The sequence below is a fragment of the Peromyscus leucopus genome, chromosome 5 (genome assembly GCF_004664715.2).
Source record: "Peromyscus leucopus breed LL Stock chromosome 5, UCI_PerLeu_2.1, whole genome shotgun sequence".
Taxonomy (NCBI): domain Eukaryota; kingdom Metazoa; phylum Chordata; class Mammalia; order Rodentia; family Cricetidae; genus Peromyscus; species Peromyscus leucopus.
The window spans coordinates 8,390,048-8,518,261 of record NC_051067.1 but is presented as its reverse complement, the minus strand read 5'-3'; the positions used below and the strand labels follow the sequence as shown (position 1 = coordinate 8,518,261).

Here is a 128,214-nt window from a genome sequence, read left to right as displayed (position 1 = left end):
CAGGGCAAAAAGTACTAAGTCACCAGGCGGTGGTGGCGCACACCTTTAATCCCAGAACTCGGGAGGCAGAGGCAGGCGGATCTCTGTGAGTTCGAGGCCAGCCTGGTCTCCAAAGTGAGTTCCAGGAAAGTTGCAAAGCTACACAGAGAAACCGTGTCTCGAAAAACCAAAAAAAAAAAAGTACTAAGCCAAAGCTGTTTGAATTTCATTCATTGTATGGAGGATATTCACTACTCTTGATTGTCTGTTTAGATGAATGTTTAATTTTCATAGCAAATGAATTAAACAAAATTCATGATTTTAAACTATATTATTGGGTATGCTATTGTCTGTTTATTATTACTGAAAAATTGGCTTTGCTCTTTAAGTTGCTTTCTGGAAATTGTTGGTTAAATTCTATAAAAATATAGTACCTGGAACAGTGGGTTGCTAACTTATTAAATAATGTGGCTACTAAGGCGAAAGCTCATAAAAATAATCTCTTACTGATAAAGAGCCTACAAAAATTATTTTTCCATGAACTAAAATACAGTTAAATTTTTTGATCCACACTGTTAATAATTGGCAGGTTGCATTAACATGTTACTTGGGATCTATAAAAAGGATGCTCCTTTTAATTTTTTATAAACATACTTCACAAGTATTGCCTAAAGTTACCTCTTAAAATGCTATACAGATTTTTTAAATACTTTTATAGATGACTTATGTAAAAAAGACTATGCAGAGAAAAGCTGCATGCGTTCTCTGCTCAGATGTGCTATACAGAGGCAGCTAGCCTCACACTTCACCATCATCAGCAGATTTGGTGAGACAATTGGGAATTCTTAAGAGGGGGAATCAGTTAAAAAAGAGAGAGAGAGAGGTGTCCCCCCCCCGTGTCAAAAATGGGAAACACTATTATGATGGAGGGAGTTAGGTCTCTGTATGATTACACAATGGAACAAATGAGGGGAAAATTAATTTAGGTGGGACTTACATAATGTCAATTATAAATGTCGGTTTGATAATTCTTGTTTTATCCGTAAAAGACTTGATTGATATGAGTACCAATTAGAAAAGGTTATTACTGATAGTATGCAAGCTCTACAACTAAGTACTAAAGAAAATAATGCAATTTGGCTGATCAGTTACAAGCCTTAGAAAAATGTATTAAAACAGATAATAGAGATATTCAGACACACAGAGAGAAATATAAGACAACCAACCTCACCATTACATTATAAAATTAGAGAGGAAATGCCTAAGGTTATCAAACACCCCACCGTAATTTATCCGGTCACCTTACAGAAACAACTGCCAAATGACAGGCATCCCCAAGGCTGTGTAAGAGCTGACTGGATTCCTGTGGAAATGTTAGATTTGAGGCGATTTAAGGAAGCCATAGTCTCATATAGTCTGCATTCACCTTTTGTGAAGCAGATGTTAAATTCATGGTCAACTAGTAACAGAATTGTCCCATAAGACTAGAGAGAGTTGGTTACAAAAATACTGGAACCTGGTCCTCAATTACAGTGGAGGACTTGGTGGAAAGAAGAGGCTAGGACCATTGAACAACGAAGTAGGGCTCGAGGTATTGAAATCTCCCAAGACCAACTTCTTGGAGAGGACAATTATGCTGGTGTACAAAGACAGTCTGTTTATGATGACCACACCAGCTATGCCATGCAGCAGCTTTGAATGCTTGGGACAGAATTGAAGGAGTCGGAAAGAGAACTGAGTCATTTACTAAAGTTATACAGGCCTGGCACAGCCATATCTGAATGGAATGGCAGAAGTCATAAAGCCAGCACAGGTGCTTGACAAAGACCTAGCAAAGCTGAGCCACATGATGGCTGCATGCCACCTTTGGTTTTCATCTCCACCTGTTGCATACTTGGGGCACTTTTAATATTTGTGCAATTTGAGGGTATTGGATTGGTGAAAATTTTCTAATGAATCATTTATGACTTCTCCCAGGAATGCTGCTTTTAAGCTTCCCCAGGATAGTCCTGAACATACTATTCTCCCTGCTTTTAGGGAGATATCCTTATCTTTGAAGGTCTTCTTTATACCTTGGAGGTTGTGACCCATAAAGAAGCAAGAGGTCTCTTCATGAAACTATCAGACATTCTTTTTTTTTTTTCCCCGAGACAGGGTTTCTTTGTGTAGCTTTGTGCCTTTCCTGGATCTTGCTCTGTAGACCAGGCTGCCCTCGAACTCACAAAGATCCACCTGGCTCTGCCTCCCGAGTTCTGGGATTAAAGGCATGCAGCGACTATCAGACATTCTTGAAACAAATATCCCTGTACTTACACAGGAACAAGATATTCAAAACAAAGTAAACTCAAAAAGGTCATCGAGATTTGGTGGGCTAGAGGAGTTGGCCACAGTTCAGATTATAAACTTCTTCTCACTGTACACTCAGACAATTACGTGGCATACAACTCTGTCCTACATAGAGACATATTGATGAGCAAAGTATAGAGTGGAAAGGTAATAAAAAAAATGAGATGTCAGGACCTCCCTCTCTTAGAAAAGTTAACTCATGCAGAGCCACTATAATGTCATATGACCAAGGAACAACAGAATGCCAGAATTAGACATATAGACAAGTTCTATAAAGATATAAATGTGAACATGGATTGTATGATGCCAGAATTTGAATAATAACTGCAGCAGCTTTGGTCTGAGGATTTTTCCTGGGCACACTGACTACTAAGAGTTAATAATACACTGCTTGGGACATGGCAAAATGCCCAGGGTGGCTTGAAGATTTTGTTTTGGTCTACTGTTCTTGAAGCAACCAAAGCTACTAGCCTGAGAACAGTCTGTCATATGCCTCTAGATTCTTAAAAATTGGACTATGGGGTTAATGAGTAAGAATGATAACTCTGGTTGCCGGGCAGTGGTGGCACACGCCTTTAATCCCAGCACTCGGGAGGCAGAGCCAGGTGGATCTCTGTGAGTTCGAGGCCAGCCTGGGCTACCAAGTGAGTTCCAGGAAAGGCGCAAAGCTACACAGAGAAACCCTGTCTTGGAAAACAAAAACAAAACAAAACAAAAAAGAATAACTTTGTTATCATTGATAATGATGTCAAAACTTGAGGGGAAATGATAACTCTGTTCTGCCGTAGTTTAGTAATGGTAACTAAAACTTGAATAAGAGGAAGTAAAACAGATGTCCTAAACCAAAAATGATATGATCTATGTTTTGGAACATCATGGATGTATCCCTGCTTACTAAATTCTGTATAAATAAAGAAGCACTCTGTCTTCTAGTCAGTCAGGCGGCAAGATTCTCCTGACCACCATGGCCTGGGTCACTTCTTTCCCTCACCGACTCCTTACATCCTCTGCTGGGACCTGTCCCACTGGGGATGACTTCCGTATGTTTTCTCTCTGTCCATCTCTCCTAAAATGAATCTATGAAGTATCTATCCTATGTCTGATTCCTCTGCTTGCATCCAACCATCTTCAGACCCTGCACTCATCCAGACTAGACTCTAGCACAGGCTCAAAAGAAACCTTCACTGATTTTTTTTTTTTTTTTTACAAAGATTGACTCCAGCTGTAAATAGAATGATACCAAATTCAGAAGCTAGACAAATAATAGTTGAATCTTTGGCTTTTGAAGATGCTAATGCACAATGCAAAAGGGTAATTAGGTCTTTAAAGGCAAGATCAGCACCGATAGAGGAATGAATCCAAGATACAATCAATATTGAATCTCATGACCATGATGATGCTTGGATAGGAGAGGTAAATTCCAAAGGCTTGAAGAAAAAAATCAAAATGTCAGGTGTTTTAATTGTGGCAAACAAGGTTACCTAAAAAGGGACTGTAGGCAGGGCATTCCTAGAAACAATGTTTCTTCTAATCCAAAGAGAAGGCCCTTGCCTTCTGGAGTATTGAGAATGTGTGGTAAAGGCTGACATTGGACCAGTGAATGCAGATTAACAAGGACAGACAAGGTAACCCTTTGCCATTGGTAAACATCTTGGGGGCACCTCTCACAGGTCCCCATGTCAAATTTGGTTCAGTCATTCCCTGTCACCAAGGGGGAAGCTCCTCTTCAGAGCAATTAAAGGACTTAATGCCTGCTGTGAAAAACCATACTGCTCTAGTTGACAGAACAGCTTTAGAAGATAAACAAAAATTTCAGGAGAAACCATAGAGCAAATGTTTTGGCAAACTTCTATACATGATCAAAGACCAAAGCTAAAAATATGAATAAATGACATTATAATTGAAGGTCTTATAGACATAGGAGCAGATGTAACACTAATTGCACCAGAGTCTTGGCATTCAAATTGGTCTCTTCAGGAGGTAAGTGTTCAGCTTTTATGGATTGGAACTTTATCTCAGATAAAACAAACCATGAGATAGATCAAATGTATAGGGCCAGAAGGACAGAGAAGAAAATTCAAGCAATATGTGTCCAACATAGCAGTGAGTTTATGGAGATGTGATTTATTGCAGCAGTGGAATACACAGATTAACATTCCTCCAATCTCAGAAACAAACCATAGACTAATGTATGTTTCTGGGAAAAATATTAAAAGGCATTGTTGATGTGTTTGTTCTTTTGCTCTTTTGGGGGGCCCATCACCCAGCTCTTAAGTAAATCACACACATAGGCTTATTTTTAATTATAAATGCCAGCCTTACCTTGTTTCTTTTTTTAAATTTATTTATTATTCTTTTATATATATTAGTGTTTTGCCTGTATGTATGTCTGTGTGAGAGTGTCAGATCTTGGAGTTACAGACAGTTGTTAGCTACCTTGTGGGTGCTGGGAATTGAACTCAGGACCTCTGGAAGAGCAGTCAGTGCTCTTAACTGCTGAGCCATCTCTCCAGCCCCCTTACCTTGTTTCTTGCCAGCTCTTCTTAACTTAAATTATCCCATCTATCTTTGGCCTCAGGGCTTTTACCTTTCTCTATTTCTGTATATGTTTTCTTTCTTTCTTTCTTCTTTTTTTTCTTCAAGACAGAGTTACAACATGTAGTTTTGGTACCTATCCTAGAGCTCTCTCTGTAGAACAGGCTGGCCTCGAACTCACAGAATCAGGCCTGGCTCTGCTTTCCGAGTGCTGGGATTAAAGGTGTGTGCCACTGCCACCCGGCTTTTTCTTTCCTTCTTTCTTCATGTCTGGCTGTATAGCTGGGTGGCTGGGTGGCTCAGTGGCTGGCCCCTGAAGTCCTCCTCCTTCCTCTCTTATTCCTTGATCTTTCCTCTCCCAGATTTCTCCTTCTATTTATTCTCTCTGCCTGCCAGCCCTGCCTATCCTTTCTCCTGCCTTGCTATTGGCCATTCAGCTCTTTATTGAAACATTAGGTGTTTTACACAGGCAAAGTAACACAGCTTCACAGAGTTAAACAAATGCAACACATCTTTCCATCATGAAACAAATGTTCCACATCATTAAAAAATGTAGCACATCTTAAAATAATATTCTACATTTCCTCCTTTTTGTCTAAATAAAAAGATTTAACTTTAACATAGTAAACTATAAACAACAAAAACAATTATCAAGTAAGAATTATATTTACAATATTCAGACCATTTGTATTTAGCATATTCAGAGAAAATAATTCTTAGTGAATTAAAAGTTTTACACCTAATTTACTTTCTATCATAACTAAGGAAAACTGCAACTATAACTCCATCAAAGACCTCCAGAAGGATATAATGTTACCTAACAACAGAGACATCTTGCTGTCTGAACAGTTGCCCAGAGGTCCTCTGAAAGGTTGGAGCATCCATCTTTAGTCTACAGGTCTAAAATATCTGTCAGACTTTTCAGTGAAGCAGTAAATTTCAAGGACTATACTGCCTTGTATTAGCAAAGTTCGTCAGTCACATTCCTCTATGTCCCGCAGAGTATCTGGCAGACTCTTCTTTGAAGCAGGAATTTTTTGGGTGGGGGTGGGGGATTGAGACAGGGTTTCTCTGTGTAGCTTTGGAGCCATTCCTGGAACTTATTCTGTAGCCCAGGCAGGCCTCAAACTCACAGAGATCTGCTTGCCTCTGCCTCCTGAGTGCTGGGATTAAAGGCATGCGCCACCACTGCCTGGCTGAAGCAGGAATTTTGAAGGACTGTCCTGACTTGTTTGGCAAAGTTCAACAGTCTTTTTTTCCTGTGTGTCCTGCATGTCCGGTCTGCACATCACATTGTCAGCAGTCAATGGCCAGAGCAGTTTCTTTTCCCAGTAGCTAACCTTGCCACAATGAAAGCAAACTCCCTAAGGAGCTTCTTCAATGCCCACCATCCTTTTATGAAGTGAAATTGTGCTGCCAGGAGCAGATGTGTCTCATTGTCATGAAAAACTTTATATTAACAAAACACATTAAATGCTGTATTCTATATGTCTTTGAAGTGTTTGAAGACCATTTATCTATCTAAAATATATCCCTATATGATCTAAAAACATGCCTAACATATCTACAAATTTGGTTGTTGTAGATAACTACTAACCTATGTTTCTTGAATATCCTTAATAGTTTATAATAATAGCTTTCAAAAACTAGAATTTTACCTCATATTTTATTTATTCATTTATTTATTTATTTTATTCAAAGTGATTTTATTGCTGTGTACACAAGAATTTATGCCACTAGAGCAGAGGCTGTGGATGACTTATATTTCCAATTGGGTGGGAGGACCCACTTAATCTTATAGTAACGAGCCAGCTGGTGAATTCTGCTCTCTATCAGAATCAGGCAGAATTTAGCATCCTTATCCTTTCTGTTCCTCTCAAGATGCTTTCAGACAGCCACCGCTTTCTTAATCAAATGGTACAGATCCTCAGGGAGGTCAGGGGCAAGGACTTTCGACTTAAGGATTCTCAGAATTTTATTACCAGTCACAAAACGGACCTGTGCCACACCATGAGAGTCATTCAGGATCACACCTGTTTGGGAGGGAGTCAAGCCTTTCTTGGCCATTTTGTAAATTTGTTCCTTCATGTCATCAGACATCAGCTTCAGCCACGTGGTGACGCGTGGTAGGGCAGCGCTGACTGGGACAGGCCCTTCCCGGAAGCATGCATGCAACCCATCATGGTGGAGGTCTGGCACCAAAGAGAGAACAAGTTACCTCATATTTTAAATGACCTACATAGGTACAATATCTTAGACAAGAGTAGAATCATATATACAATATGTTGTAACAAAACAATCTTAAATTTGTATCAATAGGCCAAAGTGGTGCATGCCTTTAATCCCAGCACTTGGGAGGCAGAGGCAGGTGGATCTCTGAGTTTGAGGCCAGCCTGGTCTACACAGTGAGTTCCAGGACAGGCCCCAAAAGCTACACAGAGGAACCTTGTCTCAAAAAAACAAACAAAAAAATTGTATTAATATACAAAAGTTCTTTAAACAAGAGTAGGAACATATAAACAGTATTTTATAACAAAAATTACATTAAATGTATATTAATATACAAAATCCTTTAAACAAGAGTAAAAACATTTCCAGGAAAGGCGCAAAGCTACACAGAGAAACCCTGTCTCGAAAAACCAAAAAAAAAAAAAAAAGAGTAAAAACATATACACATTGGGTTATAACAAAAATTTCCTTAAATTTGAATCAATATACAAAATCCTTTAAACCGGGCAGTATTGGTGAAATTATTATGGCCACTCCACGTAGTTAAAAGGAAGATTTATTTAGTGGGTAACTTAGAAAAAAAGGGAAAGGTAGGTTGTGGGGTCTGGGGAAGGTGTTTTGAAGTCCAGCGGTGTTCTCTGGAGCTCTGCTCAGTCAACCTCCACCTTCTAGGGTCCAGGAACACAGAGAGTGCTTGCTCATCCAGATCTCGGGTCTCTTGGTGCCTCCCTTGGCCCCACCTTGTAGGCGTGACAGTTGCCAAAGCCTCAATGGGGGTTGGAATTTCCAGATCAAAGCTGGAATGACTACCCACTACAGGGCAGTGGTGGTGCATGTCTTTAATCCCAGCACTCAGGAGGCAGAGGCCAGCCTGGTCTACAGAGTGAGTTCAAGGAAAGCCAGGACTGGTTCACAGAGAAACCAAACCAATAACAACAAAAAATTCAACCCCAAAAGGTTAAAATCAGGAGAGATCAATTATGGAATCTTAATGACTTTCAAAAATTGATGGAAGACATTAGCTGGCTATGGCCCACAATTGCATTAACAACTCAAGAACTGAATAATTTGTTTCAAACCTTACAAGGTGACAAGGACTTAAGTAGTTGAAGCTGAGAGAAGCTTTGGTAGAAAAGGAATTATAGGATGCACATATGGATCATTTGGATCCAGAGTTTGATTACATTCTGGTTATTTTTACCTTCTACACATTCCTCTACAGGAATTTTAATGCAGAGAGAAGTTAATATTTTAGAATGAATTTTTTTTTCTGGAGCTGAGGACTGAACCCAAGGCCTTGCACTTGCTAGGCAAGCGCTCTACCACTGAGCTAAATCTCTAACCCCTAGAATGAATATTTTTACCATATATAACAGAGTAAAAAAACTAAAGATCTATGTAAAAAAGGTTTCTTAGTTCATTCCAAAAGGGAAATTGAGAGTTTGTCAATTAGCAGGAATAGACCCAGCAGAAATTGTAGTACCTTGTACTGATGCTGAAATTTTCTCTTTATGGGCATAAAGTGAACATTGCCAAAGTGCTGTGGGATGTTCTGTATGTCAAATGTGTTGCTCTAATTGGTTAATAAATAAAACACTGATTGGTCAGTAGCCAGGCAGGAGGAAGTATAGGCAGGACAAGGAGGAGAATTTGGGGAAGTGGAAAGCATTATGTTGGCATTTGAATCTGTATTGTGAATTCAAGTTTATACTGTGAGATTGAGTCTTTTGCTCTTCCTAGGGTACTGTGTGCTTCAAGATTTTGAGGTTTTTTTTCCCCAAGTGCCTATCCTGTTGTATCACCCAGTCTTCCTTCCTTTCTTCCTTCCTTTCTTTTTTCCTTCCTTTCTCTTAATATTTAAAAATGACTAGTAAAGGGCTAGAGAGATGGTTCACAGGTTAAGAACACTGGCTGTTCTTCCAGAAGTCCTGAGTTCAATTCCCAGCAACCACATGGTGACTCAGAACCATTTGTAATTTGATCTGGTGTCCTGAGTTCAATTCCCAGCAACCACATGGTGGCTCAGAACCATTTGTAATTTGATCTGGTGCCCTCTTCTGGCATGTAGGCATAACACTATATACATAATAAATAAATATATCTTTAAAAAAAAGACTAGTAAAATAGACATAGAATTCACTATATCAACCTTATAGTGTATAGTATATATTTCAATGGTATTAAATACATCCACATTTGTACAACACATTTCCAGAACTCTTGCCATTCCACACTTACACCTGGGAACATCTCCCCTCTTCCTTGAGCCCTGGCTCTAGATATTTTGCATATAATATATATATGCAAATAGTATAAGTATATGAATATGCATATAGCATATGTCTTTTTTTTTGATTGCTTTTTTTTTTTTTTTTTTTTTTTTTTTTTTTTTTGGTTTTTCAAGACAGTATTTCTCTGTGTGTATTCCTGGCTGTCCTGGAACTTGCTCTGTAGACAAGGCTAGCCTTGAACTCACAGAGATCCACCTGCCTCTGTCTCTCAAGTGCTGAGATTAAAGTCATTCTCCACCATAGCCCAGCGTGATTGCTTTCTTTTACTCAGCACTGTGTTCTCAAGGTTCATTTGTACTGTAACATGTGCAAAAGCTTCCTTTAATATTCTTTTAATGTTTCAGCATGCATAGAAATCCCCTTATGTTTAGATGTTGCAGGGTTCGGTTCTGTTGTTCCCTTTGGGGGAGGGGGCCAAGTAGTCACAGAGTCAAACCACACAGACTCTGGGAGAATGTAGAAACAAGCTCAGTTTATCCTGGAAGAGGCAAACCTTGTATACCCTCCCAGTTGGCGTGGGGGGGGGGAGGCGGCCGCAGACACGGGGGACAGGGACGTGATGAATATGCATCTGCTGGTGTGCTGGTGTGACATGGCTGCCTCATTGGTCCAGGTCATCTCCGGATCATGTCTCAGCTGCTGTTGCTAAGGTCCTTAGGCAGACCCGGGTTGGCTCTCAGAAAGTATCTTTTTTACTGGTTTGGCTGAGAGGCCCTCAAGCAATGAATCATCCCACATTTAGACATTTATTTTATTTAAAAATTGTGGTTTGGCTGGGTGGTGGTGGCGCATGCCTTTAATCCCAGCACTTAGGAGGCAGAGGCAAGTACATCTCTGTGAGTTCGAGACCAGCCTGGTCTATAGAGATAGTTCTAGAACATCCAGGGCAACACAAATAAACTGTTTTGGAAAAAATATGTCCTTGGACATATTTTCTGTGTTTGGATGTCTTGCTTGTATGTGTGTATGTGAACCATGTGCATGCCTAGTGGTCAGAAGGCACCAGATTGCCTGGAACTGGAGTTACAGTTGGTTGAGAACCACATAGGTGCTGGGAATTGACGTTGGGTCCTCTGTAGGAGCAGGAAGTCCCCTAACACTGAGCCGCCTCTGCAGCCCCTTCAGCTGCTCGTCTTATCGGCACTGTCTTAGCTGTTCAGTCTCTTCGTCAGTCAGTAGAAGAAAGAGGTCACTCCAAGATGAATTTTTTAGGCCTGTGTGGCAGCAGGAAGGTCCAACCTCTGATGGACTGAACCTCGAATAGCCATACAAAGGCTTATTTATTTGCTGAAGGTCCAGCCTTCTGTAGGTCAGAGAGACTGGGAACAAGATGCTTAGTTGGGGAGAAAAACAAACTTCTTTTCTGAGGGATAAAAACTTCTTCTCTTTTATTTTTCAGACACCCTTTTTATATTCCCCATACCAACTCCATTACAAGAGAAGGATTTTTGCCATAACCGAAAGTTACAGTTACTACATAATCACCGTAAAAACATATTTTTCTGGAACATGTCAGCCCTATTATATTTCTTATCCACATTCTTATGCATTTCCTTAGAAACCCACATTCAATTAAACATTCTTCTTTTACAGTTCTCACACATCAGGACCCTTCAGTCATAACTGTTTATATAGGCAGTATTTTTTATAATGGCCAGAAAAACAGGTTACTTGTTTTACTTTCTACATTTTAGAGTTCTGTCAAATTATGTTAACTAACCATCCAATTCTGTGTCTTCTAGTTACATGAAGTCAATTGTTTAAAGCTTTGTTTTAGCTATGATGCACACTGAAACCTGTGAATATATTTCCCAACATTAAGATTAAAAGAATTTAGCTGGGCGGTGGTGGCACATGCCTTTAATCCCAGCACTCAGGAGGCAGAGGCAGGTAGATCTCTGTGAATTCATGGCTAGCCTGGTCTACTGAGCAAGTTCCAGGACAGGCTCCAAAGCTACGCAGAGAAACCCTGTCTCGAACAACAAACAAACAAACAAACAACAACAAAAGATTAAAAGAACTTGACATAGCCTGACTCCTGGGACTCGATTGTTTTTATTAATCATTAACCTAAGCCACAGTCTATTCAGCTCCTCAATAGAAACTCATGTGTTCTAGCTGTGTGATACTTCCTTGTTCCTATTTTATACTCTATGCAGCCCCTGCTTTATTAGTGGTGGGGGCAACACTATATATTTATTTTTAATACATATATTTTACCTATATTAATGTTTCTACTAAACTAACCTCTATCATAATCTCTTACTACATTTGTTAAAAATCCTTAATCATCAAAATTCTATCATTGTATGAAATCATTCTTTCAGTTAAACAGTATTGCTTAAGAAGAAATCATCTTCATAATAAGGTAAATTATGCCCGGTAGAATGGGACATTTCCATGAAATAATCACACTACATCAAAGGCAGTGGGGACCCACACACACACCCATTCATACCATGCCAGATATCAGAGAAAAATGGCAGCAGCAAACATGTAAAGGGACAGCAGGAGCAAGAGGTATTCTGGAGCCCAAGCCCTTGGGGCCTTCCCTATCCCAGATTCCCCATCAGTGCCTTGCAGTCTGTTGGGCTGATCTGAAGCTCAATTGCCACCTGCTGCTCCTCTGACAGGGCCACTGACAATGGTTGTTGCACAAAGTTGTTTTCTGAGTAAATAAGTTCCTCATATGTCTCTGATCTAATCTATATGTTTTCTTAAGGAAAGTATAACATCCCTGCCACTTTAATCTTTATTATGTATTGTTTGCAGTACCCAATAACCCAAGAGCTTCAGGTGTGCCAGAAGTGTCTTGTGACCAAAGTCATGCAAAGACTGTCAAGCTCCCTTAGAAAACAACTCTATAAATCACAGAAAACAATCATGATTTCCACCCAAGATTTGTTTTTTCTTTTCTTTCTTTCTTTTTTTTTTTTTTTTTTTTTTTTTTTTTGTTTTTTGTTTTTTGAGACAGGGTTTCTCTGTGTAGCTTTGCACCTTTCCTGGGACTCACTTGGTAGCCCAGGCTGGCCTTGAACTCACAGAGATCCACCTGGCTCTGCCTCCCGAGTGCTGGGATTAAAGGCGTGCGCCACCACCACCGCCCAGCCACCCGAGATTTCTTCAAGGTGCCAGTACTTCTAGAAAACTACTATTCTCTTGTTTACCCTTGATACAGTGGCACTGCTAGATTACTGCAACACTTAGTTACTTTTACATCTCTGTGACCAACAAAGCAACTTAATGGGAGAGAGGCTTATTTGGGGTCACAGCTCCATAGAATATGGTCCATCGAGACAAGGAAGGCATGGCAACTGGAGCATTTCCAATCAAAGAGGCAGGAGTGTAAGCAGATCAGCAAGTACAAAACTTGGACTGTCACAAAAGCAAAGACCACAAACATTACTTTCAAGGCCTGCACTTGAGCTCTACTTCTGCTAAGCCATCGTCCCCAAAGTGCCACAACTTTTACAGATTGTGCCACCAGGTGCAGGCCAAGTGTTCAAACAAATGAGCTTGTGAGCGCATTTCAGATGCAAACTGTAGCAAGCACTTAGAGCATTTCATGGTGGACTATTGTAAAGCCCCTACAATGATGGGCACATGTACATTTCAAAGCCTACTTCCAATTCTTTTATTTATTTATTTTTGAGACAGAGCCTCACTGGATGGCCTAGAACTTAACTGCATAGACCTGGCTGGCCTCAGACTCTCTAGTGGTGGTCTTAAAGGTGGGTGCCACCATGCTACAGTCTTATATAATACAAATTTCATTGTCTATTCCAACTACATTCCCACCCCCTTCTTACACCCTCTAGGATCACCCATAACAGCTGCTTTTGGATCTCTAAATGAAGGGATTTCTTCCTCTATGCAAGAGGACCTGGCTCCTGGTGACCACTTGGTGACTCAGCCCAGCTTACTTCCCCCATGTTTCCATGTTCCTTCTCCAGCTTCCTTGACCTCCCAAATCTCATTGTCTAAATAGAACTTTCCCTCCCTTAATTTCAGGGATTTAACCATGCTTCAGTGCTTGGCTGAACCCCACCCCTCTTATCAATGTCAGGACACCCTTTCTATTTCTGCAGTTCTTTAGCACATTCTCCCCCCACCCACCCCAAAAGCTAGGATCCTCCATGTTCAGGTTCAGATCATAAGCTTGCTCCCCATCTCTGTCTGGGACAGTTGCCAAACAAACTGTATAGGACAGCCCTTTCCCTGCTGAAGCTCTCACTGCATTAGCAAGAAGTCCAAACAACTTTTGCCTCACCGGATTTTTTAGTTACCCAAGGTGGGGCTGAGAAAGCATTTCTGAAGTAGAATGAGCAGCTGTACTCACACAGCTGCCCCTGAGGAGGCAGCTGCTACTGATGGGGCCACAGGACAGGAAGCATGGGGCATGAGGCTGGCAGATTGGGTGACGGCAGGACTGAGCTCCGATGCAGACTAGCCCTGCCCTGCTGCTATTGCAGCTGCTGCTTCTCATGGATTATAGAGGGAATTGTTTGAGGCCCCCAGTTTGTACAAATGCTTCATCGGGGAGATCTCCAATGGCATTGTGGACCTAGGTCTTTTGCCCTCCTGCATCCAAGGGGGATCAGATCTAGCTTTTCTGCAGTTTTTCCCCAACAGCCTTCCTATGGTGCCCTCTCGATCTCCTGCTCCATGGAATCTCTCTGCTTTATCAATCAGCTTGTTTAGTAAATTTTCATTCACTCTTGTCTGAGCTACAACGTGGAACCTTTCTTTTTGCCTTGTGGGCTTCCCTGCTTTCCTTTTCTCCATCAATCTCAGGCCTACAGAGGGATTTGTATCCTTTATGAGCCCTACAATCATGAAGAGCTTAATTCAGTCCCAGCACTAGGGAGAGGTAGACAGATTTCTGAGTTCAAGGCCAGCTTGGTCTACACATCAAGTTCCAGGCCAGCCAGGGTTACATAGTCAGACTTTGTCTCAAAAAGAAAAAAAAGAAAAGGAAAGAAAAGATGCTACAAAGTATGAAAGTATTGCATTGCTGAGCAATAAACACAAGACATACAGAAACAAGTAACAAAATGCTAGCTATAAATCCTGTCAATGGTTAAATTAAATAAGTAGTATAAACTACAATTAAAAGGTAGAAATAGGCAGAATGACTTTTTAGAGGCATGATTTAATTATATGTTGTCCATAAGAGGTTCATTTAAAAAATTATTTATTTATTACGTATACAGTATTCTGTTTGCATGTATATCTGCAGGCCAGAAGAGGGTGCCAGATCTCATTATAGATGGTTGTGAGCCACCATCTGGTTGATGGGATTGAACTCAGGACCTCTGGAAAAGCAGTCAGTGTTCTTAGCCGCTGAGTCATCTCTCCAGCCCCAAGAGGTTCGTTTTTGATACAAGGATATAAATAAATTTAAAAGATACTAGTGGAAAAGTGTAGACCCTGCAGATAATAACCAAAGGAGAGTAGGATGGCTGAACACAGTGTTGCATGCTTAAATCCCAGCACTTGGGAGGCAGAGACAGGAAGACCACCTCAAATTTAAGACCAGAGGGGTTTGCATCGTAAGTTCCAGGTTGGGCAGAGCTACACAGCAAGAACCTGTCTCAAAATAAACAAAAGTAATGAGGGATGGGAAGAGGGAGAGAGGGTGGGGAAGAGGGAGAGTTGTATTACTACTGGTTCGAATCTTTCCTCTGCTTATGTTCGTTCTGCAACCTCAGAACCCTGCCTCAGTTTCATAGTATATCAAAGTGTGACAACCATTATCAGTCATCTCGCTATTTAGCAAAATCAAAGGAAAGCCTTCCTTTTTGTATACGCCAATAGGAATCCTGTAGAAACTGGCCCCAATCAGGTACTGCCGCGCGGAGGCGCGGAGTATCTAGGGACTTGTAGTCCAGGCGGTGGAACTCGCAGTCCCGGCAGGCACCGCGGTGGCCTTCGCTGGGCTACGTGGCTTGGCCGCCTGCGCCTGCGCAGGCAGGTGGGGCAAGATGGCTGCCGAGCGAGGCGTGCGGGTTGTTGGGACCCCACCCGGACTCTTGCTAGGAAGAGGGATGCGGGCCTTCCTGCTACTGTTGTGGTTTGCAGCCCGCGGAGGCGCGCTCTATTTCCATATTGGGGAGACCGAGAAGAAGTGCTTTATTGAGGAAATTCCGGACGAGACCATGGTCATCGGTGCGGGGGCGAAAGGGAGCGTTTGGGACAAGTCAGTGGTCTTGGGGCTGGGGGAAGCGAACCGTCCTGGGTAGCTGGCCTGGCCCTGTCCTGTCGGCCGCCGACCCGGTGCCGCATCGAGCTCTTCTCATCTTCCCTTTTTCGCCTGTCTCCAGGAAATTACCGGACACAGCTGTATGACAAACAGCGGGAGGAGTACCAGCCAGCCACCCCTGGGCTTGGCATGTTCGTGGAGGTAAAAGACCCCGAGGACAAGGTGAGCTGCCCTGCGTCGAGCAAGCTCCGGGGTAGTTTGTTAGTTTCCGTATCTGGTTGAGTGAGAAAGACGGTGATGTGGGAAGATGCCAGATTTTCATTAGGAGCTTGGGCCGCATTTGCTGGACAGGTGGCTGTTCTCAACTTCTCAGTGACTGCTGCGTGTTTCCAAGTCAGTTACTGGCCTTGAACCAGCTTGTGAAATGGAAGTTCACTTATTTTATACTAGTGATATGTGGATTAATTGTAGTGATGGATATCAAAAAGTTGCTAATACTAAAGCTGTTATTAAAGCCAGAATTTCATAAAACAGAGCACCTTCCAAAAAGGAGTACCTTTTAATTTTGACAAATAATGTTTTAAAAATGAAAAAATAGTTTGGTTTCATCAAGGGCCTGGAGAGATGTCTCAGCGTCAGTTAAAAGCATTTGCTGTGGCCAGGCAGTGGTGGCGCAGGCCTATAATCCCAGCACTCGGGAGGCAGAGGCAGGTGGATCTCTGTGACTGTGAGTTCCAGGACAGGCAGGGATACACAGAGAAACCCTGTCTTGAAAGATAAAAAAAAAAAAAAAAGCATTTGCTGTTCTTGCACAGAACCTGAGTTCATGCTCACGACCACTCAGAGGCATGCACATGGAGCACATATTATATATACGTGCAGGCAAGACACTCATACACATAAGGAAAAAAATCTTGCAACAAGGTGGGTGTGGTGCAGCATGGATTTAATCCCAGTCCCTGGGAGGCAGAGGCAGGCCGGCCATCTACTCCTAGGCCAGCCAGGGATACATAATGAGATTCTGTCTCCAAAACAGCAACATGAGCATCCAACTGCTAAGAATGAATAAGGGAAGTCCTTCCTGGGAGTAGTCACTTGTTAGCCTGATATTGGATGCTTCAACCCTGCTGGCAACTGCTGCTGAGTAACTTGGGATCTTTTAGTGTTGCAAAGTGGCCAAGGCTCTTCTTACTATCTTTTGTGGTACTTAGACCCTTTATTGCCATTTTATTTCCAGCCTCCCTACAGCATCACTGACTGAAAGTTCTCCCCTGTCTCCAGGTCATCCTGGCCCGGCAGTATGGCTCTGAGGGAAGATTCACATTCACCTCCCATACCCCTGGTGAGCACCAGATCTGTCTTCACTCAAATTCTACCAAGTTCTCCCTCTTTGCTGGAGGCATGCTGGTAAGTGGATCCATGTGGGACTAAAGGCTTTCAGCCAGGATACCGTGATCAAAGGACGGTTGGTACTGTGAGTGTGAGGGGTATTGGATTCTGTGTCTTTTTTTTTAAAGATTTATTTATTTATTACATACACAGTGTTCTGCCTGCATGTGTCCCTTCAGGCCAGAAGAGGGCACCAGATCTCATTACAGATGGTTGTGAGCCACCATGTGGTTGCTGGGAATTGAACTCAGGTCCTCTGGAAGAACAGCCAGTGCTCTTAACCGCTGAGCTATCTCTGCAGCCCAGATTCTGTGTCTTTTAAAGCCATTGGATTTCTGGTAGACATACAGGATATAGTGGCTGATCAATCTGTATAACCACTCCTTAGGGCCCTAATAGTGTATTTTAATACTGTGCATACATATACGGTCATATACTTTATCATCTCTAGATCACTTCTAATTCCTAATGCAATGTTAGTGATATATATCTATATCTCATACTGAATTGATTTAGAGAACAACCAAAAAAGTCTCCATACTTGGTACAAATGCATGTATTTTTTAAATCTGTGTTTTTGCTTTTTGAAGTACTTCTGCTCTGCAGAAGCCACAGTTCCAGAGAACAAATGGTATGAGCATTGGTCAGCTCTTGAGCCCAAATGTGGCACTGAGTGGGGTCTCGGTGTGTGAGCTAAATGAAGACATGAAGGGAAGCAGAGGGGTCAGCTGCCAGTCAGACATTCAGAGGCAGCAGGGCTGCCCGACTCTGTTGTCTCGACTTTTCATCCCCAGAGAGTTCACCTTGACATCCAAGTGGGCGAACATGCCAACGACTATGCAGAAATTGCCGCCAAAGACAAGCTGAGCGAGCTGCAGCTGCGAGTGCGGCAGCTGGTGGAGCAAGTGGAGCAGATCCAAAAGGAGCAGAACTACCAGCGGGTGAGGGAGGGCAGGGACGGAGGCTTCCCAGGAGCTGCCTGCTGGCTCAGCCAGGGGACCCCAGGGCACTTACCTCGGCCAGAGTGCAGGTCTAGAGTGTGAGTCGGTGTTACAGAGGCCTTGTAAGTGAGCCAGGCAGTGGTGGCCACAGGATGAGCTGGGATTAAAGGCGCACACCTTTAATCCCAGCACTCGGGAGGCAGAGCCAGGCAGATCTCTGAGTTCAAGGCCAGCCTGGTCTACAGAGTGAGATCCAGGACAGGTACCAAAACTACAGAGAAACCTTGTTTCGAAAAACCAAAAAAAAAAAAAAAAAAAAAAAAAAAAAGCCTGACATCACACTAAATCACATTCACAGAAGAACAGCATGGCAATTAATACCAGCACCTTAGGTGCTGTTTTAAAGGTTCTAGGTGCTGCCAGAACCAAGAGCCTCTAAATTTGTGACTAGGTACCAGACAGGTACCATGAATGACTGTTTCCTTAAGGAGTTGTAGAGCAGCGGCCCATCTACACAGGGAGAATTGCAGAGTGGCTTCCAGGGCCTCCTTGCAGAAAATGCAGACCTGAGTTTTTAGCATCCCCACCCCACACCAATAAGAGCTAAAGGTCCAGGGATTTTGTTTGTTTGTTTCGATTGTTGATTTTTCCAGACAAAGTTTCTCAGTGTAGCTCTGGCTGTCCTGGAACTCCATCTGTAGATCAGGCTGGCCTCGAACTCAGAGATCCTCCTGCCTCTGCCTCCGAGGTGCTGCGATTAAAGGCGAAGATCCAGGTTTTTATGTGAAGTTTTCCTAATTTTCAAGTGGTGATAGGCATAATGGCACACACCTTTAATCTCAGCATTCCAGAGGCAGAGGCTGGAATGGGAATTTGAGGCCATCTCAGTTTAGCTCAGTGGTAGAGCGCTTGCCTAGCAAGCACAAGGCCCTGGGTTCAGTCCTCAGCTCTGGGGGAAAAAAGAAAACCTACTGTGTGAATCAAACAAAACATATCCAGCCCACCACTTTGCAGTCTGAATATATGACACAGATGATCTTGAAGGAGCAGCTTAAGAGACCTAGATGGAAATCCACACTAAGCACTCCAGGACACCTCTGTCCCTTGGGGTTGTCACCATCCCCTTACTTCTCTAGGTATCAGGAAGGGTCAAGTGAGGACCTGACAGATGTACAGACAGACTTAGGAGAAGTGCATTAGTCTGCTGGCAGTCACCTGACTGTTGATGATGAAGGTAGTTCCCAGGCATCTGGCTGGAATGTAGGCAGAGAGGGTGGCCCTGGGTCATCCTTGCAAGCTGGGAACTCAGTGGTTCTAGCAGTTCTGGACTAAGACTTGCCATTCATTTCCCCACAGTGGCGGGAGGAGCGCTTCCGACAGACCAGTGAGAGCACCAACCAGCGAGTACTGTGGTGGTCCATCCTGCAGACGCTCATCCTTGTGGCCATTGGTGTCTGGCAGATGCGACACCTCAAGAGTTTTTTTGAAGCCAAGAAGTTGGTGTAGCTGTCCCAAGCCTCACAGGCAATTTTCTTCCAGGCTGTGGGAAAAGGACCTCCTGGAGCTGGTTCCTCTCTGGGAGGAGGACTGGTTTTCAGCCATAGATGTTCTGAAGGGGAAAGGGACTGCAAGCATGCCCTCACTCCTCAGGCTCAAGCCGAGGGCAGCAACTTGGCTAACTAATGCTGAGCGGGTGGTGGGACAAGCCCTTCCCACCTCCACCTCCGGACCTTTTGCAGTCATCACTCAGGAGCTGGGGATGCCCTTGGTGTCTGAGATTCTCAGTGTTACTCATCAGGGATGTGGGCTGCTGTCTGGGGTAGGTTTCGGGAGGGAAGTGGGTGGGCCAGCAAGCTGGTTTTTAAATTGTCTTCCTTTGTTAACATGGGATTTTGAACAGGTCAGGGTATATCAGTGACTCCTTGTTATTCCAGGAACTTTGCTTTTCTTGCCTTTGGCTTAGAACCAGCCTACTGATCTAGGTGTATGTGTGTCAATTTAAGGGTGGGGTGGAGGGGTTGCAGTGCAGGAAAGGAGCCCAGAGGTTGGCTTGGGTTTCTTACAGTTGTCCTTTCTGGGGCTTGAGCAACTGGTAACACGCAAAGCAGAGACTTTGGTGCTGGTTGGAGACAGAGCCTGCAGTCTTAGTTACTGAGTTTATTTTCAATGAGTTTGGGTTTGTTACATTGGTTTCCCAATTAAAAAAAAAAGAAAGAAAGACTTGTCCTGTGTACAGTTAACTCTCAGCAGGTATGACAATACATGGACTTGCGGGGTGGTGGTGCATGCCTTTTGAATTCAAGGCCTGCCTTGTCTACAGAATGAGTTCCAGGACAGCCAGGACTACACAGAGAAATCCTGTCTTGAAAAACCAGAAATTAAAACAATTAAAATAAATAAATTGAGATAAGAGAGAGAGGAACCTCTTCCAGTGTGCACAGGGCTTCACATTCCAGGATCAGTCTCCATCATGTGAACATCATGCTCTCCATCCTTTGCATATTTTCTTGTAGCAAGCATGTGGTAATGGGTTTGTCAAAACCATTAACAAATTGTAGGGTTGCTGGTGTTTTTATGAATTTTTGAAAGGAAGACCTGGATGTAAAGCACATTCTTACATTAATATCAAGGACACTCAATATCAACATGACGTATAATTGAATGCTGTAATATAAAATGAGTTAATTTTAGCTGGGCGGCGGTGGTGGTGCATGCCTTTAATCCCAGCACTTGGGAAGCAGAACCAAGTGGATCTCTGTGAGTTTGAGGCCAGCCTGGGCTACAGAGTGAGATCCAGAAAAGGCACAAAGCTACACAGAGAAACCCTGTCTCGAAAAACAAAACAAAACAAAATTTAATTTGGGTTTTTATATAAAATTTAGTTGAGAGACTGAGATCTGACACTAGAGGAACAGGTCACATGGTCCCTCATCACTATCTGTCATCGGGTCCTACCTAACTAGTCTCCGCAGAAAGTCAGCCCTGCCTTTAAGGTCTGCCACATCAAGAGCTGACTTGCTAACAGGGTGGGTGAGGGTTGTGTTGTGTCAGGGTGTAAGAGGAGAAAGAAAGAGTTAAAGACAATTAACTTCTCACCAGTAGTGGAGATCTATTTTGAAGCAGTATTGAGAATGCAGATTGTGGGTGAAAAAGGATTATGCTGACAAAGCACCTGATTGGCCTGTACCTTGGTTCTCTCATCTTCACAACGGAAATAATGCCTGTTCATAGGACTGAATAAAAGAGCACAGTAGGAAAAATCTGCTGTGGTGGGTGAAGAGCAGGTGTCGATCTTCAGGTCTCAGGATCTAGCGGGCAGAGGAGACTGGACCAAGTACATGGCGTCTCAGTGGCAGGGCATGATGGCCTCCATGCACAATCACTCCTAAAGGAGGAACATCTAGAGAAGGCGGTGACCGGGTCTGCTGAGGGCCATCTGGAATCGGGTCCCCTGGGCTCCCTGTGCAGACAGTTCCAAAGGAGGCTGCCACTGAGAGCCGTCAGCCTCAACCTCGGGACTGGCCCCTCATGGAAACTCCTGGAAACCCCAGAGCCAGAGCAGCAGCATCTTCAGGCTTCAGCTCGCTCAGCCAAAAGCACCTTGGGTGCTATGTCCCAGAGAATCCAGGAGTCCTGCCAAAGTGGCACCAGGTGGCTGATGAGAACACAGGTGAAAGTGAGGAAAAAACGAGTCCAGAAGGACAGAGGGTCCTCACCACCCAGTCTGAGCCAGAACACTCGGCTGTACAGGGCCAACGGGGATGCCAGAGTCAGGGGACATCCGCGCCTCTCTGGCCAGATGGGTCTACATGCCCATCGACATCAGCGGCTAAGGAGAGAGGCTGCCCTCCGGAGCCCCTGTTCCTCCACAGAACCTCTCTGCTCTCCCAGTGAGTCTTGACAGTGACCTAGAGCCTGTGGGGGCTGGAATCCATCATCTCCAGAAGCTGTCACAAAAACTGGACAAAGCCATCAAGGCTGAAGAGAGTGGTGACATGACTGACTGTCTCCCTTATTCGTGAATGAAGACAGCAAGCATCCTACGGGAAAGGCCCTGTCCAGCCACCAAGCTATCAGGATGTCCATGCCACCTACTCCATGAACTTCCAGGAAGAGGCACTGGGCTCATAAGCATCTCCACACCACTGCTAACAAAGACTTGACTAACAAGGGATCCAGAACCCTTCTGTTTCAGCTATAAGTGGGCCCATTGATAACTACTGGCCACAGCCCAAGAGTGATTTAGGAAGACCTTGAAGAAGTGATGGGAACTGCCCATGCTTTCCAGGAGGACTCACATAGCACCCTGTTTTCCAACCTCACAGAGGCTCATTCATATTAGGAATGTACTTGAGATGCTAGACAGTTCTGAAACTTGTAACTAGGACCAAGGCCCTGCAGGAGTCATCCCATGAAACCACCCCCTTTATTCCCAGTGCAGAGATTCTTGGGGACCACTTTTACCCCTGATCCCACAGGGTCCCATAGGAAGAAAGGAGATATTTGTATATTGTACAAGCCTGAGCTCTTGGGGCCTACTTATCAGCTCAGTGTGGGGAACTGGGGTGTGCAGGGAGGGGAACACTGTTCAAGACCAGTTTCTCTATTTCTTTTTTTTTTTTTTTTTTTTTTTTTTTTTTTTTTTTTTTTGGTTTTTTCGAGACAGGGTTTCTCTGTGTAGCTTTGCGCCTTTCCTGGAGCTCACTTGGTAGCCCAGGCTGGCCTTGAACTCACAGAGATCCGCCTGGCTCTGCCTCCCGAGTGCTGGGATTAAAGGCGTGCGCCACCAACGCCCGGCCCTATTTCTTTTTTTAAAGATTTATTTATTTATGGGGGCTGGAGAGATGGCTCAGCGGTTAAGAGCACTGGCTGTTCTTCCAGAGGTCCTGAGTTCAATTCCCAGCAACCACATGGTGGCTCCCAACCATCTGTAATGAGATCTGGCGCCCTCTTCTGCCATGCAGGCAGAACACTGCATACATAATAAATAAATCTTAAAAAAAAATTATTTATTTATTATGTATACAGTGTTCTGCCTACATGCATGCTTGCAGGCCAGAAGAGGGCACCAGATCTCATTACAGATGGTTGTGAACCTCCATGTGGTTGCTGGGGATTGAACTCAGGACCTCTGGAAAAACAGCCAGTGCTCTTAACCGCCGAGCCATCTCTCCAGCCCCTCAAGACCAGTTTCTGCTCTTTGTAAATTATTTAGGAAATCTACTGTGTCATTTTATTAGATACTGGTGTGTCAGTTTCTAGATCACATTGCTTTTTCATAATTAAAAACTGGCTTTTGACAAAAAAGGAAAGAGTACATTAGTAAAGAATTTAGAATAATAATTGCCACAGAGTAGGACTTAATAGATATTAGGTATTTATTAGAATATTAAATTTTTCCTGAAAGAAGAGCAGAGGTCAAGTCCATCCAGTAACTGCCTCTTTCTTTCGTGGGGAGGAGGGGAGCTGGCAATGGGTAAGGGAGTGGATAAATGCACACAGAGACTGAGCAGGTAGGGAGCTTGGTCCTCTCGTCAGTGCTTCAGTTCTCTTTAAACACTGGACGACAGCATTTATATAGTGGTGACTGTGCCAGCATTGCACAAGTCAGTTCACAGTTTCTACAATGACCAGACAGAATAGGAACAATTTATACCCAAGTGGCGAAACAGTCACAGAAAAGTTGACTTGCCTCAGAACATACTTGAATTGTCGGAGCAGGGTTTGGATCGCAGTCAGTGTTCAGAGCTCAGCTCCTATTATTTGGTGAGTCTACCGAACCCAGCCCTGAATCCTGAACTGGCTATTGTGCTCCAAGTTTACATGCTTATTCTGCTGGGCTGACAATGCTGTGATGCTGCCAGCCTTTACTGGGGAAAATGAGGAAGATGCACCTTATCCCAGAAGTGCTGTTCTGGAGTGCACGTCTAGTCCCAGCTATGCTCAGCTGGTTTGGAGGCCTTTGACCTGGGTGAGGGGAAGGAGCTGCCCCCCCCCCTTTTTTTGTGACATCCAGCGGGTTCCTGTTGACTGTGAAGCGGGGTCCCGCCGGCGGGTTTCTTCGGGCAGCAGAACCTTCCAGCGGCGGCGCTGGGGTGCAGCCGGCCCGGCCGGAGGGACGGACCCGACGGACCGGGGGGCGGGGCGGAGGCGGAGACGCCGCGTAGGCCGGGCAGGCCTGGCGGCCGGGCTTGGAGCTAGAGCTCCATGTCCAGCTGTGTCTCCCCACGATGTTGCCCTCCCGGAGGAAAGCGGCGCAGCTGCCCTGGGAGGACGGCAGGTGAGCGGCGGCGACCAGCCGGAGCCGCGTCCTCTCGGGTGCCATTATTTTCCTTAACGCCAGCAGAATCTAGGAGCCTGACGCCGTCGCGTCTGCATTTCTGGGGGTCACCCTAAGGGTCTGTGGTTTTGGGGGAGGGAGTCATTGGCACTGGCTGCATGGCTCTCTTTTTCTACCAGCTTCCATTCTGCATATGTCTCTCTCGGGCCCTGTGTCTCGGTCACGGTCTCTGTGTCTTCTCTGCATTGATCTCTCTTTGTGTTTGTTCCTCTATTTAATCCCTCTCTCCCATGTGTCTTTTGTGTGTGTCTTTTTCCCTCACTGGTTCATCTGTTTTCCTGCGGGACACTGATTCCGTTCACTTCTTACAGAGGATCTCTCTATGTTGTGGCACTGAGGGTCTGTATTTCATTTCTGTCTGCCTCATCACATCCATGTGACTTCAGATCCTACCCCTTTCTTTCATAATTCTTCATACTTTGCGGTTGGCCCGGAAGATCACACCAGACAGAAGCTTCCTATGTTCTCTGCCTGGTTGGTTAGCCATTGCCTGGCTTATACTAGACCCACCCATGAGTTCATTTCCTGTGCTGTTGTACTTGCATGGGTCCAGCCTCGAGTGTTAGGTGTGAGTCTGGCCTGACCTGAGTTTAAGATATTTCTCCCTGAAGCAGAATTGGGGAGGTGATTTCTCTGCCTAGATTTATAGGGACAATATACTTCAGACTTGAAATATGCTCCCCTCTCCCATCCTTCTTCCCCCAAACACACCTTAGTGGGTATTCACTTAATGAGTGACATGTTTAGTAAGACTCGAGTTTAGTGGGCACAATTTTTTTTTTTTTTAAGATTTGGTGTTAAAATGTAACAGTAATATAATAGAAACATGGTGAATGGTGGCCAGAAACAGACCAGTTAATTTTTCTGACCTCAGTTTTCCATCTCTGAAATGAGGAATCATATTATCTACTTGGAACGGTTCTTTGGGGATTAATGAAGATGATATTTGGAGGAAGTAGAGGAGAATTTCCATCTTCTGATCCGTTTCTTTTATTGTGTTCTCAGAAAAATAGAATGATGTCCATTCTGTGCTTTTGATACAGTGGCAAAGACCCACGCAGCAAGTATAAAGCACTGCAGTAACTGTGTACTAGCTGTAGAACAAGCGTGCTTGGGTTTGAAGCACCTCTAATTAGCCCTAGGTGTTGACTGATAGAGGAAACCTACCCCTTTTTAAAATGCCCCTCAGAACATGGGTGTGGGAACACCTGGGACTGCAGTTCTGGAGACTACCACCAGGTGGCACCAACAATATCAGTTCTCAATGTCCACTATCATCAGCTTTATTGATAGAATCGGGACCCTCAGTGGTTTTGGCCTTTAAAGCAAAGAATGAGAGTGCCCTTGGGCACTACAATTCTCGTAGAAAGGGCAAGTTGAATTGAAGAAACATCATAAGGAAGTGCATGGACTGTTCAATCCATGCCATACTCTTGGATAATGGTCATTGCTTATTCCCCCCAAAGGAGGTCTATTACCCATTGTTCATCGTCTAAGTCTCCACCCCGCTCCCAGAAAGAGCCCAGAGTGCAAGAAAGAATCTGTAAAGGTTCCAGGCTTGTCAGACCATTTGCAGGTCTGGGCTCTACTGCTCCACAGTGGAAACCATCACCACAAGATGATGGGGGGTAAGTCAGAAAGCCGGTGAGGGCGGTCCTGCTACGCAACCTAGCAGCTGCATGTGGGACCTGGGCCTGGCTTCAGGGCTGCTGGCTGCCAGATTTGCAGTTGTGTCTTTTGAAAGGTAGGCTTGGATGTGGCTCCAGCATACAACTTAAAGCATGCTTGGACTGCTTTCACCCTTCCCGTACTCAGTTGGCAAGCTGTCTGCTGTCTGACTGGGCCTGAGGCCATAGAAAAGAATATGACATGTTCTGAAAGTAGGATCATGCAGCTCATCACACATAGGTGATGTAAAGAGGGAAGTGCCAGGTACCCTGGGAACACAAAGCAGGGAACTTGGTGGGGGCCGTGATAGCCATGACATGGATCTTTGGCCTTGAAAGGTTGGTAAGAAACTGCTAAGCAGTTAAAATAAGGAGGTATCAAGTAGGAGAAACATGTGGGGTAAGAGGTGGAGCAGGAAGAATGTGGCAAGTGGAAAGGTCTCCCGTTACTCAGGATGAGAGTGAATGCTTGTTAGAAAGTGGAGATTTGACAAAACCACAGTACCTTGTCAGAGGATTCTGACTGCCAGACAAAGGGCTTTGGCTTTGATCTTGTAAGCCAAGGCAGAGCAGCTGTAAGATTGAAAGTGAAGAGCAGGGTGAGGACCAGTAGTCAAGACTATCGCAGGAGAACTTAGGAGGTAGTGTCTACAAGATCTGATAACCGGCCAGGAGGTGGTGGCACACACCTTTAATGCCAGCACTCGGGAGGCAGAGGCAGGAGGATCTCTGAGAGTTTGAGGCCAGCCTGGTCTGCAGAGCGAGTTCTAGGACAGCCAGGCCTACACAGAGAAACTGTGTCTTAAAAAAAAACCAATTCCTGACTCGTAGAGGCTAAAGGAGATTTCTTTACTGATCGCTTGGGCAGGGAGGCAGGAGCAACTGTAGAGGAAGCTTCCTTCTTAGGTTTCTCAGATCCTTTCCTGGTATCAGGAGCTTTGAGAGGAGGGCAAATGTGAAGTTCACTGTTTCTTTTTTGCTTCTTTGTTTCATCTGTTTTTGAGACAGTATCACCCTGTAACCCAGTTTGACCTTGAACTGGAAACCCATCCACCATGGCCACCATGCAAGACTTTCCACATGTTCTTTTGCCATTGTTAACTGAAGGGCAGTTTCCCCGAGTCCCCCAGTGTCTGAGATCGCCAGCTGTTTGTCCGGTTTCTTTCATTTGGGTGCAGATGCTGAGCCCAGCTCTGTCCCTTCCTTTAGCTCCTGTCCTATGGACTACCCAGTGATCTGCACTCTCCCTCTGGACCTCACGTTGGGCAGTTTTGAGCTTCTTTGAGCTTCCTAGACTAGATACTGGCCATTTTGCCTGGGGTTTATGTCAGTACACACCCCTCTTGGGGAGCGTTCTGGGCACCCTAACAGCACGACAAAATAACAGTTCTGCTGGGTGAATTTTCTGGGGAGTGAGTTTGGAGTTTGGAAGTCAGTGGGTTGTATCTTTCTAAACTGGAATCGCTGCCATTGGCTAAGGACTTCCAAACACTGTCCTAGGGAGAAACAAATACGACACAATGAGCCTCTCCCTTTCCCTGAGCACTCTTACCAGGAGCCCCTCAGAATGTGAGAAATCGCTGAAGAGCTGGGGCAGCCCTGTCACCTGTGAGCGTCCAAGAGTGTCCCGGGGTAGCACAGGCTGGGCCTACAGAGGAGAATGGCCCGAGAGTGTCCCGGTGTAGCACAGGCTGGGCCTACAGAGGTGAATGGCCCGAGAGTGTCCCGGGGTAGCACAGGCTGGGCCTACAGAGGTGAATGGGCCGAGAGTGTCCCGGGGTAGGACAGGCTGGGCCTACAGAGGTGAATGGGCTGATCATATATGGTAGTAGCATGAGCAATATTAAACATTGCTTCTGCACTAATTCCTAGGTATTTAGAGGTGACCAGTAGTTATCTGAGCCGGGAGGACGAGGCCAGAGAAAGGGTCTTGAAAGGATCTCAGCTGCCCTGCCCTCCTGACCTCCCTGCTCTTATCCCAGGGCCAGGTTGCTTCCCGGAGGCCTCCGCAGGAAGTGCTCCGTCTTCCACCTCTTCATCGCCTTCCTCCTGCTGGTCTTCTTCTCCCTGCTCTGGCTGCAGCTCAGCTGCTCTGGAGACATGGCCCAGGTGACCAGGGGACAAGGGCAGGAGACCGCGGGCCCGCCTCGGGCTTGCCCTCCAGAGCCGCCCCCTGAGCACTGGGAAGAAGATGCATCGTGGGGACCTCACCGCCTGGCAGTGCTGGTGCCCTTCCGGGAACGCTTTGAGGAGCTCCTGGTCTTTGTGCCCCACATGCACCGCTTCCTAAGCAGGAAAAAGGTCCCGCACCACATCTATGTGCTCAACCAGGTGGATCATTTCAGGTGAGGACCGGCTCCTGAGCCCGCAGCACCGTTCCCGTGCCTCTCCTTGCCCGTGGTTCTTAGCGCGGTTCCTGTTGCTCAGTGGCCTTGGGCCTGAGCGGGGCTACTGGGAGGAAGGGCCAGATGGTGGGAGGGGTAGGCCCCTCCCACCGGATATAGTGGAGCCTTTGGAGTGGGCCCCGATCTGATGTCTACTCTAGAAAGATCTCTGTATGTGGAATAACTTGTATACGGACGTGAGAAGAAGCAGTGATTCAAGGTCACGGGAGGGCACTTTCCTCCTCCCTGCCATCTCCACTCCCTCCCGGCAGTGACAGTCCCAGCCCTCCCTGGGACTGTCTCCCACTGTGGCCTTGGATTCCTCTCCCTCTCTGCTACTCAAGGTCAGTGCTGTGGCCCTGGGGCCTCTTCTGCATAGTCTGCTCTTCCTCTTCCGGGATTCCGTCAGCACACACAGATGCTCAGAGACAGCGTCCTCAGGAAGGCAGGAGTGGGGGGAGGTGAGGAGCTTGCCGCCAAGCCTGGTGAACCACATGGTGGAAGGAGAAGTCGGACTCTCACAGGCTGTCCTTTGACCTCACCATTCTGTGACTTCCACACACACTCAATGTTTTAAAAGGAGGGAGCCAGGAAAGGCGATACACTCCTTTAATCCCAGCACTGGGGAGTCAGAGGCTGGTGGGTCTCTGGGAATTTAAAGCCAGCTACATATCAAGTTCCAGGATAGCCAGGGCTGCATAGTGAGACCCTGTCTTAAAAAAAAATGTGAGAGAGAAACAAAAGATAAGAAAAAGAAGGGAAAAGACTCCTCTGTCTGATACCCCCACTGCTATCACCCTACTTCTTTATTCCTTCCTTCAAGGCTCCCCCCCCCTCCCCTCTCCCTTCTTCCTCTCTCTCTCAAGACAGGGTTTCTCTATAGCCCTGGCTGTCCTGGAAAACTCGCTGGCCTCAAACTCAGAGATCCACCTTCTGAGTGCTGGGATTATCTTCGAGACTCTTTCAACAGACATCTCTTATGATCTGCAACAGCCCTCACTGAGGTCACAGGTGACTCCCATAATCCCAGGCTCTCATCCTCCCCCATCAGTGGCTTCTCTTAAGCAGATCTTTGTCCTTCTGATGCCTCTGCTTAACTTCTGGTTTTCTCCGTCTCAGTGGCCAGCCCTGCTCATCTCATTGCCCCTCTCCCCGTCTCTGATCTCTCAGCGTTGCCCTCAGCACCCCCTCTCCTCAGTCGCAGACTCCCCGTGGACAATCCCGTCCCATCTCATCTCCTGGTATTCAATGACTGGGAACTCCCTAGTCTGAGCTCCAGGTCTGCATATTCGGCCTCCCTCGTGATGCCTCCATCTGGTGGTCCCAACGGGATCATAGCTGAGTTTATGATTGCTACTCCCTCAGACCTGCTTTCTTTCCCCTCTTCCTCATTTCAGGAAGAGGAAGCTACATAGTTCCAGTTATGCAAGCCAAAAAAGCTTTTTGTTCGTCACAGCATCCAGACCATCAGCAAATCACGTCTGGAGTCTGCCCAGTTCTCACAGTTCCCTCTGCTGCCCACCATCACCTCTTGCCTCTCAGTGTCTGTCCCTCCCTAGTCTCTTCTCAATGTCCTCCTGGTGTCTGCTCTTGGTGGCCTTGGCAGTTACTCTCCTCTGTGTGGGGCCCTGTCTCCAGCTTCCATGTGATCAGGCCTTCAAGTTCCAGCTTGAAGCGCCATCCTGGCTGTCCCGACAGCCCTGTGGAGGACAGCTGCCCGCCTCCCCCGCCAGTTTCCTTCCGCCCTGTTTGGCTCTGACTTGCCCCTTCCCATTGGAAAGTCCTTGAGAACAGGATTTGGTTCTCGACGCTCTTTCTTCCAGAGTGGCTTTGAACAGTTTGGCGTGTAGTAAGTGCTCCGTAAACATTGTGCAGCAAGCAGAGGGGACAGTGACGACAGGGTTGGGTGGTGACGCGGAAGAAATTCTCCTGCACAGCCAGGGCTAGAGCGAGGTTGGTGAAGAAGCTTGCTTCCGCTCCGTAGCATCGTTTTTCTCGCGCAGGTTCAATCGGGCAGCGCTCATCAACGTGGGCTTCCTGGAGAGCAGCAACAGCACAGACTACATTGCCATGCACGACGTGGATCTGCTCCCTCTCAACGAGGAGCTGGACTATGGCTTCCCAGAGGCTGGGCCCTTCCACGTGGCCTCCCCAGAGCTCCACCCTCTCTACCACTACAAGACCTATGTAGGCGGCATTCTGCTGCTCTCCAAGCAGCACTACCAGCTGGTGAGGTCCAGCCCTACCTGCTCTACTCACTTAAATGCTGGGGATCTTTCCCGCCATGGGCCTAGGCAGTTGTGGGGGGAGTGCAGCTTCCTGGGGCCCAGCAGATGGAGTCTTGCCTGAGCTTGACAGTGGACTCAGCAGCAGCCGGAGACATAAGACAGGACCAGGAATGAGCACATTAGCCAGGGAGAGCGCTGCTGTGGCCACGGAAGCCCCTGTGCCAGCTGGCCACAGAGAGCTGGAGATGTGATGGCTGCAGAATCTCCCTCTTGGCGTTGTCGCCAGGCCCTCCCTCCTCGTGTGAGAAGGCTGCATGGCCCTTAAAACACGGCCTGGCTGGTGGGAGAGGGAGCCCCTCCCCACCCCAACCCAGAATCTAGACAGGAGTCCCAAACTAAGCACACCGGCTCTTGGTGGGACCCAGGGACACAGAGGGGTGAGAAGATCGGAGTGACTGTTCTCTGTCCTCCGTGACTACAGCCCCTGAGCAAATGCTCGTCAGGGTTGTCCCTCAAACACAGGAAAAGACCTGGGCACAGCCATCTTGGGAGAACTGGTCCGAGAGGAAGGCAAAAGCTATCGAGGTTGGCAGTTTTGCCCTCTGAAGGGAGCCGACACTCGAGACACTTATCACATACAAGTTCAAGGCCCCGTTAGCAGTGGGGAGGGCCTGAGATGTGCTGACCCTTTCCTTCCACCCCGCATCCCCACTGCAGAGTGAAGGGACCTGTATCACTCAGAGCAGTCAGGGCAGGAAGAAGACAGGGAGCCTGGCTGGCTGGGCTCAGACTTGGCTCTCCCGAGCAGTAAGAGACTAAAGTGCACCCTGGGAGGAGGGCATGTGACAGACACTGCCTGTCTTTGTGTCAGTGCAACGGAATGTCCAACCGCTTCTGGGGCTGGGGCCGAGAGGACGATGAGTTCTACCGCCGCATCAAGGGAGCTGGCCTCCAGGTAAGGCTCCTGCGTGGCTCTGCCTGGCCCTGCCGTGGCTCTGCCTGGCCCTGCCATGGCTCTGCCTGGCCCTGCCTGGCCCTGCCGTGGCTCTGCCTGGCCCTGCCTGGCCCTGCCTGGCCCTGCCGTGGCCCTGCCTGGCCCTGCCGTGGCCCTGCCTGGCCCTGCCGTGGCTCTGCGTGGCCCTGCCGTGGCTCTGCCTGGCCCTGGGCTACCTGGCTTTCCTGAGGGGCTGTCCGGAGGATCCCTTTACTTGCTGCATCTTAGGGTTTGCAGTTGGTCTCCCTGGTTCTGATCCCGCGTTCACCCCGATTTGCAGGGCTCTCTGTAGAGTCTCCTGTCCTGCAGGATGGCAGCCAGTGGGGTCCCTGAGGAGTCAGTGGTAAGGGCCAAGATGACCAGAGAGGCAGCCTGACCCCTGCTTCCTTTGTTTTCCTTAGCTTTTCCGCCCCTCAGGAATCACAACTGGGTACCAGACATTTCGCCACTTGCATGACCCAGCCTGGCGGAAGAGGGACCAGAAACGCATTGCAGCTCAAAAACAGGTGCTGGCTAGTTTCCGCAGGGGTGAGGGATAGGTCGGAACCAATAGGCCTTATCGTTTCACCAAGTTCTCTTTTTGCCCAAATGGTGTCATCCTCTCATTGCTGGGTCAGGTCAGTTGATGGGCATTCTCCATGGGCACCTTGCCCTGCTTGGTGGCTGCTGTGTGCGTCTGGGCACTGTGGATCAGCCCAGACCTGACCCATGGAGGCTGGGGTGGGAAGGCCTAACTGAAGGTGCCGGAATCCCTTTCTTGGAGGTGTATTTGCCCCACAGAAAAGTGGGTTCTCCTTACTGACGGGGTGCAGGCTTGGCAAAAGGGCAGCTTTGGGCGCTCCTCTTTCAGTGGAGATGGGTGGGCAGCTGGCATCATGAAGTGTGAGTTCATGTTCTTTCCTTCTCTTCTTCCCAGGAGCAATTCAAGGTGGACCGGGAGGGAGGCCTGAACACTGTGAAGTACCGGGTGGATTCCCGCACAGCGCTGTCTGTAGGAGGGGCCCCCTGCACTGTTCTCAATATCGTGCTGGACTGTGACAAGGCAGCCACCCCGTGGTGCATATTTGGCTGAGTTGGCTGAACAGTATGGAAGCCTGTTATTCCAACCTCAGTGCTGCTCAAGCTCAGGAAACCTCAGGCCTGAGGCCCAGCCCAGGACGCAGGGTGGCCTGCAGGAAGAGCCAGCCAGCTTTGTATCTGCGGCAGCCTGGCCCCAGCCAGGCTCAAGACAGGACACAGGCAGTTCCTGGGATGCTGCTGGAAAATTGCCAGAGAGAGGCTGGAGCTGGGCTCTTGACTGGGATTCTCCACCCTGCCTTCCTGCTTACCCTGCTCTGCCCGCCCACCCACGCTGAGGCCCGAGGCAAAGGAAAGATGGGCTCGGACAGCCTCCCCAGCCTTCTGCTCCTTTGGAAGAAGAGCCTCGTGCAAAGATGTAGTCAGAAGCCGCCATGGCTGGTGTGTATGGCAGTGGCTATTAGGAGGCTTAGAACTTCAGAAGGCTGAGCATTAGCTTCAAGGGAGCGAAGGACCGGCTAATACTAGCTATAGCTGGTTGTCACCATGGAGGACTGGTGTGGGGGTGGGGTGCTTGGGTCACCAGGTCTCACTTTTCAAAAGAAACTAGAATGCTGGATCCTTATGCAGAATTTTCTGATTTTTAAATGGTAACAGCTGACTAAAACTTTAATAAGCTATGGAGGCCAAACGAAGTGTTGTGGACCACTGGTTTGCCACCTTTGGTTGACAAAGGGTGAGTGCCGAAGACCATGATTCTCAGGACCCAACAGGGGGTGGGGGTGGGGTGGGGGGAGAGGTGTAGGGGTGTGGACAGGACAGCTGAGGTGGGGAGAACCTGAGGAGAAACTGCGGAGTCCCTAGAGTCTTCTCGTGGCTGGAGGGGAGGTTGTCTGCTTAAGTAGAGCGTGGGATTGGGGAGTGACGTGGGAGGAAGCCTCCTGTTAACCCCACCGGGAGAGAATGAGCCCACTACCATAAGTTTTGAGCCAAATTTAAGGCAAGCTTTACTAAACATTGGCCAGGACAATGGACACTGGCCAGGTCCATACCCAGGATTCCCAGAGTATGGCACAGAATTACATTTTTTGCTTGTAAAGACAACCCCCCGAGGCTATGCGCTCCCACTTTAGTCCAGCCAGGGGCGAGCACACATCCTGATGTGCCTCCTGCCTGCCTGTGATCAGAGGCATCCTGTGCAGCTGGGGCAACAGCCTAGTTTACTGAAGTGGTAATGTGTGACTTGCTGTCTTACATGAACAACATTGCAGGAAGTTCTCTGTCCTTGGCGAGTGGGGCTCACAGGGCAGAGGCGTTTCTGTTTTTAGATCTCTTAAGCTCAGTCATTTAGATTTAAAACATAATGTTAGCTCTCACACCCAGCACCAACAAGAGCATGAAAGGAGTGGTTCACAGTGCAGTCCTCCAGCAAGGCTTGCCTTGCACCGGGAGCAGGAGCTAGAAGGACATTTGGTGTGGTTAGGGTGCTTCGTTTAGCACTGGGACACCCAAAGTGCGGTGGAAGGAAGGGGCTGGATTCCAGAGTTGAGAGGGTAGAGTCCAGAGCTTTGGTTCCGAAGACTCGGGATGATTTCAGGCCCGCTGCGTGCAGCTGGGAGGACTGTGTCCTGTACAGCCTGGGCTTAAGTTGAGAGGTGCAGGCTGAGACGGGGGGAAGCCTCAGGTTCCAAAGTCTAACTTAGGGTCCTTGTGACTGTAAGTTGAGGCTGCCCAGGAACAGAGCCTCACCAAGCAGTGAGAGACAAGCCTGCCTGGCTTACAGTATCTGTGGAGACAGAGGAGGTGCTGCCCGCTTGCTCCTGTCTTCTCACCTTGGGTTTACATGTAACGTGGGCAATTACTCACGCCTCTTGGGGATGTGACAGCAAAGCCCCCGGCTCTGCATTTACCTGGCGTGTAGAAGAACTTGAAAAGGTGAGGGTCCTGTGCACCTGTACTGGGGATGTGGAACCAGCGGAAGAAAGGCCAAGAAGCAGCTCTCTGCTCCTACTCCCCAATGGCTACTGTCTCTCCATTGTGTGATGTCATCATCATTGTGCTGGTGGGCACCCCTGGCAGGAGCTGGTGCACCCCACATCTGCAGCCTCCCTCCCTTGGTCCCGATTCTTTCCCATTCCCAGGGAATGGAAGAGTATTGAATCCTGGTGGGCCGGGGGTGAAGCAGATGACAATCTGCCTCCATGTTTTCTTTGCCCGCTCTATGCACTGGCTCCAGCTGACATTCCTACCTTGCTACTGGGAATGTGGATAAAATGTGCCAGGACATAAGCACACCTCGCCAGTGTGGGTATGGGAAAAATGCCCATCATCCAGAGAGCAATCACTACTTTGCTACCTGTGTTAGGGTTCTCTAGAGGAACAGAACTGATAGGATGCATCTACTATATATATATATTAAACAGGGATTTATTAGAGTGACTTACAGGCTGTGGTCCAGCTAATTCAACCATGGCTGTCTCCTAAGAATCTAATAGTTGTTCAATACACAAGGCTGAATATCTTAGCTGGCCTTCAGTCTATGTTGGAATTCCAAAGAAGTAGGTTCTAATATCAGTGAAGGAATGCACGCCTCCATAGCAGGATAGATGAACTTTCCAGCAAGAGTGAGGGCAAGCAGGCAAAAGCAAAGCGTCCTTCTTCCATGTCCTTTTATGTAGGCTGCCAACAGAAGGTGTGGCCCAGGTTTAGGGTGGGTCTTCCTGCTTCAAATAATCCGATTAAGACAAACCTTCACAGGATGCCCACTAACTTGGATTTTAGTTAATTCCAGATGTGGTCAAGTTGGCAACCAAGAATAGCCATCATACTACCTAAGAGCTAGGTGCTACTTATTTCTGTACAGATGACAAGGCCGGGCATACAGAGGCAAGGAGCTTGCCTGATGCAGATGTCAAAGGCTGGGGCTTGGGGTGGGCCTCTCCACCTCCAGAGCTCACGTGACAGTGCCCCAGCCTCCTCCCTAGAGGACCCACAGGGAGGGCTGCCAGGGTGGGATACTGCCCCACCTCCTGGAGAAAAGCTGGCTAAAGGAGATGCAAAGGATTGGGCCCCCAGGCTCTTCTGCCTCAAGGAAAACGATTGGTTTGATGCCAGGGAGGTCCCTTGACCTGAGGAACTCCCAAGTGACATCAGTGTGTCCCAGAGTACTGCACAGGAACAGGCTACACAAGCCTGGGGAAGGCTTGCTGGTGGAGTAAGAGTTTGTCAGAATGAGGGAAGCTTCCAGAGGAATCTACATGTATAAAGTAACTGGAGAGAGCACTGGGCTCAGGAGCCAGGGAGAGGTTCTCCAGAGTCAGGGGGATGGGCAGAGGGAAGGTTAGAATGGGTTACAGTGAGTCATAGTTTGGGAATGCCACACTAAGCAATTTCCCCCCCCTAGGGGTTCACAGTCTTCACACAGAATCTAGGCAGATTTTGATCTGTGTTCTAGGAGGATCATTTCAGGTTTAATAATCCAGAGTAAAGCTGGGCGGTGGTGGCCCACGCCTTTAATCCCAGCACTCGGGAGGCAGAGGCAGGCGGATCTCTGTGAGTTCGAGGCCAGCCTGGACTACCAAGTGAGTTCCAGGAAAGGCGCAAAGCTACACAGAGAAACCCTGTCTCGAAAAACCAAAAAAAAAAAAAAAAAAAAAATCCAGAGTAAGGGCTGGGCATGGTGGCATACACCTTTAATCCCAGCACTCAGGAGGCAGAGGCAGGCAGATCTCTGAGTTTGAGGCTAGCCTGGTCTACAGAGTGAGTTCCAGGACAGCCATGGCTGTTACACAGAGAAACCCTGCCTTGGAAAAAAATCCGTTTTTCTCAGTCACATAGTGGCACATGCCTTTAGTTCCAGCATTAGGGAAGCAGAGGCAGGTAGATCTCTGTGAGTTCAAGGCCAGCCTGGTCTACCTATTAAGTTCCAGGACAGCCAGTTTTGAAATGTCCCCCCAATTAAAAAAAAATCTAATTTTCTCGATTATGTGTTGATTTTTTTAGACTTATTCATTTATTATGTATACAGTGTTTTGCCTGCATGTATTGCTGCAGGCCAGAAGATGGCATCAGATGTCATTACAGGTGGTTGTGAGCCACCATGTGGTGCTGGGAATTGAACTCAGGACCTCCAGAAGAGCTCTTAGCCGCTAAGCCATCTCTCCAGCCTCTTGTGTTGATTGTGTTGATTCTTTGAAGATTTCATGCATACATACAATGAAATATAATCATATATATTCCCACTTCCCCCCTCCAACTTCCTCTGTAGCCCCAAACCCTTGACTAACTCCTAACTCCATGATTTCTTTTTCTTTTCTGTTTATTCTTTTTTTTTTTTAACTTGATAACTCATTAAATCCCATTAGTACTGTCCGTGTGTGCATGTGGGTGGCAGGGCGCAGGAGGCTCCCCTGAAGCGTGGGAACTCACTGCTGTCCACACCCTCGAGTGACTCTCTCTTCCCCAGAGGCTGTCAACTACCAAAAGCTCCTGGGTGTAAGATGAGACTCGGGGATCATCTACCCTGTCTGAGGGGTTTAGTCGCCTTGGTCTCCTGTAGGTCTCAGTCAGGGAACTACAGCTGCTGTGAGTTTAGGGTGAGCGTGATCGCCATGTCATGTCCAGAGAGAGCACTTCACACCACTCCTTCCCCTTCTCCAGCTCCCGCTGCCATCTCTGCTGCCTGCTCCTCAAAGTGCCCTGAGCCTTAGCGAGGGTGGGGAAGGCTAGTGTTTATAAAGATGTCCCATTTAAAGTTGAGCACGCAGTCTGTTCTTCACAGCACTTTGACCAGTTCTGTGTCTCTGCATTGACGGCTGCATGCTGCAGAAAGGAGTTTCTCTGACCCGGGTTGAGAGTAGCCCAGGTCTACAAGTGTAAGTATAAATATTTCACAATGTGGCCATTCAGAAAAAATAACAACAGCAGGACCTACCGTAGGGCTTATGACTTCTCCAGGTATGGGTTTTGACTAGAGTTAAGAGTACCAGGCGGGCTGGAGAGATGGCTCAGTGGTTAAGAGCACTGACTGCTCTTCCAGAGGTCCTGAGTTCAATTCCCAGCACCACATGGTGGCTCACAACCACCCGTAATGAGATCTGGTGCCCTCTTCTGGCCTGCAGGGACACATGCATGCAGAACACTGTATACATAATAAATAAATAAATCTTAAAAAAAAAAAAAGAGTACCAGGCATGAAATCCCCTGCTTGGAATCAGGCCTCAAATCCACTCAGAAAGAGGTTAGTTACCCCCCATCACAGTCATGCCAGAACTGCACCAGTGGGCACATCATACCCGGCAGGTCAGAACTGTGGCACGTAGGGTCCAGCACTCATCCAGCAACCTGCACAGTACCTCTGACACTATGGAAGCTAGCCAGTGGTGAGCAAGTTTCCCAGTAACTTTGAGATTGGTTTATGTTCTGCAGCCAAAGTGTGTGGTGTCTTCAGCAATAAGAGCTTACCATGTAGATATGGTGGGTAACCAGGAGCAATGGCAATAACCATGTAGATATGGTGGGTAACCAGGAGCAATGGCAATAACCTTGTAGATATGGTGGGTAACCAAGAGCAATGGCAATAACCATGTAGATATGGTGGGTAACCAAGAGCAATGGCAATAATCATGTAGATATGGTGGGTAACCAGGAGCGATGGCAATAACCATGCAGATATGGTAGGTAACCAGGAGCAATGGCAATTACTACGGTTGTTTCAGGGACCTCTGGAGCCTCCCTGACCAATAACTTGTAAGGAGGTGTTCCATGCCTTGCACTCCAGTTTTTCTTTAATAACCCAGCCTGGTCTGCAGAGTGAGTTCCAGGAGAGCCAGGGCTACACAGAGAACCCCTGTCTCACACCTCCCCCACCCCTCAAAAAAATAAAGAGAAAATGAACTATGTCCAACAAGAACAAATCTAAATACAATTTAAGATCTGCTGGTGTGCCTCAGTGTTTCTTAGCAATTGCTTGATGTAAGGTTTAGAAGGAACTCAGGACAAATGGCTGGCCACCTGTGGTGCCTGTTAGCATACTGAAGCTCTGGCCTCCAGACTTCCTCAGTATCACAGCTACCTGTGGGTCTTTTCGCCACGCCCCACACACGTAACTTCTGCTCATAGGCTTCCCTCCCTCCCCTTCTCGTTCCCTTTAGCACCACCATTCCAGCTGTGCTCCCTCTCTTTTGTCTTCCTCTCATGGCCCCCTCTCTCTTAGCCCCCCTACTCCACCCCGACTCTGTCTTCCTCTTTCCTCCCTCCTCCCACCTGGCTCCTCTCAGGCCTGGGCCAGTCTGCTGGCCATGTTCAATTATTACTCTCTCTCTCTCTCTCTCTCTCTCTCTCTCTCTCTCTCTCTGTTCTGGACTATTCTAGATGCCTCTGGCTGTGTTCTCCCTCATATCTACAATAAAAACCTTCCCTCAACCATACCTTTGGTAGAAGGAAACGGGTGCCAGAATTTGGGGGAGTGGCGTTTCTTTCAGACCTGACACAGGTAAAGGCTTCCACAGCAAAGTAGCGAGCTGCAGGGACCTCAGCATCACTTAGCTGCTTGTGAGTCCTGGAGCACATTCTGGACAGGGCGGGCTCCAGGGAGAACGGGATGGGGGCTGTGTTTTGACTTGGCTTCTTCATGTTGTGTAGCCCTTTCTTTCCAATGGAAACTTCCCCTCCTTGAAGAGGGCAGAAGCTCATGCAACTCACAGGCTCAGGGAGCTCAAGAGAGTTATAGGACTACGCGTTCCTTTCCAAGGTTGTAGAAGTGGTAACAGTTACTGAGGACAGGAAGCACCCTTTGTAGAGCACACTGCATCCAAAAGGAGAGATTTTATGAATTGATACCATGCTGGAGGACCAAGGTTGATTGGTGACGTCATCCATGCTCTGTAAGTAACACCAATAAACTCACTGGTTCACTAGGTTAGACGTGGGTACTTCATTTCTTTGGTCATTTATTGGTGCCTTATCTGGGGTAAATAGATGTCTGTTTGCCAGGCATGGTGGCACACTTGGGAGGCAGAGTCAGGTGGATCTCTGTGAGTTCAAGACAGCCTGGTCTACATAGTGAGTTCTAGGACAGCTGGAACTACAAAGTGAGACCCTATCTCAATAATGATGATGATGATGATGATGATGATGATGATGATAGACGTCTGTTGATATCTTCCCAGGAAAATTCATACAACATTCATTTTCCTTTGATTTCATCTGTTGGCATTCTGGCTGTCCCTTGGGGACCTGCCCTGTGTTCTGATGTAAAGTAAAGCCTCTTTTAAGGAAAACCCCCTCCCTTCTTCTCCTTCCTTTCTCACCATAAGGTATGCACACCTCCACTTTTTCCCCTTTCTCTTTCTCCCCATCCCCCACCCCATCTTATGATAAACTCTCCGTGTTGATATGGATGCTGTTTCTGCATGGTATTAGTGACTTCATGCTGCTGCCTGTGGAGTCTGCATGGTGTATCTCCCTCACCCACTGGGGAGGAGTCTGCATGGTGTATCTCCCTCACCCACTGGGGAGGAGTCTGCATGGTGTATCTCCCTCACCCACTGGGGAGGAGTCTGCATGGTGTATCTCCCTCACCCACTGGGGCACCTTGGCCCAACCCAGCAAGGCACAAGCTGACTTTGAAATCAAGAGTCTCCTGTTTCAGCCTGTGAGTGCTGGGATTAAAGATGTGTACCATCATGCCAGGTTATCTGTTGAATTATTTTTTCTAGCCTATTGACAGTGATTGGAAGTAAGGGCACTTCTTTTTTAGGGTTAGATAAGGAAGAGGCAGAGAGAAAAACCGTTAGAGCCGGCAAGGCCAGCTTCTCTATGAACTCAGGACAGGCAGAGGGCTAACTTTATCTCCTAAGAAGGAGACATCTGCAGTACTAGCTTCCTGACAAGCGTTATCAGAAGGTCAGTACAGGAACTACTCAAATGCCGGAAACTCAGCTCAGAAGCTGGAAGGTTAACCCAGAGAGTGTGAGTTTTAAAGGCTCTGTCTTGCAAAGACACCCTCTCTGACCTGGAAACTTGGAACAGTGCTCTCCTCTTATCTCTTACCCAGAGTACCCACACCTACTCAGTTCAGAGCCTCTCAACTCAATCCCTACTTTACAAACAGGTCCAGCCCATCAGACTCACATACTAGGGACAGTTGGACCCAGCCAAGGAACCAGGGGACAGCTCACTTTCAAGTCCCCTCACTTGAGCAGGGAGAAAATTCTGTCTCCTTCCTGTCCTTGCTCATCATTCTTCACAACTGTGAGACAATGGACCTGGGAACCACTGGCTCAGAATGACTTGGATGGCTGTTGAGTTTCCTGACCTCTAGTTCTCTAGGCTAAGAACATCTGAACCAAGAAACAAACTCCATTTCTCTCAGAGAATCTTCAAACCCTGTGCCAGATTGAAGAACAACTCTATGGAGGTATAATTTATGCTATATATTTTACGCCTCAGTGGTTTTTAGTAAAGACAGAATTGGGTGCTGGAAATGGCTCAGTGGTTAAGAGGACTTGCTGTTCTTACAGAGGACCCAGGTTCTATTCCTAACATCCACATGGTGGCTCACATTGTCTGTAACTCAGGTTCCAGGGATCTGACACCTCTCTGGCCTCCATACATACTAGGCACTCAGAGGCAGGGACAGACTCAGGCAGGTTTCTGTGAGTTTGAAGGTAGTCTGGTACACAGTGAGTCCCAGGCCAGCCAGAGCTACTGAGTGAGACCCTGTCTCAACCTCCCACAAAAGAACCCCCCCCAACTCCAAAAAGACAAAAATACAATTTTCTGATTAAACAAGGTATACAAGGAGGGTTTGTTGTTGTTGGTCTTGTTTGTTTGTTTGTTTTTTGAGACAGGGTTTCTCTGTGTAGTCCTAGCTGTCCTGGAACTCATTCTGTAGATCAGGTTGGCCTCAAACTCACAGAGATTCGCCTGCCTCTGCCTCCCGAGTGCTGGGATTAAAGGTGTGAGCCACCACTGCCCAGATTGGTATATAACGAGTTTTATGTTGTTGGAGTTTTGTTGTTGTTAAGAAAATAATTTACCACCAAATGGTGCTGGCAGATCTTTATACAGAAAAACCCCGATTCGAAACAACAACAAACAAATGAACAAACAACAACAACAACAAATTGAAAATAATTTACCACTTGGGTGGCAGAGGCAGACAAATCTCTGAGTTTGAGGCCAGCCTGGTCTACAGAGCAAATTCTAGGACAGCCAGGGCTCAGGAGAGAGAACCTGTCTCATCAACAACAACAAAGAGAGCTGAATGAGGGGACTGGAGAGGTGGCTCAATGGTAAGGAGCATCTGTTACTTTTTCAGGGGACTGCAGTTCAGTTCCCACACCCACATCACAGTAGCTCAAAACCATTTATAAACATCAGATCCAGTTCCAGAGGCTCAGATGTCCTCTTCTGGCCTCTGCAGAAACTACACGCACATGATGGATAAATACATGCAGGTAAAACACTCAACACATTAAAAAATAATAAAATAAAAGCTGAATGAGCATGCCACTAAAGGAGAAGGGGGATATTTTCAAGGAACTTTCCCAATACCATCTCCATTGGACATTAACCAAAATGTAAGAATGGCTCCCTCAGGCTCATATAGCCAAAGGCTTAGTCACCAAGGAGTGCACTATTTGAAAAGGATTAGGAGGTGTTGAAGGGACTCTGGCCAGCCCCAGCATGGCAACCATGGCTCTGGCAGGCCTTATCCTTCTTCTCCATTCACTCTGCTGTATTTGGAATTTTCTCTGGGCTGCCAACTAGCTCCCAAATAAAGACAAAAAACTTATTATTAATTGTGAATGCTCGGCCTTAACTTAGGCTTGTCCCACCAGCTCTTTTAATTTAATTTGATCTGTTTCTATTCATCTGTTTTGCCTCAGGACTTTTTACCTTTCTTTCATTCTGTGTGTCCTACTTATCTGCTTCCTCTGTGCCTGTCTGTCTGTCTGGCCCTTGGTGTCTCCTTGGCATCTCTTTTTCTTTCTTCCTTCTTTCTTTCCCAAACCTAAATTCCTCCTCCTACTTATTATCTCTGCCCGGAAGTCCCACCTATACCTCCTGCCTAGCTATTGGCCATTTAGCTTTTTATTAGACCAAACCGGTTCCCTTCGGCAGACAAGGTAAAAAATGCAACACATATCTTTACATAGTTAAACTAATATCCCACAACACTCTGCCTTGCTAAACACTGTTACATTCCTAAAGCCAGCCACCAAGTTCTGCTCCCTTATTTGGCCACTTCCTCCTCCTGAGGCTGACTACCAAAGTCCTGCTATCAAGTATTGAAGTTCAGCAATCAAAAGCTGCCTTTGGCTCACCTAATTACCATGCCCAATTAAAATTGAACAATTCATCCTAACAGGGGGTTTCCCCTTTTATCTTTATAAACTGCCATTTTCCTATGGGCCATGTCTGTTTCCTCTCTGTCCAGTAGTCCATTGTCATCCCCCTGCCCCCTCTCCCTTGTTCCTTTCTCCATTCTCCCTTGTCCTCTGTTTCCTGTCTGTGTCTCTTATTCCTTGACCTTTCTCCCTCTCGCACAAATATCCTTTGTGCTGAGAACTTGGTCTTGGGAGTCCTGATCCATACCTTCCTTTCAGGTGTGGCCTTGTTGGAGTAGATATGGTCTTGGAAAGAAGTGTGTCACGAAGGGGTGGGTTTCAAAAGCCCATGCCAGGCCCAGTCTCTCTTTCTCTTTGCTTTCAGATCAGGATGTATCTCTCAGCTACTGCTCCCCTCCATGCTTCCCACCATGATGATAATGGACCAACCCTCTGAAACTGTAAGCAAGCCACAATTAAACACTTTTTGTTTTGTTTTGTTTTTGGAGACAGGGTTTCTCTGTGTAGTTTTGGAACCTGCCCTGGACTTGCTCTATAGACCAGGCTGGCCTCGAACTCACAAAGATCTGCCTGCCTCTGCCTCCCAAGTGCTGGGACTAAAGGTGTATGCCACCAACACTCAGCTAAATGCTTTTTTAAATAAGAGTTGTCTTGGTCATGATGTCTCTTTACAGCATCACAGCAGTGACTAAGAAAACAACATTGGACATTTAGGTTTTATTTGTTGTTGTTTGTTTTGTTTTTGTCTTTTTTTCTGAGACAGGGTTTCTCTGTGTAGCTTTGTGCCTTTCCTGGATCTTGCTCTTTAGCCCAGGCTGGCCTAGAACTCACAAAGATTCACCTGGCTCTGCCTCCTGAGTGCTGGGATTAAAGGTGTGCGCCACCACCGCCAGCTTTTTTTTTTTTTTTTTTTTTTTTTTTTTTTTAGCATAATATACTTCTACACACACACACACACACACACCAGTTACTCTCTCCAGTAAAGGACTAGGAAAAGGAAAGTGTAAGAGTCTAGAAAACTGTGTAGTAGTAGTCCGGATGGAATGGGCCAAACAGCAGCTTTTTGTTTTGTTTCTGTTTTTGTGGGACAGGTCTCATTATGTAGCCTTGGCTGTCAACAACTCACCGTGTAGACCAGACCGACTTCAAATCCACAGAGATTCACATGCCTTTTCCTCCCCCATGCTGAAATTAAAGACATGCATTACCATGCCAGGCAAATTACAGATTTCTACCTGATCATCTATTGGTATAGAACAAAATTCTGGAGTAAAGTAGCAAGTTTCATTTTAGCATGCACCTCCAGTCTGCTGATGGAACAAGTCCATTGTATCTTGGGCCTCCACTTCCAACTGTGTGGGTGAGTGCTTTTCAAATGGGAATCTGACCTTCCTCACTGACAGACATTGTTGTTCCCAATGGGCTTTTATTAGTTTACTAAATGCCTCTACTCTTAAACTGTATGACAGAGCCATACTGCCCCACTACCTTCAAATTAACACGACCACTGTGGTCAGGCTTGTCTCCTTCCTTGGGTTTTTCATTGGGCTTGGTGAGCATGGGGGAGTCTCCTCAGCTGCTGCTTCACAAAAGAGGTACCAGGTCTGCACCAAAGAAGCACAAAAGCCGCCGAACAATCCAACTTTAAAACCCTTCCATTGCCTCCCAGAGATCTGCTGTGCCCATGTACAGTCAGCCCATGTTCATCAGGGCTGTAGATGACACTCAGCTCAGGTAAAACCAATTAATATCACATGCTTCCATTTTCTGGGTGTCTGACTCTTAGCTTGCTGTAGTTTATTCATGAATGTTTGTGCCAACATGGTTCCAAGTAAATGACACAATGATACAAGTAAGACTCATAATGGTACACACAGTTAGAGTTTTAAAAAATAGTCAAGATGTTATAACTTTCAGATTTATCATCTATCAGATTCTTTTGTTTCTTTTGCTATTGCTGATTTTTTAAAAATTACTTATATTTTTGTGTATGGGTGTCTGGCCCGCATGTCTGTGCACTATGTACATGCATCGCCCACAGTGGCCAGAAGAGGGCATTAGGTCCTGTGGAATGGAGTTACAGTTTGCTGACATGTGGATTCTGGGAGTAGAACTTGGGGACTCAGGAAAGCAGTCCGTACTCAACAGCTGAGGCACCTTTCCACACCCACTGTTGCTGGTTTTTGAAACAGGGTCTCAGTATACAGCCCTGGCTGGCCTAGAACCCACTAACTGGACCACACTGGCAGCAACTACACTTGCTTCTTTTTCCTGTTCCTGGGTTTAAAAGGCTTCTGACACCACAACAACCTCTCCAGCCCAGCCCCCTATGTTTGGCCAGGGTTGTAATCCCAGACATGAATTCTCCCAGTCTATTTGAGTATTCATTTTTCTCTTTCTTTTTCCTTCTCTTTCTTCTCTCTCTCTCTCCTCCTCTTTTGCCCCTCCCCTCCCCTCTCCTCCCTCTCTCATTCCTCCTCTTCCTTCTTCTTGGTTTTTTGAGACAGGGTTTCTCTGTGTAACAGCCCTGGCTGTCCTGGATCTCACTCTGTAGACCAGGCTGTCCTTGAATTCACAGAGATCCACCTGCCTCTGCCTCTCATGTGCTGGGATTAAAGCCTGTGCCACCACTGCCCAGCAATTATTTGTTTTTCTGTTTAAATTGTTCCATCTTTGGGCAGTAGGAGCCAGTTAGGTTCATTGGTCGTTCTGACATTTGACAACTTCCTTGCATGTCGATATGACAAGATGTTCCACCTAATGAAAGGTCTTTTAGATAGCGAGAAAATTTAGGTAAACAGTATGCTCTGTTTTGACCTTTGGGGTGTGTATGTTTTTTTTTAAATTTCTATTTTTATCTTATCATATTGAGACAGTATATCTCAATATACAGTATAATCTGCCACGGGGGAGGGACAGAGAGAGGGAGAGAGAGAGAGAGAGAGAGAGAGAGAGAGAGAGCGAGAGAGAGAGAGAGAGGGAGAGGTCGCTGGGTGATGTTGGCACACGCCTCTAATTCCAGCACTTAGGAGGCAGAGGTAGGTGGATCTCTGAATTCGAGGCCAGCCTGGTCTAGAGAGCAAGTTCTGGGATAGCCAGGGCTGTTACCCAGAGAAACCCTATCTCGAATCCCCTCCCCCTGAAAAAGGAGCAAGTTTCTGGCAACAAGCGCCTGTCACTGCAACTTCCATTTTGCTTCCTGGCATTAGTATAAAAAGAACCTGCTCCTTACTGGCATTTCACCCACCAGGCAGGGGGTTGGTTTTCTTCACCTATGAGAGAACAGAAGGCACTTGGCGGCGAGGTGCGCTTTATTCAAAGGGCCAGAGATCTGAGAACACTGAGGGTTTTAATCCTTTAAAAACCCGACCTAACACTCCATGTCAAACTGGCACGAAGTTTTACAGGGAATGAAACAGTTAATTTTCAGTGCTCAAGCTTTGCCCTTCCCGAAATACTAACTCTGGAAATGTCGAACGGTTTTAACTCTCTGCGCTCCTTCAGCACTCCACCACCACCAAACAGCTATTAAAAACACACGCATGCAGAGCAACGCAAACGACGAGGGCTGCTGCAGGTTCCTCCTATGACCTAACACAAAGTCCTCCTCACAAGGACATTGAAGCATGCAATATGGTTACAAGTGAGAAGACTACGGACACGGAAGTGCCTGGGAAAACCTGGCAGATGTACTGTGAAAAATGATAATCACAAACACCCACCACCAAACCCCAGGGCTACTCTCGGAAAGCATCGCACCCGCAATTACGTATCCTAGGAGCAAAGTCGCTTAAGATTGGTAACAAGCGCCTGCCGCTGCAACCTCCATTTTGCTTCCTGGCAGAGAATAAAATGGACTTGTGCCCCACTGGCATTTCACCCTTCAGGAGGGCATCGGTCTCTTCACCTTCGAGAGCACCTGAGTGGTAACCTGGCGGTAAGGAACCAGAGCAGTACCAACGCAGGTCACGAAAAACCTCGAACCCGGAATGCCCTCACTCAACATGGCGGCTGAGAGGACATCCGCGCATGCTCGCCCCTCAGTACCCGCCCCCTAGGGGCGGGACTACAGTGGGAGTGGGACGGAACTCCGCGGCCCTGCCCTAAGTCGGAGTCGCCTTTGGCGTCGCCCCGCTCCAGCCCGCGGAGAAAGCATGGAGCCAGTGCCTGCGTCCACCGACGGCGGGGACAGGCCCGCGGCCCCCTCGGGCCTGTCGGCTTCTCAGCGTCGAGCGGAGCTGCGGAGGAGAAAGCTGCTCATGAACTCCGAGCAGCGCATCAACCGCATCATGGGCTTTCACAGGCCCGGGAGCGGCGCCGGTGAGAGCCTCGGTTTCCCGTCTCCCGCTCACCCTTTTGAATCTTCAAGATCCTTCTGCCCCGCAGCCCGCAAAGCTTTTGACCCAAAAATGCACTCTGGTAGTACTCTGTCCCCGCCCCCTAGGTGACGAAACCATATTATATTGTCACTTAACCCCAGGAGGTGCCTTATTGCTTCCTATTTTCTTGGATCCTCGCCCAGAGATTGTCTCCTCCCTGGCCACAAAGCCTTCGTTCCTGATTCTCCGTGTCCAGTTATCTGTGGACAGCCCTTTTATTCCTTATTCCTCGCCTTTCTTGGAGGCTACATATTTTATCCCCATACTTCTCATCCCACTGCGTCCCATCTGCTCGAAATGCTTTTCTTTCCAGTTCCTCCCCTCACGCCTACCTTTTGCCTTTTGCTTTGTAACGCTTGTTACACACCAGTTTGTCATTCCTTGACTATTGGCTGGGACATCCTTTGTGGATCAGGGCCCCTATGGTCATATCTTGGTGGTTGTGCTCAGTGCCTTCAACACTGTCACCTAGGATCTTCTAGGAGAGGTGAATATATATGAGTGGACGTTCTTTATAGGCCTTCCTGAAAGAGATAATGTACCCCCTGAGATTTCCTTTCATTAGCTGAGATTACACCACTCATTTCAAATAACTGTATTTACCCTAAAGGAAACTCCTCATCTTTCACGCAAAGTTTGTGTCTAGTATATTGTTTTCTTATTGAATATGACTCTGTGCTTGGCTTCTCTAAGTTCCTACTTGAACGTTTCCTTTAGTAATTGGCTTTTTAGTCATTGGTTGCAAACTTGGTAGAACTCTTGAGATTTCTGTGAGGTGTTAGTGATGTAGTTCTAAACTTCTAGACAATACATATGGATACCATTTCCAGATCGTCTAAAACAGTGCAAGACACATTTTCTGTAGTGATTAATCTGAAGATATTCTTAAAGTATTGGTGTTTGTCTTTCTCAAGGTACTTTTTTATTTTATTCTTTGCTTTGCAAATTTTATCATTTTTAGAGTTCTCTCTTTAAAAACCAGAACAGCATCCTAAAAGTGCCTGCTCATGGCTGCCCAAGGATGGCAGCAGTGACTGTAGTACACCACACCCTGTGCGCACAGCACTCTGGACTCAGAAATGGAACTGTGAAATAGAAACCTTACGAGACTGCAATGATTTTTTTATCCATATCAGCTAGTGCAAGAAATTGAGCCATATCTCTAGAATCTGTGGTCTTTTGGTTTTATCTGTGGAAGAGTTGGTCTTTAGAATATGTGGTCTTTTGGTTTTATCTGTGGAAGAGTTGGTCTTTAGAATATGTGGTCTTTTTTTATTTTATCTGTGGAAGAGTTGGCCTTTAGAATATGTGGTCTTTGGGTTTTATCTGTGGAAGAGTTGGTCTCTATTCCTTGCCCCATCCCTTACGATCTTTGCTTGTTTGCTTAGCAGTAGCATTTCCTCCACAGAGTTTGGATACTTTCTTCAGCCAGAATGCCCTTTAAGGGTGGCCTGTTCTAAAGGTGAAGAAGAAAGAACCAATCTTGTTTTCTGCAGAGTCAGGATTTATTTTGATGCAGAGACCAAGTTCTAGCAGCATATTTTTGAGTATTTATGTTTAAGATGCTTGTGAGTATTGTAATACACAGGCTTTATTTTTTTTTTTTCCCTCAGAAGAAGAAAATCAAACAAAATCAAAGCCCCAGGACAGTGACAAACTGAACTCCCTCAGCGTTCCTTCCGTTTCAAAGAGGGTGGTGCTCGGCGATTCAGCCAGTGGTGGAACAGCTGGCCAGCCCGGTGCTGTGGCGGAGGTTCAGGGCGCTCAGCTGGGAGACAAACTGGACTCACTCATCCAGCCACCAGAGTGTGGTAGTAGTGATGGTGTAGAGCTCCGGCATCGCAGCAGAGGTGACCCTGCAGCAGCTGCGGCCCAGAGGGCGTCGCACCACGGTCTAGAACAGTACCTTTCCAGGTTTGAGGAAGCCATGAAACTGCGCAAACAGCTCATCAGCGAGAAGCCCAGCCAGGAAGATGGAAGTTCAACAGAAGAATTTGACTCTTTCCGAATATTTAGATTGGTGGGGTGTGCTCTTCTTGCTCTCGGCGTCAGAGCTTTCGTTTGCAAATATTTGGTAAGATAAGAGCTGCAAGTTATTAACTAGGAAAATGCAAGTTGAGTTATAAAAGTGGGATTTCTTGCCAGCATTAACAGACCTATGGGGTTAATTGAAAGTGTATTATAAATCCTGTCCTTTTTTTTTTTTTTTTTTTTGGTTTTTCGAGACAGGGTTTCTCTGTGTAGCTTTGCACCTTTCCTAGATCTCGCTTTGTAGACCAGGCTGGCCTCGAACTCACAGAGATCCGCCTGCCTCTGCCTCCCGAGTGCTGGGATTAAAGGTGTGCGCTGCCGCCACTACCACCTGGCATAAATCCTGTTCTTTAACCTAGTTAGTGAATGAGAGCCCATTAGTAGTAATTACTAAAATCTGTCTACATACCAGGTACCATTTTAAATGCTTTCCTAATATTAATTCATTTAAGTTTTGTCTTTATGCATTATATGTTGTTTGAACCCATGAAGGAGTGAAGACTCAGACTAAACCAGGGTCACACAGCAACTGACAGGTGGGGTGAAACCCAGGCAGTTTCATTCCAGAACCGAAAGTCCAGATGCCTATGTGTACTATATATTAGTAATTTTCCAAGTAGTTTGAGACATTGAAATATACTTCTTGTTGGCCTGTGTATAGGTAGTTGTCTACAATCCTGAAGGTGTTTCAGCATTGTATAATGTAGAAACATTATAGTAAGAGTCTATTATGGGATGTAGAAGAGTGCAGAAGACACAGACCAGAGATCAGTGTCATGATTTAAAATTTTTTTCAAAAGATTTATTATTAATTTATTTTTGTGTTTTACCTCCTTGTGTGTATGTGCACCATGTGCATGCTTAGTGGGTACTCAGGTCAGAAGAGTCAGATTCTCTGGACCTGGAATCACAGGCAGTTGTGAGCCCCCATGTGGGTGCTGGGACCTGAAACCAAGTGCTCTTACCCACCCGGCTGCTGCTCCAGCCTCTGAATGTGTTTGATTTGAAGTGGGTCCATTTAGAAGACATTTTAAGAATACTTACTATGTACCAGATACACACATAAAATTTTCAGACAACTAAGATCTACATCATTAGGTGAAACTTTTTTTTTTTTTTTTTTTAAAGATTTATTTATTATGTATACAGTGAGTGTTCGGCCTGCATGCCAGAAGAGGGCACCAGATCTCATTGTGGATGGTTGTGAGCCATCATGTGGTTGCCAGGAATTAAACTCAGGACCTCTGGAAGAACAGCCAGTGCTCCTAACCTCTGAGCCATCTCTCCAGCCCTAGGTGAAACATTTTAAAATCTGCTTTTATGCAGCTAGGTGTAGTGGTGCCTGCCTTTAATCCCGGCACTAGGGAGGCAGAGGCAGGTGGATCTCTTTAGTTTGAGGCCAGCCTGGACTACAGAGTGAGATCCAGACCAACCAGGGCCATACAGAGAAACCCTGTCTCAAAAAACCAAGAAAAAAAAAAAAAAAGGCAAACAAACAAACAACTGCTTTTATGAGGTATTTTCTAAACTATAATCTGTTCAACAGATTTCATTGTCTCATGCTAACAGCGGATGAGCCAAGAGCTGCTCTTTTATCCAAGGGCTCTGTGTTGTCGTGCTTTAACAGCTACGCCTCTTTTTTACAAATGGATTTGTTTATTTTATGTGTATGAGTGTTGTGCCTGCATGTGTGTCTGTGCACTTTGTGTATACTGGGTTCCTGCAGAGTCGGAAGAGGGTGACACAGCTCCTCTACCAGAGTTACAGGTGTTTGTAAGCCACCATGTGGCTGCCACCACGTGTGCCCTGGGAATTGAACCCGGGTCCTCTACAAGAGCAGTAAGTGCTCTTTCCAGCCCCTGTGCCTCATTTGTTTTTTAAGATTTATTTATTTATTATGCATACAGTACTCTGCCTGCATGTACACCTGCCGGCCAGGAGAGGGCGCCAGATCTCATTACAGACGGTTGTGAGCCACCATGTGGCGCTGGGAATTGAACTCAGGACCTCTGGGAGAACAGCCAGTGCTTTTGACCTCTGAGCCATCTCTCCAGCACCCTGTGCTTCATTTGTATGTGAAGGATTTGTTGTTTTGGTTTTATGGTTATCTTCACCATCAGATATTCAGTTGTTAGCTTCTTGCCACACAACACTGTTTGTTCTTTGGCCTCCTTCATAACCTTTTACATCTTAGAAATAATTATGTAATTAAGTGCCATTTTGGTCTTTTTCATTTTGTTGAAGATGTCATACTGCCGAACTGTTAAGAATAGTCTGTCAGCCAGGCGGTGGTGGTGGAGATGTTATTGCACCTTTAATTCTCTAGGTTTGGTCTGGTAAGGTAGTGCAGCCTTTAATGCTAGCACTCTGAAGTCTGAGATGGTAGGATCATGAGTTCAAGGCCAGCCGCTACATAGCGAGTGTCCACATAGTGAAACCGTCTCATAAAAAGAAAATGAACGTCTGTACGAGAGAACACATTGGGGAGGAGAAGCACCGGAAGAATCACATGACTCGAGGAACGTGTTTTCTAGAGAACGAGACTCTACTTCTCTTAGTCTTCTACAGAAACAAGAATACTTTCAGATGCTACATTAAATATTTTCCTGTAATGTTTTGCTTGGAATTTATAACTTTTGTTAAGTTGACTTATCAGTGATTCTATTGGAAATACTTAATTTTATTTTCTGTCTTCACAGTCTATATTCGCTCCATTTCTTACTTTGCAACTTGCGTACATGGGACTATACAAATATTTTCCAAAGGTAAATTTAAGTCTTTTCTTAATTAATATTTAGGTTGACTCATGACTAAGTAATTGTTAACAATCTAATTTATTTGTGTGTGCATATACTTGTGTGTGTATGTATGACATGTGAGTGTGGATGTGCTTTTGTGCAAGTCAGAGGACACCTGTCAGGGGTTGGTTCTCTCCTAGGGAACAAACTCACTTTCCAAGCTTTCAAGCAATCCATTTACCTGCTGAGCTATCTTGATGGCTCCTGACTAACTCATTTTAAGAACCTAAGGGCTGCTGGGCAGTGGTGGTGCACACCTTTAATCCAGGCAGGTGGATCTCTGTGAGTTTGAGGCCAGCTTGGTCTACTGGTCTACAAAGCGAGTTCCAGGACAGCCAAGGCTACCCAGGGAAACTGTCTCAGAAGAAAAAAAAAAAAAAAGCACTTAAGGGCTGGGCAGATGGCTCTTTGGTTAAGAACACACACTGGTTCAGAGGACGCAGGCTTGATTCCCAGCACCCACCTCAGGTGGTTCACAATTGCCTGTAATGCCAGCTACAGTGGGATCCAACTCCTCTGGCCACTATGGGTACCTGTACTCATATGCACAAACCTATACACAGACACATATACATAATTAAAAAATAAAAATTAATTTTTTGTTTGTTTGTTTTTTTGAGACAGGGTTTCTCTGTGTAGCTTTGGAGCCTGTCCTGGAACTCACTCTGTAGACCAGGCTGGTCTCCAACTCACAGAGATCCGCCTGCCTCTGCCTCCCAAGTGCTGGGATTAAAGGCGTGTGCCACCACCGCTCAGCGAAAATTAATTTTTTTTATTTATTGAAAAAAACCCTAAAAAACAAATAGAACTTAAGGGAAACACAGGTGACAATGATCTGAGTCAGAGCTCCAGGGTTAGGGCCACAAGATGGCTCCTCGGGTGAAGACGGTTCTCACCACGCTGCCTGAGTCTGATTGCTAGGACTCACATAGAGGAGCAGAGAATGGCCTACAATGCAGATGCCCTCTGACCTCCACATCTGTACACAAATCAATCAATGGAATGAAAACATTCAAAGTGGCTTACCTGCCAGGGCTGATCTTCAGATTCATTAGCAAATTTAGTAATTCTTTCTGTTGGTAAGAAAGTAAACTAATTCAGTTGTTTTACTGTGCCCCTTTTTGGACACATGGTAGCAATTCACTTTAATGTTGAGAATGAGAATTATTTGACGACAATTATGGAGCAGAATGATGTTGAGCTGATCGATGTTTTCCTAGTCTGCTTGACCACATGTATACATCATCTCCCTGAGCTTGGCTTGCCTGACGTCAAAGGTAAACTTCCTTGTAAGGCAGGCTGATGCTTGCAGCTAATCCTGCCATTCAGAAGGTAGAGTCATGAGTCTGAGACTAGCCTGGACTACACAGTGAGGCCATGTCTGAAATACTTAAGCAAAAATAATGTTATTTGTGATTGAATGTATCAGATTGTTGATATGTGGCTCAGACCACCATAGAATGCTGTTCTCCTGCCCCAGCTTCCTGGGATTACAGGCAGATGCTGCCACACCCAGCATATGATCAAAGTTTGTGTCAAGTTTTTGTGCAAAAAATGGCTGTTTGCTTAGTCATATCTAGATCTATGACTTTCTGTGGGTGGGGGAGGGGAGCAATTTTGCATCAATCCTAAGGCTTAACACAGGCCAGGCAGATGTTTTGTACATGGAGCTATATCACAGGAGGAGGGTTTGGAAAAGAAGACAGATCTGGGTTAGAGAGATGGCTCAAGTGGTTAAGAGCACTGACTGCTCTTCCAGAGGTCCTGAGTTCAATTTCCAGCACCCACATGGCAGCTCACAACTGTCTATGGGATCTGATGTACAGGTGTACATATAGACAAGTATACATAAAATAAATAAATCTTTATTTGCTACCAGGCCAAAAAAAAAAAAAAAAAAAAAAGAAAAAAAAGGCTGGTGGTCTTGGCACACATCTTTAATTCCAGTACTTGGAAGGCAGAGGCTGGCAAATTCCCTGAGTTCAAGGCCAGCCTGGTCTACAGAGCAAGTTCTAGGACAGCCAGGACTCCACAGAAAAACCTTGTCTCAAAAAATAAAAACAAGAGGGGGGAGGACAGATCTATTGCAGTTTGGGGATAGCAGGGTGAGAGCTGAGGAAACCCTGTGTAGATGTTTCTTCAAGGAGAATAAGAGACTGCCTATAAAAGCTCACTTTGACCAAGTAGTCCTTGCTCAGGGCTTTTAGGTGAAAAAATGTGGTTCGCAGATTGGTAAAATTTTGATTTTGTGTGTGTGTGTGTGTGTGTGTGTGTGTGTGCGCGCGCGCGCGCTAAAGGTTGGACATAGCACCTTGCTAAGCATGTTTTTTATTTATTTATTTATTTATTTATTTATTTATTTATTTATTTATTTATTTATTTTGAGACCGGGTTTCTCTATGTAGCTTTGCACCTTTCCTGGACCTCGCTCTGTAGCCCAGGCTGGCCTCAAACTCGCAAAGATCCACCTGTCTCTGCCTCCCGAGTGCTGGGATTGAAGGCGTGCACCACCGTCGCCCGGCGCTAAGCATGTTTTACACTTCAGAGCCACACCTTTAGCCCTGTACATTTTGCAAGTCATCATTCTGCATGGTGGTGTGAAATTCTTTTGTATTTTAGGATGTATCTGTAGCTCATTCTCCTTTATCTTTCAAAGATTTATTTTTATTACTTTTATGTGTATGTTGTATGTGTGCTCAAACACACAGGCAAGTGAGTGATTGTATTAGAAGAAGGCTTCATGTCCTCTCAAGCTAGAATTATAGGTGCACGTGAGCCACTCAGCATACATGCTGCTGACTGAACTCAGGTCCTCTGCAAGAGCAGTACAGCTCCTAACCACTGGACCATCTCTGCACCGTATTTTATTGTATGACTTTTTTCCATTCTTCCTTCCTCCCTTCCTCCCTCCCTCTCTCCCTTCCTTTCTTTCTTCCTATAGTCTCTTGTTGCTAGGGAATCCTTGCTCTCACTGTACTTGGTATATTATGACTAAAGCTGCTAAGAATATTCTTATATGCATCTTTTTGTGGTCATAACCTTTCAGTTCTATTAGTTAACCTTATAGCTTTTTATGTCTTTAAAATTGGCATATCGTGAGTGGAGATTTAGTGATACTAAATGTCCCCTCTGGCCTCTGTGGGCACTGGACACCAGGCACCAGGCATTCATGGAGCCTGGGTTGGAGCCTCACCACCACATGATCTGGGCATGATGGTGCATGCCTCTGCTTCCCGCCATTGGGAAGTGGAGGTAGAGGATCAGTAAAGTCTTAGATATGTAGCCAGATTGAGGCCTGTCTGCCTCAAGAAACTATTTTAAAACGAGACCAGAAAGTTAAGAAACAAATGTTCTCTCTCCCCAGAAGTGTTCTGAAGTGTTGGGTGACATCCCATCCCACGAATGACCAGTGTCTGCTCCTTCGTACAGCAGTCAGGGTCCTGTGGGGGTCCCTGCGGTTTTGTTTGCAGTGACACACCTAACATTCTTTTGCTTCTGGCTTTTGTTGTGAGACTCAGCTTACAGTAGATTTCTCCTCTGCCCCTGACAAGATCCTGCCCCTCCGTGAAGGCTGGCTTTCTCCCCACTCGGAAAGCCTTCCTTAGACCTTACGGTATGGGGTGGTGTGCTGGGCATCAGAACTTCCAGAACCACTTCCTTGTGCTTTGTTTACATAAGAGCAGTGTGTGCCATTTGAATCCCAACGCCACACGTCATCAGTTCGTTCATGTGTAGGTATTTATATCCTGACTAGTAATGTTTTTCTTGTTTCTTACTTTGTGTTAAATGTCTCTAAAGTCGTTACTTATGTCTTGCTTCCAAAATAACAGTTATTTATTTATCTGTTTATTTGGGGGGCAGAGTCTCTCTACAGAGCCCTGGCTGTCCTGGAACTGTGATACTAAACTGGCCTCAAACTCAGAGATCTACTTGCCTCTGCCTCCCAAGTGCTGGGATTAAAGGTGTGCACCACCAGCCTGGCCAAAATGACACAGCTCTAAACTTGCTGGAGGTTATGTTATCTGCTGTTGCCTAGTAATTTGCTGATTTCCCTGTTCTATGCTCAGTAAATGTTCGTGTGTTGTTTTGACTTCTTTAGCAGATTTGAAAGCAGTGAGGAGAGATAGCAGCATCCACCATGGCTGTCTAGAGCACATGCAGTCTGCTGAGGGCATATGGTTAACTTGTCTCTTCTTGGTACAGGGTGAGAAGAAGATAAAGACCACAGTGCTGACGGCTGCGCTGCTGCTGTCTGGAATCCCTGCTGAAGTGATAAATCGGTCCATGGATACCTATAGCAAGATGGGCGAAGTCTTTACAGATCTCTGTGTCTACTTTTTCACTTTCATTTTTTGTCATGAACTGATTGATTATTGGGGTTCTGAAGTACCCTGAAATCCGAAGAACTCAGAAGTTTACAAAGTGAAAACAATTTCTCTTCTATATTACAGTGTCTCTAAAGGGGACAAATTGGTTTATATCTTTATGAAATTCTTTTACTCTGCAGAAAACTAACTTATTAGTTTCCCTGATTTAAAAGGGTTGACTTTGTATCAGTACTGGTATGAGTAACCAAATAGAATAACAATGTCATTAACAGTTTTTCTTGTTTAATTAGAAATCCAGTCTTATACCTTTCCCCTAACTTCTGACATTTATAATCCCTCTTGTGGGACTGGGCTGTTACTTTGAGGGGAGTAGATAAAGTGATCTCAGCCTGCCTAAAGGACTGTGACTTGGATTTGTGTCATTCTGTCCTGAAAAGTGAAAACATCCTAAAAATAAAGTGAATGGAATTGAATTGTCTAATGTTAAGACTGCACATTTTATTTTTGGTTTTTTCAATACAAGGTTTCTCTGCATAGCTTTGGTGCCTGTCCTGAATCTCATTCTATAGACCAAGCTGGCCTTGAACTCACAGAGATCTGCCTGCCTCTGCCTCCCGAGTACTGGGATCAAAGGTATGCACCACCACTGCCTGTCTTATTTTTAAAAGTTTTAACCCAAGGCCCAAAAGTGGTAGCCATCCTTATCCATTCTTGAGTTAACATATAAATAGTAAGGGAAGAAACAGTTCAAGTTCATACATGTGGGGTACAGTAGTGTAGGTCAATGACAGAATGCTTGCCTAGCAGCGAATCTCTGACACTGAGTGGGGTCGGGGAGTTACACAAATGAATGGTTTTTAAAAAGAGTTTATAGTCTATGCAACTTGTACTCATCTCTTTTTTGTTTAGATTTATTTATTTCTATTGTATGCGTATGCACGTCCTACCTGCGTATCTGTCTGTGTACCATGCGCATATCTGGTACCTGCAGAGGCCAGAAAAGGGAATCTGATCCCCTGGAGATCCAGGCAGTTGTGAGCTGCCCCGTGAGTGTTGGGAACTGTCTGCAAGAGCAGACAACAGTTGCCCTGAGCTGTTGAGCTATCCCTCCAGCCCTAGTCATAAATGTTGTAATTGTATGTTTTTGTTGTTGTTGGCCTGGCCTTTCGGGCCTGTGCTCCAACACTGAGCTGCATTCCAAAGGGTTTTAAAGGTTGTGTTGTGCTGTGGGATGGTCTGTATGTCAAATTACTCTGATTGGTCAATAAATAAAACACTGATTGGCCAGTGGCTAGGCAGGAAGTATAGGTGGGACTAACAGGAGAAAAGAAAGAACAGGAAGGCGGAAGGAGTCACTGCCTGCCACCGCCATGACAAGCAGAATGTGAAGATGCCAGTAAGCCACGAGCCACGTGGCAAGGTATAGATTTATGGAAATGGTTAATTTAAGCTATAAGAACAGTTAGCAAGAAGCCTGCCACGGCCATACAGTTTGTAAGCAATATAAGTCTCTGTGTTTACTCTGTTGGATCTGAGCAGCTGGGGGACTGGCGAGTGACTGAGATTTGTCCTGACTGTGGGCCAGGCAGGAAAACTCTAGCTACAGTGTTGATTAGATTGATTAAATTTATTTTGCTTGTTTTGTGCATGTATGTATGTGCACCATATATGTACTTGATGGCTATAGAGGTGAGAGGGCATTGGATCCCCTGGAACTAGAGTTATGGATCATTGTGAACCACCATGTGAGTGATGGGGTTTGAACCCAGGTTCTCTGCAAGAGCAGCAAGTGCTCTTAACCCCTAACCTCTTCAGCTCCTCAGAAGTACCTTTTAAAAGCAAGCTAGAACAGAAATGTTAAAAGTGGGATCTGAGTAATTTAGGCAAGCAGTGCAATAGCATAAATACTCTTAACTACAGTAGTGATCATGTTAGTTGCTTTTCTATTGATGTAATAAAACACCATGACCAAGGCAATTTATAAAAAAGAGTTTATTTGGGTTTATGCTTCCAGAGAGTTAGAGTCCAGGTGGCAGACATGGTGGCTGGAGCCAAAGCTGATGGCTCACATCATTTTTTAAAATTATTTTTTATAGCTGATCGGTGGTGGCGCACGCCTTTAACCCCAGCACTTGGGAGGCAGAGCCAGGCAGATCTCTTGAGTTTGTGGCCAGCCTGGTCTGCAGAGCGAGATCCAGGATAGGCTCTAAAGCTACACAGAGAAACCCTGTCTCGAAAAACAAACAAAACATTTTTTTTTAATTTTATTTTTTTTGTATATGAGTATTTTGCCTGCACTTATGCATGTATACCACATTTGGTGCCCTTTGAAATCAGAAAGTGGTGTTGGATTCCCTGGGATGGTAGTTATGGATGTTTGTAAACCATCATGTGGATGTTGGGAATTGAACTAAGTCTTCTGCAAGAGCAACAAGTGCTCTTAACCAGTGAACCATCTCTAGCCCCAGGGCACACATCTTGAACTATAAGCACAAAGCGGAGCAAAGTGGGAATTGTCTTAGTATTTCTATTGCTGCAAGGAAACACCATGACCAAAAAGCAAGTTGGGAGAAAAGGGTTTATTCAGCTTATACTTCCACGTTAGTGTTCATCACCAAAGAAAATCAGGACAGGAGCTCAAGCAGGGCAGGAATCTAGAGGCAGGAGCTGATGCAGAGACCATGGAGGGGTGCTGCTTACTGGCTTGCTTCACATGGCTTACTCAGCCTGCTTTCTCACAGAACCCAGGACCACCGGCCCAGGATGACACCACCCACAATAGGCTGAGCCCTCCCCCATTTGTTGTGGGATAATCTTTTTGTACACTGTAAAAATGTGTCTTTGCCAAGGTGCCTTCTGATTGTTTAGTAAAGAGCCAAATGGCCAATAGCAGGACTTCCAGGCACAGAGAGGACTCTGGGAAGAAGAGAATCAGAGAAGCCACCCGAACACAAAATGAGTCTCACACACAGAATGGAACAGAGGTAAAAGCCACATGGTAGAACATAGATTATAAGAGCTAGTTAGGAACAAGCCTAAGCTATAGGCTGAGCTTTCATAATAAGTCTCTGTATCATTATTTGGCAGCTGGCTGGTGGGACAGAGAAAGACTCATTATACCCATTGATCACTAAGAAAATGCCTTACTAGCCGGGCGGTGGTGGCACACGCCTTTAATCCCAGCACTTGGGAGGCAGAGGCAGGCGGATCTCTGTGAGTTCGAGGCCAGCCTGGGCTACCAAGTGAGCTCCAGGAAAGGCGCAAAGCTACACAAAGAAACCCTGTCTCGCAAGGAAAAAAAAAAAAAAGAAAAGAAAAAAAAAAGAAAATGCCTTACAGCTGGATCTTATGGAGGGATTTTTCAGTTGAAGGTCCTTCCTCTCTCATGACTCTAGTTTATGTCAAGTTGACATAAAACCAGCCAGTACAGGAATGATGTAAATCTTTGGTCCCATGACATACTTTCTCTAGCAAGTCTACAGCTCCTAAGCTGCCCAAACACCACCTGGGGATCAAGTATTCACTGCCTGAGACTGGAGGGACATTTCATCAAATCACCATAGCAAGCTGGGACTAACTGGCTTTCCTGGCCCTCAGTTTCCTTTCATCAAAAACTCTTCATCCCAGACCTACTGCTCCCATATCCTCCTTGTTGGGAGATATTTGATCACACTGTGAACCCCGAGTGTGTATTTGTGTTGATTAAATAAAATTAACCTTGGGTTGTAGTTGAAGTTTTCCTGGTCCTGCCTGGCCCGCTGTCAGGACAGATCTCTCCCACTCCCGTTCCCCAAGTAAACACACAGAGACTTATACCACTTATAAACTGTACGGCTGTGGCAGGCTGCTTGCTATCTGTTCTTATATCTTAAATTAACCCATTTCTATAAATCTATACCTTGCCATGTGGCTTACTGGTATCTTACATCACGCTTCTCCTCATGGCGGCTGGCAGCATCTCCCTGCCTCAGCCTTCCACCTCCCAGCATTCTCCCCCTCCTTGTCCCACCTACACTATCCTTCCTGCCTGGCTACTGGCTGATCAGCGTTTTATGTATCAATCAATCATCGTAACATACATTTACAGCATACAGGACATGCCACAACATTGGGTTAGGAGGTTGAGTTAGCAACTAGTTGACAGATAGTAATCAGAGAGCATCAGAGGGCATCTGAGAGAGCGTAGAGAAACACAGGAAATAATAGGGAGAAATCTGGAGTGGCAAAGCTTTTTCTGGTTTGGCAGAGTGGAAACATGATCTTTTGGAGCAGCAAGGAGAGAGGGTTAGCTAGTTGCTGCTCAGCCTCTCTGAGTCGGCAGGTTTTCACCCCAGCCTTTGAATCTCGAGTCCTATTTATTAATAGAATGATAGAGATTTAGTTAAGGCTACCTTTAGCGGCATGAACAGGGCCAGTGCCTGTGGGAACGGAATTCCTGACAGACCGGTAACTATGGAGTCGCAATTGCCACTGTGCCGAAGTTAAAATAACACCTCCTCACCTCTTACCAGAATCCACAAACACTCTTCCAAATTAGGAGTGGTCTTCTGTCCTCTCCCTCAGCTTATATGCAGTTGATCAGTTCATGTTTTGCATAAATATCCTGATTCTGATTACTTTTCTGCCTCTAGTGTTTAAGACACTAGTCTTAGGTTCCACTTTTTGCCCTCTTTTTTTTTTTTTTTTTTAAGATTTATTTATTATGTATACAGAAGAGGTTGTGAGCCACCATGTGGTTGCTGGGAATTGAACTCAGGACCTCTGGAAGAGCAGTCAGTGCTCTTAACCTCTGAGCCATCTCTCCAGCCCTCTGCCCTCCTCTTTTTTTTTTTTTTTTGAGACACATTTAAATTCTGTTTTCCAAGCTGCCCTCTAACCTCTGGGCTCAAGTGATCCTTCTGCCTCAGCCTCCCAGGTTGTTGAAACTGCGAGATGATACATATGGTCCGTTTTCCTATTCACACTATTTCCAAGCAACCCGTGTGACCACCTGTCACATCAGTGTAGAGGACTCTCAAGGCTAAAGACAGTGGTTTCTGGCAGGATTGACCTGGCTGAGGTCCCACTCCAGTGCACCAACCAGCCCTGTGGGTTCCGCGGGAAAACCGGCCAGGGCCACTGCAGGTGAAACCCGTGCCGCTCGGCCTCCAGGCGCTGGGAGGCGCTGTGGGGAATCAGCCACTTCCTTCCGCCTGCTCCTTCCTTCCGCGCCCGGCGCCAGCACATCCTGTTTTCGTTGGCCGCGCTCTGATGGCGGTCACTGCCGGACCTCTGACCACTTCGTAGTGCCGGTCCTCACTCGGCAGGCACCGTGAGGGCTCGGTGCCCCCCTCCTTTGTCCTCTTGACAAGCCTGCGCATCGTTCCTCAGGGCGCAGAACTTCTGGCGGCCGGCAGCATGGGCCGGGAGTCTCGGTGAGTCCGCGGGCGACCGGCTTCTTGGGCTCCGAGGGGAACGGGTGGCGGTGGCGGCGCGGCGGGTGTGGGTGGCCCCACGGGTGGTCGCTGAGGAGCCGGTTACCTCGGCTGCGAGGTTGCGCTGCGGCGCGCAGGGCCGCAGAGACTCCCCTGTGCTCGCAGCAGCCGGGTCGAGCCCCGAACCGGAGTAGCCTTCCGCAGCTCAGCCTCCCGCAGCTCAGCCTCCCGCAGCTCAGCCTCCCGCAGCTCAGCCTCCCGCAGCTCAGCCTCCCGCAGCTCAGCCTCCCGCAGCTCAGCCTCCCGCAGCTCAGCCTCCCGCAGCTCAGCCCGTCCTCTCCCCCCACCCCGAGCCTGCAGCCTCTTCACCTCCGTCAGCCCTGACCCCGGCTCACTCCCTATCGCTTCGCCTTTGCGACGTTGCTTACGGCCACTCTAGTTGACTTTCGTGCGCGCGTGGTCTTCCTAAGTCATTTAAAAGCGTGTGGGCAGAGGTTTTTACCACACCTGCAGTATGTGTGCGGCTCACTCTTACTGGGTTGTAGTAAACACTTGTTTCATGGACATTTACTTCGCAGATAGATTCCGCATTACTTTGTTACCTGCTGCTTGTCTTTTTGAAACCGTTCACATGCGCGCCTTATTATAACTATATTTGTAATTATACGGTGTCTTCAAAACTTTAGGATGTTGATAACAGGTTGAAGACCTTGAGTTGTAATTATTATTATTATCTTGCAACTGTGTAGCCGTGTGAAAGATGCTATGGTTCATTGTCTAGGGAGAATGAGAATTTGCATTGCTTTTAATGCTGATCGCACTCACTTTACCGGGTTATAATTTAGCTTCAGGAACATGAGCAAAGTGTGAGGGGAGCATCTTGAAAGTTTGTAGATAGAAAAGCCTGTAGTGCCATCCGGATAAAAGGAAAGGGTATACCCCCTTGACTACAGTCAGTTCTTTTGACTATCTTTTAAGTTTCCCGAAGGCATTGTTCTTCATCTGGGCACTTAGACCAGAGATCTGGAAGCAATATTTGACTCTTCCTCTCCCAACTGCTCACTTATTTTTATTTTTTTTCCGAGACAGGGTTTCTCTGTGTAGCTTTGTGCCTTTCCTGGATCTCGCTCTGTAGACCAGGCTGGCCTCGAACTCACAGAGATCCGCCTGGCTCTGCCTCCCCAGTGCTGGGATTAAAGGCATGCGCCACCACCACTGCCCGGCCCAACTGCTCACCTCTAGTTAGATTCTGCACTATTTACCCGTTCCTGATCTCTGACTTAATTAAGGCCCTTAATGTTCATTGCCCAGACTGTTTCAAATTGTTTCCTTCCTGAATTGCCTTTCTTGATCTTGCTGTTACAGTTATTATATTTGTATTGCTGGAACCAATAGTTTGAAGAGTGACACTTCAGAAATAACGATAAGAACCTGCCATTTTTGGCCTTAGTTTCCATTGGATCCTATTACTTTAAAGATGAAATTCAAACTCCTTAGACCTTTCTCAAGAAGGTCCACTTCACCCATTTTACCGTCACACTATTCTCTTTATGCTGTGCTTGGCTGATGTTCTTGATTTGTTCAGGGAACAGTGAAAGACTCAGAGGTGAGAAAGAGCAGGATATTTGAAAAGCAGCCTCAAAGCTCAGTTTTTTTTTCTTTTCTTTCTTTTGTTTGTTTTTTTGAGACTTTTGGGGTTTCTCTTTGTGCCTTTCCTGGAACTTAATCTGTAGCCCAGGCTGGCCTTGAACTCACAGAGATCCGCCTGGCTCTGCCTCCCGAGTGCTGGGATTAAAGGCGTGCGCCACCACCGCTCGGCTAAAGCTCAGTTTTTGTCCTTATGGAGGGAGCATTCATGAAGGATTGAAGAGAGGTAGAAGGAGGTAGATCCTGAAAAGGCTCAGAAAGTGAATGGATTGTTGATTCCTGTAAATAGCAGCTCTGTGGTGGTGGTGAGGAAGGCTGCTGTGTATTGATCTGAGGGCCTCACACATGCTAAGCGTGGACCACTCAGCCTGTTCCCCCAGCACAGCCTCAGTTCTCTGCCTATTCTAGTCAGATGTGAAGACAGACCAGCGCTTCTCTTGTGCCCTCCCACTTGACATTTAATTCATCCTTAAATCGAGTCAGTGCTAGGCTAGCGTCTTGTGTTTTGTTTTCCTTGCAGATCTTGGTATTTCTCAACACTTACACTTGCTCTTCTGACCTAAGCTGTCACTGTCTCTAACCTGCATGGTTGCTTTAGTTTCTTAATTTTTTTCTCTTTTTCTAGACACAGTTTCTCTGTGTAATCTTGGATGTCCTGGAACTCAATCTGTCAACCAGGCTGGTCTCAAATTCACTGACATCTGCCTGCCTCTGCCTTCTAAGCAGCACTGGGTTTAAAGGTGTGCATTACCACCACCTGGCTTAAAATTTTTTTTTTAACATTTTTTAATTACTTATGTGCATTGATGTTCTGCCTGGATGTATGTCTGTATGAATATGTCAGATCCCCTGGGACTGGAGACAGTTGTAAGCTTACCATGTGGGAACTGGGAATTGAATCCCGGGTCCTTTGTAGGAGCGGCCAGTGCTCTTAACTGCTGAGCCATCTCTCCAGCCCTGGTTGCTTTAGTTTCATATTTTTCCTCCTACTGTTGCCTCCTTTGTTTAATTTGTTCTTTGCTTAGCAACAAAATAATGCTTTCATTTTTACACACACACACACACACACACACACACACACACACACACACGATCTCTTAGTCAAGGCTGGCTTTGAACTGCTAGTCTAACTGCCTTCATCTCTTGAGTGCTGGCATTACATGCCTGGCTCTGAGTGATACTTGAAAACAGTCATAAGGTTGTGTCACTCGTTGTTTAACAATCTTTCAGTAGCCTTTTCTTTTTCTTTTTCTTTTTTTTAAGATTTATTTATTTTTATGTGTATTGGTGTTTTGCCCGCATGTGTGTCCCTGGAATTGGAGATGTGAGCTGCCATGTGGGTGTTGGAAATTGAACCCGGGTCTGGAAGAGCAGGCAGTGCTCTTAACCACTGAGCCATCATCTCTCCAGCCCCAGCCTTTTCTGTTTTTATTATCTATTTTCTTGTAAGAAAATGTATTCATGGAGCTGGAGAGATGGCTCAGTGGTTGAAAGCACCTGCTGTTCTTTCAGAGGCCCTGGGTTCAATTTCTAGCATCCACGTGGCTCACAGCTGCCTGTAACTCCAGTTCTAGGGGATCTGATACCCTTTTCTGGTTGCATAGGTACCAGATTATGAGGCATGTATATGTATGAGGCACATACATATACTCAGGCATATGCATATATGCATAAATAAATTAATTAAAAGTATGCAGTTAGAGGCGGGAGTATGCTGGTCTTAAACTGCTTGAAGTAAGTGATCTTTCCTTAGCCTTAGTAGCTGGCACTGCAGGGGTCTGCCACCATGGGTGGCCTAGTAGCTTTTCATCTTACTTTTACAGAGTAAAAGATGTAGTCATTGTAAGAGCCCCTAAGCTCTCCATGTTTGACTGCTCTTTATGTCTCTGATCTTGTCCCACGGCACTCCCTTGAGTCTTTTCTTTTCCTTCCTCTTCCCTTTGAGACAGTCTCACTGTGTAGTCCTGGATGGCCTGGAACTAACTCTGCTAGCTTCTGCCTCCTGCATGCTGGGGTTAAGTTGTGTGTGCCCACACCTGGTGTACTCTCTTACCTTGTTTAACTGTATTCCTTGCTGCTGTCCTTGGTGTGCCCGTCCAGATTCCTCCCCATGCGTTTACTCTTGTGCCCTTTGCCTGGAAGGTCTCCCCTGTATGTCCACATGGTTCCTGCTTTTATTTTCTTCAAGGGTCTCAAAAAAATAATGTCGCTTTATTAATGAGCTTTGCTAGTTGTCTGATATAAAATGTCAAACTTCCCATTTGCTCTCTTTTTTTCTGAGCTGGTTGTCTCCCGTCCAGTACTTGACCCATTGTGCGTTTCTTCATGTGCCTATGAGCTCTTCCTTTACCAGATATAAGCTGTCCTCTTGGAGCATAGCCTCTGCTTTTGACTGCTGAGCCATCACACCAGTCCTTTTTTTTTTTTTTTTTTGGTTTTTCGAGACAGGGTTTCTCTGTGTAGCTTTGCGCCTTTCCTGGAACTCACTCTGTAGCCCAGGCTGGCCTCGAACTCACAGCGATCCGCCTGCCTCTGCTTTAATCCCAATGCTGGGATTAAAGGTGTGCACCGCCGCCGCCGAGGAATGCCAGTCCTTTTGACAGGGTTTTACTTTGTAGCCCAGGCCTCAATTCCTGACCTCAAACCCATGGGGATCCTCATGCCTCAGCCTCCCAAGTCCTGTGCACGAGTCACCATGTGTGGCGTCCTTTCCAGTCTTCCCCTGGACATGTACTGTAGCCATAGTTCATTTTCTCCTTCTAATTAAACATGTGTTTAAATTGCTGAGTTTTTTTCCCCCACATAGAAATAAAATACAAGCTGCTTGCTAAGCTTAATCTTTGATTTGGTACTATTCTAGCCACTACCGCAAACGATCGGCATCGCGAGGACGTTCTGGAAGTCGGTCTAGGAGCCGCTCACCCTCTGACAAAAGAAGTAAACGTGGAGATGACAGACGTTCTAGGAGTAGAGAGAGAGATCGAAGGAGAGAGAGGTCTCGGAGTAGGGACAAAAGAAGATCACGGTCAAGGGACAGGAAGCGCCTGAGGTAAGACATTTATCTCTGAAGAACCAGTCATCTTGGGGCCTCTTACTAGATAAATTGGGCCTCTCCAAAGGTGCTCTGGTGTGGAATTTAGTGGCCCATTTGTGGGCCTCCTGCTTCCCCATTGTTTGATTAGACACAGACTTTGTCTTAAGCAATATTTTTTTTTTTTTTTTTTGGTTTTTTTTCGAGACAGGGTTTCTCTGTGTAGCTTTGCACCTTTCCTGGGACTCACTTGGTAGTCCAGGCTGGCCTCGAACTCACAGAGATCCACCTGCCTCTGCCTCCCGAGTGCTGGGATTAAAGGCATGCGCCACCACCGCCCGGCTTAAGCAATATTTTTAAGCTTAGAAATTTAGATTGTATTTTCTGAAATCCAGAGAGAACCCTTGAAGTCCCGAGAAAGACAGAAATAAGATAATGTTTTGTTTATGGAGGTTTTATTTGATTCTGCTGGAGAAGCTGACCATTGTGTTGAGAGTACAGTGGAAAGAAACAGAGGAAGAGCCCTCTTTGCTGTTTGTTTTAAGCTACTTAAATGGCTGTTCTTACATTTAAACTGAAAAACATCCGTGACCTTTTATTTTACATTTACTTACGTATTATTGACACTAGCGTCAATAGTTACAACAACAGTTTTCCTTACCCACTCAATTTTTTTCTTACTAAACCAGGAAAGCAAGACATAGTTAGACTATAACTAGCTCTGTAGACCGGGCTGACCTGGAACTCACAGAGATCCGTCTTGCCTCTGCCTTCCCAGTGCTGGGGTAAAGGTTGCATGCCACCATTATTCATTTCTCTGTTTAAAGTGTTCCATCTTTGGGTAGTAGAAGCCCCTTAGGTTCCTTGGTCGTTCTGACATTTGATAACTCCCTTGCATGTTGATGTGACAAGACAGGTTGGAAGGTGAGAATACTTTGGTATTTATTAATACCCAGTATTCTAGACAGACGAAGCATTTTGACTAGTTCAGTTTCATATTTAGTGTCCATGGACAGTTTCCCACAGTTCAGTCAAGTATGTGTTAAGTGAATTGATCGTTTAACATTTTGATCTTTGAGTTTTGTTTTGTTTTTGAGACAGGGTTTCTCTGTATAGCTTTGGAACCTGTCCTAGAACTGGCTCTGTAGATTGGGCTGGCTTCAAACTCACAGAAATCCGCCTGCCTCTGCCCCTGAGTGCTGGGATCAAAGGTTTGTCCCATCACCACCTGGCGATCTTTGAGTTTTTATATGAAAATAAAATTGTAAGATTTTTGGATCAAGGATTTTGAGGCTGAGCATAGTTGTATTCACCTTTAATCTGAGCACTAAGGAGTCAGAGGCAGGTGGATCTCTTGTGTTCCAAGCCAGTGAGACTCAAAAAAAGAAAAAAAAAATTGAGAGTATATAGTGAATTTTCCATGTTTTCTAGAGGACAGAAGTGGGATGCATGGGGTTGGGGGTGTCTGCCCTTTGTCATGTAACTAGTGGCTCACAGGAAGAATATTGCCTCCTAATCTTCAGATTTGGTCTTGTAGCTCAGGTTTGCGCATCTCCTTACTTGGGTTCCCCCACATCTGGGATTAGGGTTTTGCACAGCTCAGGGAGTGCTCCAGTGCTGCTCTGCAGCCCCAGGCGTGGGCTGTTTGTGAGAATTGGCTTTGGTGCTATAGGTGGTAGATTTAAAGTATTTATTGTTACAACTTGTTATGTTAGCAGACATTATTATGGAACATGTATAGTCACGCTTCCATTGATGCTCGTAAGAACTGGCTTTACTTGTGTCCAGTTTAGCTGAATTGGTAGCTAATTAAGAATGCTATCTATCTATTGGTGAAATTATTAAGGCCACTCCACGTAGTCATAAGGGAGGTTTATTTTGTGGGGTAACTTACAAGTGAAGGGATAGGTAACAGGGTCTGGGAAAGGTGTAGCGCAGTCTAGTGGTATTCTCTGGGGAACTCTGCTCGGTCTACCTCCAGTGTCCGGAGTCCAGGAATCAAGAGAGCCAGCGCATCTGGATCTCCGGTCTTCAGGGCCCTCAGGGTCTTCTCAGCCCCACCTTGTAGGCGTGACAGTTACCGAAGCCTCAATGGGGGTTGGAACTTCCAGATCAAAGCTGGAATGGCTACCCACTACAGCTACCTCTAATAATGATCCTAATTTTAAGAAACTTTTTATTGCGGGACAGTCATAATCTGAAATAATAACTCCCTTTGGCCACAAAATAAATGAACTCTCCTGTTCAGGCGTTCCAGAAGTAGAGAACGAGACAGAAGCCGAGAGAGAAGAAGATCTCGGAGCCGAGATAGAAGGCGCTCAAGGAGTAGAAGCCGGGGTCGGCGATCCCGGTCCTCCAGTCCTGGCAGCAAAAGCAAGAAGGCTGAGAACAGGTAACCCTGTCATTGACCACGTCTGCTGTCCAGTTCATACTCATCAGGAATTAGAGTTTGAATCTCGCTGTGAACTGTTGCCAGAACATTTATTTATTGGGTTATGGGGCTTATAATTCAGTTGGAGAATAGCAAATTCTACTGGTTTTAAACTCTACACTGTACTCTTATTTCATGTATATTATTAATGGTATATAAGAACTTTTGTAACCATCTTTGTGGGAATTCAGTGTCTTTTGTAGAGGCAGTGATGATTATTGAAGTGGGCATGGTATTCAGTTCCATCAGTTTCTGTTCCTTTGAGATTGTTTTCTTAGATGGTTAAGATATTTCTTAATAATGTATGTGTACCTGTGTAGGTATGTGTTCATGAGTGTAGGTGCCAAAGGAGGCAGGAAGGCTTCAGATCCTCAGAGCTGGAGTTACAAGTGGTTGTGAGCCACCTGCTGGGGGTGCTGGGAATGGAACTCCTTTGCAAGAGCAGTGAGTGGACTTAACCACTGCGAGCTCATGGTGTACCTTATTGAATTGCTGTTTGGAAAGTGTGGCCTTTACTTGTGTAAATTAAATGTGTATATTTCTTGTGATGCTGGTAACACTCAGGTGAAATGCCTCCTGTCAGATCGTGTGCTTGCTCTTCCCAGTCTCCTGTCACCGTCACTGCTTCTTCTCAGCAGCCAAGAACGTGGATGTGTTGACTTTTACTTGTTTCCCCTTCCTGTTTTATTCTGTTGCTGTTACTTCTCCCATATTGGTTGTTTTACTTTTTTTTTTTTTTTTTTGGTTTTTCGAGACAGGGTTTCTCTCTGTAGCTTTGCGCCTTTTCTGGAACTCACTTTTTAGCCCAGGCTGGCCTCGAACTCACGGAGATCCGCCTTGCTCTGCCTCCCGAGTGCTGGGACTAAAGGCGTGCGCCACCACCGCCCGGCTGGTTGTTTTACTTTTTAAGTTGTACTTTTATTTTACCAAGGCCACTGTAATACTGTTGGGATTTCTTGAAATAAAAAATAAACCTTAGTCCTAGTACTTAGGCAGAGGCAGGGGATTCTCTCTGTTTGAGATCAGTCTGGTTTACATAAAGTTCCAGGACAATCAGGGCTCTGTAGAGAGAGCCTGTCTCAACAAAAAACGAAACAAAACAAAAAAAGGAAAAGAATAGAAAGTGAAATGGAGGACTTCTAGAATACTGAATTTTGTGTCTATGTGGATGTCTTACCTGCATGTATGTCTGTACAGTGTGTGCACATCTGGTGCCCATGGATATCAGAAGAGGGTGCAGGATCCCTTAAAAGGGAACCACGGATGATTGTGAACCAACATATGGGTATTGGGATTCAAACCAGAGTCCTAGAAGAGCAGTTGGTGCTTTCAGCCGCTGAGCCATCTCTCTAGCCCTTGTTTTATCTCTTGACCTTGGTTATGGGAGTGTGGATATCTATTTTATAATGACTTCAAATTAATATTCCATTCTCTTGTCCTGACTTTTTGTTTGTTTGTTTTTTGAGACAGGGTTTCTTCTCTTTGTACTTTTGGTACCTGTCCTGCATCTCGCTCTGTAGACCAGGCTGGCCTCGAACTCACAGAGATCCGCCTGGCTTTGCTTCCTGAGTGCTGGGGTTAAAGGCATGCACTGCCACTGCCTGGCCTAGCTTATTTTTTATTTATTGAGGTAGGATCTTGCTATGCAGTCCTGGTTGGCCTGGTTGAAAAGTATTATTTCATTTTCTTAGCATTTTGTCTCGCTGGGTGAAGCCACTACTGACTTTTCTTTATTGTTTTGCCACCTATGTGTACATCTTAGCTTACTTGGTTTTTAACTTCATGTGAATGGAGTTCTATGTTCTTTGTTCAGCACTGTTTGCGATGTGTCTGTGTTGCTTCTGTTTGTAGTCGAATGTGTTTTTCCCATCCACCAGTTTCCAAATAACCGCTCAGAGGCTTAATATTACTTATAAATGCTTGGCCGATAGCTTAGGCGTGTTACTAACTACCTCTTACACTTAAATTAAGCCATAATTCTTATCTATGTTTAGCCACATGGTCTTGGTTTCTTTTCTTAGTACAGCGTTCTCATCTTGCTTCTCTGTGTTTGCCTGAAACTCTCTGATTCTGCCCTTCCTCTTCCCAGAATTTCCTAGTCTGGCTCTCACACTCAATCTCTTCCTGCCCAGCTGTTGGCCAATCACCTTTTTATTAGCAGTGAGAGTAATACATATTCATAGTGTACAAAAAGATTGTTCCAGCCGGGCGTGGTGGCGCACGCCTTTAATCCCAGCACTCGGGAGGCAGAGCCAGGCGGATCTCTGTGAGTTCGAGGCCAGCCTGGGCTACCAAGTGAGCTCCAGGAAAGGCACAAAGCTACACAGAGAAACCCTGTCTCGAAAAAAACCAAAAAAAAAAAAAAAAGATTGTTCCACAGCATCTGTCAGTTTTGTTCCCGAATAGTGTTCTGTGGGATCACTGTATCAGAACTTCCTGTTCTACTTAAGTGGATGTGTGGCTGGGCTCTGAGTGCCTTGAGCTCTTTTTTCTTATTTCCCTTTTCTAGGATGTTGGCATCAAACCCCAAACCTTGTGCTTTATAGGCAGGTGTTTTGGGCCTGAGCTAAAGCTACGGCCTATGGCTTTTTAAACAGGGTCTTGGTATGTGTACCTCAGACTGGCCCTGAATTCCTGACCTCCTCCTGCAGCCCCCTGAATGCTGGGGAGTATCCCTATGTCCTACTGCCCTAGCATACCTGCATGTGAGCTTTTGTAGGAAATAGATATGGAAGTGAAACTGCTTGCCCATCGACACGGCTCTGCTTTTAACTAGGTGATGGCAAGTTGCTTTACAGAGAGTTTGTATTTCTACCCCACCACCAGAGTGAGAAATCTCTTGCTTCACCCTTTTTACATTGTCTAGAATTGCCAGTCTTTTATATATGTTTCTGTCAGTTGATCAGATAGATATTTAATAATATTCTGGTTTTTTGTTGTTTTTTTTTTTTTTTTTTTTTGCTTTTAAGAATTGGAAAGAAGCCGGGTAGTGGTAGCGCACGCCTTTAATCCCAGCACTCTGAAGGCAGAGGCAGGCGGGTCTCTGTGAGTTCAAGGCCCTCCTGGGCTACAGAATGAGTTCCAGAAAAGGCGCAAAGCTACACAGAGAAACCTTGTCTCGGGGGAAAAAAAAAGAATTGGAAAGAAGTTCATTACAGAGAGAAACTAAATACTCAAGTGTTGATTGTGGGTTAGGTGTCATATGCTTTTTTTTTTTTTTTTTTGAGCGTCTTATGCTTGCTAGGCAAGTGCTCTACCACTGAACTAAATCCCCAACCCGACATATGCTTTTAATCCCCATGCTCAGGAGGCAGAGGCAGGTGGATCTTTGAGTTCAAGGCCAGCCTGGTCTACAGAGTGAGATCCAGGACAGCCAGGGCTACACAGAGAAACCCTGTTTCAAAAAGCCAAAAAACAAACCACTCACCCCACACAGAAAAAAGTTGATTGTGGGCTTCTCAAGAGAGAGATGCCTTATTGTGGCTTTAATATGCAAGTTTCTGATTGCTATTGAGATTGGATATTTCTTGCATCTTTATTGGCCATTTCATTTCTTTTCTGAAGTTCATGTTTATATCTTTTTTTTTTTTAAAGATTTATTTATGTGATTATACAGTATCCTGTCTGCATATGTCCCTGCATGTCATAAGAGGACACCAGATCTCATTACACATGGTTGTGAGCCACCATGTGGATGCTGGGAATTGAACTCATGACCTCTGGAAGAGTAGCCAGTATTCTTAACCTCTGAGCCATCTCTCCAGCCTTCCATCTTATTTTTTAAGAGAGTATCTTCCTGAATGTGGCCTGGATGTTTCCAGTAAATTCCCGGAAACTAATGTCATGCCCAGCTTTCACCTGGGGCTGTGGCTCCGTACTCAGGTTCTCAGGCCTGTGCAGCAGTCAGTTTACCTCCTGAGCTGTCTCCCCAACCCATTTTACTAATTTAATATATCGGTGCTTTTGAACTTCTTAGCAGACATGAGTAGAAGGATATTTTACAAACTGATCGTAAGATTAACTAGCGATAGGGCTGAGGAGTGATGGACGGCCCAGGTTAGCTCAGCCCCAAGCACCCAGGTTAATAAAGCTAGGCCAGGGTGTGCACTTGTCATCCCAGAGCTGGGGAGGAGACAGGCTTAGCAGTGGGTCTTGCTGGCCAGCCAGCCTAACCTTGTCTCAACAAGTAAGGTCAACAGCTCCCAAGGAATGCTACCCCCGATTGTCCTTGGGACTCTACTACACATGCTTGCACACACATGAACATATGGGTACACACACCCTACACTCAAGAACACACATTAGAAATACAAAGGAAAAACAAGATTGAAGACTCCTTGTGCCATTCCCATAAAGACATGTCATAAAGTCGCAGTCTCAGAAAGTCGCTTACAAAGTCTCGGACAGTGTTAGGTGTCTGCTTAGAGATGGGTAAATAAACCCATGAAAGAACATAGAGAGCCCGTAGGCAGCTGTGTAAGTGACAGGTGACACTGCAGTGTGTGGAGAAGTTCTGAAGATAAAGGTCCTAGGGACATTTGTTACTCTAAGACAGGACCACCTTCACTGTGTTCATAGAAAGCAGTCCTGGGCAGACTAAAGAGCAAATGCAATGGCAGAAAAAAGTTAGCTGGTAATTTTTATGGAGTTTGTATTTGGAGACCATCTTTTTCATCTCTGAGTATCTTTGTTAAATCTGAAAGGATGTCTAGAAATCACCAGAAACACCAGTCATGAACGGAAGAGGAGAGAGTGAATACATATGGGACCTCGAGAGGCCAGAAGAGATCCCCTGCAACTGGTGTTAGCAGTGGTTGTACGCTCCATGTGGGTGCTGGGAACTGAACTTGGGTCTCTTCAAGAGCAGCAGTGCACCTAACAGCTGAGCCAACTCTTTAGTCTGACCTTGACTAATTTTATATCATTAAATCATTTTGTTATTAGAGGCATAAGTCAAATTGTAAACCATTGTAATTTTAGTATTATACAGACATGAATTATTAAACTTTTACAGTCCTGCTTAGATTTCGTAATTGTTTTTCTTAGACAAATTTCCAAATATTTAATAATGTTTTCTATTAGTGCTAAAAGATTTACTTTCCTCATAGTCCAGGTATTTATTATTGGAATATGACATGTGCCGATTATTGAAGAAATAAGAAAATGAGATCCAGTCGGTTAAGTAGTCTAAAATGTGATCCTAGGACCTTGAGATGGCTCAGTGTGGTAAAGGTGCTTGTGCTGAGGCCCGAGCTGACTGATCCTGGTTCCCAGCTGAGGCCCGAGCTGACTGATCCTGGTTCCCAGTGTAGGAGAGGCCTGACTCCTGCACGTTGTTCCCTGACCACAGGTGTGGTCACACGCACATACATTACTCAGTAACTGTCATAAAGTGAGGAGAAATGATTCTTGGGTTTCCAATGACAGTGTCTCACTCTCTCGTTCTCTGGCAGGTCCAGGTCCAAAGAGAAGGCGGAAGGTGGGGACGGCTCCAAAGAGAAGAAGAAAGACAAAGATGACAAGGAGGACGAGAAGGAGAAGGACGCCGGGGTAGGTTTGGCTCCACACAGCTCTGTAATGGCAGTCTTGTCTTCACAACAGACCGTGCAGCCCTGGCTGTCCTCGACAGCCTGTAGACCAGGCTGGCCCTGAACTCACAACTCACAGAGATCTGCCTGCCTGCCTGCCTCTGCCTCCTGAGTCCTTGGATTAAAGGCATGCACACCCCCACCCCCACCGCAATAATTACTTCTTAATGATACTCTTTATCTTTATTTTTACTTTTAAGTAATTTATAACTAATATAAAATAAACAGGAAGATAAAGGTCTTGAATCCCTCTGAAAAACATTGCATATTTATGTTATCGGTTTTTAATTAGAAAGTATGACCAATCCATGTAAATAGTATCGGATTGTCCTAAAAAGTATATACAAATTTAGACTCAAGAATTTTACACATCAAAAAAAAAAAAAAAAAAAAAAATTTACGCATCACCGGCAGCAGTGGCACCCACCTTTAATCCTAGCACTCCGGAGGCAGAGGCAGGTGGATCTCTGTGAGTTTGAGGCCAGCATGGTCTACAGAGCAAGATCCAGGACAGGCACCAAAAGTACGCAGAGAAACCCTGTCTCGAAAAACCAAAAACAAAAAACAAAAAACAAAAAAAACAAAAAGAATGTAGGCATCTAGGACCACACAGTGGTTTAGCTGGAGAGCAGTTAGTGCAGAAGCCTGGGGCCTGAGTCTGAACAAAGAACCCATGAGAAGGTGGGAAGAAGAGGGCAGATAGCATGTTTCCTTTTGACTGTACACTCATGCTGTGGCCTACACACCCCACAGACATGATGTGTAAATAAATGAAAATGCACTTTTCTTCCTTCTTTGCCAACGTGGGGGTGTCAAAATTTATTTTCGTCAATCTAATAGGACATAATTGATAATGGTATGGGTGTAGTCAGACTTTGTTTGGGCCACCAGCTCACAACAACATTGAGACTTATTAATTATGAAAGCCTGGCCTTAGCTTAGGTTTTTTTCCCAGCTAGCTCTTATAACTCAAATTTGTGTTCTGTCACTTGGCTTGGTTACCTCTCCTCTGTATAGTATGCCTGACTTCTTCAGTGTCTCACTGGCGTCCTGCCTCCTTTCTTCCCAGGGTCCTCTCTCTCTCTCTGGAAGTCCCACCTATTTTTTCCTGCCTACATATTGGTTTTTCAGATCTTTATTAAACTGATCAGAAGGCCTCTTAGGCAGAGATACATCTTTTTTTTTTTTTTTTTTTTTTTTTTTTTTTTTTTGAGACAGGGTTTCTCTGTGTAGTTTTGGTGCCTGTCCTGAATCTCACTCTATTGACCAGGCTGGCCTCGAACTCACAGAGATCCACCTGCCTCTGCCTCCTGAGTGCTGGGATTAAAGGCGTGCGCCACCACCGCCCGGCAACACACATCTTTACAGAATACAAAAAGATTATCTCACAACATACGGATTATTTTTTTTTTAATTTTGGATTATTTTATGTGTATGTCTGTGTGCCTCTTGTGTGCCCGGTGCCTGCAGAGGCCAGAATAGAGTGCCAGGGACTGGAGTTAACAGATGGTTATGAGTCACTATGTGGATGCTGGGAATCAAACAAGTCCCCTGGAAGAACAGCCAGCATTCTTAACCGCTGAGCCAATTCCCCAGCCCCATCTTCCGGGTTTCTTCACTAAAAGTGCTTTGTGTTCTGACCCTTCCTTCCTCTCTTTCCATCCCTCCTTTCCTCACTGTCTTTCTTTCTCAGAGTCTTGCTGTATATAGCTCAGGGTGGCCTGGAGCTAGCCCTAGCCTCCAGGTGCTCATGACCAAGTGTGGCTCTGTGATTCCCAAATATATATGTCTTAAATTATATCATGTTTTGTGGGGCTTACACACATGGCGTGCCATGACACAAGTATAGCTAACTTCAAGAGTTAGTTCTCTACTTCCCCTATGTGAGTTATGGGGATTGAACTGATGATCGTTTTTGGGCGCAAGTGCCTTTGTCCTCTGAGCCATCCTGCGGGCCTTGCCCTAATAGAACAGGAGCATGGTATAAAGATGGGTGACTACCAAATATGATTTGCATTTAGGAATGTGTACACACATCCATTTTTCTTTTTGAGTATTTTGGAGAACTTATTTAGAAGCACATGTGGAGTATACTTGCTAATTCTGATTTTGATTTTCCCTCTTTTTTCTTTCCCTCCAAAGAACTTTGACCAGAATAAACTGGAGGAAGAAATGAGAAAACGAAAAGAAAGAGTTGAAAAATGGCGAGAAGAACAGCGTAAAAAGGCCATGGAAAACATAGGGGAACTGAAAAAGGAAATTGAAGAAATGAAACAAGGGAAAAAGTGGAGTTTAGAAGATGATGATGGTATGTTTGGGATGTGGGGGACACTTTTAAAACATTGTGGCGAATAAACAGAATGTTGTATTTACATTTTTAGCATTTTCTCCCGTACCCCCTGTTGAACTGAGGGTCAACGCTTTGGGTGTGTTGATCAGATGTTCCAGCACTGAGCTCCTCCCTAGTTGCACTTGAACCAGTTCAGGCCTAGAATGTGAAGTGTGGTTCTTCACCACTGTCCTTTCCAGAGCTTTCTTCATCCCAGGTGGAAACTTCACCCATTGACGAGCTCACCGTCTGCCTCCACCAGCCCTTGTACCTTACACAGCTTTCTGTCTCGGAGAATCTGCCTGTGTTCCTCACATTGCAGCCATACTGTTGGTGCCTTCTTGTGTCTGGCTGTTGAGCATCATACTTCAGTCTCCCAAACATCGGGATTATGGCTTGTGCTACTGTGCCCAGTTGATGCCATGTTTTATCATCTACTCACTTGCTATTAGCTATTTGAGTTGTTTCTGCCATCTGTTTTTTATTGTGACTAATGCTCCTGTGAGCAATAGTATGCACAGAAATATTTGAGTTTCTGTTTACAACTTGTCCTTTTTGTTTTTTGTTTTGTTTTTTGGGTAAATCTATGTACTTAGAAGTAGATTTGCTGGATTCATGCTAAGATTCTTGTAGTTTTAGATACAGGGTCTCACTGTGCTGTCTAAGTTTGCCTGGAGTTTCTGCACTCAAGTGACTCTTCCCTTAACCCTGAGTAGTTGGGACTGTAGGGTAAGGCACTGTGCCTGGCCATTGTCAAAGGCCTCCTTCAGTGGAGGCTGGTCTGACTTCAGAGCACACAGTTGTGCACTTTCGGAGTTAGTAGATGGAGCTAGTGCATTTGCTGCCCCTGTAACTGTTATGAGAGTCAGCGCCCCCTGGTGGTTCCCCATCATCCAGAATTCCAGCTCCAGGCATTCAGCCTCCTCTTCTGATCTGCACATACACGTTTATCTTTAAAGAAAGAAACACATCCCTAACTGTTCATGATTTAGGAGAGAAATACTTTCCTCCTGCCTCATGTTGTGCTTCTGAGCCTTGAACCCAGGGCTGAGCACATGCCATCAGAGCACTGCCTTACACTCCGGCCCATCCCATTTCTGATTTTAGTAAGTGGAGACTGTGGTATCTCACGGAAAACAGAGTTTTGATCCCTTTTCTTCTGTGACAGTTCCTTTCTCAGTTAGGATTTTTATTGCCGTGAAGAGACATCATGACCACGGCAACTCTTTTTTTTTGAGGGGGGTTGGTTTTGAGAGGGTTTCTCTGTGTAGTTTTGGTGACTGTCCTGGATCTCACTCTGTAGATCCGGCTGGCCTTGAACTCACAGAGATCCACCTGCCTCTGCCTCCCATGACAATGCTTAAAAGGAAAACATTTAGTTGGGGTAACTTAAATTTTCAGAGGTTTAGTCCATTATCATCATGGCTGTCATGGTACTAGAGAAGGAGCTGGGAGTTACAAAATCATGATCTTTAGGCAACAGGAAGTGGTCTGTTTCACTGGGTGTGGCTTGAGCCTGTATGAGACCTCAAAGCCCACCCCCACCGTGACACACTTCCTCCATCAAGGCCACACCTCCAAATTATGCCACTCCATATGAGCTTATGGGGCAGTTACTTTCAAACTACCATAGTTCCAAACTCAAAGTTTCTGTTTATCAGTGGTCATGATGGGAAGAGTAGATTTTCTTGAGTTAAGCGTGATCAATGTTTTTCTGTCACTGGAAGATATTGAAGGTAAGAATAGTTAAAAATCGGGGCTGGAGAGATGGCTCAGAGGTTAAGAGCACTGACTGCTCTTCCAGAGGTCCTGAGTTCAATTCCCAGCACCCACATGGTGGCTCACAACCACCTGTAATGAGATCTGGTACCCTCTTCTGGCCTGCAAGGACACATGCAGACAGAACACTGTTTGTATAATAAATAAATAAATCAAAAAAAAAAAAAAGAATAGTTAAAAATCTAGGGAGAAATTACTATTGTTGGTAAAGTTCTCTCTTGTGCAAGCATGAAGACCTGAGTTGAGTTTCATTTCTTAACCCATGTGGAAAAAGCATAATGGTGCCCCTGTCACCCCGCTCTGGGGAGGGAGAAAGAGGTACATCCTGTGGACTCAGTGCCCAGCCTGCCTATCCTAGTTGGTGAGTTCCAGTCCAAGTGAAACAGAGACACTTTGCCTTAAAACACTGAGGTGGATAGCACCTGACTAATGGTAGCCTACGTTGACTTGTGTCTACCGTACACGTGTGTGCACAGTGGGGGTGGGGAGTGGAAGAGTGAGTGAGCAAGCGTGAGAGAAACAGATGTCATTTTTAGCCGAGATTTTAGTGTTCACTATAAAATCTAGAACTGTGGTGTTTTTGTTTATTTGGTTGTTGGAAAATCTGGCCCAGGGCCTAATGCATACTAGAAAAGCCACTCCTGCTGGGCTATATGTGTCCCCAGCTCTAGAAATAAATTTAAGTATAATTACCCTTTTACCCCCTTTTTTTTGTTTTGTTTTTTGGTTGTTGTTTTTTCTTTTTTTTTTTTTTCTTTTTTTTTTTTTCTTTTTTTCTAGACAGGGTTTCTCTGTGTAGCCCTAGCTGTCCTGGATCTTGCTCTGTAGACCAGGCTGGCCTTGAACTCACAGAGATCTACCTGCCTCTGCTTCCCAAGTGCTGGGATTAAAAGCATGCACCACCTCCTGGCTTATTTATTTACTTATTTTTTGGTTTTTATTTCCCCCTCTTAAGTGATTTATTAGTATTTTTTTTTGCTCACTGCTACTTAACAGTAATTCATGCATTATTAGAAATGTCAGACCTTCCACGTGTGAGCACTTGGGCTGTACCTAGGAGCAGATTATAACCCAGAAGAGGGGCGTTTGCACAGTGGGGGAAAAAATTGATGGAAGTCATAGAATGGATATGGCATGTCTTTTCTTTAAAAAATAATTGTAAAATTATTTGGTGTGCTTGTGTGTGACTGCATTCCCATGCTCACACACACACACACACACACATGCAGAGGTCCGAGGACAGGCTCCAGGAGTCATTTCTCCTTCCACCATGTGGGGTATGGGGTTGACCTGGTTGACAGGCTTGTGCAGCAAGAGCCTTTACCCACTGAGCATCTCACTGGCCTCTATTGCCTGTGGTCAAAGAAAATACATTGTGCTCTTTTAGACGATGAAGACGACCCTGCAGAAGCTGAAAAGGAAGGGAATGAAATGGAGGGTGAGGAGTTGGACCCATTAGATGCGTACATGGAAGAAGTGAAAGAAGAAGTGAAGAAGTTTAACATGCGGAGCGTGAAAGGCGGCGCAGGAAATGAAAAGGTGTGTGGCTAGCTGCCTGGAGAGCCGGCCTTTGTCACTCTTGTTGCTCTGTTGACCTCAGCTCTAAGAAGTTAGTGGGGTCCCGGCACTCATTCAGGAGGCATACACAGAGGCAGGCGGATCTCTGCAAGTTGGAGGGCAGCCTGGTCTATATATTATATAGTGAGTTCCAGGACAGCCAGGACTACACAGAAACACCCTGTCTTGAAAAAGAAACAGCAACAAAAAAAGAAGTTGGTGGGGTTTTTATGTTAAGTGATCATGAAGTGAAAAAGTAGGCTGTGTTGCTGGGGGTGGGGTCACACTTCTTTCATTGCAGCACTTGGAAGTCAGAGGCAGGCAGATCTGTGTGAGTTTGAGGCCAGCCTGGGCTACAGAGGGAGTTCCAAGACAACCGGGGCTACACAGAGAAACCCTGTCTCAAAAAACCAAAAACCGAAAACAAACAAATTGTTGTATAAACTTACATGTTATGCAGTCTGTTCTGTGTATGTGAGTGTATCTGTGAACTGTTGTGCAGACACATTGAAAAGTTCACACAAAACAAAAGCGAAGCTTTCTTGGTCTTCTAAAACTTAAACTGGTTTGTTAGTTTCAATTACATTTTGTGTGATTTAACATTGTCTTGTATCTGGTGTCCACATATTTTAAACTTTGTTTTTTTGTTTTACCTCTGCACAATATTTTAATACTTTTTGTTTTATTTTAGAAGTCTGGGCCAACAGTCACAAAAGTTGTTACTGTGGTAACAACCAAAAAAGCAGTAGTAGATGCTGATAAGAAGAAGGGAGAGCTGATGGAGAATGACCAGGATGCCATGGAGGTGATTCTTCGTTTGGACTTGGTTTATGATCGTGTCTTAGGAGCATTTATTGCAAAGCATTGATGCTGGCATGTTTTGTAGTCAGTCACACAAACCGTTATTGGGGCAAATTCTTGCTCCTCTCAGTGCTATAATAGTAGTATGACTGTGTTGTGTCCTACTTTTCTATTCTGCTTCATCGCTCATCTCAGGCACACAACACCAAGAAAAGGGAAACAATAAAATGAGTGACATTTCTTCCCATTATATAGTGTAAAGGTCTAGATAATGAAAACAATAGCAAAACTTTCATGATATTTCTGAGAGTCATATGAGGTTTGTGTTACTATTAAAACTTTGAATAAAGAAAAAGAGAAATTAAGTTGAAAAATTTTTAAGGCATTTATTTATCTATGTTCAAAATTATGGACAGTCTTACTTGAGATTTTTAGGTTATGCAATCTTACTAAGTTGAACATTTTTTAAGGCGTTGATTTATTTATGTTCAAAGTCATGGACATTCCTACTTGAGATTTTTAGATTGTGCAATCTTAATTTTCCTGGAGTGGCAGGGAAGCCTCGTGGATCAGTGTGTCATAGATTGCATGCGAAGTGCCGCCGAGCGGTTCCTGAGTTGGGGGGCTCTAATAGGGGGGGCTTTGACAGCCAGGACTCTTGTCCTCTGGCAGGGGAAATGAATAATGACTTTGCTTTTCTTCCTGGAAATTTAAGTATTCTTCAGAGGAGGAGGAAGTTGATCTTCAGACGGCCCTCACAGGCTACCAGACAAAACAGAGAAAACTTCTAGAACCAGTTGATCATGGAAAAATTGAATATGAGCCATTCAGAAAAAATTTTTATGTTGAAGTTCCAGAACTAGCAAAAATGTCTCAGGAGGGTAAGCTGCTTCTGTTTGCTTCTTTATTTTGTGGTAGACTTGGGGTTGCCCTCTATTCCTCAGGGGCAGTGTATGTAGGCCTGGGAGTTGGGAGATATTTTAGGAAGTTTTTTTTTTTTTTAAGATTTATTTATTATGTATACAGAAGAGGTGCCATATCTCATTACAGATGGTTGTGAGCCACCATGTGGTTGCTGGGAATTGAACTCAGGACCTCTGGGGAGAGCAGTCGGTGCTCTTAACCTCTGAGCCATCTCTCCAGCCCTTTAGGAAGTATTTTTAAAAAGAACAAAATGGATTTATTCACATAGTTGATGTTCTTACAGCTGAAAGTACTGTTCATGTCAGATTCAAACAAAATGTTTCTGTTGGCCTTGTTGGTGTGTGAGACAGTTGGTGACTAACAGCCGTCAGTCACTGTTGGTGAAGTAAAGGCATCTGTGCGACTCAGGCAGCAGGCGGTTGTGTTGCCCGGCATTCCTTATTCTGTTCCAATTGAAGAAAACATGAAAGCCAGAGTGTTGTGCTTGGAGTGTTTCCCATTGTTCTTGATTTACTGCAGCGGTAATTCCTCTGTCTCTCTGAATCCTAGTGTTTCTCTGTGGTCAGCTATGGGGTTTTATTAGGTAGCACTTAACGAGAGGGGAGGATGTTTGACCTTTGCCTGCCTAGTGAACGTAGGTAGATGGAACCAGTAGAAGAGCTTCTGATGGGGCTTTGTTTTCCAGAGGTGAATGTGTTTCGATTGGAAATGGAGGGCATTACAGTTAAAGGAAAAGGTTGTCCCAAACCAATTAAATCATGGGTCCAGTGTGGAATTTCCATGAAGATATTAAACTCCCTCAAAAAGTAAGTGGTTGATGGTTATGTACATTTTTCAGTGTCCTGCTAGCCCTTTCGCACAGATATCTCTAGATTTTAATTATATGCATAACTGAAAATTGTTTTCTTAGGTGAAGGGACCCATCCTAGGTAGTTGAGCATGCTAGGGAAGTATCCCACCACTGAGCTGCATCTTAGTCCCAGTCCTTTTTTAAGGAATTTGTGAATGTTTTTAATGAACTATAATGTAAATGTGGAGTTGACTATTTGGAGTATACAATCCAGTGGTATGTTCATGGATTTGTGCAACTATCTATTGTAGAACATTTTCATCACTCTGTAGACTCCCCTGTCCTTTATCAGTCCTCTCCTATCTCCTCCACCCTGGGCAACCAGAAGTGCACTTTCCATGTCTGTAGTTTGGCCCCACTGGACATTATCCAGGTAGAATTATATAGTGTGTCCTCTTCTCTGACTACTTTTTATCTCTTGGTAAAGTCACTGTTTTCAGAGGTCCACGTTGTGGAATTTCTTAGTGCTTCATTCTTTTCATTGTCAATTTTTTTTTTTTTTTTTTTTTTTTTTGGTTTTTTGAGACAGGGTTTCTCTGTGTAGCTTTGCGCCTTTCCTGGAACTCGCTTTGGAGACCAGGCTGGCCTCGAACTCACAGAGATCCACCTGCCTCTGCCTCCCGAGTGCTGGGATTAAAGGCGTGCGCCACCACCGCCCGGCTTCATTGTCAATTTTTAAAAAACCATTTATTTACTTTAAAAATGTTTGTTTATGCTTTTTCCCCCCAAGATAGTCTATGTAGCCCTGGCTGCTCTTGAACTCACTGTGTAGACCAGGCTGGCCTGGAACTCACAGATGCTCTGCCTCTGCCTCCTCAGTGCTGCGATTAAAGGTGTGTACCACCATGCTGGGCTTTTAAATATTTTTTTTTTCATTTGTTTATTCCATGCATTTTATTTTGTGCCTGCATGCATGCTTGCTTGAGCACATGCACCATGGCCTGTGTGTGGATGGAGGTCAGAGGCTAACTCTGGGGAGTCTAATTCATCTTACCACCTTGTGGGTTCCAGGTGTCTACTCAGGTTATCTGGCCTGTATGCAAGTACTCACTAAGCCATCTGCTAGCCCAGCCCTTGGCTTTTTCTGCTCTCCACCCAGTAATATTTTATCAGGTGGATATATCACATTTAGAAGAGGTGATGTTGGAGGTCCCCTGAGGGGACTTAATGCTCATGATTCTTATATTGTGTTCTTTTTGTTTCTTTTTAAGGCATGGCTATGAGAAGCCCACACCAATCCAGACTCAAGCAATTCCTGCTATAATGTCTGGACGAGATTTGATTGGCATTGCCAAGACAGGAAGTGGAAAAACTATTGCCTTTCTTTTGCCCATGTTTAGACACATCATGGATCAGAGATCATTAGAAGAAGGAGAGGGGCCAATAGGTACAAGTCTTCTCACCATGGGATTCTTAGATGTGCTTGTTGTAACATGAGAAAGACCTGGTTCTTTAAGTTATTACTTAGGATGCTAAAGATGTCTTTATATGCATTTCCTTTATCAATCTGGCAGTTTGGGGCTGGTTTCCCCTTATCAGCAGGTGGATTGAGAATCTTCAGAGCTCTGGAGTGACATCTGGGAAGTATAAAAATAAGGCTGGCACAGCTCAGTTTTAAAGCTCTGACCTGGCAGGTATACCCTCATGCATCTCTTTATTTATGTTGAGGTGTGTTCTCAGCCCAGTATCAGTGCATTATAAACTCAGTATAGGAGAAAGAGAAATGTAATTTCTAGGAGTCTTTTAAGGTGATAGTGCCAGTATTTCATGTATGAGTAAGTCTTCAAATTCAGACTTCTCATTTTCGAAGTTCATGTTTGAATATTTGATTAGGGAAACTATTCAGTTCTTTTTGTGCAGATACAGGCATGGTGTACTGTCTGTGGCTCTCAGAGTGAAGTGCTCCTGGGAAGCAGCTGTGTGGCCTCTGCAGCACAGCGGTCACTTGATTCCCTTTGTCCTGGGATTTGCTGTTGGAAACTGTTCTGTTCCAGGGTTTTTCTGAGGTTATGTATGGTGTTGAACTCTGAGTCTATTTGCCCTTTACCTTGGTTTCTGCCATTACTAAGTTTTTGAAATACAATTTTCAGACTTCCATAAAGACAAACAAATTTGACTGAGACAAGCCGTCCTGCAGAGGTCAACTTTAGCGTTTTTCGTTTTTTTGTTTTGTTTTGTTTTTCGAGACAGGGTTTCTCTGTGTAGCTTTGCGCCTTTTCCTGGAACTCACTTGGTAGCCCAGGCTGGCCTCGAACTCACAGAGATCCGCCTGCCTCTGCCTCCCAAGTGCTGGGATTAAAGGCGTGCGCCACCACCGCCCGGCAACTTTAGCGTTTTAAAGTGTCTTCTAAAGGGTTTTTGGGTTAGGCTTTGACATATTTATCTTTTCAGCTGTCATCATGACTCCAACTCGAGAACTGGCTTTACAAATCACTAAGGAATGTAAGAAGTTTTCGAAGACCTTGGGACTCAGAGTGGTCTGTGTGTATGGAGGGACAGGAATCAGCGAGCAGGTAGTTAGAATAAAGTACTCAGCCTTTCTGTGTTTTTCAGATTGAATGTTCCAGTGAGTTAAGTAATTCTTTCATTTTAGAGTTTGGATGTAGGTGATCGCCTTTAAAATCTTTAAGGGTATTTGGTGTGAAATAATTATAAGAATGAATTAGGTGCTTGTGGTGTGCCTGTATTCCTAGCATTAGGAAAACTGAGGAAGCAAGATTGCTGGCTTGAGGCCTTAGAACTACACAGAAAGACCCTGTCTTTAGAAGAAGGGTGGTGTGTGTGTGTGTGTGTGTGTGTGTGTGTGTGTGTGTGTGTGTGAGAGAGAGAGAGAGAGAGAGAGAGAGAGAGAGAGAGAGAGAGAGAGAGAGCGCGAGCGAGCGCGAGCACGCTGTAATCCCAGAACTCAGCAGAGGCAGGAGAATCACTGCAAATTTGAAACTGGCTTTGTATACATAGTATGTTCCAGGCCAGCCAGATATATGTGGCAAGACCCTTTCTTTATATCTCTGGCTCCTAAGAATGAATGATGTTATGCAGGAAGCATATGTTCTGTAGAGACTAGGCATAACATGGCTGTAGTTAATGTCATTATATTTTTAAATCTTGTTAACAGAGTAGATCTTAAAACATTCTTTTCACAAAAGACAAAAATGGAATACTCTGTGATAAAATACGTAAATACATAACTTGATTGTGTTAATCATTTTGCTGACTGTGTATACCAGAATACATCATTTGTGTTTCTAAAACCTATTCTTTTTGGTATGTGCTGAGGATTATTGAACCAAGGGCTTCATGAATGCTAGGTGGGGAGTTCTGTTACCACTGAGCTACAGTCCTCTGGCTCCTAATACATACACTTCATTGTTGTTAATCATTTCTCAGAAAACCTGGGTGAATATCAGAAAACAAAAAAAAACCATGTCTGATACAGAATTCTGAAGTCTTTTTTTTGTGTGTGTGGGGGGTGGGAGGTGGGGTGGGGGGTATTAAGACAGGGTTTCTCTATGTAACCCTGGCTATTAGCTCTGTAGACCAGGCTAGCTTTTGAACTCACATAGATCTATCTGCCTCTGCCTCTGAAATGCTGGGTTTAAGGTGTGCACCACCACCACCAGGCTTGAAGTGGTTCTTAGCATTGGCATGCCCTCCTGCCTGAGATGGCAGGTCTGCCTTTTCATTTTATAAGTGAAGAGTTACACAGAATGATTAAATGAGTTGACCAATTAATTAGATTAATTAGAGCTGGAGTTTGATATGTAGCAAGATTTACTGTCTTTGATTTAGCATTTTCTCAAGAGAGGGTGTCTCTATTATGTAGCCCTGGCTGTCCTAGAAGTTGCTCTATAGCCCAGACTGGTCTTGAATTCAGAGAGCTCTCTGACTCTGCCTCCTGAGTGCTGGTGTTAAAGGTGTGTATCACCAAGCTTAGCAAGAAAACTTATTTCAGAAATAGTGTTGTAAAAACATGCCTTGGGAATGTTTCACTTTTTTGCTATTTTAAATACTTGAACTGTTCATTTTTGTCAGTTTATTTGACTATACAGCCTATAATAAGAAATACATTTATAAAATTTTTTTTTTCTTTTGATTTTTTTTGAGACAGTGTTTCTCTGTGTAGCCCTGGTGGTCTTGGAACTCACTCTGTAGACCAGGCTGGCATCGAACTCACAGAGATCCTCCTGCTTCTGCCTCCCAAGTGCTGGGACTAAAGGTGTGTGCCACCACTGCCTAGCTATAAAACAAATTGTGTGTATTTGTGACAGGATCTCAGATTGCCCAGGATGACCTTGATTTCCTGAACTTTCTCTTCCTGTCTTCCAAGTGCTGCTCTTGTATGTCTGTGCCAGGAAAACAGTTTTGAAAGCATTGATAACAGGAACATCTTAGAGCTTTTGCAGTGAGAGTGGGGTGGCTTCTGCCACATGCACTTCAAGTTCCCACCAGACGGGCAGGTGGATGATGCTGCCAGGCTCACTTGAGCTTTGAGATCAGACATGCATTTCAACTCTGTCATAGAAGACACAGGAGGAGAGTCAAAGCGTTTGCAGAGGAGTCTGTGGGTGACTGTGTGCTCTCTGTTAGTACGGCCTTGCTTCTACAGGAAAGCAACTAGTATACCTTTTTCTTTTTCAGTTTATTTTTTAAAATCACATTGTGTGTGTGTGTGTGTGTGTTTGAGCTTGCTTGTGTATGTTTGTCCATGTGCACATACCACAGCACATGTGATATAGTCAGAAGACAATGTATAGAAGTCAGTTTTCTCCTTTTACCATGTGGGATCTAGGCATTGACTTGAGTTGTCAGACTGGCAGCAAGCACCTTTACCCACAGCGCATAGTGCTAGCCCTATACTATGCTTTCTTCAATATTTCAAACATGTGGGAAGCAGTATGTCATGTGGAATATTTGCCACAGAAGATCTCACTCTTGCTGGTACCTCTAACTATAGGAGATGACTCTCAGGCCAGCATTCCAGAGGCGCAGTTGCTTTAGGGCTGGAGAGATGGCTCAGTGGTTAAGAGCACTGTCTGCTCTTCTAGAGGACTTGGATTTGATCCCAGTGACTCACAACCATCTATAACTCCAGTTCCAGGAAGAGCCAGTGCCCTCTCTGGCCTCTGCAGGCATTGTGTGTATGTGGTGCATAGACGTGTGTGCAGGTAAAACACCCAGATACATAAAACAGAGGGCGAAAGGGAAGAGAATGATCTAGTGCATGTGTATAGTATAACCCGGTGCACACATGTTTGTTTAGAGCTCAGGCAAAGGTTACCATGTCCAGTGTGCTTTCATTGTGTGTTCTGTTTGTAAAGCTGCTGGCTGTAGCTTAGAACACTGATGTCATGGTTTCCTAAATTTGGAAAGCATTGATGTTTGTGTTAGAATATGTATTTTATTGCTTATTCTGACCTTCCTATTTTGGTTTTTGAGCAATAGTTGCAAACTAAAATTTGTGAAATTCTTTGGTTTGATTAACTTTCTGACCCTGGTTGTCATCCTGCTGCTCCCTGGCCTTCGGTGCTTAGCAGCCCAAGGGTCACATGCCAGCCTCCAGTCTTCTACTCAGACTGTCTACCTGCTAGAGCCATGAGTGGGCCAGATGCTGTTTTCACATCTGTTCAGGAGCTAGTGATGACTAGTATAGTATATAAAATCTCACCCTGTTTCATTAGATTGCTGAGCTGAAAAGAGGTGCTGAAATTATTGTCTGCACACCTGGTCGGATGATTGACATGTTAGCCGCTAACAGTGGTAAGTCACAGGCGTATTTATTGTTTTCTTTCCTTTTTGAACTTGACACGTTGTTATTAAAGCAGACATGAGAAACCAACAAAGGGTTTCTTTGTTTCTTCTTAAAGCTGTAATATCTTAAAATGTGAATTGTAACAGTTGTAATTGTTGAAAGTATTAATAAGTTTTTGGCAGTTCAATTTTCACAGCTAACTCCATAGGACCTTATTAGCATTTAACTTGACTTTTTTTTGGGGGGGAGGCTTATCTTTTTTTTTAAAAAGTGGCATCATAGTCTTTTTATTATAAAATTCTTCACAGAAGCTAGTATTTTATAATAGACAAATTAAGTTATTGCAGCTTCAAGAAATGTGTCTTTTGTAAATACTGCATGCTTTTAGCTCAGATGTTATGCTTTGTTAAAATATTCCCTATCAAAACTGATACTAAACTGTTGACATTATTTAACTTCTGTGGAGAAAGGCCCTTGAGGATTTATAGACCTGGCCTTCCGAGACGTTAACCGTCAAAGGTAGGTGACTTAATGCTGTTTCCAACCTTGCGAGACTTGGCGGCTGGAGATGTTAGGGTGAACACTCTGTTTAGTTTTTGAAGAAAGGGCTCTTTAGAGATTTCCATCACAGCAGTCAGACTGTATGTAACTGAGTGTTAGAAGTGCATGTTTGTCCTAGGGTTCCTTCCGCCTGAAACTTGGGGAAACCTGGTTCTCCGCGAGGTTGTCTGAGGCCTTGCGCTTGGGGAGCAGGTGAAGGTCTGGGGATGAATGCTGACTGTAATTCCTTGTTTTTTCTCACTGTTGTGTGAATTAAACCTCCTGAAAATCATCTTCATTCATTTTAACTTTCCCTTTATTTGTCTTTTTCATTATCTTTTAATAACTATTTTATACATATTTTTGCCAGGTGGTTGGTTCTGCAGTTGATAGCAATGCTTACTTTGAGAAAGGATTTTCTGTATTTTTAGTTTTTAACTGGTTAAGAAGCCAGGGCTATTTCTTTAAATCAGTGGCAGCAATTAATAATTTAGTGTGTATCTTTGTGTAGAAAAGTATATTTATATGTAATGCAGTTGTTATTTAAAGTTTGTGTAATATACTGTTACCCAGTGATTTTGAGCAGTAGTTTATTAGTGGTTTACCATGCCCGGCTAAGGCATTTGCTTCTGAGTGTATGGTCGTAGCTGTAAAGTGAGAGGGGGTTTCTGCCCCTGAGGTAGTTAGCACTGGAACTGCTTTCCACACATGCGCTGTAATCTCTAATATGTTTTTTTCTAGGTGATGCTGTCAGATAATGGCTGATGTGGCTCGATGCTTCATCTCAGTCTTAGTTTTATGATGTGTTTTGGAGAGGGCTGTTTTCTGAATTTTACAGGTTCTTCAGGCCCTATGATGGTATGCAAGAGACGAGTTTGACAAAATAAAGGGCCTCATATACCCACTGTCAGAAAGTACTTGCCACTAGATTAAGACTTTTCGACCAAAGTTTCTTTTCACTGTTTAAAGAAACCTAACCTACCCCTCTGCTTAAGTCAGGCATTTTAGTTCCCTTTATGGTTTTTTAAAAGTTCTTGCTTGTCATCATGAATTGTGACTGATAGTTAGTTTTCTTTTTGTCTTTCTTTTCCTCTCTCTTTAGGTCGGGTCACAAACCTTCGAAGAGTGACTTATGTAGTTTTAGATGAAGCAGACAGAATGTTTGACATGGGTTTCGAACCCCAGGTAATAATTGAATTTCTTTGTAATTTTAAAGGTTATCTATTTTATTTTATTTTTTTTTTTGGTTTTTCGAGACAAAGTTTCTCTGTGTAGCTTTGCGCCTTTCCTGGAATTCACTTGGTAGCTCAGACTGGCCTGGAACTCACAAAGATCTGCCTGGCTCTGCCTCCCCAGTGCTGGGATTAAAGGCGTGCGCCAATACCGCCCGGCCTAATTTTAAAGGTTTATTCTACTTTTAACTGTGTGTATGGTATGTGTCTATGTGGTTTGTGCACATGAATATAGGTGCCTGCAGAAGCTAGAAGTGTCAGATCATCCTGGAGCTGGAAATAAGTGATTGAGAGCTGTTTCGTGTGGGTGCTGAGCAGGTGCTTGGAACTGGACTTGGGTCCTCTCTAAGAGCCATCTCTCCAGCCCCTTATTAAGATTCTTAAGTTTTTGGAATATAAAGAGGATTTTGTAATTGCTGTGAGAATGAAATGTTTGTATGGTCTTGAGATTCATACTCTGTGTTGCCTGGTATTAACAGTGTATTGGCAACATGGGGAATTGAAGTAAATATTTATGTTTCAGATTAAATTTTTAAAACTTGTGTGGTTTTTGTTCTGACATTCCTCAACAATCTCAAAGTGCCATTGGGCAGGCTGGATTTAGAGTACTGATGATAAGAGTACTAAAATCTTTTGATATTTTGGCTGAACATGGTGGTACATGCCTATAATCCCAGCACTTGGGAGGCAGAGGCAGGAGGATTTCTGAGTTTGAGGCCAGTTGGATCTGCATAGTGAATTCCAGGTCAGCCAGGGCTGTGTAGAGACCCTGTCTCAAAAGCAGAGCCAGGCAAAGCAGTGTAAGTTGTGAGTGTGCTCTCAGGCTGCATATGCTTCTAGAGTGCATAGTGCATAGCAAAGAGATGAAGTGGCTATGGGAAAGTATAGCAGAAGCATAGTGGTTAGCTTTTTCCTTTAGTTCCATATAGTTCCATATCCTCCAGAGAGACGTTGCCTGCCATATAGTACCTTTGTATTTAGATTTAGAAACTGAATTATTATCATTATTATTATTTTAAGATTTACTTATTATATATACAATGTTCTGCCTGCGTGTATGCCTGCAGGCCAGGAGAGGGCACCAGATCTCATTATAGATGGTCATGAGTTGGTTGCTGGGAATTGAACTCAGGACCTCTGAAAGAATAGCCAGTGCCCTTAACCACTGAGCAATCTCTCCAGCCCTATTTTTTTGGTTTTTTGAGACAGAATTTCACTGTGTAGCCTTGGTTATCCTGAAACTTGCTCTGTAGAAAGGCTGGCCTCGAACTCAGAGATTTGCCTGCCTCTGCCCCCCCCCCTCATGCTGGAATTAAAGGTGTGTGCCATCAACACCTGGCTAGAAACTGAATTCTAAATGAGATATGAGTAGGTGGTCCTAAAAAAACAGGACTGTGGAATACTTAAACCATCGACAAAAAGTTAAAGAAATGCAGACTAGTTAACTTGGAGCAGAAGACTTACTGTCATAGTCTTATGGTCTTGTTGAATAGAACTGGACCAAATGGGAAGCCAAAGGGAAATTGAACTGAATTTAACATGAGGAAGGGCTGAATAAGCTTTGTTTCAAGGTAAAACTGGTTGCATTGTCAGTGAGGGGCGGAATTGAGTAGTGTTTTTCCCCCCAATATTTATATATTTATTTTGGGAATGGGTGTATGTGTGTATGGAGAGGGGGTGTCCTACAGCACAGTTGTGAAAGGCAGGTGACAACTTTGGGGGTCAGTTCTTTTCCTTCCATGATGTGGAACCCAGGAATTGAACTCAGGCAGTCAGGATTGTTGACAAGTTCCTTAATCTACCAAGCCAATGTTATTTTTTTCTTTTCCTGTTTTTAAAAATTATTACTAAAACCCGTTTGGGAGGAAAATTAGAGGGAGCGATGCTTTTTGTGAACTTTATTGGTTAAAAACACACGGTAAATAAGTCTTCGGTGCCATGGGTACTATTTGGATATTGATCAATCACTGTGACTAATACAACTTGAGGAAGGGAGAGTTTATATTTTGGCCTCTGTGATGGCTCTGTTTGGATAGGAGTAAGAAGGCAATAGTGTGCTTCTAGGCAGAGTCTATACTAAGAAGATAATGAAAATTGAGAATTAAAGCACATCGCTGAATGTACATCTTTCACTTAACTAAGTTGTTTAATGACATAGATGTTAGGTGTGGACTCTCCTTTTTCATGTATTTATGCAAATTGCCTTAAACTTAAAACTTCCAGGGTAAAGAATGAGCTTTTAGGGATGGCGAGATAGTGTGGTCAGTAAAATGCTTGCAAGAACCTGAGCTTAATTCCCAGAGTGCACACATAACACAAAGTCAGGTCGAGTGATGCACTTTGAACCCCGATACTCGGCAGTGGAGACAGAATCGACCCCTGGGGCTCACTGGCCAGCCACAGTGCCTACTTGGTGAGTTCCACACTAGTGAGAGGCCCTGTCTCAGGGGCAGGAGAAAGGCAAGCAGTGCTGGGGGGACAGTCGAGACTGTCCCCCGACTTCCACGCATGTATTCTCTCGGACGCGAACACTTGTGCATTCTCTCTCTCTCTTACACACACACATACATTCACACAGACACTTTCTCTCACACAGACACACTTTCTCTCTTTCACTCACATACACATAAAATGAATTTTTGCTGTGGAGGATAAAATGAAGCTTTAAACTCATAGATGGCTGATTGCTTTGCGTCTTTCATAAAACTTAACTGCTTTTAGTTTTACTGAAGAAAAATATTTATTAACAGACATATTTCTCAGTGTGGAAGAGAGCGTTTAGAATAAATCAGCAGACTTGAGGGCAGCAGGCATTATCGAACCTGAGGAGTGGAAGGCAAAGGGGCAAAGACTTGAGGGAAGAGAGGAGAGTGTCAGGAAAGGGACGTTCCGAGGATTCAGCCTCCTTAAAGGACGTGCTTGTCCTCTCTAGCCCTGGCTGGCTGGCTTTGAGCATGTGAAATTAGATGAAGGTTCTGAAGTTCACTCTGTTTTTCTTTTTCTTTTTGATGTTTTCAAGACAGGGTTTCTCTGTGTAGCCATGGCTGTCATTTTACTTTCTTTTTAAATTACATTGAGTTTTACTTATTTACTGTATAGTGTGTGTGCGTAGGAGCATGTGAGTATCGTGGTTCGTGTATGTGGATGTTAGAGGACAACTTGTGGGTCCCTCCTACCATGTGGGTCCTGGGAATCGAGTTCAGATTGTCTGACTTGGTGGCAAGTGCCTTTATTGGCTAAGTCATCTTGCCAGCCCCATTTTTCCTTTCTTTTCTTTTTTCCACTAGGTAGACCAGGCTGGCTTCAAGCTCACAAGAGATCTGCCTGCCTCTGCCTCCAGAGTGCTAGGATTAAAGCTGTGCTAGGATGAGACCATAAATATACTTGTCAGTTATACAGTCACTTTAAGTATCCTGCTGTCTTACTGAGAGATTGTTGTAATGTGAATGACATGTCCTTGCTTCCCCCTCTCCTCATTTCCTTCCTGCCTTCCCTCTCGTGTGCTTGTAATACACATGTATGTGTGTGCAGACATGTCTGGAAATCAGAGGATGCTATTGGCTATTCTTCAGGAGCTGTATATCTTGTTTTTTGATGCAAGGCCTGTTGTGGGGATGCAGGGTTGCTGATTAGGCTATACTGGCTGGCCAGTAAGCTTTAGAGACCTGCCTTTCTCCGCCTGCCCTGGGCAGGGTTTAACAAGTGCATGCTTTCTATCTGGGTGCTAGGCTCGGAATCAGGTCCTCATGTTTATCTTAGTATGTACTTTACACTTGCCGCCCCAGCTCAGCCCGTCCCCCCTCCCCCACAGGGTTTCTCTGTGTAGCTTTGGAGCCTGTCCTGGATCTCACTCTGTAGACCGGTTTGGCCTCAAACTCATAGAGATCCGCCTGGTTCTGCCTCCCGAGTGCTGGGATTAAAGGCATGGGCCACCACTGCCCAGCTCAGCCTGCCCTTTTTTGACAAAGTGAAACTGAGAGCTGCAAATTCAGGTATACGATAAGTTCAGATTTTTTTAAGATAATGAATTAAAGTAACTGAAATAGCTCTCCAGAGTTCCTTCTGCCTGATTTAAACACTGTAAGTTTTTTGGAGACTCACTGTATTTATGTATGCATATATTGTTTTCTCAGGTTATGCGCATTGTGGATAATGTTCGTCCTGACCGACAGACAGTTATGTTTTCAGCTACTTTCCCTAGAGCTATGGAGGCTTTGGCCCGAAGGATCCTGAGCAAGCCCATTGAAGTTCAGGTTGGAGGCAGGAGTGTGGTTTGCTCAGATGTGGAACAACAAGTGGTAGGTACCGTTTTCAGGAAATTGTCAGTTTTCCTGGTGTTTAGGCAGTGTGTGTGCAATCCTTTTTGTATCATAGTTGTGAGATAGGTAGATAAATTCTAAAGTTAAATATTAAGCATCAGTTATAACCTTCAGTCTGTTGCCAGGTCCCGGAAATGACTTAACAAATCTCTTTTTTGGTTCTTCTACCAGAATTGAGGGCTCACAGAAATGTTGTACATCTTTGTCTTTGATTAATAGGATTTGAAGTTAAGGGCAGAGAGAGCTGACCAGTCACCATGGTTACAGGTTCATCAGTTAAAAATTGACATTTGCCTAGCCATTTTAAGGTGTAGGAAACTATTATTTTCTATTCATTCACTACAGATTAAACAAACATTTTTGTTTTAGGACACATTTGTGTTTTTTACATTAACTTGCTACAATGTGGTATTTTCAGATTGTGATTGAAGAAGAAAAGAAATTCTTGAAATTACTTGAGCTTTTAGGCCATTATCAAGAGTCAGGATCTGTCATTATATTTGTGGATAAGCAGGAACATGCTGATGGTCTTCTGAAGGACTTGATGAGAGCATCTTACCCTTGCATGTCTCTTCACGGAGGTAATGTGCTTAATTTACCCACGGGTATGTCTTTAAGTATTTAGCTTGCCAAGAACTGTCTTGTGCTCTGAGTAATATTTGCTTTGTTGTCTATAATGTAGATAGAAGAAATCTTACAGGTGTTTGACAAAATTTCACCTTTATGTAGTGCAGGCTGCTGTCTATGGCTTGATTGCCTTGAGATAGTGCCTCTCATTGTACCAGCTAGGTTTTCTGGCCATTGGGCTGTCTGAATCCACCTGTCTTCATGATCCAGTACCAGGGTTATAGGTATACTGTTTACATGGGCATTAGAGTCTTGAACTTGGGCAAGCACTGTTTCCCACTGAAGCTTCTCCCTGCCTCCTTGTGCCTAGAACTTTTTCATCATCCCAAATGGAAATTGTACCTGTTAAGCAATTATTCTCTATATCTCCCTTCCATCTGTCCATTATAACTAACATACTTCCATACTATCTTATGTCTTTATGAATTTCTTATTCTTTGTACTATATATTGTGAAATAATACATTTTATATCCCTTTGTGTTTGGTCTGGTTCACTCAGTCATGATGATTTTATGATTCATATTTTAACATGTATTAGATTTTCTTCTAAACACTGGATAATACCCTTTTGTGTATATTTACTCTCTCCCCTTGATTGACTTGTTGGTAGAGATCTGGAGTGATTCTGTAATTGACTGTTGTGTATGCTGTGAATGCGACATGTGGATATCTTAACAGCTTTCAGTTCCTTTGAGCAACGGAGTCGGTAGAGTCATAGAACTTGTACCTTAAGGTTTTTGAAAAATCATCAAATTGATCTTTCTTTTTTAAGATTTATTTATCTATTATGTATACATTGTTCTGTCTGCATGTATGCACAGATCTCATTACAGATGGTTGTGAGCTACCATGTGGTTGCTGGGAATTGAACTCAGGACCTCTGAGCCATCTCTCTAGCCCCAAATCTGATTTTTATTTCTGCATTTAGAACTTTCTTAGTGGAAACGGAAAATTTCAACATGTTTTTCTGTTTATCTCTTCATTGACTTGCAGGTATTGATCAATATGACAGGGACAGCATCATAAATGACTTTAAAAATGGAACCTGCAAACTCCTCGTGGCCACATCTGTTGCTGCTCGAGGTCTAGATGTGAAACATCTAATTCTTGTAGTAAATTACAGCTGCCCCAACCATTATGAGGATTATGTACACAGAGCTGGACGGACTGGAAGGGCAGGTAACAAAGTAAGTCTTTATAGTCATGTCTTTATTAAAGCACAGGTGTTTGGTTTTCGGAGTCAATAGCAGAGGTTATGATGATATTTTGAAAATCTTTAGGTAGCAGAACATAATTGGATGTTGTTAATCACATATGTGTGTGTCTCTATATTGAGGGTTTTTTTGTTTGTTTGTTTGTTTTCTAGGCAGTGTTTCTCTGTATAGTTTTGGTGCCTGTCCTGGATCTCGCTCTGTAGACCAGGCTGGCCTCAAACTCACAGAGATAGCCTGGCTCTGCCTTCCAAGTGCTGGGATTAAAGGTGTGTGCCACCAGTCCCTGGCGATGTCTCTATATTGTTAAAATTACTGGTTATGGGGCAGGAGAGATGGTGCTTTGGTTAAAAAGACTGGCTCTTTTTTGCAGAGAATCTGTGTGTAGGCAGAGTTATCCTGTCCCAACCACCTGCTGCCATATAACCAGCAGCTGCTTCCCAAATAACTGACTCAAAGACTTAATATAAATTATAAATGCTTGGCCAATAGCTCAGGCTTGTTACTAATGAGCTCTTATAACTTAATGCTTTTTTTTAATCTATGCCCGGAGGCTTGATCCTATTTTGTGTGGTAGACTCGTTCTCTGTCTAGCTGGCATGTCCTCTCACTCCGTCCTTCTTTCCATTGTTCTCAATTTGGCTTTCCTGCCTAACTTTATCTTGTTGAGCTATTGGCTTGTGAGCTTGTTTATTAAACCAATCATAGTGACATATATTCACACAGTGTACAGAAGGATTATTTTACAACACCTGTGTCTGTTTACAGTATTCACATGGTGATTCACACCCATTTGTAACTACAGTTCTTGGGGATCCCGATACCCTCTTCTTGCCTTGGTGGGCACCAGGTATATATGTGGTGCACAGACATATAGGCGAAACACCCATACACATTTAAAAACCAAAATTAGGCTGGGCAGTGGTGGCACACACCTTTAATCCCAGCACCTGGGAGACAGTGGCAGGTGGATCTCTGTGAGTTTGAGGCCAGCCTGGTCTACAGAGTTAGTTCCAGGACAGCCAGGGCTACACAGAGAAATCTTGTCTTGAAAAAACCAAACCAAAACAAAATTAAGACTATCAGGTACCTTAGTGGTTTCTCACAGGTAGTGGTAACAGTTTGTGTCTCTCAGGTTTACTTTGCTCTCACCTAACATTTTCTGCACATAGACACACTTGTATGTAATTCAGGATGTTTTACTGCTTTTTGTTGGTTGTTTTTTGTCTTGACATATATAGTCTAAAGCCATGGCTCTAACCTTCCTAAGGCTGTGACCCTTTAATACAGTTCCTCACATTGTGGTGACACTGTAGTCATAAAATCATTCCATTGCTACTTCATAACTAATTTTCCTGCTGTTATGAATCATAATGTAAATATCTGATAAGCGACTCTTACAAAGGGGTCGCAACCCTTAGGTTGAGAACCACCAGTCTAAGGCCTCTTTGTTGTTTTATTTGAGGGATGATACCTTGTCAACACTGTTCACAAACTCTATGTGCGTCACCACACACAACAAAAGCAATTTCTTTTTTCCTTTTTTCTGTGTTACAGTGCTGGGATACAGCATGTGCCTCACCGTTGAGCTGTGTGCCCAGCCAGTCACCCTTCTAAAATAATTAATTTTTATGTGTGTGGATGTCTGCCCTGCATGTGTGTCTGTGCACCATGTGCATTCGTTGCCTATGGAGGCTAGAAAGAGGTGTTGTAACCCCTGGAACTGGAGTTAAGACGATTGTGAGCACCATGTTGGTGCTGGACTTTGAACCAGGTCTTCTGGAAGAGCAGACAGTGCTCTTAAACACTGAGTCATTTCTCAGGCTCTCTTGCCCCCAATAATTCTTTCCGAAAGCGTGGGGGTATTTTGTTGTTAGAAATATTGATAGTATATATTTGTTTTTTGTCAGCCTTAGATGTTGTATCATGGTATAACAGTAGTACCAACAATTGCTTATGTTCCTGCCAAACTGACCGTGTACTGGGCATTGTTCTAAGTTCTTTACACCTGTCATTTCGTCCTCAGGATCCCAGGGAAATAGATATGAGTTCATTTTATAGTGGAGAACCATGGAGGAACATACAACCTGTATCTTAGGCCTTGTAGCAGTAGTGCCTCCTTAACTGAGGTATTCTGAGGCATCTGGAAACTTGTCCTATAAAAGATTAAAGAGTGGGACTGGAGAGATGGCTCAGTGGTTAAGAACACTCGCTCCTTTTTTCTTTTTTAACTTCTTTCTTTTTTTTTTTTTTTTTTATTTTCAAGACAGGCTTTCCCTGTTTAGTTTAGTTTTGGTGCCTGTCCTGGATCTCACTCTGTAGCCCAGGCTGGCCTCAAACTCACAGAGATCCGACTGGCTCTGCCTCCCGAGTGCTAGGATTAAAGGTGTGTACCACCACCGCCCGGCAACACACATCTTTACAGAATACAAAAAGATTATTCCATAGCATACGGATTTTTTTTTTTAATTTTGGATTATTTTATGTGTATGTCTGTGTACCTCTTGTGTGCCTGGTGCACCACTGCCCGGCTCACTTGCTCCTCTTATGGAAAGCCCAGATTGGGTTTCCAACACCTACATGGTAGCTCATAACTACCTCTGTCCTCCATGGGTTCCTGCATGCATGTGGTACACAGGCATACCTCAAATACACATACACATGAAATAAATAAATTAATAAGTTTTTTAAAGGTTAAGAAGTAGCATATATTTTTAGTGACCCCAAATACTCTCTCATCACCCCCTCTTTCTCTTTGCGCATGTGTTTTTATAACCGTCTAAAACAGGAATTTTAGCTCATGGGAAGCACAGTGGCAGAGCCTGGACAGCAGGTGTGACTTTAGATATTCCTGACATGAGGTTCAAATGTCTGAAAATGATAACCTGATGGTTTGCTCTCTTCCCTGCCCCTGTCTGCCTCTTGCCTGGGGCATCTGAGCGCTCCACTTTCCAGACTTCCAAGAAGATGATACAACTGATTTCATTTTTGCAAAATAGTTTCAGAAGTACATAATTATGTAAAGAACATTTGTATACACAATCAAATACAAACACACACTTTGGATCTTAAAAACATGAGCAGAGTGTGAAGGTGCATTTCTCTAATACCAGCACTTGGGAAGCAGAGGCAGCATCAAGGCCACCTTGAGCTATAGAACTAGACTCTGACTCAGAAAACAAACCCAAAATAGAAAGCTTTGTGTATAAACATCCTAAAACTAAGATGTTAAAGCTGAGCATCGTAATTCATGCATGCAATCCCAGTACTTGGAAAGCTGAGGCAGGAGGCTTGCCATTAGTTGAAGGCCAACATTGGATACAGAGTGAGACTATCTTTAAAAAACAAAAAATAAAAGGCGCTGGAGGGATGGTTCAGTGATGGTTCAGTGGTTAAAAGCACTGACTGCTTACGGACGACCCTTGGTGGCTCACAACTGTCTTGTTATCTCCAGTTCCAGGGGATTTACTGCCCTCCTCTGGCCTCCATAGGCAGGGCATATATGTATGTGGTACACACACATAGATGCAGGCAAACACTCAAATACAAACATTTTTTAAGTTTATTTTTTATGTTTATGAATGTTTTACTTTCATGTATGTGTAGACATAGTTTCTTGTCAGCTGACACAGAGACTTATTAATAATTATGAAAGCTTGGCCTGTAGCTTAGGCTTGTTTCTTTCCTTTTCTTTCTTTTCTTTTTTTGCTTAGGCTTCTTTCTAACTAGTTTTTAAAACTTTAATTAACCCCTTTCTATTCATCTCCATCCTGTCATGTAGTGGTAGCTTTCTTCCATCTGAACTTTCTGTTTCCTCTGCAAGTCTCCTGGCTTCTTCCTGACATAGGAGTAGCCTAGATTCCTCCTGCTCCTTCCTCTCTCTGCCTGGAAGTTCCGCTTATACCACCTGCCTACCTATGTACCATTCAGCTTTTTACACCAATCATTGCAATATCTTTAAACAGAATACAAATATCCCACAGTGTGTGTGTGGGGGGGTGTGCCTGCCACATGTGTACTTGGTGCCTGTAGAAATCAGAAGAGGGCTTTGGATTCTCTAGAACTGGAGTTACAGATGTATGTGAGCCACATTTGGGTGATTGGAATCAAACCTGGGTCCTCTGCAAGAGCAACAAGCTCTTAACTATTATCTTTTTTTTTTTTTTTTTTTTTTTTTTTGGTTTTTCGAGACAGGGTTTCTCTGTGTAGCTTTGCGCCTTCCTGGAACTCACTTGGTAGCCCAGGCTGGCCTCGAACTCACAGAGATCCGCCTGGCTCTGCCTCCCGAGTGCTGGGATTAAAGGCGTGCACCACCACTGCCCGCCAAACTATTATCTTTTTAAAGCAGTCTTTTTCAAAAAATGAGCATGCAGAATAATGGGTTTCTTGAGAATGGTTTGATATTTTTGTTCTTGTTGTTCGTTCTCTCCCAGTGCTCACTCCCACCCTGTGGTCCTCCTTCCGCAGCCCGCTGCTCTCCTCTCACCTGTGCTCTGTTAACTCTTCGTTCTCCCCTTCTTTTCTGTCAGATTTTTGACCTACGTGCACCCCACATGTATGCATTCATGTCTAAAAATTAAAATCTAGGATCCACATGTAGCATATCATCCACCCTTCCTTCCTTCCTTCCTTCCTTCCTTCCTTCCTTCCTTCCTTCCTTCCTTCCTTCCTTCCTTCCTTCCTTCCTTCCATTTGTTTATTTGTTTTTTGGTGTTTGTTTTTTGAGACAGGTTGATTCTTATTTCATTTAACCTAATGATTTCTTGTACCATTTTCTATAAATGTCATGATTTAATTTTTCTTTAGGCTTGTGTAAAATTCTGCTGTGTGCATGTACCCCATTTTCTTTATCCACTCTCCTGTTGCTGCATATGCTGGTTTTATTACTTAGCAATTGTGAATAGTATGGTATTTTCTGTCATTTGTTTTCTTAATATTAGCTGTTTTAACTGGGGTGAAATGGAACATCAAAGTAGTTTTAACTCATCCTTCCCTGCTAAGGATGTTGAGCTGGAGAGATGACTCAGTCAATGTGGACCTGAGTTCAGTTACCAGAACCCATGTAAAAAGCTGATGTGTGCAAGCATGCACTTGCAATCCCAATGCTGAGGAGGTTCACACACACACACACACACACACACACACACACACACACACACACACACACACACACACACACGTTGATTCCTGTGATTTGATGGCCAGCCAGCCAAGCTTACCTGACAAACTCCAGGCCAGTTGGCAACCTTGTCTTTTTTTTTTTTTTTAAGATTTATTTATTATGTATACAGTGTTCTGCCTGCATGCATTCCTGCTGACCAGAAGAGGGCACCAGATCTCATTACAGGTGGTTGTGAGCCACCATGTGGTTGCTGGGAATTGAACTCAGGACCCTAGAAGAGCTGCCAGTTCCTAAAACCTCTTGAGCCATCTGTCCAGCCTGGGAAGCTGTCTTAAATAGGGTGGGCAGCACCTGAGGACAGATGCCCAAGGGTATCCTCTTTATTCACTTATGTGCATGTCCTCTCTCAACATGCATATACACATAAAAAGTAAAGAATAAAATGACATTAGATTGTTAACTTGTTATGTGTGGTGCTCTCCAGAAGCTATCTCCAGAAACAGAGTTATGTCCTACCTCCCATACCAGGTTTGTTTGTCTCAAAGTGTCCCCCAAATCCTGTCCAGGAATGGACTGGCCTATAACTGACATGAGGGACGAGAACAGTGAGACAGCGGGAGAGTAGAACAAGATCTAAAAGGGCACCTCCTCCAACAGAGGTTACTGTTGCTTAGTCCTAAAGTAGAGTCCTGTAGTGAGGGAGCCACCTCCTCCAGCAGAGGTTACTGTTGCGTAGTCCTAAAGTAGAGTCCTGTAGTGAGGGAGGCACCTCCTCCAGCAGAGGTTACTGTTGCTTAGTCCTAAAGTAGAGTCCTGTAGTGAGGGAGGCACCTCCTCCAGCAGAGGTTACTGTTGCTTAGTCCTAAAGTAGAGTCCTGTAGTGAGGGAGCCACCTCCTCCAGCAGAGGTTACTGTTGCGTAGTCCTAAAGTAGAGTCCTGTAGTGAGGGAGGCACCTCCTCCAGCAGAGGTTACTGTTGCGTAGTCCTAAAGTAGAGTCCTGTAGTGAGGGAGGCACCTCCTCCAGCAGAGGTTACTGTTGCTTAGTCCTAAAGTAGAGTCCTGTAGTGAGGGAGCCACCTCCTCCAGCAGAGGTTACTGTTGCGTAGTCCTAAAGTAGAGTCCTGTAGTGAGGAATGCAGACAGCCTCATCCATGGCGTGGCGGGAGCACTCTGAATTGGGGCCTGCAGACACCTGCCTCAGCCTCCCCAGTGTCCACTTACTATTTGCAAGGGCTCAGTTCAATGGGGTTATCTGCCTACTGCTTTTTGTTCTTTTTTTTTTTTCAATTAAAAAAATTTTTTTATTCCTTTTACATACCAACCACAGATCCCCCTCTCATCCTTCCTCCTGCGCAACCCCCCACCCTCACCCCACCCCCACCCCCGCTTGCCCCCCATCCCCTCCTCCAAAAGGGTAAGTCCTCCTACTCAAGGCAGCCTCCCCAGCCCATGTCTTGTTTGATAGTGTTATCTTTTATTTTCTCTTTCCCTTCAGCTTCTCCATAATTCCTGACCTCAGATTATGCAAGAGAGCCATAGTGATGAACAGCAGCATAGTACTGACACAAGAACAGACATGTGGACAAAACAGAGTAGAAGGTCCAGAAATAAACCACAGCCTTAACCGTCTCATGTTTCAAAGAGATGTCAGAATTATGAAATATGAATAATTGTTTTTTCTTCTTAGCATTGCTTCGGCTACTTGCTATCTTCTGTGCTTCCATGTGAATTTTAGGATTGTTTTTCCTAGTTCAGAAAGGAATGTCTTTGGAATTTTCTGCATATTACGTTGAATCTGTGGATCACTTCTCAGTAATACAGCAGTGTCACACTATTCATCCTTCCTGTCAGTAGCTCCAGGTCTTTCCATCTTGTAGTGTCTTCTTCAGTTTCTTTTTTAGAGACAGGAATTCATGCACCTTAGGTGTGCAGCTGCCTCCACTTGTGTGGTGTGCTAGGCAAGCACCCTGATTAGAGAACACTTCTTCAGTGTCTGAACGTTCTCACTCTAGAAGTCTGGGCCTCCTTGGTCAGATTTATTTCTAGACCTTTTTTTGTTTTGAAGCTTCTGTGAAGGAGATATTTCTCATTTTCTTGTCTGTAAGCTTGTTATTGGTTTATTCGAAAGGTACTGGGTTTTGTATGTTGTTTTTGAGTTATATTGTCTAATTCTGCTTCCTCATTTTCATTAGGGTTATGCCTACACTTTCATCACAGAGGATCAAGCTCGCTATGCTGGTGACATAATTAAAGCTCTTGAATTGTCAGGGACGGCAGTGCCTCCTGACCTGGAAAAACTCTGGAGTGACTTCAAAGACCAGCAGAAAGCAGTGAGTCTTTAAACTTCCTTATGTGAGTCATTAACAAGATGGGAGAACACTGGATAATTTGGTAAATGTGTTCACTTACATCTTTTTTGTTTTTATGTTTTTTTGGGCAGGGTATTTCAATGTAGGTCTGGCTGTCTTCAAACTTGGTATATAGACCAAGCCGGCCTCAAATTTTCAGACTTGCCTGTTTCTGCCTCCTGAGTGCTCATATTAAGGGTCCATGTCCAACCACTTACATATTTAGAAGGAAAAATAGTGAAAATAGAATCTTTTGTTTAAACTTTGTCATGTTTTTGTTAAATTGGTATATTCTACTTTGAAAATATTTAACAGTGTTTACTTTAAAAATTAACTTGGTTAACTTTTTTCTTAAAAGGAAGGAAAAATTATTAAAAAGAGTAGTGGTTTCTCTGGCAAGGGATTCAAGTTCGATGAAACAGAACAGGCTTTAGCCAACGAGAGGAAGAAGTTACAGAAAGCTGCTCTTGGCCTGCAGGATTCCGATGATGAGGATGCGGCAGTCGATGTAAGTATCGGAGGTCTCTGCGTGTGTGCCATGGGTCGTATATGAACCCTGTTTAACTCATTTAATCTGGGCATTTTCCAGCATACTTGTTCATAGAACATACTTTACACATCATAGTAAACTATCCCAAGCTACATGTGGTCATACATGACTTTGCTCCAGCTACTCAGAGGGCTGTGGTAGGAGTGACCCCAGAGTATAAGGTCAGCCTGGGCAACACAGCAAACTTTCTCATATAGCCACAGATGACCTCTGCTGAGAACATAGTCTTGTAAATGTGTTGAACCTGACCATGCTGTTGAGAACACTGAAATCAGTGAAAGTATTGGTCCAGGACCACACTGAACACAGACAGGGCAGGTCTCCTGTCAATTGTAGGCCATTTCTTTCTGGTGCACCACACTAGCTTAGAATGAAGTGAAGTTGCTGTTTGGTTATGTGTTTACCTTGTAGTGAGTGAACTCAAAAGTTAGTAGGTTAGAGCTGGGCCTGGTAGCATGCTTAGCACTTGACTACTTAGGAGTCAGAAGAACCCTTTGAGTTTCATGGTGCTGTAGTCTATATAGAAAGCCGCAGGCCAGCCAAGGCTACACAGTGAGACCCAGTGTCAAAAAGAACAAAACAAAAAGTGATGGTGATCAAGTCATTAAATCTACCCTACTTTCAAGGGAAAAGTCACTCAGTTTTAAACTTGTTTTAATCACCATCAGTCACACACGACACACACGCACACAAAACAAATACAAATGTGATTTTTTTTTTTTTTTTTTTTTTTTTTGAGGCAAGGTTTCTCTGTGTAGCCCCGGCAGACATGTGCCACTGCCACCGCCTGGCCTATTTACTAAGATTTTAAAAAAAAAACACGTGCTGTTTAATTTAAAACAACCTCATTCAGTTAAATGTACAGTTCAAACACCCTCACCATAAAAACTATTTGATAGCTATAACCCAGTAAGGGAAAATGTGTGTTTTTTAAGAAGAAGCTAAATTAAGACCATTTCATTAGACAGGCTTTCTAAATTAATCTAATTTAAGTCCAACAAGCTTTCCCTACCTCTGAGACCAAGAAGATAAAAACCCACATCTGATCTGGTCTTCTGAAGGAAGTTGTGTGACTCCCATCATGATGCCACAAGTCATTTGGGCAAAGCAATCCTTTTTGTTTTGTCCTTTTTTCTGTTTCTATTCTGTTCTATTAACTAATTCTGTGTGTGTCTATGTGTGTGGTGCATGTACCATGGCATGTATATGGAGGTCCGAGGAACTTAAACTCGGGTCAGCAGGCTTACATGGCAAGTGCCTTTACCCAGAGCTGTCTCACCAGCCATTGTTCTGTTTCTGTTGGGTTTCTGAGCTCTCTTCAAAGACAAGGAGCTGGTGAGATGGCTCAGATAAGGTGCTTGCCATATACCTGGCCACGTGTTCTTTGAGACCCACACACAGTTAATGTCTTCTTCTTCTTTTTTTTTTTTAAAGATTTATTTATTTATTATGTATACAGTGTTCTGCTTGCATGTATGCCTGCAGGCCAGAAGAGGGAGCCAGATCTCATTACAGATGGTTGTGAGCCACCATGTGGTTGCTGGGAATTGAACTCAGGACCTCTGGAAGAACAGCCAGTGCTCTTAACCTCTGAGCCATCTCTCCAGCCCTAATGTCTTCTTTTTTAATGACAGTGTAGCTAACGGCACTAGGGTTCACGTGACTGTAGAGAACTGAAAGCTTCATTGTTGTTCTTCCTCCTAGGGAAGTTAGCCTTCATGTCTTTCCTCGTCCCTTCTCCTTTTCGTTGGTTTGTCTGGCAGGTTGTTGTTCTGTAACCTACCCTGAGTCCAGCTGTTGATCCTCCCATCTCGTCTCTGGAGTGCTAGGGTTAGAAGTCTATGTCACCACGCTAACCCGTTCTCCTTCCTTCAGAAGAAGGGGCTGGGGTGTGGCTCAGTCAGTAGAGTGCTTGCTCTGATCTCCAGCAGTGCATGAACTGAGTGTGGTGCTGCAAGCCCTTGGAAGAGGGAGCCTGAGAATCAAGGGGTGGAGATCAGGGCTGAAGACATGACTCAGTAGTTTAAAGCACTTGTTTGCTCTTCTGGAGGACCCAGGTTCAATTCTTCCAGCACCTACATGATGGCTCACAACCAGGGGAACCAAAGTCCCCTTCTGACCTCCTCAGGCACCAAGCATGTACATGGTATATATACATGCAAGCAGGCAAAACATACATGAATAAATGAAAGAAAACCAGTTATGCAATGAGTTTGAGGTCAGACTGAGCTACATGACAACTTGTCTCAGAAGAAGAAGAAGAATCCTCGTTTTAGGAGTTGGGGTGGGAGTCCTGCCTCAGGAACATACTGATCATTCCTCCTGAGAATCACTGGCCTTGAGTCATAGCCCTAACTTCCTTCATTATAAAATAATTTGGGCTTAGTGCCTGAGTCCTGGAATAGTTCAGTGCATCATTTGTACTGCTCTGGCTTGAGAGCCTGTGTTTCCTCATTGACAAGATTGGGATGAATTTTCTGTGCCTCTCAGAAGTCTGATTAAGCAAATCTTGTAGCATGGTGTATTTCTTTTCTTTTCTTTCTTTCTTTCTTTCTTTCTTTCTTTCTTTCTTTCTTTCTTTCTTTCTTTCTTCCTTCCTTCCTTCCTTCCTTCCTTCCTTCCTTCCTTCCTTCCTTCCTTCCTTCCTTCCTTCCTTCTTTCTTTCTTTTTTCTTTCTAATTTTTTTCCATTACAGACAATAGATTTTTGAAAGAAAAGTCAGTGAAGAGCTGTTTCTTTTTCTGTTGATCCATGTATTTGAATTTATGTAAATTTAACTAATTCTAGACTTTTATAGAAACATTCTTTTTTGTGTAGATGCAACTGAGTTAATATTTCTAACCCAGTACTTAACTAATCCTTGATTTCCCCTGGTCTAGATTGATGAGCAGATTGAAAGCATGTTTAATTCAAAGAAGAGAGTAAAGGACATGGCTGCACCCGGCACATCTAGTGTGCCTGCCCCAACTGCAGGCAACGCCGAGAAGCTTGAGATCGCCAAGAGGCTGGCGCTTCGCATCAACGCTCAGAAGAACCTGGGCATCGAGTCTCAGGTATTAAGTAATTTGTTCCGAGTCTTAGTTGTTCCTTCTGCGGTGACATGAGACTCTTGAGAGTGATGATTCAAACTGGCAGGGTTTCTTGTAGTCCAGCCTGGCCTTGAACCCTCTGTAGCCAAAGATGACCCTCTCCTGGTCCTTCTATCTCTACTTCCCATGTGCCAAGATGACAAGGGTGCTCCCGACACTGTGCTTCAGCACCACTTTCAATGTAGATCCTTTCCAGGAGCACAGTGAACAAGTTCTGTTAGAAAACAAGTTTCCAAGAATACAATCGTGCTCACTATAGGACTCTCTTTGATGTCTGCCTTCAGAAGTTCTCTCTGTAGACCTTCTATAGAAAGCCTGTTAGGAGTGAGTCATGGATAGCTCATACAGAGCAGATGAGCATCTTGATCGAGAACACTCCACAATCAGAAACTCTTCTTTGGTGACCTGATGTTGAATTTTTTTTTTTTTCTGTTCGTTTTTCAAGACGGGGCGTTTTCTGTGTATGTAGCCCTGGCTGTCCAGGAACTGTCTCTGTTGACTAGACCTCGAACTCAGACATCCACCTGCCTCTGTCTTCTGAACTCCGGGATTAAAGACATGTGCCACCACTGCTCAATATGTTTTGGACTTTTTTCTGTTCAGCTGTATATATTCAGATGGTAATGTCTGTGCAAATACCCTAAAATTTAAAAATTTAAGCCCTGAAGTGCTTCTGTCCCAAAGCATTCTGGGTAAGAGATCTCCAACTTGTACTGTATTTTCTTCTTACCAAGATTGAAAAATGTGATTCATTTATTTACTAATCTGTTTCATTGGGTGGGTTTATTGGCTACTGTTGCTGGAGAGCTTCTCTCCAGGTCCCACCGAGCCCCCACAGTCCCACAATCCACGTATAAAATAATCACTCAGATGCTTATATTACTTAAAAACTGTATGGCCGTGGCAGGCTTCTTGTTATCTACTTCTTCTGTCTTAAATTAACTCATTTCTATTAGTCTATAAGTTGCCACATGGCTCATGGCTTACTGGTACCTTACATCTCACTTGTCATGGCGTCGGCTGGCAGGTCTCTTCTTCTACCTTCCTGTTCCCTCAATTCTCCTCTCTGTTAGTCCTGCCTATACTTCCTGCCTGGCTACTGGCCAATCAGTGTTTTATTTATTAACCAATCAGAGCAACACATTTGCCATACAGAACATCCCACAGCAGGCTACAGAAGCAGTGCTGGGATTAAAGGCATGCACCACTACCACCACCACCACCACCCAGCTGAGGTTTTGGTTTTTAAACACAGGGTCTCGTGTTCTTTGGCCAACCTAGAGCTGGCAGTCACTTTCTTTCCTGTACCTCCTGAGGGTTGGGATTACAGGAGTTTGCCATCATGCCTGACATTGTTGACTTTTAAGTAAAACAGAATTCTCATGACATGCCCAAAGGATGAGTTAACTAATTTTGACAGTATTTTGAATGAGTCATTTACTATAATTTATTGAGTATTTGGATGGTTCACTGTGGGTGGGGGAGGACTCAGTGATGCAGCACAGGCATTTTAATGAAGTAGAAATGCATAGTAGTCACCAGTATATGCTTTTAGAAGAACTGTGTTATGTACTTCGTACTGCGAGTTAGCTAATGATCCGTGTCTGTGGTGCAGTACTACATGGTAGGCCACTGACTGTCCCTCAGTTTTCTTGTCAGGATGAGAGGAAAGTGACAGTATCAGTTATGGACTTACACTGGTCAGTCCCATGTGTGAGGAATTGCATTAGAAAGATACTTTCTGTTTATTAACCTGATTTAGTTGTTTTGAGGAGAATCATTGCGGGAAGGTCCTGTCTGCAGCTGAGGTTTAACTGGAGGTCTTCTTAAACCGCAGGATGTGATGCAGCAAGCCACCAATGCCATCCTCAGAGGGGGCACCATTCTGGCTCCCACGGTGTCTGCAAAAACGATCGCAGAACAGCTTGCTGAAAAGATCAATGCCAAGCTCAATTATGTGCCTTTGGAGAAACAGGAAGAGGAGAGGCAGGAGGGTGGCCAGAGCGAGTCTTTCAAGAGATACGAGGAAGAGCTAGAAATTAATGACTTCCCACAGGCAAGTGACAGAGAGAAATGTTGTTATACTGTGCAGTAAAAGTGCTTCTTCTGGAACAGAGTCCCTTCCTAAAACCCACAAACTGTTAGATCCTTGTTGTTCTGTCTGGGTTTATTTTATTTTGAGATAGGGCATCATAGTACAGCCTGCCCCAAATTCTGTGTGTAACTAAGGATGAATTTAATGCCAGGCCCTCTTACCTCTCGGGTGTTGGGAAGACAGGTGTGCACTACCACACCTGTCTCTATTGGTTTATTTTTTCAGTACTAGAGAGAGAACCTAGGACTTGATACATGCCAGGCAAGTACTTTAGTGCTTCTCTGTACTTCCAGCCCCTGAAATAGGATTATTTGTAAGTGAACATTAATGGCTTGGCTTTTACCTATATAAGGGAAATAGTAATAGACATTGAATAGACAAAGAATAGTATATTCTTTTTTGTTTGTGTTTTGTTTTTTTTTGAGAAAGGTTTCTTTGTGTAGTCCTGGCTTTCCTGAAACTCTATAGACCAGGCTGGCCTTGAACTCAGAAGATCAGCCTGCCTCTGCCTCCTTAGTGCTGGGATTAAAGGTGTGTGCCACCATTGCCCAGTGAAAAATCTTCTTTTTTAACCCAGAATTTTAGACCAATGGTGTGATGTTATACATTGGGATGGGATGGGGCATGGGTGTTAGGAAGGCATGTTGGTCAGAGGACAGCTTGCAGGAGTTGGTTTTCTCCTTCTACCAGGCAGGTCCCAGGTTTTGAACTCAGTTCATTAGCCTGGGCATCGGGAGCCTTTATCTACCGAACCATCTCACTTGCCCTCAACTCAGATTTCTGTGTTGTGATTTGATTCTGCAAACCTTTGTTTTAGACGGCTCGGTGGAAGGTCACCTCCAAGGAGGCCCTGCAGAGAATCAGTGAGTACTCTGAAGCCGCCATCACAATCAGAGGAACCTACTTCCCTCCTGGCAAAGAGCCCAAAGAAGGAGAGCGCAAGATTTACTTGGCGATTGAGAGTACGTACTGTTGCTTTTGTGTGAAGCTGAATTAGATCATTGATGTAGATGTGACACGGGTCAGGGTGAAGTTGATAGTAGGAAATCTGAAATTAGGGACATCTCTAAGAAATAGATGACCATGTGTCGCTTGAGGTCTTTGAAGTTCAGTAACCATATAGATAGAAAGCTGAATATAGATCTATTTGTGGGATTTAAATTTGAAAATTTTCTACAGAAAGTATGAATTTTAAGGACATACATCTTTCTTTTTTTTTCTTTTTTAAAAAAAACTGGACACTTGATGGTTTTGTGTGTCATCCTTGTGCAGGGGCCATGCTCGTCCTCTCTGCAGCCTTCGTATTTAGTGCATGAGCTGTCCAAGTGAGCACAGGACTGACAGCACCATAAGTCAAGTTAGGAAGCAGACCGCTGTACTAGTTCACTAGCCTGGCAGGCAGCGCACTCGCTAACATCGCGTGAGGTGCTGTCTCCTGGGTCTCCTTACAGTGCAGAAACAGCCAGTGTAGTTCAGTGGTGTGAACCGTATGCTTTCTACTCGACCTTCAGGTGCCAACGAACTGGCTGTGCAGAAAGCGAAGGCAGAAATCACCAGGCTCATAAAAGAAGAACTGATCCGACTGGTAAGTGAAACACACCCTCAGGCCTTATTTGTTGTAGTGACTGTTCATTGCATTTAATACAAGCAGGCATAGAAGTCATAAACACCTGTCTTGCTAGCTGATCACCTGTTAGCCCAGCAATTTGGGACTTGGAAGCAGTTGAATTTCAGGGACAGCCTGGTGGGACTTGAGACCCTGTCCCAACACAGAAATATATCTTTTTTTCTTTTTTTAAAGATTGTTTATTATGTATATACACTATTCTGCCTGCATGTATGCCTGCATGCCAGAAGAAGGCATCAGATCTCATTACAGGTGGTTCTGAGTCACCATGTGGTTGCTGGGAATTGAACTCAGGACCTCTGGAAGAGCAGCCAGTGCTCTTAACCTCTGAGCCATCTCTCCAGCCCCACATAAGTGTATAGTGATGGATTTTTAGAGTAGGCACTTCAGTGTAGTCACTATCTAAATGAAGAAATGCAGACCATTTCTCCATCTAGAAGCCTGGCCTCTGGCTTCCATGTCACTGTTCATCGCCCTCAGATAGACATATTGTGACTATAAATTTGGAGATTAGTTTTTTTTTTTTTTTTAAGATTTTATTTGTTTATTATGTATACAGCATGTATGACGGCAGGCCAGAAGAGGGCACCAGATCTAGTTACAGATGGTTGTGAGCCACCATGCAGTTGCTGGGAATTGAACTCAGGACCTCTGGAAGAGTAGTCAGTGCTCTTAACCTCTGAGCCATTTCTCCAGCCCCAGGAGATTAGTTTTATGTGTTTTCACCTCTGTATGGTGGACTATATGCTGTCTATTCTGTATATCTCAGCATTATATGAGGAGGCTATATATTGCAGGTAGCAACAATGGATGCCTTTTTATGCCTGTATGCTATTTAATTGCTTAAGTTAAATATGTATTATTAAATTAAATTAAATAAGTTAACTTACATATTGAACTTGAGGATATTCTGCTTTTGGCTTTTGTGAATAACATTTCTATGAACCTTCTTCCTTGACTTTTTGCTATACATTAATACATTTCTTTATTGAATATACACTTTGGAATAGAAATTCTGTTTATAAATTCTATACAGTTTATCTTGTTGGTAATTGTTACCACATTGTTTTGTAAAAGCATTTACCAGTGTTCACTCATCAGAGCATCTGGAAATGCCACACCTGTAGTGTAGTCAGTATTTCACAGTTTAGGCAGTGAGGTAATTTTGGAAAAAGAACAGCCTGCTAAAGATAACCTTTGTAAAGGGGGCCACAGATACATCACTGACCTTAAGTACCAGGTATGGGCTGTAAACTCTCCATACAGTCGCTGCTTTGAAAGGAAGTCTGGTAGTTATCTAAGGAAAGATGAGGGGGAGGAGTTCTGAAATCCCATTTATAATGCATAGAATTTGGGGGGGGGGAGTTTTTATTTTTTATTTATTTATTAATTTTTGGAAGCAGGGTTTCTCTGTGTAATCCTGGCCGTCCTGAACTCACTCTGTAGATCAGGCTGGCCTCAAACTCAGAGATCTACCTGCCTCTACCTCTTGAGTGCTGGGATTAAGGGCGTGTGCCCAACTTAAGAGGGGAGAATATACTTTTTTTTTTTTAAACACTTTTTGTTAACAATTTATTTTTATTTTGTTTTATTTTATTATGTGCATTGGTGTTTTGCCTCCATGTATGCCCATGTGTGGGTGTTGGATACCCTGGAACTGGAGGTACAGACAGTTGTGAGTTGCCATGTGGATGCTGGGATCCTCTGGGAGAGCAGCCAGTGCTCTTAACCGCTGAGCATTCTTTCTAGCCCAGGGAAATAGTTTTTTAAAAAGAGGGTATACAAAACAGGAGAGAAAATATAAACAAGCTTTAAGTCAAGAACTTCAAGCCAAATATGGTGACTCATTCCTGTAATCCCAGTACTTGGAAGGCTGGGGAAGAGGATTTCTAAATTCAGGGCTTGCTTGGGCTATTGAATGTGACCTTGTCTCAAAATCTACTAATAATATAGTAGTGTACAAAGGTCTCGAGATTGTTTCACCAAAGAGAAATAGAAAAAGAACTTCATGCTTCGAGACCTCAGAGGTATCAGGGAAGGGGTACGGGTGAACAGAGAGAATGAGTTCATTATTGAGCCGTTCCTCTTCCTCTACCTCTGCTTTTTTATTTTGGCTATCTGATGGTTTTACAAATTGCTAACAGAAGATGATCTCAAACATTTACTTTTTGTGTGTGTGTTCGCTTTTTCTAATCGTCTGTCTTTTATTTTCTATCATAGCAAAATTCGTATCAACCAACAAATAAAGGACGATACAAAGTATTATAAACATCTTGGAGCCACTTTGTACCTGTGCTGGTCTGTGAAGTTTACAATGTATTGTAAAGTAAGACTTTGAAAATTCTGTCTTGTGTATTTTTTAAATACAAGAAACCAGTGTTTGTTACAGAAGTTGTCTGTCAGTAAGTACTGCCCCACACTGATCCAAACTCCATTTCAATCAGACCTGTTTTCAGAGTGTGATGTTCTTAATGTAAACCTTAGATATCAATACTTAGACACCAATACTTTAAATGTCTGGAAACATTGGGGTTTTGTGTTGAATGTAGTAATAAATTATGTCAGTCACTAAGGGGCCACTGACCTCTCCTCTTTCACTGAAATTGTGATGTGATCAGCTCCTAAGAAAAGAGAGAAGTCCTTGTCATATTTTATTGCCACCGTTTAAGCTTAAATCTTATTTGACTGAATGGAATATGGGAACTGGATCTAAGAATGTTATAGTAGACGTTTACAAGATAGGTTCAAAGTTTTTTTAATTTTATCTTCAGAAATAAGTAGTAGTTGGTTTGCCTTTGTTTTTGTAAAATTAAACATAAGCAGCACTATGGGATTTTTGCATTTCTTTCCCTTTTCTTCCTCATTTGAGAGAGTCCCTGTATAGCTTAGGCTCGCCTTGAACTTGTGACCCTCTTGCATCTGCCTTTGTAGTTCCCACTTCTTTCCACTGCAGTAGTGCTCCTATTCAGGTTTGCTCTCAACCTCTGATTGCCTAAGTGCTAATTCATTTCTTGCTTACTTTTAGAGAAAGTAATTGTGCCCAATACATACTAAATATTGTTCCTTTTCCTCTGAAGAGTTTCTTTAAACATTTATATTATGGTACATACAAACACCTTATTACTTTTAATCTAATTTCCCTTCAGGATGATTGAGTAGGTTGTGAATTTTTCCCTCTTAAAACAAGGCAGGTATGAATGCCTGTCATCCTAGCACCCAAGAGGCAGGGGCAGAAAGATCATGAATTTGAGGCCATCCTGGGCTTACATAATGAAGCCTTACAGAAGGCAGAGGCAGGCAGATTTCTGGGAGTTCAAGGTCAGCGGTCAACCTCATTTATGGAACTAATTCCAGGACAGCCAAGGCTACACAATAAACCCTGTCTTAACACACACACACACACACACACACACACACACACACAAAAACAAACAAACACACAAGGCTGAGGATATGGATCAGTGAGGATATAGGTCAGTGGTAATACACTTTCCTAAGCATGCTCAAGATCTCACTCAAGAAAGAAACAAAACATTTTTTGTTAAGTGCTGATACTTAGGCAGATGAAATGACTCAGTGGGTAAGGTTCTTTCTACCAAATTTGGTCACCTAAATTTGATCAATCTTGTGATCCACTTAGCAGGAAGTGTAAGTTGTTCTTTGATATACATTATGTATGCGTATGTACATATGCACATGCTCACACACACAAATGTAGTAAAAGAAACAAATTACATTAAATAGTGATATTTAAGTTTCAGACTACAGACTCTCTTAGTAAAATTTAGTGCACAAAAACTCAAGAATTATACTTTAGAGCCTTTAGGGTCTGATTCTGAATGGTATGATTGGATTACCTAAAACTACTTTCAAGATTCCCAATACATGAAAACTTCATATTGTCACCAGTAAAAAAAAAAAAGCTTTTTCAGCTATTAAATATTTATTTAAGAGATATAAAGGTTCTTTAAGCATTCTTGATTTATACCAGGTGTGGTAGTTCACACTTGTAATCCCAGCCTTCAGGAGGCAGGGGCAGGATGATCCCTGGGTTCAAGACCAACCTGTTCTACATCGTGAGTTTCAGACCAGCCAGTACCACACAGTGAGACCCTGTCTTATAAAAAGAGAACAAACAAATATATATGTATATATTCTTGATTTAGAAGTTTTAAAGTCAGAGTATACTAGAGTTGTTAAAAGAAATACTTTTAAGGCTAGAGAGGTGATCCACTGAATAAGAGCACCTGGTGCTCTTGTAGATGGCCCAGGTTCAGTTCCTGTACCCACATGGCAGCTAATAGTTGTCTGTCATTCTAGTGAATAAATCTAAAGAACAATCAAAATTTTTAACGTAGTTAATAGCCATGTTGACAGATGAGTATTCTGTTTGTTAAGTGTATTTGTACTGGAAAGGGAAAATGGAATTGGGAAATGTTTTTAGACCTTTACATATCCAGTTACTTCTCTTTAAGGACGTAGAGGAAAATACCTGTAACCATAAAATGAATCAGAACTTTACACTAGAATTCTGGTCATCAGTACTTCTTCCCGCCTTAGTTATTTATCACCTAGCTGTAGTTTGTTACTTTACAAATATATGGCAGTCACACTAGTTCAATGGTGCTCCCTGAAACTCACTGGATCCCTTTGAGATTCAGAAGTTACATTATTTCAAATTTTCTGTTTGTGGCTCTAGTTGTGAAGAAACACTGATAGTATTTTGTTCTAAAATGAAATATTGCTCAGTACATTTTTTTAGTGTCAACACTGACTGATTTTTAAAGTTTGAATGATGTACAGATTTTGTTTTTTTTTAATGCAATATCAATATTTGCTGAAGCTCTCTAAATTCCTTACCGAATAAAGTTAATTCAGTCTGCATTGGTCTCAGATTATCTTTCCTCCAATACTTTGTGTTTTGCTTTTTCTCTAGTCTTTTTTTTAAATTGTAGACATCTAATAGAAGTATTATTGTTAATATATCTTTTTGCATTGTTTGAGACAGCGTTTAATTGTGTAACCCAGGTTGTCCTGGAACTTGCTTTGTAGACCAGGTTGGCCTTGAACTCAACAGAGAGATCTTCCTGCCTCTGCCTCCCAAGTGCTGGGGGGTATACATAGTGTTCATCTTTAAAAAAAAAAAACAACAAAAAAAAAAAACCTTTTCTTCTACATTATCAAGTATACATTCTTTTTTAAAAATAAATTTTATATATTTTACTTTATATGTGTTTTTTTTTGTCTCCATGTATATCTGTGCATCAAATATGTGCCTGGTGCCTGCAGAGGCCAGAAAAGGGCATTGGTTTCCCTAATATATGAAAACTTAATATTGTCACCAGAAAAAATACTTTATCAGGAATTAAGTAAGTGTTTTTTAAAGTAAGAGGCAGGGCCGGGCGGTGGTGGCGCACGCCTTTAACCCCAGCACTCGGGAGGCAGAGCCAGGCGGATCTCTGTGAGTTCGAGGCCAGCCTGGGCTACCAAGTGAGTTCCAGGAAAGGCGCAAAGCTACACAGAGAAACCCTGTCTCGAAAAACCAAAAAAAAAAAAAAAAGGCAGAAAAGTTCTTTAAGAATTCTTGACTTAAACCAGGTGTGGTGGCATACACGTCACCCCCGCCCTCGGGAGGCAGAGGCAGTTTGGTTGCCGAGTGTGCCATTTTGCCAGACCTATACATTCTTTTTAGAAAATATTCTTTCTGTTTGTTTGTTAGACCAGGCTGGCATCAAACTCAAAGTTCCACCTGCCTCTGCCTCCTGAGTGCTGGGATTAATAGAGTTCACTGCCACTGCTGAGCTACACATTCCTTTTTTGTTTATTTGTTTTTTTGAGACAGGGTTTCTCTGTGTAGCTTTGGAGCCTGTCCTGGAACTCACTTGTAGACCAGGCTGTCTTCAAACTCACAGAGATCTGCATGCCTCTGCCTCCCGAGTGCTGGGATTAAAGGCATGTGCCACCGTTGCCCATTGAGCTACACATTCTTAAAATGTGTGTGTGTGTGTGTGTGTGTGTGTGTGTGTGTGTGTGTGGTGCTTGGTTGCTTTGCAAGAGGTCTGGGTTTGGTCTTCAGCATTGCCGAAGAGGAAAAGGAGAAAGAGGAGGCGTGGACATGAAATACAGAGCGACCAGGGTCTGTATTTATACACTTGGTTATTCCCTGTGTAACTGGCCATGTTGGGCAGTCTGTGATTGGTCACCACAATGCTTCTCTGACTTCTGATTCATCTTCTGGAGCAGCAATCTCTAGAAACCAATGGAATTAATTAACTAGAGTTGACTTCTGTTTTAAAAGAGAAGCTCGACCTTGAATTGTGGTGTTGTATAAGTGCATACAGCCATCTATAGCATGTGGTGCTTTTTTTTAAAACAATCTGTATCTTTTTTTTTTTAAATTACAAATTACATATTATATATACTTTAGTGTTTGCCTCTATGTGCCTTTTCTTGTGAGTGTGCATGCCATGGTTCAGGTGTGGAGGTCAAGGAACAAGTCTTAGGAGTTGGTGCTCTCCTTCTACCAGGAATTGAACTCAACCTTGGTTGTAAGTACCTTTACCTGCTAAGCCATCTCACCTACCCCACATCAGCATCATGAGACTAGAAAACTAATAAACAAACTCTCTGAGATCGGAGTTGTCTCTGAGCTTCTTGTGCTATAACACATGTATGAGGGTTAAGACTCAAGGTTGTCCTCTGATCTCTAGATAGTTGCCTGCACTGAACACAATTTAGTGTGCACATTTAATGCACACACCCACACATGAACATAAAATGAACATAAAAATGAAAAAAGAAAGAAAACATACCAGCCATTTTTATTGAACTTAATACTATTTTTTTACTTTAATTTTTTTTGAGGCAGTGCCATATGTAGTCTAATGGTGTGGGATATTTGATGATATTGTGAAAGCCTGAGATTGTGTTAAAGTCTGCCTTGGGTGAGGGGGCGTGGCCAGTGACCAGTTGACAGGAGGAGGGAGGCACTGACTTGGAGATTGGTGGTTATTTTTTGGTTTGTGATGAGTGGAGAGGTGCTCTCTTGCTGATTTGCCACAGACAAACTGAGAAGTCAGCAGATTTGATGAGATACCTGGGAAGTCCTTTAGGGGAGAGTTAAAGATACTAAAAAGAAAAATCTTTCCCTCATTAAGAATGGGAACTATCACAATGCAGGGAATTAGGACTGTTTAGAGATACTATGGATGGCTTGAAAATGGAAAGGATAAATGAGAGGATGAACAACTTAGCTGGGATTGACATAATATCAGTGGTAATTACTGTTAGTTTGGTAATTCATATTTTATTATCCTTAAAAAAGTGTAACACGAATTCTAAATGGTCTTTTAATAAAAATTCCTGGTGCAAGATTCTGCTGAAAGATCAGAGAAGCAGAGCAAGCCATAGCCACCACCTCTATCTCACCAATTCCTCAGCCTGAAAGAGCCTCAGCTGATAGGCCTCCAGCTGAAAGGGGCGCTTCTGCCAAAAGGGCTTCCTCAGTGGAAAAGGCTTCGTTCCTGTCTCCTCTAACCTTATATACCTTTCTCTGCCCACCACATCACTTCCTATCTTAACTTCTCCAGTGCTAGGATTAAAGACCTGTGATTCCCAAGTATTAGGATTAAAAGCATGTGTGCTTCCCAGTACTGGGATTAAAGGTGTGTGCCACCACTGCCTGGCTCTGTTTTCTCTCCTAGACTGAGTCAATCTCATGTAGTCCAGGGTGGCTTTAAACTCACAGAGATCCAGACAGACCTCTGCCTCCTGAGTGCTAGGATTAAAGATGTATACCACCACTGCCTGACCTTTATATTTAATCTAGTGGGTTGTTCTGTCCTCTGATCTTCAGGCATGTTAGATTATATATAACCCATTATATCACCCCAGAAGTGGTTTCATAACTGTGCCAGAAATGAAACTTGATAAGATACAACCCTTACTATTGATAAGACAAGCCTTTAAAAGACTATTGATAAGATACAAGCTTTAGAGAAACTTACTAATGAAAATGAGAAAAAAATTGATTGATATAAGCCTTAGAAGGACCTGCTAATGAATAAAAAACCATTCAGACACAGACAGGAATTTAGAGAAGAACCAACAGCACCACTGCATAATGAAACTGAAAAGAGGTGGCCCAAGGTTATTAAAAAACCACCTTAGTGTATCCAGTTATTATACAAGGGCAACTAGCAGACAGTAGGCACCTGCAAGGTTATGAAGAAAGTAAATGTAATCCTCTAGAAACATTTGAGGAGATTTAAGGAAGCATTCATTTCATTTGGTATTCATTCACCTTATGTGAAGCAGATGTTAAATTCATGGGCAACTCAGAATTGAATTATCCCCAAGATTGGAAAGATGTAGCTTACAGCAATATTGGAAGCTGGTCCTCAGTTCTCAATGGAGAACATGGTGGAAAGAGGAAGCTAGGGTCATAGAACAGTGAAATAGGGCTGGAAGTATTGATAGTTCCCAAAATCAGTTTCTAGGTGAGGACCAATAAGCTGAGTTGCAAAGACAGTTTGAATTTGATGATCATACCTTGGCCTTATGCCATTTAGCAGCTGTAAATGCTTGGGACAAGGTTGAAGAATCAGGAAAGAGGTCTGAATCACTTATTAAAATTATACAAGTCCCAGCTGGGTGGTTGTGGCGTATGCCTTTGATCCCAGCACTTAGGAGGCAGAGCCAGGCTAATCTCTGTGAGTTTGAGGCCAGCCTGGTCTACAGAGCAAGATCCAGGAGAGGCTCCAAAGCTACATGGGGAAACCCTGTCTTGAAAAACAAACAAACAAAAAAAAAAAAAAAATGAGAAGCACTCACTGATTTTTCACAAAGATTGAACTCAGCTGTAAATACCATGATATCAGATCCACAAGTTAGATGAATATTAATTGAATCTTTGCTATTTGAAAGTGCTAATTCAGAATGTAAAAGGGTGATTTGGCCCTTAAAGCCTAGATCTGCACCAATAGATGGATGGATTAAAAATACAGCTGATATTGGATTTCACCCAGTATCTTGAAAGAAATAATTTCTAGACATTTTCAAAAAAATCAAGATGAAAGATGTTCTATTGTGGTTAGCAAGGTCATTTGAAAAGGGATTGTAGGCAAGGTGTTCTTAGAAACAATGTTTTTTTCTAGAGATAATCCAAACAGAAGGTGCCAGTGTTCTGTAGTATGCAAAAGGTATGGCAAAGGCCGGGTTTGGACTAATGAATGCAGATCAACAAAGGACAGACAAGGTAACCCTTTGTCATCAGAAAACACCCTGAGGGGACTCCCAGGGGCCCCAATATCAAATTGGTTCATTCATTCCCTGACGGCATCAGAAAACTCATTCACAGAGTAAAACCATACTGTTCTGGATGTAATCAAGGATGGAAGAGCTTTAATAGATATAACAAAAATTTCAGGAGAGACAAGAAAACAAGTAATTTTGCAACCCAAAGCTAAAAATACAAGTAAATGGTATTGAGAATGAAGGTTTAGTAGACACAGGAGCAGATGTAACAATATTATCAAAATCTTGTTCATCTTGTAGAAATTGGAACTTTATCTCAGGTAAAACAAAGTACAAGATGGATTGAGTGTGTAGGGCTAGAAGGACAAAGAGGAAAATTAAAGTCATATGTGGCTAACATAGCAAGAAATTTATGGGGACATGGTTTGTTGTAGCAATGGAAAACACAGATTAACATTCCTCCAATCTCAGAAAAAAACATACTTCTGAATAAAGAATACTTCTGAATAAAATATTAAAAGGTATTATCAGCTGGGCGGTGGTGGCACATGCCTTTAATCCCAGCACTCAGGCAGAGGCAGGTGGATCTCTGTGAGTTCGACGCCAGCCTGGTCTACAAAGCAAGTCTCGAAAAACCAAAAAAAAAAAAAAAAAAAAAAAAAAGGCATTATCAAGAACAGTCGCTGACTGTTCAGGTTGTCAATAAAAAGTACACAACAGCTGTTCTTCTTCCAACAGTACCAACAGCCCTACTATTAAAATGATTAACTGACAGACCTGTTTGTGTGGAAAAATGGCCTTTGACATCAAAAAATTACAGGCACTAGAACAGCTGGTACAGGAGCAGCTGAATGTTCATATTGAAGAATCAACCAGTCCTTGGAATTCTATATTTGTCATTAAAAAGACATCTGAAAAATGGAGAATGGTAACAAATATGACAGCTGTAAATACAATAATTCAGTCAATGGACTTTTTGCAGCCTGGAATACCCTTGCCTTCTTTATTACCTAAAGAATGGTCTATTATAATGATTGATTTAAAAGACTGCTTCTTTACTATACCTTTATAAGAATGGGATAGAGAAAAATCTACCTTCATGGAGTCTACTTTTAATAATTCCCAGCTTATTAAAAAGTACCATTGAAAAGTTCTTCCACAAGGAATGTAATAGCCCTACCATGTGTTAATATTTTACAAAACAGCCATTAGAAATAATTTGTAAACAGTTTCCTCAATCTATAATTTACCATTATATGGATGATATCTTACTGGCTGGTTCAGACACAGATACCTGGGGGGGGAGGTGCTTGACAAAGTAAAGAGAATTTTTCCTTGTTGGGGATTACAAATTGCTCCTGAAAAATACAAAGAGGAGATTCTATTAATTACTTAGGATATAAGATAGTATTACAGAAAATTCAACCACAAAAAGTACAAATGGGAGATCAGTTACAAACTTTTTTAATTTATTGATTATGTATACAGTATTCTTTCTGTATGTATTTCTGCCGGCCAGAAGAGCACACCAGATCTCATTACAGATGGTTGTAAACCACCATGCTGTTGCTGGGAACTGAACTCAAGACCTCTGGAAGAACAGTCAGTGCTCTTAACCACTGAGCCATCTCTCCAGCTCCCCAATTACAAACTTTTAATGATTTTCAAAAATTGCTGGGAGATACTGTCTGTGGCCCACAATTGGATTAACTACTTAAGAGCTAAGTAATTTCTTTCAAACCTTACAAGGTGACTAGGATTTAAATAGTTCAAGAAAATTATCAGCTGAGGCTCAGAGAGAATTGGCTCTGGTAGAAGAGAAGTTACAGAATGTATGTGAGTCTCTTGAATCCAGAGCTTGATTGTGTACTAGTCATTTTACCTTCTACTCATTTTCCTATGGGAATTCTTATGGAGAGAGAAGATAATAGCTTAGAATGGATATTTTTGCAGACAAACAGTAAAAAATTAAAGACCTATGTAGAAAAGGTTTCTGAGTTGATTCTGAAAGGAAAATTGAGACTTTGCAAATTAGCAGGAATAGTCCCAGCGAAAATTGTGGTACCTTTTACTAATGCTGAAATTGCCTCATTATGGGCAGAAAATGAACATTGACAAAGAGTTTACAGTAAGTTTTGGGGAGAGATAAGCAACAAATGTTCCCAAAACAAGAGACTTAAGTTTAGAAAAAGGTCTAATTGGATTCTCCCTCGTATAATAAAAGGAACACCAATTTCTGGAACCTGTACATTCTATACTAATGCAAATAAATCAGAAAAGGTAGGTTATAAATCAGGAAAAATAAAGTGGCTTGAAGCCCTTACAATTCAGTTAAAAAAATCAGAATTATATCCTATTCTCATGGTATTATAACTTTCCTCTTAACGTTGGGCACCACCTGTTGGAGACTGCTGACAAGTCACCTCATTATCTGGGTCAAGGCATTCGGATTGTAGACATAACAAAGAAGACAACAGAGTTGAGAGGACTGCCAGCCAGTGCCGGACAGTCCTGAGTTTATTTCACAGCCAGCTTAAACACAGTCTTGAAGGACAGAAGTAGAACAACGCACAGCTCGGGCATTCAACCACTGTCTGTCCTGTCCTTGAATCAAGGAGCAGGCAGTTTCATTTTCTATCTCTGTGTACTTCCAGCTGGCATCAGCAGCCTGCATATAGCTAGATAGTGTGTTTCTTCCCACGGGCTACTCAGGACTTTCTCTCCGTCCTTCAGGGAGACTATAGGCTAATCAGGACTTTCTCACAGCCCTAGAGCAAGCATGTCCGAACTCTATTGACTCAGAATAGACTTCAGATTCTATTTTAACTATGTGAAACTGTGGAAGCCTCGGGCTAGGGTGGGGAGCCGGTCCTCAGGAGGAGGGGGAACGCCTCACTCACAGCCGTTTTGCCTCACTCACAGCGGTTTCGCTGGTCTGGGGGCTAAACTTGATGAGGAACTGAGACCAGATTAGCTCCTTTTCAGGAATGGAACAGTGTAGGTTTTTCCTGGTTTTATGGAGCTCTGCAGGCAGCACCCTGCAGCTTCAAGTGCCTACCAGCCAGGGAAGAAGCTGAGGGTGGGAGCCACCCAGGCCTTTGGATTTTGCCCCACGTTGAGTGCCAGATATTGGTGAAATTATTATGGCCACTCCAGGTAGTTAAAAGGGAGGTTTATTTTGTGGTGTAACTTATAAGTGAAGGGATAGTTTACAGGGTCTGGGAAAGGTGTAGTGCAGTCTGGCAGTGTTCTCTGGAGAACTCTGCTCGGTCTACCTCCATCATCCAGGGTCCAGGAACCAAGAGAGCCTGCACATCCAGATCTCTCGGGTCTTCAGCATCCTCTCTCAGCCCCACCTTGTAGGCGTGACTGTTATCAAAGCCTCAATGGGGGTTGGAACTTAGAGGTCAAAACTGGAATGGCTACCCACTACAATATAACCTACCAATAAAGGAACTCCCTGAAGTTAGGATTGGGGCAGGTTTATATTTTGTCTTTCCAGGAGAATAAAAGTGTACAACTAAGGAATCTGAAGACAAATGAGACATTTAAGAATTAGATTAAGAAGAAGGATGAATCAAGATAAAATGTCCCAAGAAAAAGAGTAAATTGTGCTGGAGAGATGGCTCAGAGGTTAAGAGCACCGAGTGCTCTTCCACGGGTTCTGAGTTCAATTCCCAGCACCCATATGGTGGCTCACAACCATCTGTAATGGGATCTGACACCCTTTCCTGTGTACATAATAAATAAATAAATCTTTTAAAAAAAAAAGAGTAAGTTGGCCTAATGATGTAACACATTTCCAACACTTTAGAATTTCATAAATCTTCCCAAATACTTGTTTTTGCTTCTCTCTGCAAACAAACATTCAATGGTCTTATTGTGGTCCCAATTCAATTAAAATTCAAAGCTAGCTTTGGAGTTGGACCATGGCTCCCTCCTTCTCTAAACCCAAGTATGTTTGTTAAAGGAAAATCCAAAAATCTCTGTCTCATGTCAGAAGAGCCACCTGGTATGGTATAGAAGAACACTAAAATTAAGGGATCATTTTATTTATCACCACTAATCTCATAATTCTTTGGCTTTATTTTTACTCTAAAATTTTTTTCTTAAGATAAAAATAGTAGCCGGGCGGTGGTGGTGCACGCCTTTAATCCCAGCACTCGGGGAGGCAGAGGCAGGCGGATCTCTGTGAGTTCGAGGCCAGCCTGGGCTACCAAGTGAGTTCCAGGAAAGGTGCAAAGCTACACAAGAAACCCTGTTTCGAAAAACCAAAAAAAAAAAGAAAAAAGATAAAAATAGTAAGTAGGAACTATGTATACTCTGGATGTACTTAAATAGTTTGTGATTCTCTAACTTTTCAGAGATCTGCTGTATATGGCATTTAAAATGTGTAACTTTTATATAGTGAATCATGACCATTCCTAACAGTGACCTTTGAGGCCTCCAAAAAGATGGTGGGGCCCTGCAACGACAAAGCTACCTGGATTGTGATAATGCCATTGAGCTGACAAACACCATCCAAAGATCAGTTTCAGACTACAAACTGCTCAGGACAACTTCAAAGCAGTTAGCTGAGATGGTCCTGCTTTATAGACCACTCCAGCCAGAACATCAGATAAGCCTTGCACTTACCCATCACACTGACAACAGCTAGGTCTCCCAGGACTTGACAATCGTCCCAATTTTTTCAGGATCCACTAAAGTTGCTGTCACCCCCAGACAACAGGAAGTAATTTTAAGAACATGATGCCCACATTCCCAAGAGGTGGAGTGGGTGATTGTTGGTCGTTAGGTGTGTTGGTTATTCTACGGGCGCTGCTCCTCGTGGCTGGTCACCACCCACAGCAGCCATGCCGGCGGAGGAGAATGCTGATTAAAGGAATCATAGGCCATGGTTACCTTTTTAGAGCTTTATTGGGAGGGGGGAGAGAGAGGGGGGAGAGAGGGAGAGAGAGAGAGAGAGAGACCGTGCAGAAGGAAGGAGCAGAAAGGAATGAGACAGAGAGCACACAGAGGGCCCACCAACTCTTTAGGCTGGGATGCTGTCGAAGGCTGATGACGTAATTAAAGACAAAATCCTTACAAGGTGGGTTATGGATGTTTGTCATTATTTTTCGAGACAGGGTTTCTCTGTGTAGCTTTGGAGCCTTTCCTGGAGCTCACTCTGTAGCCCAGGCTGGCCTTGAACTCACAGAGATCTGTCTTGCTCTGACTTTGGAGTGCTGGGATTAAAGGCATGTGCTACTAAGCCGGGCAGTATGTTTGTCATTGTTCAGGGGGACTAGTTACAAGTTGTTACTGGTCATGGTCTTGGACGAAGCTAAACAAAGAAGGTTAGATTAAGGAATTTCTTTCTCTTTCTGCTATCTTTTCTCTTCTAATATAATCTTGAAAAAATGGGGATGGGGAATGAAAAGAAAGAAAGGGGGTATAGGAATGATACAATAAAAGGGAAGATTGACTCTACTGAAAAGCAACTACTAGTCTCAAATATTTTACACTGGTATGGATTTTTGTATATTGATACAAATTTAAGGTTTTATTGTTATAACATACTGTCTATATTTTTACTCTTGTTTAAGGTATTGTACCTATGCAGCTCATTTAAAAATGTAACATAGCCGGGCGATGGTGGTGCGCACCTTTAATCCCAGCACTTGGGAGGCAGAGCCAGGTGGATCTCTGTGAGTTTGAGGCCAGCCTGGTCTACAGAGTGAGAGCCAGGACAGGCACCAAAACTACACAGAGAAACCCTGTCTCAAAAAAAAAAGTAATATAAATTTATGGTCCTTGAAAGCTATTATTAAAACTGTTTAGGATAACCAAGAAATTCAGGTTAGCTTTTTTCCCAGGTGGCTGACAAAGATGGTAGAGGGCCAGATGTAGCTCAAATCCTAATTGTGCTTAAATAATAAAAACCCAGAACCAGATATTGAAGTAAATGCTGAAAGATCAGTAAAGGAACCAGCCACTAGAGAGACTTCTTACCTCTCCCGAATCCTCAGCCGGGAAGAAAATGAGCTCCTGTCTCCTCTCACCTTATATTCCTCTCTCCACCCAGTCATATCACTTCCTGTCTCCACCTCCCTAGTGCTGGGATTAAAGGTGTGTGCCACCACTGCCTGGCTCTGTTTCCCTTTTAGACTGGATCAATCTTGTGTAGCCCAGGGTGGCCCTGAAATTACAGAGATCTGTCTGCCTCTGCCTCCCAAGTGCTGGGATTAAAGGTGTGTGCCACCACTACCTGGCCTCTATGGCTAACTAGTGGCTTAGCTCAGCTCTCTCATTTTCAGGTAAGCTTTATTTGTTAGATCACAAACAAAATATCACCACAGGTGGGTTCTAATTGCTAGATGGCTAAGGCTATCTTGGCCACTTGGTGGCCATTGTGGCCAAGCAGGTACTACTGTGGTTGAAGGTGGTAGTTGTGTGCGGTGAGGACATCAACATTTCTGGAAATTTCTACAGAAGCAAGTTAAAGTACTTGGCCTTTCTCTGAAAGTGGATGAACACCAATCTCTCTCAAGGACCCTACTAATTCCAAGGCCTGAGCCATAGTTTTTGGTGCACTGCATGAGGTATGCTGCCCCACAAGACTAATCAAGGCCAGGCTGCCCTGGAACTCAAAGTGTTGGATGATATCCCTCCACCCTATGACAAGGTTGCTTACCGGGGGCATCTGGCTCATGAGATCCGTGAAAATAACAGGCAATGACAGCCACTCTTGAGGAGATATGGAAGATATGGAAGGAAAAGGCCAAGATCCACTATTGGAAGAATAAGCAGCTCTTAAAGCTACAGAAATGGCAGAAAAGAATGTGGATTTAAAAAAAAAAAGCATCAGCAAGTACACAGAGGTCCTCAGGACCAAGGGTCTCCTTGTGTGAGCCCAATAAAGACCTGGCTTACCTTTCCCCCCTGCTGATCAGGGAAGTGGGGGCAAATGTGCCTTTGTCCCTGCTCCTGTGGGAAGAGGGTCCTTTTGGACCGCTCTTAGAGCTCTGCATCACCTATGTACTGAGATTTATTAAAGTGGTAACCATGGAAAATAAAAAGAAATGCAGGCTAGTAGTTTGATATCTATAACATTCAAACTTGTAGTCATGTTAGGTATGTTTTCAAGGTTAGACACACATATTTTAGAGAGATAAGTGGTCTTCAAACACTTCAGTGATTTATAGAATATGGCATTTAAAATGTTTTAAAAGTACTGGAGGGCTCCTGTTGCAAATCACCCTCTGGAGCGATGGAAGGATCTTTCTACTAGCACGTGGAGGAGACCCGATCTAGTGTTGGTGTGGCCCCGGAGTTTGGTTTATGTCTTTCCTTAGGACAATGAGGTTCCTCTTTGGATCCCTGAGCACTGAACGTCCCTTGTGGCTGCTGCTGAAGCCCAACATGACAGAGACCCAATGGGTCATCATGAAAAAAAATCTACCCTTCTGATGCCAATGGAGATTGAGAGTCCAATATGGCCAGCTTTGGCAAGCATTAATGTAAGCCTAGGAACTGTAGCCATGAGATTGAATTCTCCAGAAGAGCTGCCAGGCAAAGTCATGCTCGGATCAAGAAAAACGGGCTTTGGTGGTTCGTGTTCCTGAAGTTGTATCCATGCCAGTGGATATCCACACAATCCAGAAGAGAATTTGACATTGCTTCT

At 44.1% G+C, this 128,214-nt stretch overlaps 4 protein-coding genes, 1 non-coding gene and 4 pseudogenes across 7 annotated transcripts; 6 read left to right on the top strand and 3 right to left on the bottom strand.

The window, feature by feature from the left end:
• Positions 1 to 6,551: 6,551 nt before the first annotated feature.
• On the bottom strand, positions 6,552 to 7,058 carry LOC114689054 (annotated as a pseudogene).
• Positions 7,059 to 15,324: 8,266 nt separating this feature from the next.
• On the top strand, positions 15,325 to 20,130 carry Tmed9 (transmembrane p24 trafficking protein 9). The gene is made up of 5 exons (XM_028863485.2): positions 15,325 to 15,548; positions 15,704 to 15,804; positions 16,864 to 16,989; positions 17,766 to 17,912; positions 19,269 to 20,130. The coding sequence occupies exons 1-5, from the start codon at positions 15,365 to 15,367 to the stop codon at positions 19,416 to 19,418; spliced, it is 708 nt and encodes a 235-aa protein (XP_028719318.1). The 5' UTR covers positions 15,325 to 15,364; the 3' UTR covers positions 19,419 to 20,130.
• Positions 20,131 to 20,766: 636 nt separating this feature from the next.
• Positions 20,767 to 22,394, top strand: LOC114689537 (annotated as a pseudogene).
• Positions 22,395 to 24,045: 1,651 nt separating this feature from the next.
• Positions 24,046 to 33,237, top strand: B4galt7 (beta-1,4-galactosyltransferase 7). The gene is made up of 6 exons (XM_028863484.2): positions 24,046 to 24,192; positions 27,902 to 28,264; positions 30,307 to 30,532; positions 31,403 to 31,486; positions 31,927 to 32,031; positions 32,442 to 33,237. The coding sequence occupies exons 1-6, from the start codon at positions 24,143 to 24,145 to the stop codon at positions 32,595 to 32,597; spliced, it is 984 nt and encodes a 327-aa protein (XP_028719317.1). The 5' UTR covers positions 24,046 to 24,142; the 3' UTR covers positions 32,598 to 33,237.
• A 3,878-nt stretch (positions 33,238 to 37,115) lies between these two features.
• Positions 37,116 to 44,786, bottom strand: LOC114689514 (annotated as a pseudogene).
• A 1,752-nt stretch (positions 44,787 to 46,538) lies between these two features.
• Positions 46,539 to 56,906, top strand: Camlg (calcium modulating ligand). The gene is made up of 4 exons (XM_028863476.2): positions 46,539 to 47,217; positions 48,890 to 49,350; positions 52,007 to 52,072; positions 56,309 to 56,906. Exons 1-4 carry the CDS (start codon positions 47,052 to 47,054, stop codon positions 56,498 to 56,500), a joined length of 885 nt encoding a protein of 294 aa, XP_028719309.1. The 5' UTR covers positions 46,539 to 47,051; the 3' UTR covers positions 56,501 to 56,906.
• Positions 56,907 to 61,644: 4,738 nt separating this feature from the next.
• On the top strand, positions 61,645 to 116,178 carry Ddx46 (DEAD-box helicase 46). 3 transcript variants are annotated; one of them, XM_028863469.2, is made up of 23 exons: positions 61,645 to 61,847; positions 66,355 to 66,543; positions 68,774 to 68,917; positions 74,410 to 74,506; positions 76,687 to 76,852; positions 80,040 to 80,191; positions 80,904 to 81,014; positions 81,726 to 81,891; positions 82,620 to 82,740; positions 83,996 to 84,171; positions 85,176 to 85,297; positions 88,463 to 88,541; positions 90,176 to 90,258; positions 94,439 to 94,603; positions 95,043 to 95,205; positions 96,246 to 96,439; positions 103,780 to 103,917; positions 104,294 to 104,443; positions 107,365 to 107,541; positions 109,412 to 109,630; positions 110,487 to 110,631; positions 111,181 to 111,254; positions 113,517 to 116,178. In XM_028863469.2, exons 1-23 carry the CDS (start codon positions 61,831 to 61,833, stop codon positions 113,562 to 113,564), a joined length of 3,096 nt encoding a protein of 1,031 aa, XP_028719302.1. In that variant the 5' UTR covers positions 61,645 to 61,830; the 3' UTR covers positions 113,565 to 116,178. The 3 variants fall into 3 exon arrangements, with proteins under 3 accessions (XP_028719302.1, XP_028719295.1, XP_028719291.1); XM_028863462.2 differs by having other exon boundaries at positions 80,901 to 81,014; positions 107,365 to 107,538; XM_028863458.2 differs by having other exon boundaries at positions 80,901 to 81,014.
• LOC114689556 lies at positions 110,897 to 111,002 on the bottom strand. The gene has a single exon (XR_003733936.1). It is a non-coding gene; the product is annotated as a U6 spliceosomal RNA (small nuclear RNA).
• A 10,725-nt stretch (positions 116,179 to 126,903) lies between the features above and the next one.
• On the top strand, positions 126,904 to 127,707 carry LOC114689536 (annotated as a pseudogene).
• Positions 127,708 to 128,214: the final 507 nt, after the last annotated feature.

Bases quoted from the DNA above. Each gene is read 5' to 3' on its own strand.
- Camlg (XM_028863476.2), top strand. From the start codon at position 47,052: ATGGAGCCAGTGCCTGCGTCCACCGACGGCGGGGACAGGCCCGCGGCC. The intron at 49,351-52,006 runs GTAAGATAAGAG...CTGTCTTCACAG, and splicing joins CTTTCGTTTGCAAATATTTG to TCTATATTCGCTCCATTTCT. The intron at 52,073-56,308 runs GTAAATTTAAGT...TTCTTGGTACAG, and splicing joins TATACAAATATTTTCCAAAG to GGTGAGAAGAAGATAAAGAC.
- Ddx46 (XM_028863458.2), top strand. The intron at 82,741-83,995 runs GTAAGTGGTTGA...TTTCTTTTTAAG, and splicing joins ATATTAAACTCCCTCAAAAA to GCATGGCTATGAGAAGCCCA. The intron at 85,298-88,462 runs GTAGTTAGAATA...CTGTTTCATTAG, and splicing joins GGACAGGAATCAGCGAGCAG to ATTGCTGAGCTGAAAAGAGG.
- Tmed9 (XM_028863485.2), top strand. From the start codon at position 15,365: ATGGCTGCCGAGCGAGGCGTGCGGGTTGTTGGGACCCCACCCGGACTC. The intron at 16,990-17,765 runs GTAAGTGGATCC...TTTCATCCCCAG, and splicing joins TCTTTGCTGGAGGCATGCTG to AGAGTTCACCTTGACATCCA. The intron at 17,913-19,268 runs GTGAGGGAGGGC...ATTTCCCCACAG, and splicing joins AGGAGCAGAACTACCAGCGG to TGGCGGGAGGAGCGCTTCCG.
- B4galt7 (XM_028863484.2), top strand. From the start codon at position 24,143: ATGTTGCCCTCCCGGAGGAAAGCGGCGCAGCTGCCCTGGGAGGACGGC. The intron at 24,193-27,901 runs GTGAGCGGCGGC...CTCTTATCCCAG, and splicing joins CTGCCCTGGGAGGACGGCAG to GGCCAGGTTGCTTCCCGGAG. The intron at 30,533-31,402 runs GTGAGGTCCAGC...TCTTTGTGTCAG, and splicing joins CCAAGCAGCACTACCAGCTG to TGCAACGGAATGTCCAACCG.